At 43.2% G+C, this 144,179-nt stretch overlaps 1 protein-coding gene across 1 annotated transcript; it reads left to right on the top strand.

The window, feature by feature from the left end:
- The first annotated feature begins 68,671 nt into the window (after positions 1–68,671).
- On the top strand, positions 68,672–143,485 carry BARX2 (BARX homeobox 2). The gene is made up of 4 exons (XM_003910953.3): positions 68,672–69,144; positions 127,986–128,286; positions 134,089–134,173; positions 142,354–143,485. Exons 1-4 carry the CDS (start codon positions 68,958–68,960, stop codon positions 142,618–142,620), a joined length of 840 nt encoding a protein of 279 aa, XP_003911002.1. The 5' UTR covers positions 68,672–68,957; the 3' UTR covers positions 142,621–143,485.
- Positions 143,486–144,179: the final 694 nt, after the last annotated feature.

The following is a 144,179-nucleotide window of genomic DNA, read 5'->3' as shown; positions in this document are numbered from 1 at the left end:
CACTAGAACATATAATTCTCTCATGCATAAAATGGGGATAATAATAAGACTCTTACAAAGCTGTCAAGAAAATTAAAGGAAATCATATATTAGATACCCAAGTGGAGACATACCCAGATGTGAGGTGGTTGACTAGGCTCCCTAGCTGGTGAGGTGACTCACTATGAACTTTCTACCGCTCTCACAGTGTTTGTGTTCAATCCTGCCTCAGCAAAATGATAAATCATTACATCAGGGACTTTCAAAGTCAAACAAATAGTCAAAACCACATGCTGTAGGTTAAATCCTCAAATGCAAGGGTATACAGTCCTGCTCCCTGTTGACTTCAGCCCTACAGAGAAAATAATACCTCTGTTGATTTCAGCTTAGAGAAGCTTATTACCACCAATATTCTTCCCTACAGTCAGTGTTAGCCCAACTCAATGCCTCTTTCTGAACAGTACTCACGAGAGAAGACAGTCCAGCCAACTCAGTGATTACCAAGCAGCATGCGCTGGGTGGTGAAGGCTAAAGTAGCCAACTGACACCGTAGGGAGGAGAGAACTGGCCAAAGCATAATGACCTCAACTGGCATTTGGTCAGATCATGGGGATTTTCTGGCCCTTTGGTCAAACGCCTGGCACTGTATGCTCAGGTCTTTGGGAAACAATGTCATGCAATAGTATAATCTGAAAGAGTAATTTAGAGCAGTTAATTGGAGGTAATGCATTGTTAGCAGCTAAATTTACAAAGAATAGAGGCCTGAGAAATATTACAGTGTCCACTCTTAGATACCTCTTGGTGGCTAAGGACACTATCTTATTAAAATTGAAATGAAATGTTACCAAAATATTCTTTGCTACCAAACTGGTGTATATGCAAGAGGAAAGCAGTTTACCTATCCATCTTATGAAGAAACTTTTTGGATATCTTGTCTGTTATACATTATTCATAAAATCTGTGAATCGCCTACTACTTAGCTTCAAAAAGGTGACACATCTTAAAGGATTTGATAAACTAAAAGAATTTTCGCCTAGTTACTATGGAGGATGTCTGGCTAAAATCCAGAATTCCACATATGATCCCACAAGATCTCTTCCAGACCTCAGCTAAAAGATGATTTAGGCTGTGAATAAGAAAAATAATTACAATTCCATAGTTCAGAATTTCCAGGGATCGTAGAGGTCTTCCAGTCTAACTTCTTTTTATCTTTGTAGGGATTATGGCTGAGAGGATAACTTGGCCAGTGTTGAGCAGCCAGCTCATTTCCAGTCAACATATGTTTACTGAATAACTGCAAGATTCCAGGCATCCTGTTCAATACTGGGAATACAGAATAGTGTGAATAGTAATGAAGTGAAGAATATGAGTTGGGCATGCACGCTAGGGCCAGTCTCCTTGTATTCAATTTTACATTCACTGCTTACTAGCTGTGTGTTCTTGGGCAAATTACTTAACCTTTCTATGCTTCGGTTTCATCATCTGCAAAATAGGGTGATGATAATAAGTACATGCTCATGGGATTGTCATAAGATTTAGAAGAGTAATATACTCTAAGCACATAGAATAGAAATATATATATGCTATATGCTTAGCACATAGTGAGAGCTCTATAAATATGTGCTAATTAAAGTACCAGGTTTCTGCCCTCTTGGAGCTATCTATTCTTTGTTTAGCCAGACGGCACAGCATATCGGGGCTACTAGCCCTTGCCCCAATGTGCTGGGCTGTCTGACTAAACAAATCTAATCTAATTAGTGTTATATGCAGCCTGAGGCCACAGTCTTATCTAGTTTGTCCTTGAGTCCCCCCACTCTACCCCACAATGCCTAGTAGATTGCCTGGTACATGGTAGACTCTATCATGAATGAATGCCTGAATGAATGAATGACACAAAACTAAAGGGTCAAAGAACAGGCGCCCTAAGAAATACTTGACTAGTTTCTTCAAGAATGAGAAGGAAGAGGCCGGGCGCGGTGGCTCACGCCTGTAATCCCAACGCTTTGAGGCTGGGGCAGGCGGATCACCAGGTCAGGAGATCGACACCATCCTGGCTAACACAGTAAAACCCCGTCTCCACTAAAAATACAAAAAATTAGCTGGGTGTGGTGGCGGGCGCCTGTAATCCCAGATACTCGGGAGGCTGAGGCAGGAGAATGGCATGAACTCGGGAGAAAGATGTTGCAGTGAGCCAAGATTGTGCCACTGCACTCTAGCCTGGGTAACAGAGGGAGACTCTGTCTCAAAAAAAAAAAGAGAGTGAGAAGGAAGAGCAGCACTTCTTCACATAGAGAAGAGACGAGGGATTCTAGGGAGCTGAAGCCACGAGAGCAAAAGCTGGGAAGTGTGAAGGTGACTAGCTTTCTCCCCCTATATACATGACCTGCTCTTCTCACTTCCTTTATTTGAGGGACTTGGGAATTAGACCTAGGTGTGCCTGGAATCTGCTGTGCTCAGTTTCTGATGTATTACACAGCACCATTCTGAGGAAATTCAGTGCTAATTAAGATGCTCAAGAGGTTATCAGTTGTTCTTCTCTTTAGCACATGTTCATTCGAAGGAGCTGGCTGATTTCAGAAATCCAACAGGAATTAAAGTACTGAATGTGTATTTTTTTAGTCCATCTGTTCATTGTGAGAGCTTGATTACATTTTATTGTTGATGTAATAGATATTTTCCTTTTGTTGGATCCTCCTCCATCAGGGGCTGGATTGAATTATTTACTTGTGGGCATTATAAATCACCTAGTGGTTCTTATGTCAGCAATATCTGGTTGTCCCCCAACACCCATTCTTCCCTTCTTCTATTGCAATAGCATCCCCAATTTCTTTTTTTCTTTTTTTTTTTTTTTTTGAGATGGAGTCTCACTCTGTCACCCAGGCTGGAGTGCAATAATGCGATCTTGGCTCACTGCAACCTCTACCTCCTGGGTTCAAGCAATTCTCCTGCCTCAGCCTCCCAAGTAGCTGTGATTACAGGTGTGCACCACCATGCCCAGCTAATTTTGTATTTTTAGTAGAGAAGGGCTTTCACCATCTTGGTCAGTCTGGTCTCAAACTCCTGTCCTCAAGTGATCCATCCACCTCGGTCTCCCAAAGTACTGGCATTACAGGTGTGAGCCACCATGCCTGGCCCAGCATCCCCAATTTTTATCTGGGCACAGAGACACTCAGAATAAAGACAACATTTCCCAGCCTCCCTTGGACCCACATATGGCCAAGTGTCTAACCAAACTTGATATGTTCAACCTCCAAAAAAATGCATTTTAGAAGAGACATTCTCTTCATCTTTCTTTACATCCTCTCCTCTGGGTGGAATATAGATGTGATGGTTTAAGTTAAAGCAACCATTTCAGATCTTGCTCAGTGACCTTGGGAATGGAAAAAATCCACAGGGAATAAGTAGAAGAAACCTGAGTCTCTGATACTCCAGGGAGCGCGATATGGGGATGTCTACCTCCAGAATTTTATCTGAGAGTGAAATACGCTTCTGTCTTTGTTTAAGCTACTATAAGTTTGAGTTCATTGTTGTTTTTGTTTCTTGCAACCACATGGAATGCTAATTAAAGCAGCTTTCTATTGTTACCTACCCTACCATCTCCTTTGCAACCACCAAGTCAGTTATTACTACTCAGAATAAAACCCAAAATTTGTCAAGCAAATATGAATAATAATCATCATTATGAGGATGAATGCACTGCAAAAACTTTGCTTCTTCCTTCCCCATCCAAATGATCACATTGTGAATTTCATGACCATTTTTATTATTTTTGGATTACCTCATTTGCATTCTATGAATGTCGATGATTAAGAGTTGGTCTGTGAGTAGGAGAGGAAGTAAGTGATAAAATATGTAGAAAAGAAGTAGAAACGTTACTGCAGCAATTTCAGTTGAAGAAGATAGTAGATAACAGTATATAAATCATGGTGCTATCATAACGCAGTGCTATGCAATGATTAACAATTATGTTCTAGGCTGAGTGTGGTAGCTCACGCCTGTAATCCCAGCATGTTGGGAGGCTGAGGCAGGCAGATCACAAGGTCAGGAGTTTGAGACCAGCCTGGTCAACATGGTGAAACTCTGTCTCTACTAAAAATACAAAAACTAGCCTGGCATGGTGGCATGAGCCTATAATCCCAGCTACTCAGGAGCCTGAGGCAGGAGAATTGCTTGAACCCGGGAGGTGGACGTTACAGTGAAATTGCACCACTGCACTCTAGCCTGGCTGACAGAGTGAGATTTCATCTCAGAAAAAAAAAAAAAAAAAAAAATCGTGTTCTAGAATAGTATTTATCGCTTTGGGAAAATTAACAGAAATAAAAAAGTAGGTTGTGTCCAGGCACAGTGGCTCACACCAGTAATCCCAGCGCTCTGGGAGGCCAAGGCAGGTGGATGGCTTGAGCCCAGAAGTTTGAGACCAGCCTCAGTAACATAGCAAGACCCTATCTCTACAAAAAGTTAAAAAATTAGCCGGGTGTGGTGGTGCATGCCTGAAGTCTCAGCTATCTCAGCTACTCAAGAGGCTGAGGTGGGAGGATTGCTTGAGCCCAGACAGTCAAAGCTTCAGTGAGCCGTGCTCACACTATTGCACTCCAGCCTGGGTGACAGAGGGCTCTCTTCCTCTCTCAAAAAAGGTAGGTTCTAAAATAATATGTAAACATAAATATAAGTTTATGTGCATATATACATAAATTTATATTTCTATATACATAGAAAAAACATGATGTCTGGACACCAAAATGTTAGCAGTAGATGACTCTGACCAAGAGGATTATAGATGATTTTTACTTTCTTTTTTGTTTATTTGTATTTCATAATTTTCCATAATAAGTACATATAATTTATATACATTTTAAGTTTTTAGGAAAGTAATTCTTCTTGGGTGCCGGCAGATGAAGAAATGAACCCCCACACGTGTTTAAGCTTTGTATATGGCATTAGTCAGAGCAGTGTTAAGCTATGCTGTAATAACAAACCCAAAAAGCTCAGTGACTTAGCACAACAAAGTTACACTTACATTTATTATTTATGTAAAATCCAGCATGGGTCTGCGAGACAGCCTTCCATCTGATAGCTCAAAGATCCATCTCCACTTGTAGCTATCAAGGTCACTGCAGGGGGAGAGAGGGAGGAAGAAGATACTTACAGTCATAGTTTACATCACCTAACTACAAGGGAGGCTGCTGGGACATCAGAGGAAGCATACAAGATTTGAGTGTGCACTGTCTCTGCCACATACACCTTCAGTGGTTATGTTTTCTCAACCAAAAATTAAATTTACAGGCAGATAAGCAAATAGTTGGATTTAAGGCTGATTTTTTAAAATGTGCACACAACTGAATATATGGTTGCATATTTGCTACAGGTTTTTATTTATGTATGTATGTATTTATTTTAAGATGGCATTTCACTCTTTTTGCCCAGGTTGGAGTGCAATGGCATGATCTCGGCTCACTGCAACCTCCGCCTCCTGGGTTCGAGTAATTCTCTTGTCTCAGCCTCCCGAGTAGCTGGGATTACAGGTGTGCACCACCATGCCTGGCTAATTTTGTATTTTTAATGAAGACAGGGTTTTGTCATATTGGCCAGGCTGGTGTCGAACTCCTGACCTCATGATCCACCTGCCTCAGTCTCCCAAAGTGCTGCAACTACAGGCGTGAGCCACTGCGCCTGGCCACTACAGGTTTTTAAACAGTCAAAAATAGACTAGTCTGTGAGGAAGGAGGAGGAAATTGGGCTGAGATGAGGCCAAAACTAAATGTTGTCCTGTTCTCCCTCCTGACTCTTTAAGTTAGGCGACATACCCATGCATCGTACTGTTGTTAATGCATAAAGGTAGGTTTCAACCATAGTGGGAGTGAGAAGATGGAAGTCTGAGGACTGAGACATGACAAGTGCTGACCAGAAGAAGAAATGAAGATTTCTGAGGGGTCAGGAAGCATGATACAGACCCCTCCCCTGAGACAGTGAGAATGCCAGGAAGAATGGTGAACCAGCCAGAAAGTGGGGAGGACAGCCAAGGTCCAAAGAGGATGGAAAAAGGAAGACTGCCAGATTTGGGCAGTGCCAAAGGCAGGAATTACAGTCAGGATAGATAGCCAAGAATGTAGAGTGCAGATGGAAGTGGGATTCGAGCAATTTTTTTCTCAAGAAACAGCAGGCTGTAATGTGTAGACAGTTTGATTTAAATAATCATGGGGTAACACAGCCAACAGAAAGCACCCCAGCAGTACCACGGCCCACAGAAAGAGCCCACGGTCTAGACTAGGGAGCAGGGTTGCATGGAAACTCCCAGGCTCAACTGGGCATAAATCCATACATAAACGGGGGACAGGCAGTGGAGACATGCTGAAGATGGCTGACATCAGGGAGGCAGCAGGTATTCCAGATGATGGGCATGGATGAATCAGACTCCCAGCAAGGGGCTAGGGGTGGTGAGAGCAAAGTCCAGCCCCTCAAAAGAAGGATCTAGCAAGAGATACTATGATCAGGGCCCCACTAAGGGGCAGGACTTCACAACAGGTGCCACTCCAGAAGTAGAACTGGTATGAAAACGAGGAAAATACTCATTTTAAGCAAGTATGAAGGAGGGAAGGAGACTGTAGCTTTGGGGATATGTGGTTGCCTAGGGCCTCACCTCTGAGAAAGGGAATGCAAAGACTAGGACAGAAAGACCTACAATTTTTATCCTGCCTAACTTGGTCTGCATTATCTTGAGAATGTAGTGTTGAGTCTATGGATTGAAGGCATCAGTGCCTGAAGCAAAGCAGGTTTGGTGAGGCTGGATGCAGATCTGCCAGCAGAATTTGCACATCATTTGAGAAAGGCTTTCCTAAGACAGCCTCATAAACAGGTACATGGCTCATCCACCTGCCCTTTTCTACTGCGAAAAGCAGTGTTCAGGTGCACAGGTAAAGTTAGTTAGTGACGCAGAGAAATAGGATGGGGGAAACACCTAGATTAGCCAAGTGTGTTAGTCTGTTTCCATTGCTATAAATATCAGCTATTCCACTAAATACCTGAGAGTGAGTAATTTATAAAGAAAAGAGACTTATTTGGTTCATGGTTCTCCTGGCTGTACACAAAGCATCATGTCACCATCTACTTCTGGTGAGGCCTCAGGAAGCTTCCAATTTGTTGGAAGGTGAAGGGGAGTCTGTGTGTCACATGGCAAAAGGGAGAGCAAGAGAGAGAGGTAGGAAGTTCCAGGCTCTTTTAAACAACCAGAGCTCACGTGTACTCATAGAGCAAGAATTAACTCATTACCAGGAGGATGTCACCAAGCCATTCATGAAGATCTGCCTTCGTGATCAAAACACCTCCCACCAGGCCCCACCTCCAATAGTGGGGATCACATTTCAACATGATATTTGGAGGGAACAAACATCCAGACTATATCACCAAGGTATTAGGCACCTTGGGTGAAAACCCAAAATTCCATTTTTTTCTCCTCGAAATGTATTTTAAAACACGGAGAACTTTTAGAGAAAAGTGTGAACTTTTTACCGTTGTAGCTAAATGCATCCTTTGTGTATGGATGCTGGGTTTCAGTGCTCCTGGGAGCGTTAGTATGGAGGGAAAACTCTAGAATAGGCGTCAACGATTCCAAATTCTAATATGGCTTCACTGTAGCTCAAATAAAGTGATTTGGAATGTGCCTTAAATATCCCGAAGCAATGAAAAATAAGATTGCATGTATATCTACCCGTCTAGCAACTTTGCAGAGCTGGGATTGGGGTGAGACAAATGAGGTGTCTAGGGTGTAAGATTTAGGGGTTGCTGACTCTCAGGATTATGCAAGTACCCAGCCAGCAAAATGAGAGCTGTGCCCAGCAAGACCAGTGTGTCTTTCACAAAAGGTGCCCTTGTCTGATACTCAGGGAGGAAGGGTGGCAGATGGGGGTTGTCTGGAAGGGTCAGAGTTCAAAAAGTTTTCCTTCCAGAGGCTGCTAAGAACTGAGGTCATTGGGAGGCTGTGAATAGCCCATCATCTGTGTCCCTGTCATTTGGCCCCCTGGCAGCAGATTAAGAGATGCCAGCCGAATGCAGTAGCTCGTGCCTGTAATCCCAGTGAGAGGTGAAGCCAGCTGGACTTCTGGGTCAGGTGGGAATTCAGATAACTTTTCTGTCTAGCTAAAGGATTGTAAATGCACCAATCAGCACTCTGTAAAAACGCACCAATCAGCACTCTGTGTCTAGCTAAAGGATTGTAAACACACCAGTCAGCACTCTGTAAAATGGACCAATCAGCACTCTGTAAAATGGACCAATCAGCAGGATGTGGGTGGGGCCAAATAAGGGAATAAAGGCTGGCCACCCAAGCCAGCAGCAGCAACCCACTGAGGTCCTCTTCCACACTGTGGAATATTTGTTCTTTTGCTCTTCACAGTAAATCTTGCTGCTGCTCACTCTTTGGGTCCGCACTACCTTTATGAGCTGTAACACTCACTGAGAAGGTCTGTGGCATCACTCCTGAAGTCAGTGAGACCACGAACCCACCAGAAGGAATAAACTCTGGACAGATCTGAATATCAGAAAGAACAAACTCGGGACACACCATCTTTAAGAACTGTAACACTCACTGCGAGGGTCCGTGGCTTCATTCTTGAAGTCAGTGAGATCAAGAACCCACCGGAAGAAATAAATTCTGGACACACCAGCATTTTGGGAAGCCATGGCAGGTAGATCACCAGGGGTCAGGAGTTTGAGACCAGCCTGGCCAACGTGGTGAAACCTTGTCTCTACTAAAAAGTACCAAAAATTAGCCGAGTGTAGTGGCAGGTGCCTGTAATCCCAGCTGCTCAGGAGGCTGAGACAGGAGAATTGCTTCAACCAGGGAGGTGGAGGTTGCAGTGAGCTGAGATCGCGCCATTGCACTCCAGCCTGGGCAACAAGAGTGAAACACTGTCTCAAAAAAAAAAAAAAAAAAAAAAAAATGCCATTGAGGATGGCAAAGGTGGGGGTTAGGAGTCGAGGTCTTGCCTACCTCTTCAGCCCAAGAAACCCCTCTCTGTGTTCAAGCCACGCCATCACTGGCCTTAGGAGGGAACAGCAGTGCCTGCCTCCCACTCCTTTCTGATCCCAAGGAAAACATTTCCTGTGGGCCTGCAAAGGGTTTCCATCTTCTGGAAGCTGCTTTTCTGATGTGATAGGAGGCCTGGCAAAACAAGTCAGGCTGGGCCCTTAGGGCCGTTATCGGCTGACACCCTATCAGAACTGCCTTATCCGTTAACACCTCTGTAGGAATTAATTAGTTGAATGCCAGCTGAAAGTAAGACCAGAAGAGTAAGAGGAAATAGGTGAAGAAAGTTTCTTTATAGTGACAGGTAATGGCATTGCAATGTGTCCCGTGCAATTTTGCCTGTGTTGGCCTTGAATATCCCACTGAAAGTAGCTCCCACTTCCCCTCCCAACCTATGAGATTATTTCATTGCCATTATAATTTTTGATACCTAAAATTACCCATTGCTAAGGATTCCTGATCCAAACAGGTATACTAAAAATCAAGGTATGTCAATTGGCACTGATTACATGTCCCTATTCTCAGAGGGACTGGGTGCTAGGGAAATGGAAAAGTATGTACATAAGGGAAGAAGAATGTGTAAAGAGTTTATATTCCAGGGCAGATTCAACCAATCTTTATGAAGCTCCTACTATGTGCCAGGTATATATTATCTTTTTTTTTTTTTTTTTTTTTTTTGAGACGGAGTCTCGCTCTGTCGCCCAGGCTGGAGTGCAGTGGCCGGATCTCAGCTCACTGCAAGCTCCGCCTCCCGGGTTCCCGCCATTCTCCTGCCTCAGCCTCCAGAGTAGCTGGGACTACAGGCGCCGCCACCTCGCCCGGCTAGTTTTTTGTATTTTTTATTAGAGACGGGGTTTCACCGTGTTAGCCAGGATGGTCTCGATCTCCTGACCTCGTGATCCGCCCGTCTCGGCCTCCCAAAGTGCTGGGATTACAGGCTTGAGCCACCGCGCCCGGCCATATTATCTTATTTTATCTCACAAAATCCCCGCAGTAGAAGTTTTACTATCCCAATTTTGATTCCCAGGACACTGCATTTGGATTCAAGCCCAGTGCTCTTTCTTCTAGGCTGTGGTCGGGGGCGGGGGGAAGAAATATAGGTGGTACATAGAATGAAATACATAAACATATTTGTGAGTCACTGACACAGTTTGAGTCAGCCATAATTAGCTGTCCCATATTTGGGAAGAGAGTGGCGAAGATAAAAGCTGAGAGAAAAGAATTGACTGGAGAGACGGGAGGACTTGAAGCAAGGTGGAGCTGGCCTGAGGTTTCCCGGATGAGGAGAGGGCGTGGCAGATGATCCAGAGAGAAAGGCTGTGGTGTGGTGGAGAGGTGGTGGGGAGAGGAACAGCCTGCTGTCTGAAATCACAGAGACAGTGAATCAGGCGATGACATCCTTTGCATATGTGGTGAAGGGTGGGTGGCCTAGGCTCCTGGACGCAGGTAACCAAGGAACACAACTGCGGGTATAGCTGCCTGCACCAGCCTCAGCCTCCAGCAGCAGGGACACCCAGTTACGCAGCACCGGTGTGCTAATTCCAGCCCAGACTGGCAGACAGCAGGGGCTCTGTCTGGGGGAGGAAAAGCTCTAGAGCTGGGGACGACACATTCAGAAGGAGGGAAATAAGCTCTGAGCTATATTTAGTGCTGCATCGCTGTGCATAGCGGACTTATGGCAAGCGCGTGCCTGCGAATTCATCAGATGGAAACACACGCATGTGTAGCCTGCGCTCTAACTTCTTTTCCACCCCAAAGATTCTCTCTTTCCACAGCCTAACCTGTGGGGGCATCATTTCCTGCCCGCTGTTGTGTGCTGATGCTCTGCTGGTCAGCTTCCTAGGGCCTCTGCTGACGATAAGTACAGCTGTGGGATGATGACCACCGCACATGGCAGACGTTGATTAATCAGCAGCTAGCTTTGGTTTGGTTTGGTTTGGTTTTTTTTTAATGGACACATCTTAGACAAGGAATCAGCAGCTTTTGACATCCGAGGAAAAGAAAGTTTCTTGATTCCCAATTTTTTAACAAGTGCCAAACACAAGTTCAGCTTGGTTGGAAATATAAGCACAATGGAATTCAGTCGAAACTTAAACGAAGCCACAGACAATTTCTTCCTGAGCTACATTGGAAACTCTACACCCTCACAATACCTAAGCGCTTTCCTACCAATACAATTTGTTTGCAAAGCATTACATCATCAGAAAAAACTCTGATTGGCTGAGACTGTCCTCAAGGAAAGACCCATTTCTGGCAGCAAAAACTTTTCCAAGAGCCTTTTTGGGCACCAGACACCATATTTAGTTTTCCCCTTTTAGTGCAATACTTTAGTACAATAATGAGCATGCGGGGCCTTTAGGAGGCTGCTTGTGTTGGAGCTTCTGTCAACAACTCTGAGGTTGCTTTTTCCTGAATACCAGAGGACCCACCCCTCTGCTGGAAGTACCCTGCCTTGGGAGGTGAGGAGGCACAACATGGCTTAATGAGGAAACTATTACTCCTTCTGTCACTGGCCTTCTGATTACACACAGCAATGGTGATTTTGAGCAGCAGCCAAGGAATGTCATAACAGAGGCTACTGTGGAACCAAATTACAGGAGCCCAGGGAGCAATGAAAAGTCTTCAAGTTGGAAATGTTTATTAATTGCTTGTGTGCAATGTGTAAGGCTAGGCAGGTGGGCCCTTGCCTTCAAGGAAGTCACAAACATGCATTCAGGCTTTCTTGCCTATGTGTTGTTGACATTGTATGAAGAAATACAAATAAAAACCTGAAACACTAGGACAGCAGAGCAAGTAATACACATTTCCTAATACGTGAACAAAAGGCAATCGCGGAGACTTGTACCAGTTGGCCTTTGCCTGGGAAATAAGTAAAAGGAAATATACCCCACTGCTTCAGCCATGATTCTCCCTTCCACTTCCTTTATTTAGTCCCTGTTCCTCATTCATCTATAACTGTCTGACTCTCAGGTGAAAGCTGCAACTTGAGAAAATGCAGACACGTTATAATCAGGGGGCGCTCCATGACCACTGTCTTGCCCCTCTTTATTCTTCCCTAATTTCCTTCCCTTCTTTTCCCTCCCCTTCCCCTCCCCTCCCCACCTCCCTTCCCTTCGCCTCCCCCTCTCCTTCCCCCTTCCTCTTTCCCTTCCTCCTCCCCCACCCCTTCCCCTTCCTCTCTCTTCCCCTTCTCCTTCCCCTCCCCTTCCCCCTCCTTTCCTTTGCTTTCTTTTTTCCAAAATGAAAATAGATGGCCTAGGTTCCACGAGAGATGATTGGAGGAGAGGAAGTAAGAGCTCCAATTTGGTGGCTGTCAGAGACTCTGACTGCTGCTGCCTTCTTCCCTATGGCTGTATTCTCACCTAACTGGCTATGGTCAAGAAAGAGCTTTGCTAGAGATCTGTGCTTATCATTCCTGAAGTAAAATACCTCACAGAGGTCCCGGGGTGGGGAGTGGAGCGGGGCCATTTTCCCAGGACACCCATCAGTAGGTCCTAGCCTGCTCTGGATGGCATGTTTCCTCCAGGGCTGTTTTTGGGTCACCACGGTACCTTCCTTAATGGGCCTTTCCTCCAGGTAACAGTTTCCTAATGCTCAGTGTCTAAAGGGAGAGGAGAGAATGAGGTTATAAGTCCCCCCACCCCCGAAGGACAAGGTGAATTACGTCACTTTGAGTAGAATGAGGGTAAAATTGTGCATTTTCATGTGGTTAAATCTTTGTTGGTTTCTGAGCAGTGAAGATAATAAGAGGAGGATGCAAGTTTCCTGGGATAAAGAAGAATAGCACTGGGAGGTGAGTGAAAATCAGAGGGTCACAAGGACAGACGGAGCAGGGGTGGATGCATGAGCGTGTGCATCCCAGGGGCTGAGAAGACAGTGGGAAGATAGTGGGTGTAACTGAAGCCAGCGCCGGAAGTCTGGAGAGAGGCTCTGCAGTTTCTGGTCAGGTCTTGTTCTTTTAAACTGGACCATCCAAGATGATACCAGGAAGTGAGCCTTTGGTAAGAACGAATGCCACCCAGCCTGGTTCCAGCCTTCCTCCTGGGTCTTCACTCCCTTGCCACTTACTTTCGATCTCCTCGCTCATTCCTGGTCCCACAAGCTCCTGACCTCTGTCTTCACATCCTGTGATGACCTCAGGTTCCTGAGGACTGATCTCAGCTTGCCTAGCTTAGCCCACGACTGGCCCTTCAAACACGGTCAGCTCAGCAGGCCCAGGCTGGCACAGAAAAGCCTGTGGCAGACAATAGTGTTTATTCTAGGCAATTGTCCCAGACGGGTCACTCCCTGCTTACTCCACACCTGCTGCTGCTTGCTGTTTTTCCCAGGATCTGAATTCCTCCTCCCCGAACACTGACTAAGGGGCTCCCTCTCGCCGCCCTGCCCAGAGTCACTCCAGGAGCTGTACCATCCTCAGTCCTTTAGCTAAGAGAGGAGAATGTCATCAGCAGGCCGGACATGATTTACAGCTGTCTTCTCATTCCCTTCTGCTGCCCCAGGTAACAGAGGCTCTGGATCAGGGCCGTGGCTGGGCTCCACCCCAGCACGAACCGGCTTGGCCAGGTTTACCTCATCCCCTTCAAAAAGTATGGTGTGAGGAATGCATGTCCTGCCCCAGGAAGACGGATCTGTTCAGGAAGAAGAGGACAAAGGGCAGGACTTCAAAGCAATATGGGCCACAACACTGGGCTTCTGGCTGCTGTGTAGAGGGGAAGAGAGTGGGGAGAGGTTGGACCAGCATTCATCTCAGAGGCTCTCCCCAGCTTTCATCCCCTTCGCCCTGGAGCTACAGAGTTTCCTGACCCTGGAGAAGGCACCTGCCAGTGCGAATCCTCAGCAGGCGCTCTGGAAGCCACACTGCTTGTTTGCCCTGCGCAGCCTGAGCCATGGCCCTCCTCTGCCTAGGGTGAGCTTCCTGGGGAATGAGGCCTCTGAGCTCCACCCTGGGGCCCCCACCTCCCCACTTCCTCAGCCACCCTTCACCTCCTCACTCTCTTGTTTCATTGAGACCCCTTCCTTCCCTTTCCAGGGCTGATTATTTTTCAATCACATAGGCTTGGAGATAAAGGAAGAGTAAGGGCAGAGAAAGGCTGGGGCATGAGGAACTGAGGGCAGGGGTTAAGAAGGTGGCAGTAACACAATAAAACCTGAGTCTGTCTTTAAATCTTCAGGCCTGAGGCCGCCTTTGGAGGGTGGGGGTCTCACTTCAGTTTTTCTGTAAATTTTTCTGTAAGTCTGATTATTCCGTTCCACCCACAGCAAGATGGGGAGCTTCAATCCCAGATGCTTGTGGCGATGGGAGTGGGGAGGAAGGATAGGACTTAGGAACTTCTTGCTGCACACTTGCATCTGTCTATAAGGCGTGCTTATCCCACGTCTCATCTCAGCTTCCTGAGGATAGTGACTGTGACTTGGAGATCCAGGAGCTGGTGTCATGCAGTGGAGTTCCACCGCTTAGTGCCTGCATGGCTGTCAACAAGTCACCTAAGCCCAACGAGTTTCAGTTTCTTCCTCTGTAAAATACAAGCAATACATGATTTTATAGGGCCCAAGACTACTACAAAAACATTGAGGCTGGAGCTGCCCACGCCTGTAATCCCAGCACTTTGGGGAGGCTGGAGGCATGGATCACGAGGCCTGAGATCATGACCATCCTGGCTAACATGGTGAAACACCGCTTCTACTAAAATACAAAAAATTAGCCAAGCGCAGTGGGCTCTGTAGTCTCAGAAGTACTCGGGAGGCTGAGGCAGGAGACAGGAACCCAAGGCGTGAGCTTGGTAATGAGCCTAGATACCACCACTGCACTGAAAGCCTGGCAGCAGAAGAATGTGAGACTCCATCTCAAAAAAAAAAGAAGAAAAGAAAAAGAACATTGAAGCCCCCAAACACATTTTGAATATACTAACAAAGTAAAGCTATTAAGGATCATACTTCAGTTTTCTAGTTGGTAAATTAGGGATAATAAAATACCCATCTTATTGAGTTGTTTTGACTATTAACCTAGTTAATATATTTATAAGGTCCTTACAGGTGCCCAGTACTACAGTAAGCCTGTACAAGTAAGCTGCCAAAGGAAATGAGCCATCCTGGCTCTTTCCCATAATACTCTAGATACTGTCTTGCCTGTAAGTGCTTTTAGGCCATTGCTGAGATTTCAGTCCAATGTATAAGCACTAGGGGCCAGGGAAATGGCATGGGTGAGGCCCAGCAAGAGGAGGCTGGTGGTTAAGCTGAGTAGCATACTTCTGTTTCTCCCTTCTCCTTGTTCATTTTCCTGTCACTCTGGCTCTCTCAGTTTGACCCCTGCTGCCATGAAAGCTGTGCCCTCCCAAAAATCTCATGAAATCACACAACTCTAGTGCAACAGTAAGCAGAGAGGTGGGGCCCTGCAGAGGTGGATCTGGCTAAGGATAGCCTGACTCCTACTCTATCGGGATTCATTCCTTATTAAAGGACTGGAGGGAACTCGCCCTTTTTGTCCTTCTGCCTTTCCACTGTCTGAGGACCAGCAGAGACCAAGACACTGGGCCTGCTGGCACCTTGATCTTTCACCACCCAGCCTTCCATACTGTGAGAAATAAGTTTCTGTTGTTTATAAACTACCCAGTCTCAGGTATTTTGTTACAGTAGCATAAATGAACTAAGACAGATCCATCTCCATTGGCTCTCTATTCTCTCTGCTCCATAATTCCTCTTCCAAAAAAGGAACAGAAACTGATTCCCAAAGGCCCCACATTTACTAAGACAGAGCCTGAGCAGACACCATAGCTCTACCTGCACCTTTTGTGTCTCTCTCCTAGTGTCCAGCTTCTGTCTGAACTTTCTTCTGTGATCTGTGATTGAAAGACCCAGAGAGCTGGGCATGGTGGTGCACACCTGTAATCCCAGCTACTCAGGAGGCTGAGGCAGCAGGATCCCTTGAGCCCAGTGTGCCATGATCACGCCTGTGATTAGCCACTGTGCTCCAGCCTAGGCAGCAGAGTGAGACCCCGTCTCAAAAAACAAACAAGCAAACAAAACACAAAGACCCAGTGGTTTCCAATGAGTGCAGTGTCTAATCCTAATTAAGTACCTATTCATTAAATGTGTGTGAAGAATTGAAATGTATATTCCAGGGAATAAAGTCCTGCAGGGAAACAAATCCACCAGAAACCATGTTGGAGCAGTCCAGGTAGTTACTCCCATTGCCTTTCTTTCCTCTCAATTCATTCAGTGCCCTAGTCGTTTTAAGATCACAGGTGTTGTGTATTCACTAAGTACTAGGTCTTTGCTAAGCTCTTGCATGCCTCCCCGTAACCCCTGTTTCATCCTCAAATTACCTTGATAAGGTAGCTGTGATTATGTCTGTCTTACAGATGAGGAAACTGAAGGCGAGGCCAGTTAAATAGCTTATCCTTGGTCACACAATTACTGAGTGGTAGACCCAGGTTTCAGATCAGGCTTGAAATCCTTTGCTCATTCTGCTGTATTCACAGGTAACAGCAAGTTAAACTTGACCCTTCTCTTGGCCTTCTGAAATCGGCTCTTTAATATGCAAGGTGTCTTTTCTGGTATTTTTGGTTGGAAAAGAAAATGTGTGCATAACTTCCTTCAAAGGGTGTTTTGCATCATCCTTCCTTTTCTATCTAAAAGCATCTTTTCTGCTGTATTCTCTCAACAATGCCAGCCCTTCCTACTCTCAGCTCTACAACCTGTCACTGACTCTAAGAGAGTTTCAACAAAAGAACTGGAACAGGAAGTGTTTTTAAACAAGCTGTCCCATTCTTTAAATAATTAAAGAAGATGCTATCAGGGAGATCAGGTTTTTATTAGCTCTTCTCAAGTTCACTGTCACTTGCTCTCCTCCAAGGCAGGATTGAAGGTTGAGTCGAGGGGGGACATAGAAAAGTGCTCCAATTGGGACAGCGTGTTGGGAGCACTTTGTAGAGGCTGGCCATTCACTGCCTATCTGGACTCGTTGCCAGTGGAATAGTGAGCTTGAATGGCAGGTTACGGTTCTTTAGAAACAAATGTAGAGGAAATGAATGAACGAAGCAATGAATGAAATAATTGTTGGACCTTGATAATAGTGGGTGTATCGTGGGCAGAGAGGCTTTGAGAACACTAGCTCCAGGCCCTCAGAGGGTGCAAAGCAACTAGATCAATGGAAAATAAGCATCAGGAAAAAATGTCTAAACCGCGAGCTTGGGAACACAACTCCCATTCAAACATGTCTTCTAAATATCGGTCCCAGCAACATGTTCTTTGCAATTTCACTCTATCGGTGGAATAAACAGGCCAAGAGCCCACCCCCACCCAGCAGGGTGTCTCACAGCAGCCTGCAGGACAATAAGGAGGAAATTGGTTTTCCGGGAAGCAATTTCTGTATCAGCAGAGTAGTTCTGCACTGGCATACAGGAGAGGTTAGGCTGGCAGTTGGAAGGATTCCATCTGCTCCTTGGAGTCCTAATTTGGATAGCTGCAGTGTTAAAAGGACACCACGAAGAGAACTTTTTAATATTGGGAAGGAGTATTGATGTAGAGATTGGGGGCCTCAAGGCCAAAGAAACTGGCTGGAAATGGACTTGCCCTGAGCCCTTGAGCTGATTCTTTACGCCGCCTTCTTTTCTCTTACTAAATAGAAAATGAGGTCAAACAGTGCATGAAGTAGGGCTCAGGAGCAAATTGAAGGCTTAATAATAAATATTTATGGTGCTGAGTTCATTACAGGGCTTATGCGGATCCTTTTAAAATACCTGCCTGTTTGACATTTTGCCTTGATTTACACTAGAATTTAGAAAGCCAGGGGGGTTATTAGCTTATATCTTGTCATTTTAGCATCCTATTTCTGGGGGTAAAAAGAAAACCTTAGAAAACTACAGCTACTTTCCACAGAGTGCTATGCTTCTGAAGAAAACGTACTTTAGGTCTCCAAATTCCTTTTCCTTAGCTGCCCAGGCCTGCAAGAGCTGAAGACCCTGAGCTTTATCTGGTTTCATATGTTATTTCTCTGGTGTTTAGGGGACAGCCGCACCCATGCTGGATTAAAGCAGGCACTGTGGGGTTAGGTCAGTCCATGTGAGGGAAAGCGCCCTGGATCAATGGCCCCTTTTTGTCCTCTCCCACCCACGCCCTGTTGACTCAACCTTCAGAGTTGAGAAAACAGAAAACATTTCTGCCTACGACCTCCGGCAAGTCACTTAGGCTCCTTGGGCTTCAGTTGCCTCAACTATGAAATGCGGGGATTGGACTGGATGATCTCTAACAGCCACAGCCCTAAATCCCCTTTTCTGGGACAGTACCAATTCAGATAATCTGTTCACTGTCCCTGTAAATGTACTTGGGTTTTTCAGGCTAAATGTCCTAGTTTTGGGTTCTGAAAATATGGTCACTGTATTTCTCAGATCACTTTCAGCCTCTAGGATTCTAAGTAGGTAATAGCCTGAAGTGACTGTTCTAATTACTAGCTCTCTGACCTTGGGCAAGTCGGTTAAGCTCTCTGGGATTCAGGCCTTTCTATGCAAAATTTGGGATAACAAAATCTTATCTCAAGGCAGGGAGCGGGACTAGATAGAGATTGCTCTGGCTAAAGTTTTGTGATTCAGTAACTTGGGGCTCGTCTGCTCTGGGTAAAGGCAGTAGCTGGCCCCCGGATATTTAAATGGGTGAGGAGAGGCAACGAAAGGGTCCCTGAGGACGATGTCTCTTTGCAACCTGGAGAAAAACCAGGAATCTCTATGCTGGCTGCCTGCGGTGAAGAGAGAAATTCCTCCAGTGAAATGTCAGTGGCCTCCTCAGCAAAGCTTCCTGTGCAATTCTTCTTGGTAACAGAGGAAAGCCTCTTAGGAGGTCGCAGGACTGTCACTCCAAAGCCTTAGGGATGCCAAAGTATTGCCTCACCTTCCCTCCCATGTTTCAGTTATCAGAAAAGATTCAAAAGAGGGAATATCAGGGGGAATTTGGGGTCCCTAGACTGGGGACCAGTAGCAACCTGGGTAATGCTGGACAAATCGCTTAGCCTCTCACAGCCCAGTTTCTCGAAAGAAATACTAGAATGTTTGAACATGTCAGCTCCAAGATCTCCTGTTTGGAGGTTCTGTGGAATCTCAAATGCTGGATTGCAAATATCCACAGGGTGATATCTGGAGGCAGCGAGGACTCCTTTCCCTTTCCAACCATAAGTAGGCAGCGATGTCTTTCACCGATCTTCCAGGCTATCAGTGGAATACATTTTTTTGAGCAATATATTTTGATGTACCTTTATCTATTATGTCTAATTCCTAGCTCTGTGCCTGACATATAACATATGCCTCCTGGTTATTAGGTTTCTGTTTAAAAAATAATAATAATGAGATGTTTGTAAATATTCCTAGTTGACTCTTCATTTGCTTTAAGCAAGTACTTTCTCCTTAAACTGCTCCCATGACAGTTTCTGCCCTTTTGGTAAAGATAAAGGTGTTAGCAGTCTGCAGAATGCAATTGAGGTTGAAGTACTGAGAGCCAGGTGGCCCATCTAACAGGCTGCCGTGCTAATCCCACATAAAGCAATGGAAGCCTGGAGTAGCACCCAGTTTTCCAAACTGAACACTGGACTGATTTTGGGGTTGTCTTTCTTCCTTACTCCTCACAACTTATTCAGCACCAATCCCTATGGGGTCTCCTTCTGGACCCTTCTCAAATCTGTCCACTTGTCTGAGTCTTCCCGGCCTCTGCCCACATTCAGGACACCATGAGGGCTCCCCTTCAAAAGCCACCTCACAGCTTCGCTGCATCTAATCTATCCCCTGCCAGTCCATTTTGAAACAATTACGGAATATTCTGAGCACAGATAAAAGTTTAGAGAATAGCGAAAAAACACTCAGGAGAAGCAGTAATGCTCACTTTGGAAATATTAAGAGAGGATCACCTTAGAAGCAGATGGCTTCAGCTCAAATTGCTTTCTAGCCAGGTTGACTTTGGATGAGCTCTTAACTTCTCTGCTCCTTAGTTTCCTCATTTGGAAAATGGGGGTGACCAGAGCAGTGTATAGACCTTATAGGTTTTTTTCTTTTTTTGTAGAGATGGGGTCTCGCCATGTTGCCCAGGCTGGTCTCAAACTCAAACCCCTGACCTCAAGTAATCCTCCCACCTCGGCCTCCCAAAGCACTGGGATTACAGGCATGAGCACCATGCCTGGCCTCTCATAGGTTTATCCTGTCACACATCTTTCTAAATCTACTAAAGGCTCCCAGTTGTCCTCAGGACAGAGTCCAAACTCAATAGGACTAGCTAAGCCTTCCAGCCTTGCCCAGGTTAACCCTGCATTTGCAGTAGAATGAGGCACCAGAGAGATGGCATTCCAGGCTGAGGATGCTTCATGAGCAAGGCCTGGGAAGTAGAGATGAGGCAGGTGGATTGCAAGGGTTGATCTGCAGAGGCACGCAGGTGGGAGCTACAAGTGAGTCTTAGTTCTGCAGCCAGAACGCCCAGGTTCATACCATGACTCTGCTGCTGATTAGCTGTGTGACCTTGGGCAAGTTACTGAACGTCCATCTCTATAGCTCTGTTTTCGTATTTGTATAATTTTAAAGGGATGCACTTACCCCATGAGGCTGCGGGAAACATGGAATGAGGTAATAAAAGTAAAGTGCTTAAAATAGCTCAAGGAGTGGTCTTTTTTATTTTGGGGCAAGAGCAGAGGTATATGGGTGCAGAGTTTGTGTTATCTCAAGGCAGAGAGAGGAGAGCGACTGGGTAATATGTCAGCAGCATACAGAATAGAATTCAGGTTGAAGATCCTGAGCTGGCCAGCCTAGGCAGGAGGCAGCTGCTGGGACTAGGGTAGCGAGGGCGACATTAGAAGGAAAAGACAAATGTGAGAATGATCTTAAGGCCGAATGACAGGTTCCATAAAAGATAGATTTGCTGGAACACTAGGTCCAGAAAACAGTCCATGAGAGAAGTATCCTTTCATCTAAATTTGGGAAATGTCTAAGCCAGTTGTGGTTGTGAGGGCCTGTGGTCCCAGCCTATGCAGGAGGATTGCTTGAGCCCAGGAGTTCGAGGCCAGCCTGGACAACATAGTGAGATCTCGTCTCTATTAAAAAATAATAATAAAACAAATAAATGAATTTGGGAAATACCACACGTTTCCCCTTTTGGAAAGTCACACCGTACAGGAGAAGGCTAAAGGAACCTAGAGGTGCTACAGTAGAAAAACATTTAAATATTTGATAAATGCAGTATTTCAGAACTAGTTTGATCACAGGACATCCCTGCCCCTCCTCCATTTTTGATAACACAGATTAACATCTCGAAGAAGCAGCGATCGGTAGGACCCCCTCTGGAATAAACTGCCTTGAAGTAACACGTGCGAATTGTATAAATAGAGCTGGAGAGAGAACAACACACACATACACAGTGCACAATGTGACTATTTTCCTTCTCTCTGTTCTCTGGTGGGCTCGAGCAGTGGGGAGCCCATGAGGATGGTTTAAAATTAAATGCTCATTTCCCTTTCCTTGCCTGGTGTGAATGTGGCCTCTCTCCCTCTCCCTCCTACCCACTTCCTTCTCCAATAGGTCCGCCTGCCCCAGAGAGAGCCATCTGGAGAGTCATGTTGCAATATTGACTATTGCAAGGGACCTCCTTCTGGCATTCGGTCTAGTTCATGGTGTTTTACTTTCATCTCTCTGGGTTAGAAAATCATCTGACTTCTCTAAGTGGTTTCTTTGGGGTAATAACATTATTACAATTTTTCCTTTTCTCCGGAATCAAGGCCGTTTTCCCCCCCGCAAGGACTTCTTGGCATTTCCGTGAGGTTTGTTATTCTGTTGTGCTTGAAGTATGTGGCATCCTGTTTGTGCTGCAAACAGTAAAATAAAATCCCCCTCAGGATCACTAGCTGAGCCTGGGGGTCACTTCTGCTGAAGGAATCCCATCTGTCCTGGATCAGATCCTGGCCCTGGGGACAGGGCTGGGACTGGCAGCGAAATTCACTCGCACTGTCGACGTTGACCTTTTTGGAGTCGTGACTCTGAGTAAACACCAGCAAGAACGTTGCAGACAGGGTCAGAGGTACACACTGTTCACCAGAGAGTGTCATGAACTTGGAAAGGATAGCACAGGCTGGACCCACTGCTCTGGGGCTCATGCATAAAGAAAAGCCTCCAGAGGTTTCCTCTGAAAATCAATTATCTTGCCCCCTGTGACTGAACCCAAGCAACCTCAAATGGCAGCAGCCTTTCAGATGAGGTCTCTGGCCAGTTCTTCTGCTGTCAGCATTTGGCCCTCACCAGTCTTGCACCTTCCAATGAGGCCTGTTCTCTTCACCTCCTCCCATAACCTTCCTTAGCAGGATGGAGTCATTGGTGCATTTCTGCTCATTTAGCTGCTAACAAGTAGACAAAAGAGGGAGGGGCTGGGTGCAGTGGCTCACGCCTGTAATCCTAGCACTTTGGGAGGCTGAGGCGGGCAGGTCACCTGAGGTCGGGAGTTCGAGACCAGCCTGGCTAACGTGGTGAAATCTTTACTAAAAATACAAAATTATCTGGGTATGATGGCACGTGCCTGTAGTCCCAGCTACCCAGGAGGCTGAGGCAGGAGAATCGCTTGAACGCGGGAGGCAGAGGTTGCAGTGAGCCAGGATTATGCCATTGCACTCTAGCCTGGGCAACAGAGAAAGACTCTGTCTAAAAGAAATTAAAAAAAAAAAAAAAAGGAAGAGGGAGAGACTTGGGGTTATGGAGAGAGAGAGCTCAATCACTCTGCAACTTGAAAACAGTCTAATACGTAGCTTAACACACACAGGTGCCTTTCTCACTTCCACACTTCTCCTGCACAATGCCAACATTCTTGGCCCACTTCTCTAGGGGAAATCAAGTCCTTTAGGGTTAATATTCAGGTACCATGACCATTTCCAGGTCAAAACGATGCATTCAGCCACTAAATTCTGAATGTGTTTTGCCACCCTCAGACTCTCCTGATCGACTTCACCCATGAAGTAACCTCCCTCCAACCCTGCACCAAATTCCAAAACAGGCTTCCCCCCAGCCTTGATTATAATCCTATAGCTTGCTCTGTCATGATTGCCATTGCTTTCTGTCCTTATGCTCCTTCTTTCCCCTGATGGCCAGATAAGAAGGCTTTACCCCAGGAGACAGATGAATAATTGCAGATCCTTTATAGGAGGCTAATTTCTAGAATGTAGGTGGGGGTTGAGGGGGCAGAGCAGGTAGGGGTTGGTGCTAAAATAATTTTAGTATATAAAAAGTAAGTTTAGTCTTATTTTGTTGTTATAGGCTGGTGAGGCCAGTGACATATGAGTTACGTGTACTGTTGTAAACTGCTGATATCTTTTTCCTATCTTAGACTGCAATCTGTTCAGCTTTATGTCTCCAGCACCTAGTCCTGTGTTTGACCATAGAAAGTGCTCAATGGTGATTGGATTATTTTCCTCTTCAAAAATAATTCCTCCTGGTAACTAGTTAGCCTTTACTTGATCATCTTTAGCAAAGGGCAGGCTTTTTAAAATTTTTTTTTTACAGTGTCTTGCTCTGTTGCCCAGGCTGGAATGCAGTAGTGTGATCTTGGCTCACTGCAAGCTCCGCCACCCGGGTTCATGCCATTCTCCTGCCTCAGCCTCCTGAGTAGCTGGGACTACAGGCACCCACCACCACACCTGGCTAATTTTTTGTATTTTTAGTAGAGACAGGGTTTCACTATGTTAGCCAGGATGGTCTCGATCTCTTGACCTTGTGATCTGCCTGCCTCAGCCTCCCAAAGTGCTGGGATTACAGATGTGAGCCACTGTACCTGGCCAAGGGCAGGCTTTTGATCTACCCATTCCATTGACTAGCCTATTCCATTAATAGACACTTTTAACATTTTGGGAGATTTTTCTTATAGAGCAATGGTTCTAACCTTTTTGACAAACTGGTCACTAGGGACCAGTTTCATGGAAGACAATTTTTCCACAGACCAGGGGGCGGGAGGGATGGTTTCAGGATGATTCAAGCCCATTGCATTTACTGTGCACTTCATTTCTACTACTATTACATACCCAGCATGGTGTAGAATCAGGGGGGACACTGAAGTTGTTTTCCAGCAACTAGATGGTCCCATCTGGGGATGATGGGAGACAGTGACAGATCATCAGGCATTAGATTCTCATAAGGAACACGATTGGCTCATAAGGAATTCCGATTCTCATAAGGAATCGGAAGGCAAAGGGGAAGCAAGGACCTTCTTCATATGGTGGCAGGAGGGAGAAGTGCAAGCAGGGGAAATGCCAGGCACCTATAAAACCATCAGCTCTCGTGAGAACTCACTATCACGAGAACAGCATGGGGGAGACAGCCCCCATGATCCAATTACCTCCCTCCCTCAACACCTGGGGATTACAGACCCCTTCCTCCACATGTGGGGATTACAATTTGAGATGAGATTTAGGTGGGGACACAGAGCCACACCATATCGTAAGCCTTTTAAGGTGAGCTCTAGGAGTTGCCCTGCATGCTTCAGGATGGCGTGCCCCAGGACATATGCCCTCTTTGCTGTGTGCTTTCTGCCTCTCCTGGTGTACTGTAAGGGCACTTAGGTTTCCAGGAGGCCACCACAGGTGACCACCGATTCTTAGGAACGTAGCCCTCCAGAAATGGAGGACAGGGCAACTTACTTTTGATGAAAGCAGGATGAAGAAATCGCTGGGTGCTGGATGTTTTGGGGAAAGCAGAGCTAAGCTGGGAATGACAACAGGTGAAGAAATGGGGAAAAGGAGTAGAACCTTCATAGATGAAGGGCAAAATGAGGCATGGATGCTTGGAGGGGGGCTTAGAGCGAGGTTACTGAGAGAAACGGCATGGGTGCCAGGAAGAAGGAAGGGTGCAAAGATCACCTTTCTAACTCACAATTTTACCTCGACTGACCAATGCTTAAAAATTATTTGAAATGGCAACTTCTGAACTAAATCTAATACTTAAGTTTCTGAATTTAGCTGTCAAAGAAAAATGATTCCATTTTAATTTTATTTTAATATGCTTCCGTTCTAAGAATCTCATCTCAAAATGTTTTACATTTGCACTTATGCAAAATGTATGATTAAATTCAGAATAAAAGTGATATATTCTAGAGATATCTGTCAATCTTTTATTCTCTCAGGTCAGCCTATTAAGCAAATTCACTGGTTAAACAAATTCAGTTTTCAATTTAATTGAAACAGACAAGAATTTTCACTAGCAAAAAGCTGAAATATAATAAATATGTGTTTTCACATCTATGTTTCTTTTCCAAGTCAGTTGGTAGGAAAATTCGCTGTGAATCTGGTCCCTTTTCATCAAGAGAAAGCTGTTGGGCTGTCATTCCCTAACGCTCTTTCCCTCTCCTTTCTCTTGAACATTTCTCTTCAGAAGAACCTGCCTGGGCTGGATTAGTGGAATCAGGCTGCCACGGCTGGAGGAGATGTCTTGCAGATCATGGAGTTCAACCCTTATTTGACGCAGATGAAAGAGCCCGAGAAGCTGCTGATTTGCTTCACCTGCAGTCACACAGTTAGTTGCTAGCCAAGTGTTAGTCCCTTAGAGAATGTTCTACTCCCAATTCTTGGACTTCTGGTGTTTAAGTTCAGGTAATTTGTCTTCTGTGCTGGAAGACACTCCTCCATCTCTCCTCCAGAGCTCCAGCGTGGCCTTTTCGAATTTTCTTTTCTTTTTCTTTTTCTTTTTTTTTGAGTCAGAGTCTCGCTCTGTCCCCAGGCTGGAGTGCAGTGGCGCAATCTTGGCTCACTGCAAGCTCTGCCTCCCAGGTTCAAGTGATTCTCCTGCCTCAGCCTCCCGAGTAGCTGAGACTACAGGTGCCCACCACCACACCCGGCTAATTTTTTGTATTTTTAGTAGAGATGGGGTTTCACCATGTTGGCCAGGATGGCCTCGAATTCTTGGCCTGGTGATCCACCCGCCTCGGCCTCTCGCAGTGCTGGGATTACAGGCGTGAGCCACCGTGCCCGGCCGGCCTTCTCTAATTTTCACAGATGTACACACCTTGGCTGAATCATGGCTCTGCCTCTTCTATGAGAAATGTGAAGGCCACAAGGAGCCCAGAGGTAGGACCTATTTCTTTTTCTTTTCTTTCTTTTTTTTTTTTTTTTGAAACGGGGTCTCACTCTGTAGCCCAGGCTGGAGTGCAGTGGTGCGATCTTGGCTCCCTGCAACCTCCGCCTCCCAGGTTCTCCTGCCTCAGCCCCTCAAGTAGCTGGGACTACAGGGGTGAGCCACCATGCCCAGCTAATTTTTGTATTTTTAGTAGAGGTGGGGTTTCACCATATTAGCCAGGCTGGTCTTGAACTCCTCACCTCAAGTCATCCGCTCGCCTTGGCCTCCCAAAGTGCTGGGATTACAGGTGTGAGCCACTCCTAGGGCCTGTTTCCAACTGGAAGGGAGCACTGGTGAGGAGGACGCTAAAGAGAAAAAGCCAAGATGAGTATTGAGTAGCCTGGTTTGCGTCTGGGTGTGCTTTATGTCTCTGGCTATTCTCTTGGTACCTCTATCTGCTGTACACAGCGTGACAGGAGAGAGCAGGAAGAGGGTGGAATAAGACCCCTGTGTTTTTCATTTTGTTCCTTGGATGACTGGTAGTGAATGTAGTGCTGGTCCCATTACTCGTCAGTGCTCTCGGGAGAAGGGGCCTTTGGCAATATTGTCCTACCTTTAAAGTAATCTCCTTGGCATGTTCAGAAATAATACGCTGCTAGCCTCTGACAAAAAAGCAGACAGCTCTGAGTGATCACCAATGGCTCTTCCTTACTGAGGCCAGGTGTGGGTTGGATACATCATGTTAGCCTAAACAGTGAAACTTAGTATGGTGGCTGCGGGAGTACTGCTAAGTGAATAAATTGGACTTAGGAAGAATAATTACATAGGCCTGGCTGGGTAGCATTGCCGTCTGGTTCTATTTATCATTACAGAAAAGCATACCATATGCTATGGAGGTAGTGAAAAGAGCAGACAGTTCTTTCTGGGATATTGGGAAGGTTTTATGGAGGTGGTGACATTTGCGTTGAGCCTTGGTATAGCTGCCTGTTCTGCAGAAATAGGGCAGGGGTGAGTGCAGAAGTGGGTAATCCATGCAGAGAATAGCCACATAGACAAGGACTCAAAAAAGAGAATGGAGTAGACTCTGCTTGCAGCTTTCTTTCAAAGATGGAATAAAAGAAAAATTACCAACTTACTTGGAGAACATACATTTTTATTATGCTTTGTTTTGATATTATCCTTAAGCACTAAGTGCATGAGTATACGTGGAAAGTGGTCTTCATAAGTTGATGAAAGCTGTTTTTACAGATAAAAGAGTATATACAAACACATGTGCATATACATGCTGATACCCAGGCAAGGAGACAGTTGTCCTTTGTGACTGGTTTGGAAATCATCCTGCTCTTGGTCTTGCAAAATTCAGACTTGTATTGATTGTAGTGATCATAGATTTTTAGAGCACTGAGATGACATAATCCAATAACCTTGTTTTTATAACCAATAAGCCTGAGGCCCAGTGAGTGACTTGCCTAACGTTAGTATATCACCCACCTAGCAAGTGGGGGAACAAAGACAAGAATTTGGGTGCTCCTATGGACTGAGTTATGTCCCTTCAAAATTTAGTGTTGAAGTCCTGAGCCTTAGTACCTCAGAATGTGACTGTATTTGGAAACAGGGTTTTATAAAAATAATTAAGTTAAAATAAAGTCATTAGGGTGGGCCCCCATCTAACCTGACTGATGTGCTTCTAGGGAGAGGAGATTGGTTACAGAGAAGCACAGAAGGAAGACAACATGAAGACACAGAATGGAGGCTCTCTCTATGCCACACAGAGGAGTCTCAGAAGAAGCCAATCTTGCTGGCACCTTGATCTCAGGCTTCCAGCCTCCAGAATTGTGAGAAAATAAAGTTCTGTTGTTTGTCACCCCACCTGTGGTAGGTTGTTATGGCAGCCTGAGGAAATTAATACAGGTGTCCTAAAGGAAAGGTCCATGCTCTCGTAGCTACTTGGCAACCCCCTGGGTGAGTAAGATGCAGCTGTGATGCAGGAACGCATTGTCTGCAAGTCCTCAGCTGCTGAGGGAAGGCTGGGCCCTGTGCTTGGCTGCAGCGTGTGACCTCTGACACGGAAGCACTTTTCCAGCCCTTGGCTGACCCAGGAACGCATTGTCTGCAAGTCCTCAGCTGCTGAGGGAAGGCTGGGCCCTGTGCTTGGCTGTGCGTATGACCCTGACACGGAAGCACTTTTCCAGCCCTTGGCTGACCCAGGAACGCATCTGCAAGTCCTCAGCTGCTGAGGGAAGGCTGGGCCCTATGCTTGGCTGCAGCGTGTGGCCTCTGACATGGAAGCACTTTTCCAGCCCTGGATGACTCTTGGAGTGAGTATTATCATAGACCATGTCCGTACAATTTACGTTCCCCAATGAATTAACTTTCATTTATAAGACTCAGAAGAAATTCACTGAGGTCGGCTGAATGAAAACTCAACATCAGTAGCATTTTGTAATTGATGACGATGATGACGATGAATGAATTTGTGTATGATGACTATCAATATCTGTTACTTTTTGTTTGTTTTTTGGATTTTTTTTTTTTTTTTTGCATGTCTTAACTCCCTACCTTGGTTTTAGCCTCATTGTGGACAAGGAGTACAATAACATACTCAATTTTGTATCCTTTGCTGTTAATTAAAAAAAAATCCTCGTTCGATGAGAAGAAAAATTATCAGCAATTATGCTAACAAGCAGCTCCCCTGGTCTTGTTATGAGCACAAGGTCATTTAATTGGGGCCCCTTGGAGACGCTCCGTCAGACTCCCCGTTGACATACTGCCATCTGGTGGAGCTGGGCCGGCGGATCAGCTTTCACAGTCCGATGTTGCCTGTGTCTCGACATATGTTTGTTCCCGGTTCCTGCTGATTTTCCTGACAGCTGTCCAAATCCAGGGGCGAGCACCACACAGGCCCAGGCCTTGGCAAAATACTGAAGGAGGCAAACATTTGCTTCGGTATTCTGCTGCTTTCCCTATCAGTGATACTCACAGCCTGGTGTGCTTCCTCCTCTGGATGAAATCTTGAATTCTATTGCACAAATTAACATCTCTTTCCCTGCCCCAAATTTCTTTGATTTGCATAGACCTCACAGTTTATACATTGCTTCTGAAACTCCTCTCCCATTTGATTCTCAAACAACTTTTTGAGTGTGCTGGACTAGAATATTAACTTCCTTCAACACAAATTTATTGAATATTGATTGTACTCAGACTGAGAACTAGGGTTACAAAGACAGACCAGGGCCAACTTAATTCATAGTTACAGAAGGCCCAGTACCTGGAGGCCACAATATTTTTAGAACCCATGAAAATGTTTTAATTTCTTTTAAAATAGAAGAAAACATGAAAGTTTATGTGAAAGAAAATGAATATGCTAATGCAAATTTTTAACACAATTTTAGTATTTTAAAATTATAACATTTAGTATTTTTATGGATGAAGAAGTCCATGAAGGCAAAATTGTCCAGGACCCACAAAAATCATAATGCAGTCTTGAAAAAGGCAGGAATAAAATTAGATAATCACACATATAAAAGCTGCTGGCTGGGCATGGTGGCTCAAGCCTGTAATCCCAGCACTTTGGGAGGCTGAGGCAGGCAGATTGCTTGGGTTCAGGAGCTCAAGACCAGCCTGGGCAACTTGGTGAAACCCCGTCTCTCTCTCTCTATATATATATATAATATATAGATAGATATATAAAAATATATCTATATATAAATTTTTACATATAAATATATGTTATATATATTTAAATATATGTATATGTCTGAATATTTAGCTGGGTGTTGTGACGTGGGCCTGTAGTCCCAGCTACTTGGGAGGCTGAGGCAGGCAGATCGCTTGAGTCCAGAAGTTCAAGGCCAGCTTGGGCAATTTAGCAAAAATCCCATCTCTACAAATATATATATTATACATATTTTATAGATCTAGAACAAAGCAGAAAGTAATTGTGTTGGAGCTTAGGAAACTCCTGGAAGGGAACAGGAGCTATGGCCAGTCCTGGGGTTCAGAGGTGCTGGGAATATCTGGTAAATGGCTGTAAGACCTGTCAGAGATTCATTCCTCCAGGGATAGTATGAAGGGCGTTATAAGGAGTTTCCTGGGAGAGAAATTACCCTAAGGAAGAAGAAAACAGGCCAGGTGTGGTGGCTTATACCTGTAATCCCAGTACTTTGGGAGGCCAAGGTGGGTGAATCACTTGAGGCCAGGAGTTTGAGATCAGCCTGGCCAATATTGTGAAACCCCATCTATACTAAAAATACAAAAATTAGCCAGGCATGGTGGTGCACTCATGTAGTCCCAGCTACTCGGGAGGCTGAGGCACCAGAATCACTTGAATCCAGGAAGTGGAGGTTGCAGTGAGCCGAGATTGTGCCCTAGGATTCCAGCCTGGGTGACAGAGCGAGATCCCATCTCAAAAATATATTAAAAAAAAGGCCGGGCGCCCGTGGCTCAAGCCTGTAATCCCAGCACTTTGGGAGGCCGAGATCGGTGGATCACGGTCAGAAGATCGAGACCATCCTGGCTAACACGGTGAAACCCCCGCCTTCTACTAAAAAAAATACAAAAACTAGCCGGGCGAAAGATGGTGGGTTTCTGTAGTCCCAGTTACTCGGGAGGCTGAGGCAGGAGACAATGGTGTAAACCCGGGAGGCGGAGCTTGCAGTGCAGCTGAGATCCGCCACTGCACTCCAGCCCGGCGACAGAGCGAGACTCCGCCTCTCAAAAAAAAAAAAAAGCGCAAGAAAAGAAAACAGCCACAAGCTTCACCCTATAAGAAAGCCCTACTCACCCTCCTAATGGGACAAGTAATGTACAGGATGCCTGTCACTTGAATTTATTGCCTGCCCAGTTCTATGAAGAGCGTTAAAGTAACCACTTAAAGTGGACGTATTTGTAAGTACTTGAGAGACCCTGTTTGAACTCTCAGAGGCACTTCCCATAGTGGGGGCCTTGTCGGCAGGACTGTCATCCTGGTGGTGCAAAGTGGCATCTCACTGTGGTTTTAATTCCCAAATGACTAATGATGTTGAGCATCTTTTCATGTGGTTACCTCTCATTTCTGTAACTTCTTTGAAGAAATGTCTACTTAGAACCTTTGCCTACTTTTTAATCTAATTATCTTTTTATTATTGAGTGGTAAGAGTTCTTTGTATATTCTGGATACAAGTTCTTTTACATTATTTGTAAATATTTTCTTTCATTCTTTGGGTGAAATCTTTTAATTTTGATGAAGTTCATTTTGTTTTTTCTTTTATTGCCCATGCTCATAGTCTCATAGCTAAGAATCTTTTGCCAAAGCCAAGGTGTTATGGCTTGAATGTGTCCCCCAAAGTTCATGTGTGGAAACTTAATCCCCAATGCCACAGTGTAGACAGGTGGGCTTTTTTGTTTGTTTGTTTTTGAGACGGGTCTAGTACAGGCACTTCAGCTTTCTTACGGTTGTTGTTTGCATGATACATCTTTTTTTCTTTTCTTTTACTTTTAATCTCTTCATTTCTTTGGAATTAAGGCGTGGATCCTGTAGACAGCATATAGTTGAATCATATTCATCTATCCAGTCTGAAAATCTGTCTTTTTATTGATTTGTATTTATTTATTTATTTATTTTTATTTTATTTTAAATTCTGGGATACATGTGCAGAACATGCAGGTTTTTACATAGGTATACATATGCCGTGGTGGTTTGCTGCACCCATCAACCTGTCATCTAAGTTTTAAGCCCTGCATGCATTAGGTACTTGTCCTAATGCTCTCCCTCCCCTGTCTACCACCCCTGGACAGGCCCCAGTGTGTGATGTTGCCCTCCCTATGTCCATGTGTTCTCATTGTTCAGCTCCCATATATGAGTGAGAACATGCAGTATTTGGTTCTCTGTTCCTGTGTTAGTTTGCTGGAGATGATGGTTTCTAGCTTCATCCATGTCCCTGCAAAGGATATGAACTCATTCTTTTTTATGGCTGCATACTATTCCATGTTGTATAAAGGCATTGCTGGATCAAATGGTATTTCTGGTTCTAGATCCTGGAGGAATCACCACACTGTCTTCCACAATGGTTAAACTAATTTATACTCCCACCAACAGTGTAAAAGCATTCCTATTTCTCCACATCCTCTCCAGCACCTGCTGTTTCCTGGCATTTTAATGATCACCATTCTAACTGGTGTGATTGGTATCTGATTGCGGTTTTGATTTGCATTTTTCTAAAGACCTTTGATGATGAGCTTTTTTTCATATGTTTATTGGTAAAAATCTCTATCTTTTGATTGAATTATTTAATCTATTGATATTTAATGTTATGATTAATATAATTGGATTTATATTTGCCATTTACTTGTTTTCTGTATATCTCATGCCTTCTTTGTCCTTCATTCTTATTTTCTTTGTTCTTTTTCTTTTTACATTAAGTGAATATTTTCTAATGTATTCCCTAATAATTTATTTAGTAATTTTTCACTTCATTTTAGGGTATAGTAGTTCTCCTTTATCTGCAATTTCACTTTCCATGGTTTCAGTTACCTGCAATCAACAATGGTCTGAAAATATTAAATGGAATATTCTAGAAATCATAAGTTTTAAATTGTGTTTGGTTCTGAGTAGCATGGTGAAAACTCATACCACCCTGCTCTGTCCTGCCTGGAATGTGGAATCATCCCTTTTTCCAGTGTATCCACCTAGTATATGCTATCAGCCCATTAGTGTATAGTAAAAAAAACTCAGTGTATATAGGGTTCAGTAGTATTATAGTATCAGGCATTCACTGGGGGTCTTGGAACATATGCCCAATATATGGTGGCTGGGCGCGGTGCCTCATGCTTGTAATCCCAGCACTTTGGGAGGCTGAGGTGGGTGGATCACAGGTCAGGAGATCAACACCAGCCTGGCCAATATGGTGAAACCCCGTCTCTACTAAAAATAAAAAAGTTAACTGGGTATGGTGGTGGGCGCCTGTAGTCCCAGCTACTTGGGAGACTGAGGCAGAAGAATCGCTTGAACCTGGGAGGCGGAGGGTGCAGTGAGCAGAGATTGCACCACTGCACTCCCGCCTGGGTGACAGAGCAAGTCTCAAAAAAAAAAAAAAAAAAAAAAAAAAGAACATATGCCCTGTGGATAAAGGGGAACTACTCTACTTTTTAGTGGTTGCTCTAGGGTTTAGCATATGCATCTTAACTTATGCAGTGATATATAGAATTCCAGTGATATATAGAAATGTGACTCCTATATATCTGTCCATTCCCTCTTTAATTATTATTATTATTATTATTACTATACTTTAAGTTCTAGCGTACATGTGCATAACGTGCAGGTTTGTTACATATGTATACTTGTGCCATGTTGCTGTGCTGCACCCATCAACTCGTCAGCACCCATCAACTCGTCATTTACATCAGGTATAACTCCCAATGCAATCCCTCCCCTCTACCCCCTCCCCATGAGAGGCCCCGGTGTGTGATGTTCCCCTTCCCGAGTCCAAGTGATTCATTGTTCAGTTCCCACCTTAAGTGAGTGAGAACATGCGGTGTTTGGTTTTCATTCTTGTGATAGTTTATAAGAATGATGGATTCCAGCTGCATCCATCCCTACAAAGGACACAAACTCATCCTTTTATGGCTGCATATATTCCATGGTGTATATGCCACATTTTCTAATCCAGTCTGTCACTGATGGACATTTGGGTTGATTCCGCCTTGTTATTAGAATAGTGCCGAATAAACATGTACGTGCATGTGTCTTATAGCAGCATGATTTATAATCCTTTAAGGAGCACCAGTAATGGGATGGCGGTCATGGTACATCTAGTTCTAGATCCTGAGGAATCCCATACTGTTTTCCATAATGGTTGAACTAGTTTACAGTCTCACCAACAGTGTGCTAAGTTCCTATTTCTCCACATCCTCTCCAGCACCTGTTGTTTCCTGACTTTTAATGATCGCCATTCTAACTGGTGTGAGATGGTATCTCATTGTGGTTTTGATTCGTACTTCGATGGCCAGTGATGATGAGCATTTTTCATGTGTCTGTTGGCTGCATAAATGTCTTCTTTTGAGAAATGTCTGTCTACATCCTTTGCCCACTTTTTGATGGGTTGTTTGTTTTTACTCAGAATTTGTTTTGAGTTCTTTGTAGGTTCTGATATTAGCCCTTTGTCAGATGAGTAGATTGCCAAAATTTTCTCCCATTCTGTAGAGCCTGTTCACTCTGATGGTGGTTTCTTTTGCTGTGCAGAAGCTCTTTAGCTTCACCGAGATCCCATTTGTCAATTTTGGCTTTGCTGCTGTTGTTTTTGGTGTTTTTAGACATGAAGCCTTGCCTACGCCTATGTCCTGAATGGTACTTACCTGTTTTCCTCTATGGTTTTATGGTATTATTCAACATTTAAGTCTCAATCCATCTTGAATTAATTTTCGATAAGCAGGCGGAAAGGATCCATATTTCAGCTTTCTACTTATGGCTAGCCAATTTTCCCAGCAGCACCATTTATTAAATAGGAATTCTTTTCCCCATTTTGTTTCTTCTAGGTTTGTCAAAGATCAGATGGCTGTAGATGTATGGCTATTTCTGAGGACTCTGTTCTTGTTCCATTGGTCTATATTTCTCCTGTTTGGCACCAGTACCATGTTGTTTTTGGTTACTGTAGCCTTGTAGTATAGTTTGAAATGCCTCCAGCTTTTTCCTCCTTTTGACTTAGGATTGTTTTGGAGATGCGGGTTTTTTGTTCCATATGAACTTTAAAGCAGTTTTTCCAATTCTGTGAAGAAACTCATATTGGTAGCTTTGATGGGGATGGCATTGAATCGATAAATAACTCCTGGGTGTATAGCCATTTTTACTTATATTGATTCTTCCTATCCATGAGCATGGTATGTTCTTCCATTTGTTTGTGTCCTCTTTGATTTCACTGAGCAGTGGTTTGTAGTTCTCCTTGAAGAGGTCCTTTACATCCCTTGTAAGTTGGATTCTAGGTATTTGATTCTCTTTGAAGCAATTGTGAATGGAAGTTCATTCATGATTTGGCTCTCTGTTTGTCTGTTACTGGTGTGGTATGATGAATGCTTGTGGTTTTTGCACATTAATTTTGTATCCTGAGACTTTGCTGAAGTTGCTTATCAGCTTGGCGGAGATTTTGGGCTGAGACACACAATGGGATTTTCTAAAATATACAATCATGTCATCTGCAAAGATGGACAATTTGATTCTTCTTTTCCTAACTGAATACCCTCTTGATTTCTTTTCTTGCCTGATTGCCCCAGCTGTGAACTTCCAACACCATGTTGAATAGGAGTGGTAGAGAGGGGGCATCCCTGTCTTGTGCCAGTTTTCAAAGGGAATTTTTCCAGTTTTTGTCCATTCAGTATGATATTGGCTGAGGGTTTTGTCATAAATAGCTCTTATTATTTTGAGGTACGTTCCATCAATCACCGAATTTATTGAGCTTTTAGCATGAAGGGCTGTTGAATTTGTCAAAGCCTTTTCTGCATCTATTGAGATAATCATGTGGTTCTTTGTCTTTGTCTCTGTTTATATGCTGGATTATGTTTATTGATTTGCGAATGTTGAACCAGCCTTGCATCCCAGGGATGAAGAAGCCCACTTGATCATGGTGGATAAGCTTTTGATGTGCTGCTGAATCTGGTTTGCCAGTATTTATTGAGGATTTTTGCATCGATAAATCATCAGGATATTGGTTCGTACCTTTTTTGTTGTGTCTCTGCCAGGCTTTGGTATCAGGATGATGTTGGCCTCATAAAATGAGTTAGGAGGATTCTCTTTTCTATTGATTGGAATAGTTTCAGAAGGAATGGTACCAGCTCCTCCTTGTACCTCTGGTAGAATTCAGCTGTGAATCCATCTGGTCCTGACTTTTTTGGTTGGTATGGGCTATTAATTATTGCCCCCAATTTCAGAGCCTGCTATTGGTCTATTCAGGATTCAACTTCTTCCTGGTTTAGTCTTTGAAGAGGGTGTCCAGGAAATTATCCATTTCTTCTAGATTTTCTAGTTTGGCTCTGCATAGAGGTGTTTATGGTATTCTCTGATGATAGTTTGTATTTCTGTGGGGTCGGTGGTGATATCCCTTATCATTTTTTTATTGCATCTGTTTGACTTTTTCTCTTTTCTCTTCTTTTATTAGTCTTGCTAGTGGTCTGTCAATTTTGTTGGATCTTTTTTCAAAACCAACTCCTGGATTCATTGGATTTTTGAGGCTTTTTGTGTCTCTGTCTCCTTCCAGTTCCCCTGCTCTGATCTTAGTTATTTCTTTGCGCTCTGCCAGCTTTTGAATGTGTTTGCTCTTGCTTCTAGTTCTTTTTAATTGTGATAAAGAGGTCAATTTTAGATCTTTCCCTGCTTTCTCTGGTGGGCATTTAGTGCTATAAATTTCCCTACACACTGCTTAAATGTGTCCCAGAGATTCTGGTATGTTGTATCTTTGTTCTCATTGGTTTCAAAGAACATCTTTTTTTTTTCTGCCTCATTTCATTATGTACCCAGTAGTCATTCAGGAGCAGGTTGTTCAGTTTCCATGTAGTTGAGTGGTTTTGATTGAGTTTCTTAGTCCTGAGTTCTAGCTTGATTGCACTGTGGTCTGAGAGACAGCTCTGTTATAATTTCTGTTCTTAAAAATACTTGCCGAGGAGTGCTTTACTTCCACTATGTGGTCAATTTTGGAATAAGTGCAATGTGGTGCTGAGAAGAATGCTATTCTACTGATTGTGTGAGAGTTCATAGATGCACTATTAGGAATCGTAAGCCACAAGGAGAAGAGTCTTCAATTCCTGATATCCTTGTTAACTTTCTGTCTCAAGTTGTTCTGTCAATGTTGACAGTGGAGTGTTGAAGTTCCCATTATTATTGTATGGGAGTCTAGCCCTTTGTAATGTCTCTAAGGACTTGCTTTATGAATCGCGCCCTGTATTGATGCATATATTTAGATAAGCAGTTCTCCTGCTGAATTGATCTTACCATTATGTAATGGCCTTCTTTTAATTTCTTTTTTGATCTTTACGGTTTAAAAGTCTGTTTTATCAGAGACTAGTATTGCAAACTTTTTTTTGTTCTCCATTTGCTTGGTAGATCTTCCTCACCATTCCTTTATTTTGAGTATCATGTATGTCTCTGTGAGATGGTCTCCTTGGAATACAGCAGACTGATGGGTCTTGACTCTTTTATCCAGTTTGCCAGTCTGTGTCTTTTTAATTGAGCATTTAGTCCATTTACATTTAAGGTTAATATTGTTATGTGCAAACTTGATCTCTGCCATTATGATATTAACTGGTTATTTTGCTCAAGTTAGTTGATGCAGTTTCTTTCCTAGCCTGATGGTCTTGCCATTTGGTATGTTTTTAAATTGGCTGGTACCGTTGTTCCTTTCCATGTTTAGTGCTTCCTTCAGGGTCTCTTGTAAGACAGGCCTAGTGGTGACAAAATCTCTAAGCATTTGCTTATCTGTAAAGGATTTTATTTCTCCTTCACTTATGAAACTTAGTTTGGCTGGATATGAAATTCTGGGTTTAGGCCGGGCGCGGTGGCTCAAGTCTGTAATCCCAGCACTTTGGGAAGCCAAGACGGGTGGATCACGAGGTCAGGAGATCAAGACCATCCTGGCTAAAACGGTGAAACCCCGTCTCTACTAAAAAAATACAAAAAAACTAGCCGGGCGAGGTGGCGGGCGCCTGTAGTCCCAGCTACTCGGGAGGCTGAGGCAGGAGAATGGCCTGAACCTGGGAGGCGGAGCTTGCAGTGAGCTGAGATCCGGCCACTGCACTCTAGCCTGGGTGACAGAGCGAGACTGTCCCAAATAAATAAATAAATAAATAACTTATAATACCTGATACAGTGAAATGCTGCATAAATAGCTGCTATACTGTATTTTTATTTATGTTTTAAAAATTGTTGTATTGTTATTTTTATTGTTTCTGTTTTCTTTTTTTTCTTTTTTCTTTTTTTCTTTTTGCAAACTTAAGGGCTAAGACTGATTTTTTTAAACCTTGAATGGTTAACCTTGGTTGATTGTTTCCAGGATGCAAAACCAGAGGATACAAAGGACTGACTGTATTTCTGATCAACCTGCTATAAATCAGGAGTTTACACAATCCGCTCCTCAGGTATGTTAATTTGCTAGAATGGCTCATAGACCTCAGGAAAACATTTACTTACTATAACTGGCTTATTATAAAGGATATTTTAAAGGATACAAATGAACAGCCAGATAAAGAGGTACATAGAGCGAGGTCCAGAAAGGTCCTGAGCACAGGGGCTCCTGTCCCCACGGAGATGGAGTGTGCCACCCTCCCGGCAGCACATGGATGCATTCACTAATCCAGAAGGTCTCTGAATATTATCGTTCAGAGATTTGTTTTGTCTTGAGATGGAGTTTTGCTCTTGTTGCCCAGGCTAGAGTGCAATGGCGCAGTCTCGGCTCACTGCAACCTCCACCTCCTGGGTTCAAGTGATTCTCCTGCCTCAGCCTCCTGAGTAGCTGGGTTTACAGGCATGTGCCAGCACGCCAGGTAATTTTTGTATTTTTAGTAGAGATGAGGTTTCACCATATTGGACAGGCTGGTCTCGAACTCCTGACCTCAGGTGATCTGCCTGCCTCAGCCTCTCAAAGTGCTGAGATTACAGGCGTCAGCCACCACACCAGGCCAATTCAGGGTTTTTACGGAGGCTTCAGTAAGTAGACATGATTGATTACATCATTGGCCATTGGTAGTTAACTCAATCCTCAGCCCCTCACTTCTCTCCAGAGGTCAGGGAGTGGAACTAAAAGTTTCAACACTGGAATCACATGGTTGTTTCCTCTGGCAACTAGCTCCACCCTGAAGCTATCAGGTGCTTTAGCCACCGGTCATCATTCTCATCACACAAAAGATTACAAGAGTCTTGAAGCTTAATATCCAATCCCTTACTATTTTCTAGATATCTGTGTTGTATGCATTGAAAAAATCATGTGGTTCTATTGAGTATAGCACACCTCCTCATGTGTTACACTTTCTACATCTGTCAGGGTCTGCTGGAAGTTGAATCTAGTTATAGGTCTAGAGGCAAAGATGGGTGGTGAGGGCAGGAGAATCAGCAGTGTCCTTTGGTGGCCATTACAGGTTCTTCAGACAAAGTAGGGTTAACTTCTTTATAGAGAGGTGGGAGGACTGCTTCTATTGGCTAAAAAACAAAAACAAAAGCAAAAACAAAACTCAACAGAATTTAGGAGTTTGATGGCCCCAGCTTCACCAGGATCTGCCCATATGTCCACATTCCAATTTTCGGGATCTCAATTTTTTTTTTTTTTTCCTAATCAATGCCTTTGCTTTAACACAGATATCCTGTGAAGCTGAGAATTCAATTCATGTCATAATTCAGCCACTCACAGGATGAGGCTGATTTTGCTTTTCAGCAATTTCAGCTCTGCAGCTATGGGAGATGATGGTTTCTCCAGGGCAGATATAGAATCTTTCATATCAGTTTTGTGAAGCATGAGGTAGAAATTAGAATCCCTGAGCTCATCATTTTCTTTCCTCACATTCTCCAGTGCAGTTTTGCACAACTAGTTAGGCAATTATATTATATTCATTAGTTTGACAAAAATATTCTAAGGTGTCAAATACATGGTCTCCCAGAACTTTGCCTCTTACAAGTACTTTATCAGGAGCATCCAATAGTAATATTTTTTGTATCTCTATTGCCACATCATGCCATGAGCTCAGTGGGAATGAAATCACTAGTGCCTTTAAATCAAATTGTATTAGGAAACCAATTCAGGGAGAGTTTTTAAGACTCTGTTTTTCTAGAATCATACTGAGTTCCCAAAATCTGTATTTATCAGAGTTCTCCAAAGAAATGGGACTAATAAGAGAGAGATCTACAGATCTCTTTATCATTTTTAAAAAAGGAATTGGTTCACACAATTGTGAGTGGTGAGGGACAACTGGCAAATTCAAAATTTATAGAGAAGGCCAGTAGGCTGGAAGATTGGAGCAGGAATTGATGCTGTAGTCTTGAGGCAGAATTTTGTCTTCTCCTGGAAACCTCCGTTTTTGCTTTTAATGCCTGCAACTGTCCATTTCCCCAGGCCAATAATGTTTAATTATTGCATAGCTTTTGGTTACCTGAATGTAACGTAATTTACACATTTCACTGCCAGATTGTATCACTAATGGTGATGATATGGCTCCGATGACTGCAGGAATACCAGGGTTCTTAGTCTTACACCAATTTTGATAAAACAACACCAACACATGTGGAGTGGTTTTAAGAAGCTGAGAGTTTAATAGACAAGAAAGAGGGAAGAAGGGCCCCCATACAGAGACAGAGGGAGGGGGGTTCCAAAGCCAAGAGACGAAACCCTGAGTGAGTGGAAATCAGCCAGTTATATGAGGAGGCTGGAGGAGGTGGTGTCTGATTTGCACCGGGCTCAGTGGATTGGTATTTTTTTTTTTTTTTTTCTGAGACAGAGTCTCGCTCTGTTGCCCAGGCTGGAGTTCAGTGGCGCAATCTCGGCTCACTGCAAGCTCTGCCTCCTGGGTTCATGCCATTCTCCTGCCTCAGCCTCCTGAGTAGCTAGGACTACAGGCGCCCGCCACCACACCCGGCTATTTTTTTTTGTATTTTTAGTAGAGACGGGGTTTCACCGTGTTAGCCAGGATGGTCTTGATCTCCTGACCTCGTGATCCGCCCGCCTCGGCCTCCCAAAGTGCTGGGATTACAGGCGTGAGCCACCGCGCCCGGCCAATATGGTCTCTGAACTGATGCTAATACCAAGGTTTGAAATGCTACTATGGTCCACTGGTCTGAAGGGGAACTTACTCAGGACAGATAAATGACGGTGTCTTGCCCTAGTCTGTCTCACTGTGAGTCCAATGGGATTGCAGTCCTATTCTGTGCTTATTTTCTCAGTCCAAGTGCAGTCATTTCTGCATAATGATGTTGATCAACAGTAGACCATATATACGACTATAGTCCAATAAGATTATAGTGAAGCTGCCCTATACAGATGTACCATTAACAATATTTTATACCCCCCCTTTTTTTATTTACCATACCTTTTCTATGTTTAGGTAAGTTTAGATACACAAATAGTTACCACTGTGGTACAATTGCCTGCAGTGTTCAGTACAGTAACATGCAGTATAGGTTTGTAGCCTGTATGCTCTATCACATAGCACAGATGTGTAGTAGGCTACTTCATCTGACTGGTGTAAGTACACACAGTGATGATCACACAACAGTGGAATTACGTGATGACACATTTCTCAGAACATATCCCCATAGTTAAGCTGTGAATGACTGTATGTATAGCATAGGGAACAGGCATACTTGGTAACTGGCAGAATTCCCACATGGGTTCCCTGACCCATAGATTCCTATAGAGTTTCTCTCAATCCAAATTTTGTTGGCTGAATACTCAGGCATAGTTCAAAATATTCCCTTGTTTTCCTAAACATTTACAGCTGGGTACAGAGCTTGATCTCATCCAGGTTTGATCCCTTTGGCAAGAGTACAGGAAGTGTTGTGGTCTTCATGATGAAGTCCATAGGGTCTGGTAGTGTCCCGTTTTATAATGTTAGCAGTTGTTGATGTTCAAAGGTCAGATCTATTAATTCATTGAGTGTGGCTAAATGCTGATATTCTTTTTTTAAGTCTTATTTTATTTTTTGAGATGGAGTCGCACTCTATTTCTCGGGCCAGAGTGAAGTGGTGGGATCTTGGCTCACTGCAGCTTCCAGCCTCACGGGCTCCAGCAATCCTCCCGCCTTAGCCTCCCCAGTAGCTGGGACTACAGATGCACACCACCTTGCCTGGCTACTTTTTGTATTTTTTGTAGAGATGGGGTTTCACCATGTTGCTCAGGCTGGTTTTGAGCTCCTCAGCTCAAGCAATCCTCCCACCTCGGCCTCCCAAAGTGCTGGGATTACAGGTGTGAGGCACTGTGCCCACCCAATGGTGATATTCTATCATTTATTTTTTTGCTTATTAGACTTCTTTTATAAAGAGGTAGTTCCCCTTGTCTACTATCTGTTATCCAGTGACACAGTTGATATATGAAAGGCAGACCACATTTTTGATTCTTTTCTTTTATTGACCAGTTTTCAGGAGAATGGATTTGTTCTTTAACGTGCTCCAGAGGTAACCCTTTAGTTTTCTAAAATATCACTTTGAACTTATAGGGTTGAACATAGTTGAGGAATTCCAGACACTTGCAAGTATGTATTTTCCTTTTTGAAGCTCTGAATGTACCTTCTTTGGCCAATAAAAGCTTCTTCAGTTTGATTCCTGATTCTTTCTTGGCAGGATCCTAGCAGTACTTGACAGCTTCCTTGCTTTGTAGAAAGACAAGCTGTTTTAGGCCCATCTTGTACATTTCCTTCCCTAGATCTGAAATTCAGCAATTTCTCCAGGAAGCCCTAGTTTCTTTTAGTGGGAAATGATGTTTTAAATTGAGGTCTAATGCTCATTGCTACTGGTTTGGTGACTGTTTCTAGGCTTCTTTAATAGGGCTAAGTAAGTTTTATTCCACATTACCTACTTTACAGTCATGGAATAACAACACTAAAGTGATCACCACATATATAATTACTGAAAACAAGTTGAAAATGTCTTCATATAGCTGTACTATATTTTCATCCATATGTGATGGTTAGTGTTAGGTGCCAACTTGACCGGATTATGGAGTATCCAGAGAGCTGGTAAAACATCATTTCTGGGTGCGTCTGTGAGGATGCTCCAGAAGAGATTCTCATTTGAATCAGCACACTTCGTGAAGAAGATCTGCCCTCAACAATGTGGGTGACCATCGTCCAATCCGCATGAGATCTGGGATGGAAAAAAAGGCAGAGGAAGGACAAATTTGCTTTCTTTTCTGGAGCTGAGCCATTCACCGTCTATCTTCCTCTGCTCTTGGACATTACAGCTCTAGGTCCTCAGGCCTTTGGCCTCAGACTGAGAGTCAGACCACTGGCTCCTCTGGTTCTCCCGTCTTTAAACTTAGTTTAAATTGCACCACTGGCTTTCCTGGTTCTCTAGCTTGTGGAAAATATATCATGGGAGTTTTCACCTTCCATCATCAAGTGGGTCAATTCTCATGATAAAAACCCCTCTTGTCTAGATCTAGATGTAGATTTAGATCTATCTGTTTCTCTCTCTGTATATATCTTACAGGTTCTTTTTCTCTGGAAAACTCTGACTAATATAGCATATAACCATTACATACTATCCTCTTCCATTGAATCTTCATTTAGCCTTCACTCTGCAAGTAAGCATATGTTTAATGTTCACCACCAGGGCTTCTATCAATGTCTCTAGTCATCATGGTTGCCTGAAATTGGTTTTCTTGCAGGGCCTTCAAGCAGGGCTCATGAGAGCGATCCTCCCTGTGTTCTTGGAAGTAAGTGTTAGGAACATCACCGCAGTGATGCTGCGCTCTTCTCTCTACGTTCCATCAGGTAGCACATGGTATTGACTTGCTCCACCTCTGGTGATGTTACTTTGACCCCTTGATTGAAGTGATATCTATCAAGTTTCTCCTCTGCAAAGTTATACTTTTCCCCTGTGTACTTAGTCATTATTTTGTGATGAGATATTTCAAACCTATGTAAATGTCCCCTTCCTCGTTCAATGTTAATCCACTAGCTTAGGATGTATTGGTGCTTCTTATCTGAATTAATTATTACCATGATGATTCCCAAATAGTGATTTTCTTATTCCATCATTCCTTCTACATTTACTACTTAGTACTTACCACAGGAAGGGCTTTCTCTTCTCCTTATTTATTTATTAATGTATATATTTATGTCAGTGTTGGCTCAGGTATCTCTGTAATATGCAGTGGGATATATTATTTGTTACTATCATTATTTATTTTGATTCTCAATTTGCCTCAAATTTGGCCAGTGGAAGCCCCTTTGTGCTGGTTTCTGTGCCCTTTTGATATGTCCCATCATTCTTTTAATTCTCTTACTTTTTATCACAGTAGGATGCTCCAGGCTCATCCTGTACTTTCTCTGCCACTGTCCTAGACTTAGCCTCTTCTCCTTTTAGTGGAGAATGGCATTTGTAACCCAATGTCTGAGTATGATATGTGCGCTCATTGCAAATTTGTGTGTTGCTGCTCTCATGCAGTCCTAGTGGACAGAGATAGGAATTATATTCACACACACACACACAGACACACACACACACCCCTGTGTTTGCCTATTCTCTATATATGGAGAACCAAAAGTTCACACCAATACCTCCAATTCCAGTTCAACAACAGAGTATTCCTTCTAGCTTTCCCTCATTGCACATTTATAACTCCTTTCTCTAATCATCTGAAACCTGGTTCTCACTGAAGTTACCTGCTCAATTGCCCTGTGTTACCAATCTTTGGACCTCACTGGTATGACTTGGCCACCTTCCTCACTCTTCCCAATCCCTGCCAAGTAACCTCTCTGCTCCATCTCCTTTGCTTGGGCCTGAGGAATGGTTCTCAGACTCAATTATTTAAGAAGGAGGGAAGTTTGTATTATCTTAAAAATGTCTTTTAACGTCTTCTGAAATAGAAGTTTGCAAGTTTGGACCTCTTTTATGGATAAGATGTAGGCATGTTTTATTGTCTGTGGGAGGTTTTCTGCTGCTCCTTATTCTTTTTGTTTCTTCGTAAGAATTTCCAAGGATTCAGCTCAATGCTTTCTCTATTGCTAATGTTTACGTGAAATTAGTTTTCCTGAAATTTTGGAAGGAGGCATAGTTCAGAGTGGCCCTTCTAACTTCACAATAGTGTGAAATATATATATATATGGTGGCTTGCTTTGGAAAATTTCCTTTCTCTCTTTCCCTCCACTGTGTCTGGGATTTTTCTCCCTTTGTCTGTATTATCCCTTCCTGTGGAATGTTGATTTTACTCTTAGGACTTTCTCCTCAGTGTGGGCCTGGTTCTGGGAGGGGGTCTTGGAGAGCCAGTTTTGACAGTGACAGATGTTAGGCTGCTGCAGAGCTTTTGACCTTTACCTTGCGCTTCTTGCTCACCTACCACTGGGTTAGGCAGAACCGCTCAGTTTCAGCTGCTGTGCTCAAGTTCGCTCACCACGCTTTCTGGGGGAATACCAGTTGCTATTTTGGGGTTCACCTGTTCTCGGCTTGTCAAATACCATATTGCTTCCATCTGCATTATCTCACACATGTGCCCATACCATGCGCCCTTGTGCTGTTGGGTTGCCCTCGTCAATTGCATTTTGTAGTTCATGGGGATACCTTGTCACTTAGTTTCCCTGCAAGTGCTGCCCATGGGTTTTTGGCTTTTCTATTAGTTCTCTTTATGTGTTTTCGTTTGTTTTTGTTTTTGTTTTTTGAGACAGAGTGTCACTCTGTTGCCCAGGCTGGAGTGCAGAGGTGCAATCATGGCTCACTGCAACCTTCGCCCCCCAGGTTCAAGTGATTCTCCTGCCTCAGCCTCCTGAGTAGCTGGGATTACAGGCGTTAGCCACCACGCCTGGCTAATTTTTGTATTTTTAGTAGAGGCTGGGTTTCACCATGTTAGCCAGGATGGTCTCCATCTCTTGACTTCATCATCTGCCCACCTCGGCCTCCCAAAGTGCTGGGATTACAAACATGAGCCACCGCGCCTGGCCTCTTTCCATTTTTATGTAGAGACTCAGAAAGAATAAAAAACAATGCTGTCACTACTTGTAATCTTTTCCAGATTTCCCTATCCTTTTCAGGCTTTCCTGTTTGGTTCATGCAAGAGTCAGAGGAGTAGTTGAGAATGATTATGGGTTAGGGCAAACTTAATCAGGTAGTGATGTCAATCACAGCTGTGTTTCTGCATCAGGCATCTTTGCTGGAGCAAGTCAACATAGTCTTTGGCCCCTGGCAGGTAACTATTGACTGCACACATTTCCCCTTTCCACTCTTTTCAGAAAAGATAATTAAAAGCAATTTGCCTTCTCATGGAGGTAATAACAGCATTACTTTTACCATCTTAGAGCTATGTCAAGTCTTCTGCTCTGTGGCATAAAATAATCTGGAAAAACTTGATCTTCATATTATCCCACAGAACATCATGCTGGCCCTTGACATCGATGACAGTTTTTTGAGTTGCATCTGGAAAAAGGAATTAGCAAGCATGGTGAGTGCCTTAGTAAGACACATGCATGTCAGAGAGTGAGAGCTCAAAAGTGCTCACTGCCTCAATGAAATTACTAGGAGTCGAATGATCTGGGGCATATTGGGATATCTTTTTAGGTGAGACATAGGTTGCTGCACCTTGCACTACTCACCACAAGAAAAAAGCACACAGTCTGTGGGCCTCTTTGGATTCTGGAGTGTCCCATATGACATTGGGCTATGCTGCCCTGACTGGAACCCTGGATTATCCATACAGTTGCCAATCTTGAATGGCACTCAGCACAAGAAAATGTCTTGATGGAGGTCCAGGTACCGTTTCAAACTGCCCCACCAATTTCCTTATAAAATCCAGCAGATCTAAAATTATGTTAAGCATCTGTAGGAGACAGAGATGCTGTATGCATCGACTGGTGAGTTCTAATAGGAGTCCACAGGAAAAGACCGTGCCCTCTCCTTGGGGCAATATTTCCTCTATCTGAAAACAGTATTTGACTTGCTACTGGGCCCTGGCAGAGACTGAATGTCTGACTATGAGACGTGAAGTGATTATACAACCTGAATGACCCACCTTGAACTAACTCTTAACTGCTTGACTAAATTATAACACTGGACCTGCAGAATAGCATGCCACTGTAGGATGGAAATAGTATCCATGAGGCCAAACCTGAACAGGTCCAGAAGGCACGAGTGTTTTCGTTTTCCATTGCTGTGTGACAAACCACCCCAGAAACTAGTGGTTTAAAATAGTAATGGCTTCTTTTCCCTCAGGATTCTGTGGGTCTGGAATTCAGGCAGGCTCGGCTGGGAGGTTCATCTGCTCCTTGTTGTGCCTCTATGTCGTGAGGTTACTACCTTGGTTAGGCTGGATAGTCCAAAAGGGTTCCATTCACACGCCTGGTGCTCCACCACATGGCCCCTCTCTTGCCACATCGCTGGTCTGGGTCTCCTCCCAACATAGTGGTCTCTGAAGGCAGTTGGACTTCTACATGGTGGCTGGCTTCCAAGAGAAAAAAAGTGGACCTGCCAGTTATCTTAAGTGCTCAGCCCAGAGCTGTGACGGTGTCATTTCTACAGCATTCTACTGGTCAAAGTGAGTTAAGAGGTCAACTCAGACTCATGAGAAAAAGGAAATAAATTCCACTTCTTGACAGAAGAAACAGCAAAGAATTTGTGGCCACCACAGTTAAATTATATGAGCAGGTGGCGCGGATTTCCACAATTCTTTTAGCATCAGCTGTTTCCACACTTAGCTTCCCAAAACTTAGTAGCTTAAAACAAGAACCATGTATGCATACAGGCTGGCAGGTTGGCTGAGGGTTGACCAATTTTGGCTGAACTTGGTGGAGTGACTTGGTTCTTCTCTGTGTGCCCCTTCTCCTCCTTCTGGGAACAGTGGCTTAGCCATGTTTTTCTCATGGCAATATCAGAGGTGAAAGGTACCAGTAGAAACGGGACAGGTCTCTTGAGTCCAGACAGACATAGAATAGTCACGGCATATGACTTCTGCTTCATTTTATTGGCCAAACAAGTTACGTTGCTGAATGGAACAGTACTGAAAAATTACATGACAAATGGCAGGAATACAAGAAGTGGTGAATAATGGCGGCTAATAATGCAACCTACAACAGCACCTGAAAAATACAGTGGAAGAATGTGAGGTGGGAGATGAAAGCACAAACCAGAGCATGTAGCGCCTATGGAGTCTGGATATTATTCTACAGGAAGGATTGAAGCAGGGACGATCTGGACCCTGAAAACCTGACTATATTTATCTCCTACTTTCTGTTCCTTAGCAACACTTTTCATTCCATGCTCTATGCATATGGGACTTCTCCTTCTCTGAGTCTTAGTGCCAAAGCAGGCTGAGGTAACTGACAAACCTTCACTTGTTCATCCATCTCCACACCAACTCTGCTTTCTCAGGGGAGCTTTTCATGAATTCCTCAGAAGGACATAGGATTCCCTTCACTTAACGCATTTTGTAGAAACATTGTTATCTCCTTGTCTTGTAACTGTCAGTTTACATGGTGGGAATAGCTACCACTCCTTGAGCACCTTTATTATACTTGGTGTTTTACCTATATAATCTCTAAACCTGTGACCGTCTTGCTGTATTCATTTTGTTTTGATGTGTAGCAAATTGTCACAAACTAAACTGCCCCAAGCAGCATCCATTTATTCATTTACAGTTCTGTAGGTCAGAAGTCAGTACTCTTATGGAACTATAAACTAATATGCAGATACTGTTTTAGGCAGTTAAGTTTGTATCAATTTTCTACACATCAAAAGAAAACTAATACGGCAAGAGGGTCATAGGTTTAAAGATTATACATGTGAAACACCAAGTACAATAAAGGTGCTGAACAGGTGGTAGCTATTACCCACCCCGCAAGTAAATGGACAGATACAAGACAACGAGGTAACAATATTTCTACAAAATGCATTTTGTAGGTATCACAGGGCTGAAGTCAAGGTGGCAGCTAAGTTATTGTCTGGAGGGTCTAGTGAAGAATTTGCTTGCAAGCTCAATCCTTGTTGCCAGAACTCAGTTCCTTGCAGTTGTAGGACTGAGGTCTCAGTTTGCTTGCTGATTGTCAGACAGGGGCTACTCTCAGCCTATAGAGGCGACCTGCATTTCTTGCCACATGGCCTTCTCAATCTTGAAGCTAGCAAAATGCATCAATTTTTTTCTCACGCTTCAAATCCCTGTCTCTGACCCCAGGCCCCAATTTAAAGTCTCATGTGATTTGGCCAGGACTACCCAGGCTATCTCCTTATTTTAAGGTCAGCAGATTGGGAATTTAATTATACCTGCGAAATTGCGTTTGCCATATAATCACAGGAGTAATAGCCCATCGTAAGTGCGGTGCCAGTATACTACAGAGTGTGTATACCCGGGGTCAGGAACCTTGGGGGACATTTTAGAAGCCTGTCTACCACACCTGCCAAGGAATATTTTACTTTTTTCGTGTCATCTAGTAAGTATTCTTGAATTTATATAATATGAGTCAGTTGGTTCTTTTATTTTTGCCCATGCTGTTTTTAGACTTCTCTAAATTGAGAACCTAACACAGAGATCATCAGCAAGGTCAGCAACAGACAAAATTGAAATTGGCTCTCCTTTTTAGGATATTTTGCTCATTCTATAATTTGCTTCAATAAGCCAGTCATTAACTTGTAAGGACATTTAAAAACATTTTTTAAAAAAACTAAATTATAAGACACACAAAGTACACAAATCTCAGGCATATAGCTCCTTGAATTTTTATAAAAGTATAAATTCATTTAATTTCCATCCAAGTCAGGGTATTGAACATTTCCAGCATCTCAGAAGGCTCCTTTATGCACTGCCTGGCAATACCATCTGCCAAAGATAAACATCATTCTACCTTATTGCACGATAGATTAGTTTAGCCTCTTCTTTCTTTTTCTTCTCTTTTCTTTTTTCTTTTTTTTTTTTTTTTTGAGACAGAGTTTCACTCTTGTTGCCAGACTGGAATGCAAAGGCATGATCTCGGCTCAATGCAACCTCCACCTCCCAGGTTTAAGCGATTCTCCTGCCTCAGCCTCCTGAGTAGCTGGGATTACAGGCGTCCGCCACCACGCCCAGCTAATATTTTGTACTTTTAGTAGAGACGGGGTTTCACCATGTTGGCTAGGCTGGTCTCGAACTCCTGACCTTATGTAATCCACCTGCCTCAGCCTTCCAAAGTGCTAGGATTACAGGCATGAGCCGCTGCCCCCAGCAGCCTCTTCTTAAACATAATAGAAATGGAATTATACTTTGTAAATCAGTTGCGTTCAGCTTCTATCACTCAGAATTCTGTCTGTGGAATTCATACATGTTGTTTTACCTGACCATTGTTAATTATTTCTCCTTGTTGTGTAGTGCTCCATTGTATGAATGTAATGCAGTTTACATATCCATTCTCTGGTTGACAAACATTTGGGGTATTTCAATTTTTTTCTATTAAGAATGATGCTGGCCAGACCCGGTGGCTCACGCCTGTAATCTCAGCACTTTGGGAGGCCGAGGCAGGAGGATCACGAGGTCAAGAGATTGAGACCATCCTTGCCAACATGGCGAAACTCAGTCTCTACTAAAAATACAAAAATTAGCTAGGTGCTGTGGCACGCGCCCAGCTACTCGGGAGGCTGAGGCAGGAGGATCACTTGAACCTGGGAGGCGGAGGTTGCAGTGAGCCAAGATCGCACCACTGCACTCCCAGCCTGGGCAACAGAGCGAGACTCTGTCTCAAAATTAAAAAAATAAAAAATAATAAAAAGAATGATGCTGCTATAAATAAGACTTGTATCCCCATGGATTTTTAATTTTGCGGTGGTATATACATAACAGTGGAACTGCTGGATCATATGGTAACTCTGGTAACTCTTAGGTTTAACTTTTTGAGGAATTGCTATGCTGTTCTCCACAGTGGCTATGCCATGTTACATTCCCACTAGCAATGTATGGAGTTCCAATTTCTTCACATCCTCTTGACACTTGTTATTTTCTGTGATTTGTTTTCTTTTAATATTATAGCCATCATAGCGGGTATGAAGTGGTACCTCATTGCTGTTTCAACTGACATTTCCCTAATGACTAACAATGTTGATCATGTTTCTATGTGCTTATTAGCCATTTGCATATTTTCTTGGAAAAAAGGTTTACTCAAATCTGTCCATTTAGAAAATAGGGTTATTCATCTTTCTATTATTGAGTTTTATAATTAGATTTAAATATTTTGATTCACTTCTCTTAGTGGTAGAATCAGAAGATAAATCTTGACCTAATTTATCATATAGAATAGGGATTGACTAAATTTTTCTCTAAAAGACCACATAGTAATTATTTTATGCCTGACAGGGCACAGATAGTTTCTGTCACATATTTTTCTCAATCATTACTAGAATCTTATGATTTTTAATTCCATTTTCCCCTTTCTTCCTTATGTGCTCTTATTGTCCTATGTTTTTACTTCTGCATGTATTTTTAACCAACGGCAACATATTATTATTGCTATAAGCAGTCTATATTTATTTATATTTATCCTTTCTTTTGCTGTTCCATCCTTCTTGAACTTTCGTGTCTCTTCTTTGATCATTTACTTTCCCCTGAGGAACTCACTTTAATATTTATTTTAATATAAGTGGGTAGGGTGCGGTGGCTCATGCCTGTAATCCCAGCACCGTGGGAGGCTGAGGTGGGCAGATCACGAGGTCAGGAGATTGAGACCATCCTGCCTAACATGGTGAAACCCTGTCTCTACTAAAAATACAAAAAAATTAGCCAGGCATGGTGGTGGGTGCCTGTAGTCCCAGCTACTCAGTAGGCTGAGGCAGGAGAATGGCGTGAACCCAGGAGATAGAGTTTGCAGTGAGCCGAGATCCCGCCACTGTACTCCAGCCTGGGTGACAGAGTGAGACTCCATCTCAAAAAAAAAAAAAGTATATATATATACACACACACACACACACACACACACACACACACAGACAATGAAGCCTGTTGGCTTTGTTTTATAGATAATGTCTTTCATATTGCTTTCATTTCAAATGTTCTTTTAAAAAGAACATTTAAAAATTATTATTTTTTGAGATGGAGTCTCACTCTGTCACCCAGGCTGGAGTGCAGTGGCACAATCTCGGCTCACTGCAACCTCTGCCTCCTGGGTTCAAGTGAGTCTCCTGCCTCAGCCTCCAGAGTAGCTGGGACTACAGGTGTGCACCACCACTCCCAGCTAATTTTTTGTATTTTTTAGTAGAGACAGGGTTTCACCATGTTGGCCAGGATGGTCTCGATCTCCTGACCTCGTGATTCACCCCCCTTGGCCTCCCAAAGTGCTGAGATAACAGGCATGAGCCACCGCTCCCAGCCCAAAATTAATTTTTAAGTTTTTATTTTATTTTTAGGTGACAATAATAATTGTGTGTATTTATGGGGGTACAATGTGGCATTTTGATGTATGTGTACATTATGGAATGACTAAACCAACTAATTCACATATCCATCACCTCACATATTTTTTGTGTGTGGCACAAACTTTTAAGATCTACTCTTTTAGCAATTTAGAAATATACATTACATTATTATAGTCACTATGGTGTGCAATAGGTCTAAAAAATTTATTCCTCCTGTCTAACGAAAATTTTTACCCTTTAACCAACATCTCTACCACGCACTCCCCACCCGCCCCAGGTAACCATCATTCTACTTTCTACTTTCATGAGTTCAACTTTTTTTCAATTCCACATATAAGTGAGATCATTTGTCTTTCTGTGCCTGGTTTATTTCCCTTAGCATAATGTCCTCCAGGGTCGTCCATATTGCTGGAAATGGCCCAAAGCAGATCCTGAAATGTCTCAAGAATATTTTTGTAGGATAGATCTTTGGTTGATATTTATCTTTTCCCAGCATTTTAAAGATGTCATTCCATTGTCTTTTGCCTTTCAGGGTTTCTATTGAAAAGTTAGGCTTGTCTCTTATTATTTGCCAGTTAGCCTTCTCTTTTATAACGGTTCCTTTGAAAGTAATGTGTCTTTTTTATTTGACTTTTTAAAACATTTCTCTTTATCTTTAGTATTTAGGATGTTATAATGACATGCTTAGTTGTGGTTCTTCGTATTTATCTTCCTTTGAGTTAGTTCACTGAACTTCTCGAATCTGTGGTGTCATGTCTTTCATCCATTCTTGGTCAGCATTTCTTCATGTAATATGTCTCCTGATTTGAGTATTTGATTGTAAGACCTTGTTTCTAACTTTAAAATATTTTACCCTCTGTTCTAGGAGTTTCAAACATTAAGGAGCAGAAAAGGAAGAGATTTTTAGATTAAAGGACATTTTTTTTCTTCTTTTTCTTTAAGTTGAAACTAATAGTGAGATGCCTGCTTTTTTCTCCCACTGATTCTCTGTCTGTCTCTCTTTGAATAAGCAAACTGATTAGGTTTGTTTGGTACACATTGCAAAGTTTTTCTGAAGGTTTGTAATCCAAACTTTCTAATTTGAAACAACTTGGACTTTAGGTACAAGGACAAAAAGAGATAAGAAAGATTTTTCTTCTTATTTAAACCTTTTCTGCCGTTAGTTTTCTTTCATTAAATATAAAGGAAATTATTATTTACAGTAGTAAAAGATACAGAAAAAATGTCCCTTTTCCCCATAGTGTGTTTTTTCTTTAAATGACTTTTCTTCCTATATTACCCCTCAGACTTCTTTGTGGATGTCTCTGCCTGCCCACCCCTTAAATATTAATAAAGCTTGAGATTCTCTTCTTGGTTCTTGTATCATCTCATTTTCATATTCCCCAAATAATTCCATTTACTCTCAAGGCTTTGATTACTATATACATACTGATGGCCTCTGAATTGTACCTCTAATTTAGATTTCTCTTCCAAATTTCAGACACACATACTCAACTGTACACAGTGCATCCCCATTTGTATGTCTGATGGACATCTCAAATTTAACATACCCAAAATGACCTTACTGCTTCCTCCTCAAACTGCTTACTTTCTCCCCTTATATTAGTGAATAGTAGCCCCATCAACTTATTTGCCAAGTCAGAAATCTGACTTCTATTCCTTTTTGTTGTTGCTATTTGTTTGTCTTCTAATGACTTCATTAATCATTGATAATTTAATGACTATTGATAATTTACATACAATACCATTCACAGATTGAAGATGTACAATTCAATGTGAACTTTTTTTGGTCTATTACATTATTGATTCTTAAAAATTGTGGTAAAATATACACAGTATAAAATTTGCCATTTATGCAATTTTAAAGGGTATAATTTAATGCCATTAACTACATTCACAATGTTGTACAACCATCACTACTATCTACTTCCAAAACTTTTGATCACCTCAAACAAAAATTCTATAATCATTAAACAATAACTTGCCACTTTTCCCTCTCTCTGGCTCCTGGTAAGCACAACTCTGCTTTCTGTGTCTACGAATTTACCTATTCCAGGCACTATGTATAAGTTTAATCATATAACACTTGTCCTTCTGTGTCTTTCTTATTTCAGTCAGCATAGTGTTTACCAGACTCATTAATGTTGTAGCATGTATCAGAACTTTATTCCCTTTATGGCTAAGCATTATTCCATTGTATGTATATACTACCTCTTATTTATCCAATTTTCTCTTGGTAAACACTTGGATTGTTTCTACATTTAGCTGTTGTAAGTAATGGTGCAATAAGCATTTGCCTGAAAATATGTTTGTTTCTGTTTTTGAATTATTTGGGGCATATACCTAGGAGTCGAATTGCTGGGTAATATGCTAAGTCTATGCCTAGCTTTTTAAGGAAATGCCAAACTGTTTCCCACAGCACCTGTACTATTTTGCTTTTCTGCTAGCAATATAGAAGGGTTCCAATTTCTCCACATCCATGCCAACGCTTGCTATTTTCTGTCTCCTTTAATTGCAGCTATCCTAGTAGGGGTGAAGTGATGTCTCATCCTGGCTTTGATTTGTGTTCCCCTAATGACTAATGTTGAGCATCTCTTCATGTGCTTATAGCCATTTACATATATATATATTTTTTGGAGAAATTTCTATTCAAGTCCTTTGCCCATTTTTTAAATTGAGTTATTTTTTGTTTTTATTAAGTTGTAGGAGCTTTTATGTTCTGGATATTAAATAGGGTTATTCTTAACTTTGACTTCTTTATTTTCTTACATCAAAATAATTATTGGGTTTCATGGATTCTATCTCCTTGAAACCATTTCAGTCTCTCCTTTTTCTTCATCCTATGGCTTTGGAAGTCAATTACCCCTCGCTCTTGTTGCCCAGGCTGGAGTGCAGTGGCATGGTCTCAGCTCACTGCAACCTCTGCCTCCCGGGTTCAAGTGATTCTCCTGCCTCAGTCTCCCAAATAGCTGGGATTACAGGCACCTGCCACCAAGCCCAGCTAATTTTTGTATTTTTAGTAGACATGGAGTTTCACCATGTTGGCCAGTCTGGTCACGAACTCCTGGTCTCAGGTGATCCACCCACCTGGGCCTCCTAAAGTGCTGGGATTACAGGTGTGAACCACAGCGCCTGGCCTACAGTAACTTCTTAACTGGTTTCCTTCCTCTCTATGTAGCTCTTCTTGAATCCATACTCTATAACATTGTGGCCAGGACTTTCAGAAGCACATCTGATTATGTCACTCTCCTGCCATAAATCATTTAGTGCTTCTTGTTGTTTTCAGAATAAAATCTAAATCAGTAACATAGCATAAAAGATGCTTTATGATCTGGCCCTTCTTTCTCATTTTCTTGGGACACTTTGCTCTTCAAACTCGCACTTCTGTCGCACTCAAATATTGCAATTCCTAGGACACGAGACACTTTCACTTGCCTCTAGGCTTTGGATGTTTTTCTCGTCTGCCTTGAATTCCTTTACCCCTTCCTAACTCATATTCTTCCTTCAAATCTCACCTTATATGACAATTCTTTCTGAAATCCTTCCCTTATTTCTTTTCAGACTGGGCTAAGTGCCCCTTCTTTGTGCTATTAAACCTCCCAGTTCATAACCATGGGTGTAGGCACCTGTTGACTCATCTATCTCCACTACAGGTCTGTTACTGTGAGGAAAGGGAGTATGTACTGTTCACCACCACATTTCTTTGGACCAATACAGTTCCTGGGACAAAGTAGATGTTCAATAAATATATGTTAGATGAATTATCTCTATATCCAATATGTATACACTTATCTCCACTACAGATTTACAACACGCTGCTACAAGGAAAACAATTCAATGTAATACAAAGAACAAAATGTTGCTATTCAAGAAGGTGTTATTTAAACATCCAGAAATATAACAATATCCTGTTATAAGACTCAGCTATCTGATTGACTAAACAGTCATTAGGAAGCACCTCAGCCAACTTCACCATTCTCCATAGTTTTGTGGTATTTTTAGCCTGTCCCAAGAAGTGGAGTTTTGTTTTTATTTTTTAGGGGGAAGAATGGTTTGTAGTTATGTATAAACTTGTTTTCCATACCTGGCAAGACTGATTGGCTCTGTGTGTTCTATTGCAGGCAGGGGGGAAATAAGGAAATATATTTTTATAGGAAAATAGCAAAGTCACTACCAATGACTTTGTATTTGTAATTCATAGAGTCAGGGCAGAAAAATTAATGGCAGGAAAAATTGAATTCTTTCTATTTCTCTTATTTTATATTCATCCTCTTATTAAGATTTTACCTTTTACATTTTCCTTTTTTAGCCAGACCCTCCACTCCCTGTATTCAAGAGGGTTTACAACCTAAGTTAAAAGAGACCAGGTGTCATCTATAAATTCAGGGAACTGTAAGTGTACCTAATCCACAAAAGCCAGAAATATTTAAGCATGATCTAGAGCAGACAAATGTATACTGGAGTTAATGTAAATGTAATATATGAACGTATTGTTGATCATATTCAAGATTTACCACCGTAAACTAATTAGATCCCTGAGACTAACTTAGGGAAGCGGAGCTTTTGCTTACGGTTGAGGTCTACAAAGCTTGGTTGTACTGGAGCTGCCTTTGCCCTTAAATGGTGATACCAGGGCACAGTCCTAGATCTTAGAGTTGTATGCTACAGACTTTCTACTGGTATTATGTGCTGCTTTCAAATCCTCCTTGTTCAATACCCTTATTAATCAGAAATAGAGCTAAGTCATTTACAATGATTTTCGATGGAGAATTCAAGTCCTTGATGGTGAGAACGATCAGGACTAACCCTAGAGTGTAGGGCCGGCAAAGAGCCTTCCCTGTCCAGTCTAGAGAGTCCCTTGATCTGTTTTAGGGAAGAATAGCAACAGGTGACACTTCTGACAGTGCTGAGGTCAAGGAGCCCCCCAAGTGGCCTTCCCAAGACAATGTTCTGGGACAGTCATCAGCGCCGACGCAGCACCTCTGGAGAGCCTGTCTCTGGTAATGTACCTGCTTGGCGCCGATAGAGGGAGACCGGATTCCACAGCACACACGCCATGCGTCCCTGCTGTCCGGTAGAGGGCAGTAGCGGCCACACTGCAACCCTGAGAAGTGGCGGGTGCCTTGGGAGCCTTTCTGATTGCAGGCGTGGTCCAGAGCCAAACCGGCTTGGCTGGGAGGCTCCGCGAGACGCCGGGGCTGGATTGCTAGGAGGTGAACAACTTTCGAGAACTCCGAGCAATCCAATGGACAGTCCACGTTCTACATAATCATCGATCCATTTTCCCTGCTCATGAAATTTCTGTTAATTTTTAACAAGTGATTGGGACGTCTATATTTAGAGGATTACCTAGTAACTAAAGCTCCTGACACATGAGATGGTTAAGTTTTCCTACCAGACCTAACTGTGATATTTCCTGACTTTAATCTGTTTTTATATCAGCCCTCTTAATATTCAGTTTACCTCAGTTTTATCAAATGCTTAGCATTTTTTATGAGGGGGTGGATAAGTGAAAAATAGAAACTCATCAAACTGGAATTTCATTTCTTTTGACAAATATGACTGAGATCAGTGAAAAAACACTGTCCCACAGAGGGTATGGTGAACTTGGACTCAAAAGACTCGGGTTTGAGACTTGGCTCTGCAAGTGTAGATGTGGCTGTGTGGGGTAACCTCAAGTAAACCACTTTTCCTCAGTTTCCTTTTTCGTAAAATAGGAATAATAAGACTTGTCTTCTTTCATATATAGGGCTGTATGAAGTTCACATGAAGTACTGCATTTGAAGATTTTCTATAAATGGAAATGTTATGCAAATGTAAGATATTGAAGTTCACTTTTTATTTTTGAACGTAAAGTATTATAATAATTTTGAACTTAAATATAATTCTTAGGGAAAAAAGATAAATGTCAATTGTAAAACAATGTAAACAATATTCAAAACTACAAAGAATAAATTATCAGTACATAGAATAAATAAAACTACATCTACATAGAATAAATTATAAAACTACATAGAATAAATTATCACTACATAGAATAAATAAAACTACATAGAATAAATCATAAAACTACATAGAATATTATGGGCTGAGTGCAGTGGCTCACACCTGTAATCCCAGCACTTTGAGAGGCCAAGGCAGGAGAATTCCTTGAGGCCAAGAGTTCAAGACCAGCCTGGTCAACATAGCAAGACACCTATCTCTAATAATAATAATAATAAATTTTTAAAATAAATTTTTACATGTCAGTCATTGTCTAAGCCATTTATATGTATCTTTAGTGTTACAATAGCACTATTGGGTATGACTTTTTTCTCAAAGACACGGAAACTGAGGCTCAGAGAGGTAAAATGACAGATTTCCTACTTTCCTTAAATTATAAGAATAGTTGTAAGAATTCTTACAGCTAACATTCTTACAACTAACATTTTTACAACTAACATTTTTTTCTTCTTACAGCCTGTCCCACTTTTATCATTTTTATCTCTTTGGCAACCTGTTTGTCAAACAGCAGCTAAATCAATAGGACTGCCTGTTTTAAAATGTCAGTTCTCACACCTACACATTTCTGGGGGGAGGAAATCTAGGAATGGGCAGTTTTTAAACAAGCACTCCTAGGAAATTATGTGTACAATCATATTTGAGAACCACAGCTTTGGTTTCAATTCCTAGGTTGGGACTGCTGGATCGATTTTGTGTTTGAGATATAATGCCAAACTGCCCTCCAGAAATATCATACCAGTGTACATTCCCACAAACAGCTTGTGACTAATTCAGTCTCTTTTATGTGGGTCTTTGCACTCCAAAATATTACCTTGTAAATGACTTCTTAGTTTGTCATCAGGACAGTAAACTACTTGTTAGCCTACAAGTATGTGGGGTGTGTATATTCCAAAGCTGAATTCAAGACTGGGCACTTTTTTTCATTTGTGTTAATAATTTTGAGGTTCTTTGGAACTACCGAATCTGCATATTTTGTGTGATGTCATACCCTCTCTTCTCTTCATACCCTGCTCCATTTCTATTCTCCAAGTCATCATCTTCAGGGCGGTCAAACTTACTTTTCCAAAACTATACTGGATAAATAAAAGCATAAACTCTGCATCATTAGTTCTTACAGAGGGAAAACAAATTCTAGTTCTGTCCACAAGAAGTTAACAAAGATCTACCCTCCCTAACCCCGGCTTGACCACCTTGGTTTTATCCTATTCTTAGTGCAGGGTCCTTCTGCTAATTCTCCAAAAAGTCTTGATCCTACTAACTTCCAATCTATCTGCATCAAAACTAAAATCCTCTTTCGGCTACCTGAATGTTATTCTTTATTGGATCCGAGATCTTACTCTTCAGTTCAGTTGAGCTATAGTAAAATTTCTGTTTTCTTTTTTTTCATAAACAAGAGTCTACTCCTACTGAGATTCTAAATAAACCTTTTTCTCTTTTAAAAAAATTACCTTCCTCCTACCTAGAAAACTGAGTTTTAAAAATTTCTTTGTTCTTGAAACAAAGAACTATTTTCTCTCTTAAAGGAAACAGAAAGACTTTCTTGCTAATTCATTAACAAGCAACTCTTAACAATTAAGCTATAGACATTTAACAAGTTACACACAGACATCAGCCTAACAGATCATGTACTCTGGAATATTGAGTAGGAGGGTGAGTCACCTCAGACCTTAATACAAAGTTTATATTATTCAGTTATGACAATAATTGTTCCTAATTATCTCAGGTTTCAAAAAACTTCAAATCTATGTACAGAGAACAAAGTCATATAAAATTAGACATGGGTAGGTTATTTGTACTTAATGTTGCCCCAAATGAATAATGAAACTGTTTTCTTCTTCCAATATGTTTAGTCAAGTGAGAGCTTGTACTCTAATACAGATTTCTGAACTAAATAGTTTTTCAGAATGTTTCATCAAAAATCCTCTGGTCTGAAACATTGAATGAGTATGTAAATGTGAAAGGAAAAACAGGGTAATAGGAACAGGAGCCTGGGCCGGGCTCCTGAATCTCTTCCTCCCTGTCTCTGAGCATTTATTTCTCTTTGGGGTTGTCTGTCACTATGTAGTCAGTAAAGATAATCATTTGAAATTTCAAATATCCATTGAAGATACCATCTAAAAGACTGAAGAAATAATAGGACTGCATTAGTTTGATTTTATAGAGCAGCATTTTATGCAACAGAGGTGCCAGTGAAACGCTGTATATTTATCTGTATTTTGTAATTCAAATCATGTGTCAGATTTTGTTAAAGTGAGGACATACATCCACAGGAACGCCGGTGGGTTTTAGGGGAAAAGGCACTATTCTGTGATTTCTAGTACTGCTACTTTCATTTTTCAAAATTTAGCAAAAACCCATTGGCTTAATTCTGACTTGGTCCCAACCTTGAGAACACAGGATTCAAATGAGTACAGAATTGTCTCGGAGACGTGGTTAAGTCCTTTTCATATCCATTACATTTTGGACTATAGATCTGTCAGAGCACCTCCCAAACACTGATAAAAATCACAGCCTCCTTCAGGAACTATAAACTGTATTCTGGTTTCAGAAGAGAAAACCAAAACCTTTTAAGCTATATCCATGTACTGTCTACCCGGAGAAAACAACCCATTGTTCTGCCTATACAAATGAGTAATTTGACTAATTTTCCCCCCTGACTTGGCAGAATCTTTTATTGAACTGATTGAAATGACCAGATGTTTTGGCAGCTTCTGTAGACATAATCTAAGCAACTCGATAATTGACTTAAGTAAACGTATCAGGATGTGGACTGGCAATAGAATTGGGGATTCTCTTCTGTGATGACTTCAAATTCCATTTAAAAAGGCAAGCTGCTTGCGTAATTGAAACGCAGAGAAATTGGCACCATATCATTCATTTACTTTAGTAATTTATAGCCCCTTTAGATCCGAGCATCCTTGCAACTTTGGAAAGTAATGAAGGAAATGCCACGGCATTAGAGATCTATAAAAACTGTCCTCGTGGCTGTGTGCTCAAAGTGAGGTAAAATATTTCTCTGCATAAAAATCCCCAAATGGAAAAACTTAAGCAAATATTCACTTGACTCAGATTATCATTTTCTTGATGACATTTTGCATTTTCTTAAGTTTTTGAGTGTTTTACCTGAGAATATTCAATACCAGAATTTTCCGTATCATTTTTTGTTTCTCTATTTTGCTTCTAGCATATTTGCTGTGTTATTACAATTTCTGCTGATATAAAAACATTCTTTATAAATAGCTCACAGAGGTAAATTTTCTCTTAAAAGCCTACAATTGTAAGAAATATTTCAAATTGTGGAATATTTCTTAGAAAGGGAAACAGTCTACATTTCTTTGCACACATGAAAGCCTGTTAGCCATGGCTGAGCACAGGACAGAAAGACGCTACAAATGTGAAACCTCGGGCTGGACGGCTCCCTCAGCTCTCTTTTCTCTTTTTCCACCTATGAGACTGAGGATTCCTCTTTAATTTGTTTAATAAACACGATTTTCAAGTGTTTTCTTTTCCCTTTTTATCACTTCCTTTTGCCTTCTCTTCATTCTTCAAAAAAAAAGAAAAGTTACAAAGTGTGCACAGGGAGTATATGTGCAGGCACACAGAGAGACACACACACACACACTCATATACACATGCACGTCTACACTTCGACCTAAGTAGATGATTAGCACCTGTGTCCAGGAGTTTGTACAAACTTCCTCTTTCTTAAGGACTTGGAGTGCAGAGACCATTACAATTCTCTGGCATATTGCACCCAGTGTTCTTGGTAAATATTGTTTTGTATCAGCATAGTAACAATTATGCCAGCAGATTGCATTAATCATCCAAAGCTCTCTTTGAGCATTGTTTTTCCTTCATGTGTTCAGAAGGCAGACTGGCTCTGCAAGTCTTTCCCTGTGCTGCCCAACACGGGAGCCTTCTTGTCCTTGATAACAGGCAATGCTAATGACTGACTGACCGCCTGTTCACTTTGAAATCCTGCCTCGCTGGATGAGGGAAGACTACAGAGAAACAAAACCTAACCAAGGACTGCTTGAGGCCAAGGACAGAATGAAAATGTTTTATGAGATGATTTAATGTGCTGTCACCCAGTGGGTGCAGGATCATGGCATTTTTTGGCAGACAGAAACCATCAGAACTACAAATGACCCAGTCCCCTGTGAAGTGCTGGTTAGACTAACTGACACCTGCAGATGTGCTGAGTCTGTGGCTGTGGGGCCAGATGTTAAATAGCACTTAGGGACTCTCATGGCCAGGGCCATTTCCTTCAGTTAATGATAGTCCTACCCTCCTACCCTACTCCTGCCCCTCACTATTTCTTGGTTGATCCTGGGTTTTGAATGTGGAACAAAACCCAACCTCACACACTTATGTATCAGCAGAAGCTGGCTTTGGTGCTTTTAAAAATGCAGTTTTATTTTGTCATGGTTTCTGATAGCAAATTGCTTATTTTATTGAAAAAGTAAAGGTGGTGGGGAGATTGGCATTTCATAAGTTAGTGTCCTGTACACAATCTCCTGTGAAATCCTCCTGCAAACCCTGAGCTGGCTGTCATTATCCACATGACATGGTTGAGGACTACAGGTCAAGGAAGTTACCAAGTAAATGTGCTAGGAATAGAACCCAGGTTTGCCTGACTCAAAAGTTCTTTCCTCTTACCCCAGGCAGCCAGGACGCTGTTCCATTGCATTTTTATAAAAGTGCTGTTTCTCTCTTGTGGCAGCTTTCTCATTAGTGAAAGGATATCAGGTAGAAAAAAAAAAAAAGTCAAAACCAATGATGCCCCAAACAGTCATATTTATTTTCACAATATTATGAGAAACTTAGGAAAGATTAAATTTTATTTTCCTGGCTATATCTGTTGGAATAGTATAAGGGCATGGAGTATTGGCAGAAATATGGCTGTTTGATGTCAGGATAGCACAAATTTAAAAGGGAGATACTCAGCAAATTTTAATCTGTATACCAAGCTTCGAATAATTGGGAAACATCTGAATGATTTATTGCATTTTTGTTCTTTGTGTAGATGTTTAGTGCTCTGTAGAAATAGCCATTGCCTTTTTGCCCCCCTCAACTTAGACTTTTCAGCCAGAAAGATGTTTTGAGAAAGGATAGAAAGATGTATTTATTCCTTTCTTCGCTGGGCGCGGTGGCTCACGCCTGTAATCTTAGCACTTTGGGAGGCTGAGGCGGGCTGATCATGAGGTCAGGAGTTTGAGACCAGCCTGTCCAACATGGTGAAACCCCATCTCTACTGAAAATACAAAAATGAGCTAGGTGTGGTGGCACGCACCTGTAATCCCAGCTACTCAGGAGACTGAGGGAGGAGAATCGCTTGAACCCAGGAGCCGGAGGTTGCAGTGAGCCGAGATTGTGCCACTGCACTCCAGCTGGGCAACAGAGTGAGACTGGGTCAGAGAAAGAAAGAAAGAAAAGAAAAGAAAAGAGAAAGAAAGGAAGAAAGAAAGAAAGATCTATTCAGTTCTTTTCAAGTCCATTTGTCAAGTGAATCTCATTTGTGCTTTCTCTTAAAAAGATGGTTTATAGTGTATGAGAGCAGATTTTGTAAATTAATATGATCATTAAAAACAAGCTGGCCTCTGCGTACACCTCCTTTAAGTTGTTATTTGAGGCTGCCATGCTGAGCTCCACAGACAGCAGTTTTGGCATGGACCTGGGGCCCAGGGGAATATTAACTTACAAGGCTTTCCCTATTTTGCTTTTACTTGTCTGAAACTATTTCAAAACGTAGCGACTGAAATACAAGTTGTTAAGTACACTTTACTAGAATCTAAGAAGTGTTTTTACCTCCTCTCTACTCTTTGGAGAAAAGATGGTTGGGGAGCGAATTAGTGCACTCATAAGACATGTCCTGACTGCTTCGGAATATCTATATCGACACATAGCCCAAAATTACAACAGGAGAGTTAAATTAAAAGTCAAGCCAAGATCATCCACAGTTAGATCCTATAAGCAACTTAAGTGTCACCCTAGGATTTTTAAAAACCATTTGTTTTATTAAACTTCATGAGTTCTAACAGAGTGGAGATGCCTTGTGTGAGTTGACATGATAAAGAGGAATTCTTTGGTTTCCAGTTGACAGAAACCAAAGGAGCCAAATCTAGAGTTTCCAGTCCTAACTTTGCAAAGATATCCTTGTCCCTTTCTCTCTGGTTGGGCTGTGTCCCTAGGAATCAGCTGCTAGAGTGGGGTGGGAGTGTGAGGGGCTGGGGTTTGGGAACGGGGTGATCCCCTGAAGCTCCGTGGGGTGGGAGCGTGAGGGGCTGGCGTTTGGGAATGGGGTGATCCCCTGAAGCTCCGTGGAGGGTGCAAATTTTTATTCTTTCCATGTCTGCCTATGTGTGGCTCAGGGCACACCCACCTGTTCCTCCGTGTGTGGTGTGTCCCCACTCCTCCACCCCAGGGTGCAGGGTCAGACACTGCCTGGGTACAGTCACAGGAGGCTGGGAAGTGTCTGTGGGTCTCCAGCAGCTGGAAAAGGTTTGAGTCCCGTTGGCAGATGTTTGCTGTTCCAGCCACTTCATTAACGTTGGAAACAAAACCCCTTACTATTCTGACCAAAGCCCCACTTCATGATTGACAGCTGGGGTGTGCTTCCTCCCACAGAAGCCCTTTACAGTCTGAAAGCAGGAAAGAGGGAGTGGGAAAAAGAAAAGGGAGATGAGGGCGAAAAGGGAATTGGGCTAGATGCCATTGCTAAAAACCCAAAATGAGAGAGGCTCGTTTAAAGAGAAAGACAAACTGAAAACGACTAGTTAAGATTTGATGTCCCATCTAACGTATTATTTTCCCACTCATTCATTTATTCATGACATATTTACTGAGAACCGACTGTGTGCTATACGGGTATTGGTGATACAAATGAATGATATAACATTAGGGAGTAGGCCCACCTGATCATTGTCCAGTGGGTGAAATAAACATGCAAAGGACAATACAGTAAAGGATATGCCACCATAAAGGTAGGAATCGGGCAGCCTTGGGGAGTGGGGAGACACTTCACAAAGGAGGTGACATTTGAGATGAGTCTCTAGGTTTTGGGGCAGAGAAAGAGCGGATAGGATGTAGAGGGCATTCCAATGAAAGGAAACAAACTTGTGCAAAGGCATAGATTATGAAAGCCCATCCTTGTGAAGCAGGTTTTGTGGTCACCATTTACAAATGAAAAAACAGGCTCAGCTTAGGGAGTAAGTGACAGAGAGCGCAAGGCTCTAGACTGCAAGATAGGGTATCTCTCTCTCTCCACGGCACAGGGGACTTGTGCCCCCGGACCCCTTCTGAGATTTCTTGCTTCTGTAGCGCAAAATAGAAAAGATGGAAAATCCAAGGAGGTGAATTGGAATTTTTACCTCTTCACCTATTAAAACACTGCAGATTTCCAATCAAAGAACTCGTCTGAGGGAGTGTCTGGATTTTGTGAATTTTGTGCCTGTGGCCGAGTGGAAGCGGAGAGGAGTGAGAGCGCTGGGAGACGCGGTCAGCCAAGGCGAGGCCGGTCCCTCCTGGCCCCTGGTCTTGGGCTCTGTCCGTGCGAGTGAGCCGCCTGCAGCCATCCGCGGGGCAGCGCCGCGACCTCCTGGACACGCGAACGCGAGTCCAGACCCGGGTTTGGACAGAGGGAAGGAGGAGAGGCGGAGAAGGGAGGTTAAAAAGAGAGAGGGAGAGATAAAACAAGGATGAACGATGGGGAGAAGAAGGGAAGGCGGAAGAGAGAAAACAGAAGCGGGAAATTCGACAGAGGAGGAGAGGCCCAAAGTGCAGGGAGCAATGCGCGGAAGGGAGAAGTGGGAGGGAAGAAGAGGAGAGGAGTTAGTGGCGGTGGAAGGAAGGGGAAGAACCAGAGAGAAAAGAGATTGAGGAAAGCAGAGCAGTGCAAAGTCGGGGCCCGGAGTGGTGCCCCGAGTGCGCGCATTCCGTCGGCACACGCCGGGCAGATAGAAAGTATAAACGCGACGCGGTCGGCCCCTCGCTGGGCGTGGGGTCCTGCTGTCGCTCAGGTGCTGGTCCCCAGCTCCAAGCCCGCCTCGTAGCCGGCGCTGCGGGTGAGATCGCCCGCAAGCACTCAGTTTACTGGCAGCTGCCTACCAGCGGCTCACTTTCCTGCGGGCGCCTAGAGCTCCTCGCCCGGCATTGCCCTGGGAGCGAACGCTGAGCCCCTGGACCGCAGCCCCGACTCAGCGCAGCGGTTTCCCTCTCGGCTTGCGCCGCGGAGAACACTCTCCGTCGTGGCGTCGGACGGCGACGCTCAGGCTGAGCGGTGAGCTGTCCCGGGTCCCGCGCCTTGACCGCGGACCAGCCTCAGGGTCCCGCAGCGGAAGCAGGGGGCGCGCCTGGGACCAGCCTGGCGACCCCAGAGTCCGGCGCAGGACCCCCGGCGCCACCCGGAAACCTGGCAGCAGTTCTTGCCTGCCCTTCAGCCGCCTCTGCATGGAGAAAGAGAACGAAGGAAAATAATTATAGATGGAGAGGAGGGGAGGGGAGGCCAGTTTGCAAATACTTCGGGAATGAAGTTCCTCAAAGACGCGTTGCGGGCCTTGTTTAATGCTAGGCTGTGACTTGGCCTGTTAACATCTATTTTCTCACGCTTGCAATCCCAGCACTTTGGGAGGCCGAGGCGGGTGAATCACGAGGTCAGGAGTTCAAGACCAGCCTGGCCAAGATGGTGAAACCTGGTCTCTACTAAAAAATACAAAAGTTAGTCGGGCACGGTGGCAGGCGCCTGTAATCTCAGCTACTCAGGAGACTGAGGCAGGAGAATCACTTGAACCTGGGGAGCAGAGGTTGCAATGAGGCTAGATCAAGCCACTGCACTCCAGCCTGGGCGACAGAGTGAGACTCAGTCTCAAAACAAAACAAAACAAAACAAAACCCCTATTTTCTCTAACAGCCTAATGATTAGTCCTCTGGGCGTGTCCCTCCCTCCGAGTTTAACCACCGTCCCAGGTGCCGGCACTGACTTGCTTCCGCGGCCACCAGGGCCCCCTGGGCAAGCAGCTCCGCGGAGAGCCCGCCGGCACTCGCTGACGCTTCTAGACTGGGAGCCGGGAGGAAATGTCACCGGCCCCAAACTCGGCCCTAGGGAAGGCCATCCGCGTCTATACTTCTCAGTGTCCCTGTCGTGCGTTTTCCTTCCAACCCCGCACCCACTCATTCCAACATAAAGTCGTGGAAACAGGTGTGCACTGGGCTGTTCCCGCCTAACACCGGGCGCGACTCAGGCTGCCGGAGGCTTCCCGGGCGCGGAGGCTCGGTGGGATCCCCTTTACGCAGTAATTCCAATGAACAACTAAAGTCCGTACAGACCTTGATTGGAGCAGACCCTAAGACTAGGAGACTGGAAAGAAAAAGGCAAATCACCCAATAAACACCTGTCTTCGCGACTCTCTAACCCGGTCGTATCGCGAGGGATCCGGAGATTGAAAGCCGCTTTGCCGGAAGGCTGGGGCGCTGGGAGAAGCCTGAATGGGACAGACTACCCCAGTGCCCGCCTGCTCCCTAGAATCGTGCAGCTCTGGCCCTTTCCAATGAGGAAAAAATGTTTTTATAAACAGTGTTTTTTTTTTTTTTTTTTTAAACGCACACTTTTAAAAAGTCAGAATCTCGCTCTTGTCGCCCAGGCTGGAGTGCAGTGACGCGATCCTGGTTCACTGCAGCCGCGAACTCCTGGGCTCAAGATTTTCTCCTGCCTAAACCTCTCCAGTAGCTGGGACTACAGGTTTCCTCTTGCTTCAACCTCTCCAGTAGCTGGGACTACAGGCGTGCACCCCCATGCCTGATTGTTTTTAATTTTTCTTTTGTAGAGACAGGGTCTCCCTATATTGACCAGGCTGGTCTCGAACCTCTGGCCTCAAGCTATCGTCTCACCTCAGCCTCCCAAATGTTGGGATTACAGGCGTGAGCCACCGCGCCCGGCGATAACTCACACTTTTATTAATTTTTCTTTTCTTATCTTTTTTTTTTTTCCTTCTCAGTTTCTTATTAGGGTAACGGACGGGACCAGGGTCATTGGTTTGGGATCTTGGGTCAGTCAAGTTTGCAACTTCAGCGCAAAAGTCCTACGCTTCGAGCGCGCAGGCTCAGCGCTAGCTGCGAGGCTGCGAGTGGAGGGCTTGGGAAGCCGCGGTCTTCGGGAAACCGTCCACACGGGGAAGGAGAAAAGCACGGTGGGTCTCCGGGGGCACTGGCGCTGTGGCCCGAAGTCCCGGGAACCTAGTGAGGACTAGACTTCTTTGTAGTAAGAGAAGTGAACGTGCCCTCCCGCTGGGTTGCGGGCATTGGGAGCCAGGCCGGCGGGTGGCAGGACAGGCACTAAGGTGAGCACGGGGGACACTGCCCCTCGGAGCTACCGGCTGGGGCCTTGGCCGCGGCGCGCGCTCCCCGCACCGCGCACACACTCCTGCACACACACCTGGAGCGCGTCCCGGCGGGGAGGGGGAGGAGAGCCAAAGCGAGTGTCTTAAAATAGAGAGGCAGGCAGAGGAGCGCGAGACACCAGAGCTGGAGGCAGCGAGTGAGAGCCGCCGGGCACTAGGCGAGCAGGTCGGCGCCGGAGTGGCACGGGCGGGCGGGGGCGGGGTGGGCGCGGACGCCCCTCTGCACACACTCCGCACCCGGCCCTGCAGGAAGCTCGCGCTGATTGACAGCTGCGTTGTCCCAAAAAGGCTTAGCGAAGATGCTGATCTGCGGGTGGGTCTAAACGCGCTGCAGACGCGCCCGCTACCCGCTCTCCTCCGCGCGCCACCCGAGCCCCGCCGCCTCCCCGGCTGCCGGGAGCGGGGCCGAGGCCCCGCCGTCGCGCCAGCCCAGCGGCCCCGGCCGGCCGGGCACTCGCAGCAGCGCTCGGGCCGGCGGACGTTCGTCCCGGCTCACCATGCACTGCCACGCCGAGCTGAGGCTGAGCTCGCCCGGCCAGCTCAAAGCAGCCAGGCGGCGCTACAAGACTTTCATGATCGACGAGATCCTCTCCAAGGAGACCTGCGACTACTTTGAGAAACTTTCCCTCTACTCCGTGTGCCCGTCGCTGGTCGTGCGACCCAAGCCCCTGCATTCCTGTACGGGTAAGACGCTCCGCTAGGGGGTAAGTGGGGTTCGGTAGCTTTCACGTCCGTGTGGGTCGCCTGTGCTTTGCAACCCGAGGTCGAGAACAAGGGTTAAGTTAAGGGATTCTTTTCCTGCACCTCAGTAAACAGTGGGCATTGCAAAGGCATCTGCAACGCGGCCGGGAAGGGCCACGCAACGTGTGGATCGCACGAGTGGAAATAAAATAAAGGCGCCGGGGCCTTAGGAGAGGGCTGCTCGCGCAACGCCTGATTGTCCTGCTCGGAGGAGAACGCTTCCTCGTTCCATGCTGAAAGTTAAAACACTAGACCAGGTTCAGCGCCTAAATCATTGTTTCAGGAAGTGGTGGTGTGAATTTCAAACTTGAGCTTGGCGGCCTTGCATCTCACCTTGAGTTAACTTGTCCAACCTCTTACAGTCTCCTCTGTGAATTTTACAAGTAAATCAATATCCTGAGGTTCTCAACAAAATCCCGAATTCACTGAGCTTTGCTTAAAATGATCGCCGTCTGGGAAAGTAGTTCTGGAGTACGTTGCCTTTGTGGCACAAGCCGAAAAGGTCACCCTCGTTTGTCTTAAGTGACCAAAACCAACAATGATAACAGTGAAAACATTACTCAGAACTGTTTTTCTCTCTTCACAGGAGCTAAGACCAATAGAAAGGATAAAGAGAACTTAATACATATATTGAAAACGTAGTAGAGTTTCTATCGAAAATAAAGCCAATGTATTTCTAAAACTTTGAATGCATTAAGAGAAGCTCCAAGTTTCAAAGTATCTTGGCATTGTTAGGATTTAGGTTATGGAACGTGGGTATAATAAAACGAAAAAGAAGTAGGAGCACTGTTTATCAGAAAAAAGTTATTAAGTGTGCTTTTCATTAAAGGTGAACGTAAAGTACTTCCAAACCAAAAGAACCTTTGAGGTTATGTTAGTTGCATGAGAGGCATGAGATAAATTAAATTACACTTACAATGAAAAAATGAAGGGCCAGCAGTTTGGGAAGATATTTTTTGGAACGTTCAGTTGTTAATGCTCAATGCGTGGAATCCTGTGTTTTCTCTTGGTTCCATTGATAGTCCCTATATGACAATCAGTAAACATATGATAAATACATTCAGTGTAGTTCTTTTAAAACCAAATTGTTCCTACATGTATTTGGTTGTAAAATGTATACTGTATTCAGTTATGCCTTTTTAAAGTTATTTTTCTGGAAGGTAGAATTAGGCCTGATATCCCATAACAAGCCTTGTAATACTGAATTTTTAAAACCAAGAAATATATGAAACAAGGAACAAATAAGAAATTTTAGAAACAAGATAGATCTCCTGAGAATTGATATTTTTACATTTGTGTGTAGGTGGTTGTGGACCCTTGGACACATGTATACTGAATAGGGGTGATAGGTTGAATATTGTTTTGAGCACAAATCATCCTTTGCTATAATAATTCAATTCCCTTTGAGGAAAAAAAGAGGATCTGTTTCAGTCATTAACATTGCTTATGGGACATTCCCAGGACAAAACAGAACAACTTCTAAGCACCTAGGTAGAGCCTAGTGCCGACAGAATTTTCAGTGACTTTGTGCTCTGCGTTGACTTGAAGGCAGCTTTTCCTGGCTTATAGGAGTCACAGAGTTGGATCATAGAAGAAAACATGGCAGAAGAGGAGTAATAAATAGCTGCAGAGAATAGTCATTCAGTCAGAGGTGGCTGAGTAAGTGCTGTGTTTTATTGAACCTTGTGTGGGAATTAAATCAGAGGAAAATAAAATGATTCATATGTAGTTTTGTGAGTGTTATAAGTGAAATGCACATATGTCACAGACTTAAGTATTGCTCAGTCTTGTGCTTTTCGAAGTTCACTGATGGTTCGTGGCAGAGGGTGGTTGTTGGCAGTGGTTTTCTGGCCCCATTATTCCAGTGCTTGCTTCTTTCAGGTTGTTAGTTGAAAATGTGTCGTGATTTTGCTCTAGTTGAGAATTAAAATATAGAAACTGGGATTTGCTGGTGGAATTAAACCCATAAAAACTGGCTACAATAGTTCATACTTTCAAATCATAAGCCTTCATTGGGTTTACAGTTACAGTTAAAGCCTTGCATGTATTAGATCATGGGAATCCCATTAGTGACTTCTCAGGGCTTTTGCAAATACCATACTTTCAAAGCATTTTTTCTTTTTTCTTCAGTTAAGGTCAGGATAAAAATCTTTGATTAGATGAATGTAACCTTTTTTCTTATTAATTGAAAAAAACAACAATAAGTTGCTGGCATCCCGATGGAAACTGTAATTTTTTTCTTTTCTTTTCCTTTTTTTTTTTCTTTTTTCTTTTTTGCTAGATAGAACAAAATGTTTAGCACTTGTGGTGGAAGCAAAATGCATAAGAAGTTCAAGTGAAAGGCATACATTGGAATTAATGTTATTGAACTTTCTCAGCCTTTCATTTGGTGGTTTAAGATTTAAGTAAGTGTAACAGAAGTGAACTGTGTCAGGTAAAATAATGAAAACTAAGAGAAAAAAAGTCCTCAAAATTAAAAACTTACCAGCATGTACAATAAGTACATAAAATTGGGATGGAAAGAAAACTACAGCATTGGAAAAAAAAAAAAAACAGTGCATAAGGAAACAGTTCATGCTGTGTAGATTTAGCAACCTAAAGGTCAGTTTATGATACCAAATATCAGGCGGAATGGCGTGTATTCAGGCAAACTGACAGGATTTTGTTGTTAGACACTCTAGCCTTGATGGAATCTTCACCTTCCAAAAATTATTGTTTGACAGGCCCTTTCTTATTATAAACACAATAATTTTAGTCCTAGAAAGCTGTCTCTAAATTTCTTTCGGTTTCCTAGTATGTCTCGTCAATCACCCTAATAGATACTGCAAAAGGGAATCCTTGCCCTGTAAGCCCTGCCGCAGAAAGGTTTATCGTTACATTTAAACTAAAATGTAAACAGCTAAGCCCAAAAGAATGCCTCCATTTGACAACAGTTGTCATGCAGGCCATTGGTGAGGGGTGGAATATGTTTAGAATTAAGTTAGTATGTAACAAGTTGGTTTTATTTTTAAATCTGTATAAGCAGTAATCCCTGTTCAGAGGGAAGTGTATTGCCATTTAGAAATCAGCAATGAGCTCCCAAACTTCAGAGCACTGACTGTCATTACAAAGGCCAAAAAAGAGGTGCGTTTCAGGATGTCATAAATATGCTTAACTTTAGGATGCTTTATTTTCTTTTTCTGGTTGTGATTAATGTTTCTTGGTGGAAAAGCCCACTTGAAGAAAGCTGGTTTCTTAGGGCCGAATGCTTTGCGGAAGCATCGGCGTGGTCATGTTCGAAGGCTCTGCTTTCTGTCTGATCTTTAGAATCAGGCAGTGTCTAAATGTGAGGCGTGTTGAGAAAAAATGGATAACTTGCTTCATAAAAATAAGGATTGTTACAATTTAGCCTAAGGGTTTTCACATGAAGATACTGATAAATGAACCTATGGTACTAATTACTTTTATTACAATTTATGTACTTAGAACCTAGAATTACCTTACATTTGCACATGCACATTTGTGGGGAGGTGAGTGTAGATACTTGGACATTTTACAACCTGAGAACAGGATGAGACTTTTAATTATTCCACTAACTATAATCGAATTCCTTTCTCCTTCTCTCTGATCTTTGGTGGTTAGACCTACAGAGCTGGAGGGGCTCATAAAATCACAGATCAACATCCCCAAGCAGAAGGTAGTTTTTGCAAAGTGCCAGGGTCACGTCAGTGCTTCGGTATCAATTCAGTCCACTGTATGCCACTCTCCTCCTTGTCATAGTACTCAGAAATCAGGAAGACTTTTCCAACTTGGTTACACACCCAGGACTAACCTGTGCAGTCACACCCAGGGGACAGTCAATCAGCCAATTAGAAGGGACATTTGGGGAAGGGTGTTTATCTTTTAGGAGGTGGCATTGAGAACATTTTATCCTTTGGTGGATCCAAGAGAAGCAAGTTCTTTGGGGTAGTGTCCTTGGGTGCATTTTTATCACAAACATTGGGTATCATCCCAGCAAAAAATTAAATGCAGTGCAGGCATGTGTAATGTCTCGTTTGGGAGTTCGGGAGCTGGCTAGTGCTTTGGCTCTGGTGACTCTCCCAATCTCAGCTTGGTCTTTTTTAGTCAGAGACCCAAACCCGTAGGATCTTGGGAACCTGAGAGTTGGACACTGGAATGTTAATGGAGAAACATAAACCAGGGTCTGGGAAAAATGATCATTATCAACAAGCATTTGTATTTCTGCCAGAGGCACATAGGCTTTTATTAGCAATTACTCATAACTGATTATCCTGTTCCCATTGGAGGGGTGAATAAATAGAGGGATACACTGGGTCCGGGACTCATCCATGGTCACAATATATTTGGAGCTGAGCTCTTTTGGGATCCTTAGCTGTTATCTCACCACTCTTTAAGTTTTATAACTCTTTTGTTAGAGATGCCAAGGGATTCCTTAGGAGTCAGTTGTTGCTTTTTTTTTTCTTTCTTTCAATAGTGCGATCTCGGCTCACTGCAACCTCTGCCTCCTGGATTCAAATGATTCTCCTGCCTAAGCCTCCCGAGTAGCTGGGATTATAGGCTGTGTTTTTAGTAAAGACAAGGTTTCACCATGTTGACCAGGATGGTCTCGTACTCCTAACCTGGTGATCCACCCGCCTCAGCCTCCCAAAGTGCTGGGATTATAGGCGTGAGCCATCGTGCCTGGCTGTGAAGTCAGTTTTAACTCATGAATAGTTCATTAGTAGTGTCTTCTCTGGCTCTGATTTTTCTCGTAGCAAAGGAGAAAATGATTAGAAATTTTGTTCATGGGTTGAAATGCCCCTCCAAATGTCCACTCTTCACTATCATTTAATTCAATAATTTCATTCAACAAATAGTTGTATTTGCTTGGTGATGGCATTGTCATTGAGTACATTGTTTTGAAACTTAATCTAACTGTTGACTAGCAGTTAGGGTGTTTAAAAAAATTCCTCTCAACTACTTGTAGAACCATTGCTTAACCCTTCTTTGTTTTTTATTTGTTTTGTTTTTGTTTGTTGTTTGTTTTTTTTCATAGTGTATGTGAGAGGCAGTTGGGATATGGGAACATTTGAAATATGGAATTGGGATATGGGAACATTTAATACTTTTGCTTACTATGTGGAATTTTCTCTTTGAACCTACAGGGTGTTATCACCAGTAAAATTGTCAAATCAACTTTGCTAAATACAACTCAAATGGAACTCTATTATTAGGCTGATTTCCTACAGATATGTTTGTTTTTTGCTGGTTGTATTTCTGTATCCAAGACTGAATTTGTGATAGAAACGTGGATAGTATAAAGTTGTTAGTTTTAGCATACTCTAGAAATCAGAGTGAAAAGATTAAATGTAACATATCCCAAAAATTTATATGAAAAGGAGTAAGGATTGCAAAGGATTATTTCAATTATAAAGAGAGATTAAAAGGAAAAAAAGAAGGGAAGAAGGAAAGCAAGAGTGGGTTTCTTTGAAATTCTTGAGGCTGCGCAGATTCAGGGTCATAGCACAGTGTTCCTCCGAAGGGCTCTACAGGCAACACAAAGGTGGCCTGTGAAATTCTGTCACTCCATGGATACTAAATGGCTAAAGTCGATTCTACTTAGACATGTGCTGGGGCCTCTTCAGGGTTGAGATCCAGAGCCTAAGCTCTGCGCAGCATTTAGCCTTCACTCTGGAAGGCTGAGTAAATATTAAACCAGAAGCAGTTTTCGGTGTTATTTGCACTTTGTTTTGAGGTCAGGTAGGAGGAGCAACAGAGATGCAAAGGTAGGTACGTCACATGGGCTGAGGCCTCTTCATTTGTTTTTGTTTTTGTTTTTTTTTTTGAGACAGGATCTTGGTCTGTTGCCCAGGCTGGAGTGCAGTGGGGCGATGCTGGCTCACTGCAACCTCTGCCTCCCAGGTTCAAGCGATCCTCCCACCTCAGCCTCCCTAGTAGCTGGGACTACAGGTGCGTGCCACCATGCCTGGCTAATTTTTATATTTTTAGTAGAGATGGGGTTTCACCGTGTTGGACAGACTGGTCTCGAACTCCTGACCTCAGGTGATCTGCCTGCCTTGACCTGAAGTGCTGGAATTACAGGCGTGAGCCACTGCTCCCGGCCGAGGCCTCTTCATTTGTTCTGAGCTTGTGAATGTGCATGCCGTGGAGCCTGAGGGTCCTCCTTGCCACATGTCCTGCCCACGACTGTTGTTAGTGGACTAGAGTTGGTGGGTCTATGGCTAAGCCCATTGACAAGCTCTTAGGTGGAATGTGGTTAGAGGACTGCAAGGACTCAGATGGGATGCATAGACTGAAGCCTCATTTTGCATCTTCTGTTGGGGATGCAGTTCAGTTTTACACTCTAGTCTTGTGGAACTGGTGTTTCTAGTGTGGCTCTAGGGATGCACTCACAACTGGGTTAGCCACCTTTTACCTGAGAACTTGCTAAAGCCCACAGGTGCTCAAAGGACGGGCAAAAGACCACTGTGCTGCAGGTGGCACGTTCTCTTGGAAGCAGCATGACAAGAAGAAGAAGAGAAGGATTGAGGGCATTCGCGTAAAAACTGCACACGTGGAGAAGCACACGGGGCCTGCCTGTCGGTGCCTGCCTCCATTTTACCTGCCTGAGAGGACTGAATGGTAGTTTTCTGTCCACAGCACAGACGACAAAATCAGAATTCGCATTAGGATTTATTAGTAACGGGATTCAGACTTTGTACAAACTTGGTGGCATTAACAAATACTCTCCAGGAAAAGAGGTGTTTGGTTTGTTTGTTTTTTAACCAGAAAACCTTTGCAAACCCTCAGGATTTAATTTATTTTTATTACAGCTTAATAACAGTTAGAAGAAGAAAAGTCTTGTTAAAATAAATGCTCTAAATAAAAACACAGTTAATTTTCCATTACCGTGTCTAATTACTCATCATCACCAGGGCATTTTTATATGGCAATTTAACTTCTTGAAAGTGGAAACTTGGCACACATTTAAGGAAGAAAGCCATGCACCTAGATAGATATCAGAAGATGGTCTAATTATATTTGGGCTCGAGTTGAATCTTACATATGACTGCTCTGAAGAAGAGAGAAGAGAGGGCCTCTGTTCCTAGTCACTAAGGAGAGCGCCAGTTGAAATTGAATACAGAGGGAGAGAATTCTGAATATTAGGTGATGTTCAGGTACATCTGAACAGGGCCCCTGCCAGTCACCAGTTGAAGCTGATTTCAGGACTACTTGAGAGGTCTGGAGGGCAGCTCTGTAGGCCTCCTCCTGGCAGAGTGCACACAGATGACACAGCCTTCCTCCATGCACAGGTCAAAAGACGACTGAAGAGAAGCCAGGCTGGGAGGATCTCAGCACCAAATTAACTACGTTCCGTGTACAAGCAGACACGCTTGCAGGATTCCTTTTTATCGCATCTTTCCAGCTTACCAACATATCCTTAGGAACATATTCTTCTGGATATTGAGGAAAGATGAGTATTTTCTGTTTTTTTTTTTTTTTTTTTCTTTTTACTTTGAGACAGAGTCTTGCTCTGTCACCCAGGCTGGAATGCAGTGGCACAATCTTGGCTCACTGCAAGCTCCGCCTCCTGGGTTCAAGTGATTCTCCTGCCTCAGCCTACCGAGTAGCTGGGATTACAGACGTCTGCCACCACACCCGGCTAATTTTGGTGTTTTTAGTAGAGATGGAGTTTCACCATGTTGGCCAGGTTGGTCTCAAATTCCCAACCTTGTGATCCACCCGCCTTGGCCTCCCAAAGTGCTGGGATTACAGGTGTGAGCCACCACGGCCCGCCAGATGAGTATTTTCACAATGTGCATTGAATAGGATTGGCTACTGCCTAGGTGATGTCAGTGCACTTCTGATCATTTTTTTAAAAAGACCCAACGTATGCATTTGGTAAGTGATATGATGATTAGCCTTGGTTTTTCTTATTCGAGGATTACTTACCATGTGGAGAAATGGAGTAGTCTTGGGCCTGATGAAATTTCATGAAATGGTGGCTATATTTCTGTCCTGGGAAATACCTGGTACTGGCAAGTCCCTGATATTGATAACCTGCCAGCCTCCACTGCCCACCTCTTTCTTTCCCAGAGTCCTTTTCATCTGGTGAATTAACCATCCCTGAAAGTCAGGATGAGGGGCTTTTCTCAAGAGAGGTCCCAGTCTCGTGTGGATTGAAGGAAGTGTAACTTCCATGCTTAGTTTAACCAATATCTAGGGGAGCTGACTTTGCACATTTCCTTAATGGTAAGTTATAGACAATGGAATGCTGGTATTGTATCTTCTTATCTTGAGGAAATATCATGGGCAAGAAGAGTTGCTGAGACTCCTTTTTCTGAGTCTTACAGTACTTATCCAAAGGGAGCCATAAACTTGAGAGAAATGCTAGAAATACTTTATACCCTAAACCATATTCATAGGCATGGCAATAATAGTAATAGTGACTTTTTAGAAATTACTTAACATGTAATAGGCACTAGACTCAGTGCTTTTTGATCAGCTTCGAAATATCCCTATGAAATAGGTTTATCATCTCCTTTGGTAATGGTAGAACCCTAGAAGCTAAAGTCACAAGATATAAAGAGAGCTCTTATGAAGCAACAAGAAAAATGGGCAAAGGCTACGATCAGGCAATTCATAGAAAGGACGATCTCAATGCCCAGTAAATGTAGAAGGATGCTCAACCTTGCTGATGAATGGGAACACCCGAATTAATATGAGATACCATTTCACCCTCACCGGGTAGGCCAAAATGAAAGGACAATATCGGTTGATGACAAGGAGATGGAGCAACAGACATCCTTCCCACTTCGGCGGAGTGTTGTGTGGTACAGTTACTTTGGAGGGCAGTTTGGCAACACCTGGCAAAGCTGCAGACGCACATACCCTAGAGCTCAGCAGTTCCACTTCTGGGTATGTGCCTGGAGAAACCAGTGTATGAGTGCAAAAGGATACCTGTAAAAATGTTCATCTGTGTGTTATGTTAGTAAAAAATAGAAAACAATTTAGCTGTCCTTTCAGAAGGAAAAAGTCAAAATAATATATGCTATATCCATGCAATGAAATTCTATGCAGCAATTAAAATAAATGAACCAGATACACTTGTATTAATATGGATACATTTTAGGAATACAACATTGAGAAAAAAAAAGTTGTAGATTGATACACACTGTCTGATCCCATTTATATAAATGGTTGAAAAGGCACAAACTAATGCTACATATTGTTTAGAGAGGCAGGGGCATGGGAGTGGGGAGTGCTAACCACAGGTTTTTATTTTCCTATGTAATTTATTTATTTATTAAGACAAAAAGGCCTAGTGCAAATATGGCTAAGTATTACGATGTGATGAAACTTGGGTTATGGCTACATAGAAGTTACTGACATTATTCTTTGTACTTTTCTATACATCTGAAATTTTTCATAACATAAACATTGAAAAGTGGTAGCACAAGAGACCACACATGTCCACAGAACTCTTAATCTTGTGGAACTTTTGATCTTTTTCTTAACAGCTTTTCTATCCTGAAACAGTAGCTTTTAAATACAGAGCTTGTTGTACATAGTCTCACAGTGGGAAACTGAGAACACTTTATAACTAAGCATATGTACAACTCACACTGAAGCAACCACTGTGGCTTCTGAAAGTGGCTTTTGAATCTTACTAACCTTGCCTGGCTGGTTGAGGGTATTTTTTATCACCAAGATAACTGCTGTTTCCCTGGTAATGCTCTGGCATATAATAAATAGTCTCTGAGTTGGGTACATGCTCTTGAAGGATGACTAATAGAGTATTTGGTCCCCCAATTGTGCAAGAGAGAGTTGTCAGGGTTTTTCTGCTTCTTCTTAATGATGTTTAAAATCATTATAAACTGCCTCTGACTGCACCTTGCTTTTATGAGTATTTGTTGATATGGCAATATCAACAAATTTCACCTTAGCATTTCACCAGTGGTCCTCTGTTATTGACAGTTTCATTTACAGAAATTATCTAAGGACAGCTGTGATTGAACCAAATCATCTAAAAATGTTAACACGTAGCTTCTTAGCAGGTAAGAATAAAGTTGATGTTGGCATATTATCTGTCCAAGTTCTCTTTATAGTCCATAATCATGATTTGATTTTAAAACTTTGTTCAATATGTGGTATTGGGGACTGTTAGAAGGGATGAATGTTACCATGGTGATCTCACAGAGATGTCTGTTACCAGTAATCAGTGGTCGTCCTGTTGTTTGGAGGAGTTAACCTGGACCACATTTCACTCTCTAATGACAACCGTAGTGGCAGAAGCTTTATTCATCCCAACACCAAAGACATTTTTCTGTTCTCTGCAAAATAGTCCCAATTTAGAAATGTTGCTTTTAGACATTTTGGCAAAAATGTGGCCTTTTGGGAGCTCTATCTTTCTGTGTCCTTCCAAAGAGAAAGTACTAGTGTGGAGGAAACAGTTTGTACAATGAAGAATTTGCCAAAGCATTTCCCCTCCTGCAAGCGCTCCTGTCTGCCTAAATAAATACGTAGACAAAGAAACAAATTAAAGCTCCGGAGGGGGCTTATCCCACCCACACGATCTGTGGCCAGTGTTGCTGTACTTTCTTTGGTGCTAAGAACGAGGGCTGTGCCCAAGCTGGATGTGATGGAAAGGATGGTGGCTCTATCAGATTCGTTATCAGGGTTCAGACTTTCGTGGGTTACAGGACAAAGTCCTTCTGCATTTTATATTACCCAGGTAGTCGCACAGTCTGGCTGGGATCAATTAGACTGACACTTTGCTTGTGCCTCACTCTTTCGACCTCCTGGAACTCTCCAGTGAAACCTTATTCCTCGTAAAATGAACTAGCCAGGCTTGGGGCTGTGAATGTAGGAAACATTATCAAGGAAGATATTCCAAAGAGCTGCCGTGGGACTACATAAGTCAGAAAAAATGTGGAGGACTTCCTCCTGCAACCCAGGAGAGTCTGTTCACTGGCAACAAATCTGACAGATCCACTTTTGAATCCTCTGTCTGGGACTACTTGGGAAAAGACAAGCAAGGATTTAGGATATTTAGGGTAAATTTTAAACGTGTTTCACTGAAAGAGAGAGAGAGAGGAAGGTGTTTTAATATGGTTCCAATCTAAGACCTTTCTTTTCCATGACTAAAAATTTTACTGAAATAGTTGGTAAGTCACCCCAGAGGAGTTATTTCGGGAAGGTGTTGTTAATTTTGTTATCCCTGGATATCATGGTAACTTATTAATGCTCTCAGCACGTTAGACAGTTGTGGCTATTGGAAGCATGTTTTCAATCATCAGTTTAGAGCAAGGCATGAAGGAACATCCTATTGGAGTGCTTGCCTCTTTGCCTTTTTTTCTACTAGGAGATTGGGCCTTTGCTGGTTAGAACAATCAGCTGCTGAACAGCATGTTTCATTTCTTAGGGAGCTGCTAAATAGGAATAACAACATTAATAAATGGCGCCCAGCACTGCGCTAGGTGCTTGTGTACATAAATGTGTTCTAGCGAAATAGTTACTATTACCACTGCTTTTCAGGCAGGGAAAGTGAATCTCAGGGAGGTTAAGAAATGGGAACGGGGTCACATGAATAAGTGGCAGGGCTGAGACTGGAACTTGCAACTGTCTCTTTCAATATAGAGTCCAATACGGGATATGTTTGTATGAGAATGTGTAAATTAGAACATGTCTGTCTCTTTACATATAGGCAACATACTATATATGTATGTGTGTGTGCGTGTGTGTGTGTGTGTGTACAGATACTAAAAATATATATGGCAAGGCCTAATTAATGCGTCAGCTCTGTTGGAACTTATTTTGAACCTGTCAACTCTTTTACACATATTTATACTAATTTAATGTGTGCCAGTTCATCTTTATTTCCTGTGGTGATTGGGGTTTCTGAATGATTCCAGAGGGATTCCAAGAGGCAGTGGGGTTTTGGGAGGAAGCGAGGTGACTGGAAGATTGCAGACCTGTTGCCGTCTGGCTGTGTGACTCTCCGCTCACCTTACTGCCCTGGGGTCTGCGTCCGTATCTGTGTAGCATTTGCTACCACTCTGGGTCACGGTGCTTCCATCAGCTGTCATTCTTTGAATAAAGCTTTCCTAGGGGAATCAAGGGTGGAATTCCTTCTCATTCATTCATTATCAACTAGAGAGAAAGTGCTGAACAATTAAAGCCAACCAAATGCCTTCAGAGTTAACACTTGGGATATTTTTCATGGAATACTCATTAGGTTCAGTGAGAAAACATGTCTGGCTGTTGACTGGCATCACTTAAAAGAATGAGATTATTTTTTCACATTGTATCTGGCTGAGCTAGGGTGGATTCTGGGAATCTCTATTTTTAAAAAGCTTTCTGTATGATTACAATGAAAAGTCAACTTTGGTAATCACTATAATGTAGCTAACAGCTTAAAGATGGGATTGACGTAATTTGCACCCCATGACTCAAATGTATGAAACCATTTAGTGGACTGATCCTACTGTTGGGGTTTTGAGTCAGACGGTCCTGGGTTTTATTGCCTGTGTGACCTTAGGTAAATTACTTAACTTCTATGACACTCGGTTTCCTCATCTGTAAAATGAAGATAATAATAATCACCTAATGGTGTTAGTTGTGGAGGTTAATGAGATAATGTGTATAAAGCTCTTAGTATTTTATTGGCCGTGTGACCTTAGGTAAGTTACTTCTATGACGCTTAATTTCCTCATCTGTAAAATGAAGACAATAATAATCACATGATAGGGTTAGTTGTGAAGGTTAAATGAGATAATGTATATAAAACTCCTAGTAAATGAGATAATGTATATAAAACTCCTAGTTTGTGGCAACAAAGTGCTTAGTAATTGATAGCTTCTATTAAAAATAATTATCTTACAACAATAACCTCATCACTGAAGCACAACCCTTTAGGGAAAGATTACCATTATTGGTAAATTAAACTTAAGAAAAACTAAAATCTTAAAAAACTCCACTTCACTCCAGGGCATTTTTCGGAGTTACAGCGACTCCAGCTGCTTCTAAGGCCCCTTGCAACCTGGGTGGTCTGTGAGTTGTTTGAGTTCAAGTCTTCGTGAATTAGGTATGTTTCATTCCTCCCACCTTTCTGTTTTGTAATATGAATTCAGAATTTTATAAATTCATGAATGAATGGCACAAACAGGTAAACACCACAACATCACAAGATGTCCTTTGTTACTTTTTTTTTTTTTTACAAGAGTTGCCTAGGATTAATTGCCCCTAGGAAATGTTTCATCACGCAGCTGTAAGATTCTTGAGAACTGTCCTAGAATAGAGGCAGAATTTCTCAACAGGTTTGATTTCTTTTCTTCTTTCAAGAGTAGAGTTAGGGATAACTTTTCTTTTGGAAGAAAATGAAACTATTCTTTTTTTCTTATTTCCGAGCACTGAAAGAGGAAAATAACTCCATTGAGGTGTTCTTTTCCAATTAGGTAGCATGGAAAAAGGTGGCAGTTTGACAACGAATCACTTTCCTAGTATATTATTGGGTCTGTGATTCAGAGTGAGTTCCAAATGAAGTGCCTGTGTGACAGCTTTTAAATTCCTGGTAGGGCTAGCTTCTGAATGTTTTCTAAGTGGTGGTGATGGATGGCTGTCATGTGGAGGAACTGCCTGAGGAAGAGTTCCACATGGATTTTTTTAGAATTGTGTTTCTCAGCTGATCACTGGTGTTTTATGAAGTTTAGCATCTGCTGGTGAAATACGTTAATTGATGAATCCCCCCCACAGTATGAGAAGAATTCTCTTGATGAGGAGTTCTCACCTTCTATGGTGCAAAGGCATCGCCAATGAACAGGGTGGTGCCTCTGTCCAGCCATTTATAATGATGATTCCGACAGGCAATCTCTAGTGGCCTCATCCAGGTTCTGTGGTGGGTGGGGGCCAGGTGGGATAAGACAGGTGGATGTGTCATCACCACTGAGACCGAGTGACATGTATTTATGAAGAGTGAGAAGGCTGACTTTGTCCCCTAGGGTCCTCAGAACCGTAGAGTCTGAGTTTTCCGAATTGCTGAAATAGGACTCAGTCAGAGACATGGATCGTTGGCATCTTGTTGAGAATGTTCTGTTCAGCCTATGGATTCAGAAAAACAAAATGCATGTGTGTGTGTTCCAGTAGGAGGGGAGTAGGCAGGAATGGGGTGGGAGTGGAAAAGGAATGTTGGCCAATGGGGAAGGGAGAGTGAGGGGTAGGGAAACAAGTTAGTTCACTGAAACAGGGATCCAAATGCTTGCTCAGCATTTGTTGTCTCCAGGAGAAAAACAAATTGAAAAATGAGAATGGAAGATTTCATTTGGAAATGGCCCTGTGAGTACGTGCTTGTTTTGAGAGGCGTTCCTCGTAACTGACAGCAGTCAATGACTTCTGATTGGGCAATGGCCTGCCCAGCCACACAGGTAGCCCAACCATCATATGTATTAATGGTGCATTCAAAAATTTCATCATCCTGGGTCACAAAAGATCATGACGATTGTATTATCATACAATAATGGTATTCATGCAGTGGCACACAGGAAATTGTGTGTACTTGACGTACAGGCAGCGTGGAAGCAGGGTTTAAAGTAGAACTCCTGTCGAACACCTTTCTTCCAGAGCCCTCCACTGCCTCATTCTGTGATATTTCAATACCTCAGTTTCTGCTGTTGGTAAAACACATCCTACCTCCCCAGTATGTTGAGGAGCAGTGATTGATGAAGGAGTATTAATTTGCTGCTTTTGGAGAGGAATTCCCTGCATTCTCCAGGGAATTACATGTATTACGGTGTTCCCAGAGAAAGCTAGACCAGGGATTGGCCAAATCTGGCCCACTACAGATTGTTCCACTGCCACAAGCTAAGGATGGTTTTCACATTTGTAAACGGAGGAAAAGAAATCAAAAGCAAAACGTTTTGTGACCTGTGAAAATTAAGTGAAATTCAGAGATCGGTGTCCGTACATAAAAATGTTATTGGAACACAGCACATGCACCAGTCTGCGTGTTGTCTGTGACAGCTTTCATGCTGTCACAGCAGAGGGAGAGGTTGTGACAGACACAGCATGGCCCATAAAGCCTAAAATATTGACTCGTCAACCCTTTACAAGAAAGGTTTGCCAACCCTTCAACTAGACTGTTGGAAGCAAAGCTCCTCACTTATGAAATAAGGTTTTTACTGATCCACAAACTATGATGTCATTCCAGGGCACAAAAATACCTCCTTTGATCCAGGGTTCTGTTGTCATCCTGTGACATGAGAAAGACCCGACAGTGGGAGTTTAGTGGGGAATTTTGCAAGGACTCTCTTAAAGTGAGATCAGGCTCTGGGCTCTAAGGATAAATTTCCAGACCTTTCTGGAAGTAACACAGGATTTTCTGCACTGAGAAACGGGTCAAAAATATTTATAGTAAAGTGGTAGAATTCAATAAAGTGTTTTTGGGACTTTCTCTTTGCTGCTGCAGCCCCGACCGGTTTTCCCAGGGGGAATACGAGGATGGCCCCTGAGGAGAGGCTGGGCGTGTCAGCATCACTGGCATCTTTCAGTTTGAGATTTGGGTGACAGTTTATGCGCTTCTTAATTGACTTTAACTTGTCGCCCATCCCTAGAAGTAATAGTAATGGTAATAGAAGTTACACAATCACATCGCCACAGCTCTGTTCTGAAGGGCTTGCATAGCTAGATGGAGCACTTAATCAGCGTGGTCCACTCTGCTGGGGAAGTGCACGAGACTATGTGCCTTTGGAATTTTCAACTCTTCAGGGCCAGGAGCTGCCAGACCTCTCAGGAAGGACGAAGCCCGACTCTCTAGTTGCTCTTTTATTTACATGGAGGCTCTTGGGTCAGGGTGAGGCTTTGTGTCTCCAAGGTAGCCTTTGAGCTAATGAAACCCACTGGGGAGTGAGAGATGTGAAATTAACCTGATTTGCTGCAACTTCCTGTGCACTGTCAGGCTTACCAGCCAATAGGCTGAAGAACCCTTGAGATCTGGCCCTTACCATAAAATGGAGAGGAGTGTGCACAAGTGCAGGGTCGACTAATGTCAGAGGAGGTGACTGATGTTGGTAGGTAAAATTCCACCTCCAATAAGAGTATGTGTGGTACAGGTGACACCTGATTTTCTTACTCCAAATCACAAATGATGTTGAAAAAACAATAACAACAACAATACACACACATAACAGGAAACACTGGTATAATACTATATGCCAGGAACTGCTCTAAATGCCTTATATGAATTAACATTTTTTTTGTTGCTTCTTATTTTTTGAGACAGAGTCTCGCTGTATTGCCCAGTCTGGAATGCAGTGGCATGATCTTGGCCCACTGCAGCCTGTGCTTCCCGGGTTCAAGCAATTCTTGTGCCTCAGCCTCCTGAGTAGCTGGGATTACAGACACGTGCCACCATGTCCAGCTAATTTTTTGTATTTTAGTAGAGACAGGGTCTTGTCATGTTGCCCAGGCTGGTCTTGAACTCCTGGCCTCAAGCAATCCACTTGCCTCAGCCTCCCAAAGTGCTGAGATTACAGGTGTGAGTCACTGCACCCAGATAACTTATTTAATTATACCACAGTCATATGAGGAGATACTATTATTCTTCTCATTTGACAGGTAAAGAAACAGAAGGCTAGATATGGTGGTTCATGCATGTAATCCTAGGACTTTGAGAGGCCAAGACAGGAGGATCATTTGAACCCAGGAATTTGAGACCAGCCTGGGCAACATGGAGAGCTCTTGTCTCTACTGAAAATAAAAATTTAAAAAAACAAAATAGCTGAGACCAGAGGATTGCTTGAGCCCAGGAGTTGAAGGCTGCAGTGAGCTATGATTGCATCACTGCATTCCAGCCTGGGCAACAGAGGAAAACCCTGTATCTACAAACAACAACAACAACAAAAAGAGTGGAGGAACCGAAGACCAATCCAGTCCTGACCACACTTCGGGAACTCTGTTGTCTAATGTGGCTCAGGCTCAATAATTTCTTATTTTGAAAAGTATGGTGCTGGATACAGAGTAGATAGAGCCTCAGTAATGCTTTCTAAAAATATTAAATATTTAATTTAAATATTTTCTGATTTTCTTTCCATTATTATTGATTTGATTTTCCTTACCTAGTTCTTTCTTTGTAGGCCATTAAAATTATCCCTAGAATGATTAGAACATCCTTTTTTTTCTTTTTTTCCTGGAGCAGTAACGTTTTTACATAGCTGAAGTTCTAGGGAATGTATTAGTGTCCAAATTTGCAAAGTAAGTTAATGACAGGGACACAGTTCAATATTTTATCCACAACCTTAAACTATTCCAGAATGGCTATGATTTAAATTAATTTTATCTTACTGTTAATATTTTTAAAAATTAAATATTAAGTAAGGAAAATGTTTATAAAATATGTGTATAATAAAAAGAATAGTAATACAATGAACATTTGTGTCTACCCACCACCCAGTTGAAGAGTAAGATTTCAGCCAGGCAGGGTGGCTCGTGCCTATAATTTCAATACTTTGGGAGGCTGAGGTGGGAGGACTGCTTGCAGCCAGGATTGAGACCAGCCTGGGCAACATAGTTAGATCTCATCTCTATAAAAATTTAAGAAATAAATTTAAACAAAAGAAAAAGACCATTTCTTCTGGGTTGCCTGGGTTCCCCTCCCCGATGCTGTCCACATCTCTCCCCCATTAGAGGTCACCAGTATCTCAGTTCTCAGCTTTTCTCTGTAGTTTTGCCATGTATTATCCCTAAATCATATATTATTGAGCTTTGCTCATTCTTAAATTCTGTATAGATGGAATCACACTGTACTTTCTGTGATTTGCTTTTTCACACAGCATTGCATTTCCCAGATTCCGATCTGCTGGTGTGTGTAGCTATGGTTCACTCATTTTCGTTGATAGAGTGTCCAGTGTGTGCATAAACCACACTGTTTATCTGTTCTGTTGATGGGCGTTATGGTGGTTTTTGCTGCTTTGAACATGCCTGTTAAATTCCTTTTTAGAAAACTAATGATCAGGAGGACTCATTTAAGTGAAATAGTTTTTCTATGAGAAAAGTAGTTCTACAGTTTAATGAAAATTGTAATATCTGTGCCTTGAACAAACAGATGTAGTTTTTATTTTGGGACACATGCTACCTACCTATTAAGTGGGTTTATTTTTAGTGGCTTTTTTGTTGTTGTTAATTTTTTTCCCCAGAGTTGAACAACGATTTATTTTAATTTCTAAACCAAATCAAGGCATTTATTGTAAAACCGCTAGAAAATAAGTCTTCCCAATTTAACAGTATATGTTTTATAAATATTTTAATAAAATGAATTTTAAAATATTAAACAATTTTAGTTAGAATGTGAAGTACTTCTCTAAATTAAACATTAAAAAAGCTTTTTCATCCACAGCAACAAAAGAATTGCATTATATAGGTAAAATGGCCTCTGCCCTGCTCACATTTATTTGCAGACTGGAAAAGAAATGTTTATTTCTAACATTTTTTAGCTTCAAAAGACCTTAGAAACCTTTTGAAATAATCCACAGAGCTGTGCAAAGGCACTGAGGTTCAGGACAGGCAGGAAGCTATAGTCCACTCAGCATTTTTGTTTTTTGACTGGAAAGAAAACCAAAGCCCAGAGTAATTAAATTGCTCAACCAAGATCACTCCGAGGCTTGCAATGCCTTTGAAATATAATGACTCTAAAATAGCTGTATGAATCTGTAGTGCCATTTCTAAATTAGAAGCCACAAGTTGCTTTTTATAAGAGTGTATTTTTTGCTTCTATGCATCTTAATTCATTTTATATAATTTAAAAAGCAAAGTCACTAATCAAATCCATAACGACAGTTTGGGATTTGATTTTTAAAATGCTTTTCTCCACCCTGTTGACTGTGCCGAGCCTAGAGAGTCTATTTAGTTCCCATAGGCTGGTTTCTGGGATCGACAATATTTCCATTGTCTTACAACTGGGCTGTCGCCAGTGATGTTCGAGGACCAGCACTACCCTTGAAGGATCCTGCTGTTGTGTCAACAAATAATGGCACAGGCCTCTCTGACAGCTTGTCCACAGACTGTCCTGAGGCTTTCCGTCTGAAGGAAGCGGCAGCTTTGCAAGAGTGATTTTAACGAGGTCGTTTGGATTAGATTGGGTTAGTGGGCAGTGAGTTCCATGCATTTAGGGTTGGGTGTGAGGCTTTTCATGTTCTTGGAATCTCCTCCGGCCCTCCCGGTCACACCCCTCCAGTGCCACATTCAGCCCTCTCTCTACGCACCCATCCTGAAATAGCCATGGTTCAGCATGGAAGAAATTCACTCCTCTAATCCCTCAGTGCTAGTCAGCTCTGCATTTGCCTAGGGGTGGGTTTTGACTGATTCTCCTTGAAGAGAATCTCTGCACGCGTGAAATCTGTGTCAGGAAAGTACTAGGAAGGCAGCAGGACTTGGAGCCTGACGGTGTGGATTCAGCTTCCGGTTCTGCCTCTCACTGGGTGACCTGGGCAGGCTGCTGATGGTGAAATGGGTACAATAACACCCGTGCTCAGGGTTTGCTATAGAGATTGAATGAGCTCAGTCTCCTGAATCTCAGATGGACAAAAGATTTCACCTCTGAATAATATAGAATCCTAGATGTTTCTGTGTGTTTCCACAGCGGAAAGCCAGGAAACACAAGCTGCAAGAAGCTAGGGGTGTAATAAAAACCACCAGATTCATCCATCAGCCGCCCTCTGTCTGTGTGCTCCGGTAGCACTGGCTTATTTAAGGCATGAGATTGACTGTCTCTCTCATGGGGCTCTGAGCTTCCTTCCACCAAAGATTGTTCCTTCATCTTGGGGCCCCTCACACCAGCATATATTTTTGCATTTAGTAGGTGGTCAAAATAGTATGGTTTTGAACCTTACTAAACTGCCTCGTGTTTCTTTACAGCACTTTCTTCCTGTAGGTAATATGTTTTCTCTTACTTGACGTCTCCCTGCTTTCTCCTCACAGTTGAACTTTCTCCTATTTAGGGATCGCTCTGGCCCCACACCGGTGGTTTACACCGGTGGTTTTCAGATATTGCCACTCCTCCCCTACTCACCTTTTCGTTTTTGTCTAAGTATTTATAATATGCAGTTTGTCACACGTAGCTGGTAGACGATATTTTCTGCAGTGATCTCTTCCAGCTTGGGAATTCTTAAAGGATTTATTTGTAGGTACTAAACAGTCTACTTTTTAAAAAAAATTCTCTAAGTTCATATTGTCTGTACTTCATCATGAGGGATAATGGTTCATTTCAAGTTAATCTACACGACTAAAGTGTAACCCAGTGGTGGGTGGGGGGATGGGGTGAGGTGGCAGCTGTTAAACAGTGCATAGCAACTCTTCACAACAGTTTAAACATGAAAAAGGAATTGGAGTAATAGAATATGCTGGCATTTGATGAGGACACTGAGAGCTACAGGACGTGGGATTTGAACTTGCAGCTGTAGACAATGACTGTGTCTCCTAGAACCCCCGAACTCTTTGCCCCAAGATGCCCCAGAAGAAAGACTGGTGGAGACCAGCTCATGGATTTTACATCCTATCTATTCTCACACACAAGTGAACTCCCGTAAAGTACAGGCAGAGTAGTTCTTGTCACCTTCGTGTCCCATAAAGCTGATGATAATAATTAGAAAACCTTTAAAAACTTACAAGGCTGGGCACGGTGGCTCACACCTGTAATCCCAACACTTTGGGAGGCTGAAGCAGGAGGATTGCTTGAGCCTGGGAATTCGAGACCAGCCTGGGCAACATAATAAGACATCATCTCTACAAAAAATCAAAAGTTAGCCAGGTGTGGTGGTATGTGCCTGCAGTCCCAGCTCCTTGGGAGGCTAAGTGGGGAGGATCTCTTGAGCCTGGGAGTTCCAGGCTGCAGTAAGCTGTGTTCACGCCATTGTACTCAGCTTGGGTGACAGAGACCCTGTCTCAAAAAAAAAAAAAAAAAAAAAAAAAAAATTCAGGGATGAAAAGTGCTAAGAAACTGAAGTAATTAAGTTATCTAATGCATATAACTAGTATTAAGCATCTTTTCATGAAAGAACCTGGCTTGTGCTAGTAGATATTGGAAAATGCCCTAGGAATGTTTAGAGTATCATTTAACAGTGCTGACTCATTTGAAATAAAATTATTCATGAACTCACTTGCCTCTTTTTGTGCACAGGAAATTGTATAGGTGGCTATGATTATTTTTATAAAAAATTGGATTCTAAAGAAGTTTATCAAATACTTAGTATCTACCTTAAAAGCTTTCATGAATTAAATTTAACCCTTAAATGGTGCAGTGATCCACACTGAACTTTCTGATTAAAACAAAGGAAAGCTAACAGCACTTACCATTTCAACTAGAGTTCATTAAAAAAATTTTGTGGAGCATTTACCTACCAGGCGCTATGCGAGGACTGCACAGATAATGGTGATGTGAGCGTCAGAGCCCCTGCCCTTGTTCTTGTAGAAGACACAGATGAGTAAATACGCAATTACCAGAATCATATGACCAATTCCATGGTGGGGAAGTTGGGTGTGCTGAGGGACACCTGAGACTGAGACTTGGCCGAGCAGTTGGCGAGGGGAGGGCAGGCTCTAAGTTGAGACCTGCAGGATGAAAGGAAGGCCGAGAGGGTGATCTAGCAGAGACAGCACATTTCTAAAATGAGTTCATTTCCTGAACACTATGTTGAATACAGCTGAACATTTTCTGATGGTTGAGGATCTCATGACCTTCAGGGTAATTGTTTTTATCACCAATCTTTAGATATCTAGTGCTGTGAATGTCATTGTATAAGATGTAGTAGGCGGCTATTAACGATAACATGATCTCAACTACATCTTTAGAAGTTGTGTTTTTAAAATGAACCTGTGTAAACTCAACCTAATACTTGTATAATGGAAGCATGATGCAGACTGTGATGGTGACTTGGGTGTTTTTGTAGTTACGTGGTTTTGGACTTACTGTTGCTCCATACATTTATAGCTGTTTTGTTTTCTTCTCTTCATCATTGCTGCCTTGGAGGGTCAGAGTATGACCCATGTCTCTTGATGAAATTAGGTAGGGCTTTGCGTTTTACCAGGAAAAGAGGCTCACTCAATTAGGCTGGGTTTACTTCTAGTTTTGTAATGTGCCCCTGGAGTGGCATGGATGAGTTGTTTCGCTTCTTTTGAACTCTGTTTCTCTTTTTGGACAGAGATATTATGCTCACTGGTGAAGTGCCTGAAGATTCTTAAATATCAAATAAGACACTTAGGAAAACACCAGATATGATTATGTATAAACATTTGCCTATTCCAAGCACATGCTCAATAAATATTTGCTGAAGTAATTCTAACTGAGAGTTTAAACATTCACAGTTCATGGCAATGCATTGGAATAGTTGCAACAGGTGAACTAAAAATAATCTTATTGCTGTTCCCATTGGAAATTTAGAACCCCGTGTTTGGGTATTTTTGATTCGGGTTCATCCATCATTTTGTTAGCTAGGTTTATCAACATTCTGCATGGGAGGTCAGGAAATGTGTTAGCTCACTCTGTATAGAACACAGTTCAGCATTGTTAGTAAAAGCTGAGTTTGATTTAGTTCCAATAGTTGGCTTAATAGAACCTTAGGAGAACCAACTAGCTAAGCAGGGCAATGAGAGAAGGGATCTGTGTGGTTGTGAGTTTGCTTGACCTCAGAAGCCTGGGGATAACTGTGTTTTGTTCCTTTATAATACAGTTGCTCAGAGAAAGTCATGCTGTACTCTTTACCTCCGTGAGCACCATTCTGGAATTGCAGTTCAACCTAGGGATATTTTCAGCAAGGGAAAGAGCATAAACACTTTTCTCAATGTTCAAGGAACATCATGACAGACTACCTATATGATGGTCCCCTGGGTCAGCTCAGATCAGCCCAATGGATTAGCCTGTCAGTGGAATATTGAATTCATAATATATAGAGCTTCAGTATTGTAGGTTCTCTGGGAGTGTAGTTAATTAGACAGCTTCCTATTTGGATTGCTGTTCTTATGGGAAGACCTTCATATTGACCAGAGAGGCAAAGTGGGGTGACAAGTCGTCCAGAGTGTCAGCAGAGCAAGTTTCACTTTAGATTGGCTGCTGCTTTCTGCTTCTCTTGAATCTAGAGACCTTCTCTCTCTCCCTACCTCTCTGTCTCTCTCTCTCTTTTTTTAAACAAGATGAGGTCTCACTATGTTGTCCAGGCTGGTCTTGACCTCTGTGGCCCAAGCAGTCCTCCTGCCTCAGCCTCTCCAGCAGTCAGGATTGATGCAGGACAGGTGAGTCCCAGAACTGGGGCTTAGTCTGGGTGGGTTCTTGGCTTTGCCCAGAAAAGAATTCAAGGGTGAGCTGGTGGTGTTAGACAGCACCTTTTATTGAAGTGGCAGGGTACAGCAGCAGCAGAGGTACTGCTCCTTGCTACCCCATAAGCAGTGTGCCCAGAATAGCAGCTCAGAGGCAGTTCTACAGTCACTTATACCCCCTTTTAATTATATGCCAATTTAGGGTGATTTATGCAGAAATTTCTAGGAAAAGGGTGGTAACTTATAGGTGGTTGGGTCATTGCCATGGAAAGGGGTGGTAACTTCTGGGTGCTGCCACGGCAATGGTAAACTGACGAGCACACTAGTGGGCATGTCTTCTGGGAAGGTGCCTCCCACCCCAGACCTGTTTTAGCTAGTCCTCAATTTGGTCTGGTGTCCAACTTCCACCTGTGGTGTCTGAGCCCTGCCTCTGGCCTCAAGTCCCACCTCCTGCCTCAGGATTCCAGGTTTGCATCACCATGTCCAGCTGAGACTTGGTCTTTGATTAGAACCATAGACCTTTAGAGCCAAAGGGTACTTATGACTGCTCATCTAGTGAGCACCTTCATTTGGGAGAGGAGAAGTAGAAGTTTAAGTCAGCTCTGAAAACATTCATCGAGTGCCTACTTTTTGCCAGGTTGAGGGAGCAGCTATAATGATGCATTATCCTCTCAAAGAGTTACTGAGTAGTAAAGGGATACAAACATATTAGAGTCAATTTAGATACCCTGGGCAGTGCTGTGAAGAAGGTCGTAAGCAAGGAGGCACCATGGGAGCACGAAGAAAGTGGGATTTAGCCCAGTCTGTGGGGGAGGCTGGGAAAGATCTTCTGGATGAGAAGACCTAAGCTGAATCTTAAGGATGAGTGAGAGTTAACCAGGGGAAGAGACTTCCGGAGTGAGGCTTTGGACATTCTGAGAAGAGGGGAAAATGTGGCCAAAGATAAAGTGGTTGGAAACAGATAGTATGTGTCTGGGAACTAAGGGTAGGCCAATATTAATAGAATGAAACGTGTACATTCTATACTCAAGAAGGCTTGTGCCATGGAGATTTTATTCTGTAGGCTCTGGGGAATCACTGAATGGATTTAAGCAAGAGAATAACATAATTGGATTTGGGTTTGGGGAGAATCATTGTGGAGGATGACTTTGACCGGGATTAAGACTGAAGGCAGGAGAGCCTGTTGGGAGGCTCCTGCCATCATCCAGTCTAGAGATGACCCCGGGGGGTGGCAGGAGTGGGTCAAGGATGGAGCAGAGGGACTCCCAGCATGTAATGGGCAGGAGAGAATTAGGTGTCTAAGCAAAAGCCTACCCAGAGAGATAAAGACATATTAGGAAAGAGAGTCAAGAAGAGAATTTCCAGAGGAACAAGTGATCAGCTGTGTTAAAGGCAGCTGAAGGATCCGATGGGATAAAGACTGAAAAGTGGTCAGAGGGCTAATAATGGGCTAATAATGGTGCCCTTTCATTTATAGGATTTTATAAAGAGAAAAATGAGCTATTCATGAAAACACTGTTAATGAAATTTAATGTTTCAGAAATTAAAGCAATCAATTCACTATTTTGTAAATACTGGGGAGACTTCAGTGGTCAGAGGATTAACTGGTTGGTTAACTCCCTTTGTCTCAGGTTCCCAGCAGATCCTCTAAAGGAGGAATCAGTGAATTAATCACTCAGTCAACGACTGCTAATTGAATGCTTAAACTATGGAAGGTGCCATTGCAGACACAGAGGGAGATCCAAACCAAACAGACAACAACAAAAACCCCAAGAGTCCTTGTCCTCAAGGAGCTTAAAGTCTATCAGAACGTAAGACAGCCCAGGAAGGAAGTGATTCAGGCCAAGTGAGGAGCCAAACAGCACACAGTGAAGAAAGTATTCAGAGGAGGAGATTGGTATTTGCAAATCAACTCTATATGCAAATGCATATTTGGAGAAGTAGGCCTGTAATAAGACCAGGTGGAATGCTAATGGTGTCTTTGAAAGAAGGCGCAGCTGTCCTTGTGTTGCAATGGCCTCACCTGCAGCTTTGCTGCTTTACAGAGCTCCCAGCTCAAATGGGTTTTTCCAGCCTCTTTGTGTTTCCCAGTCAGGTGGTCACTGTCAGTCATTTACTTAGAATCTATTCCACTCCTTCTTGCTTACAAAATAGGTGGTGGGAGACACTGAAGTGGATATATTAGGGCGGTGTTGCAAACTTCATTTTTATCGTGGGAGTGAGATGGCCTTGCACTGGATCATATTTAAAGGCTTGTGTGAAATCCAGATGTCTCTGGATGTTATTCCTGGTTCCTCCAGGAGGCTGCTACTGGGTTCTCAGCCTTCAGGAGAGGCAGCCTTTACTCTTGCACCACCACTTCCCAACATGCTGTGGGCCACAGTCCCCACTCGGCATTCTGGGAATGTTTCCCCAGCTAGAGGTGGTGGTGCCCTGCTTCCCCACATGACTGTCCATTTCATGTTTGCCATACCGCTGGCTGGCATTTCCTACTATAGATTTTGTGTGGAATTGCTAGTGCCTGGATGGGAAAACAGTAACTTAGCCCTCACCCTGCTTCCAGCTGAGATAATTGTTGGTTGCTTTCATTACAGTTGGAGTTTGGATCACATGGCAAATTACATTTAAAAAATACTTTTTAGAGACAGGATCTCATTCTGTTGCCCAGGCTGGAGTACAGTGGTATGATCATAGCTTACTACAGTCTTGAACTCCTGGGCTCAAGTGATCCTCCTGCCTTAGCCTCCTGAATAGATAGGACTATAGATGTGTGCTGCCATGCCTAGCTATTTTTTAAAATTTATCTCAGTTACAGGGTCTTGCTATGTTGCCCAGACTAACTAGTACTTTTCTGAAAGGCACAGAAAGGTCCATAGGTATAAAGACACCACCAGAACAAGGGTTTGGAGTCCTGCACTGGAAACCCACTCTAATGAATGATTCTATCGAAGATTTCATGAAAAATAATCCAGTATCTATGTTGCCCTGAAATTTTCAACAAGGAGCACTGTGGAGACCCATACGTACACACGTTGCTGCGCAGCCATTTTGGTCACGGTTCTGAATGACGTTGCCACGTCCTGAAGTAAACCCCAGTCAGCTTGGAGAGGGCAGCCAGGGAGGCCGCAGGCTGATGGGGTGAACAGTGCACCATTCACAGGTTACAAGGACATGCCTGCCTCATGCGCCAACCAAAATGATGGTGGGAATCAGTGTCACTCCATGTGACACTTTTCACCTTGCTTCGGGTGATTAGAACCAATTAAGAGGGTGACACACAGCAGAGATGGAGAAAGAAAACACAGGGGCGTCAGTTTTTTCCCATTTGCCCAAGAGAGAAAGCAAGTGTCTGCCATCTGCCCACTTCCTAAGTCCGCTTTCAAATTGCTGGATAACCTTTAGTTTATCAGTTGACCTTTCCAGGCTTTTCCCTGCCTCCCACTTGGTTCATAAAACAGCAATGATGTTACCTGTTCGGTAAGAGTAATGTTGTTTCAATAAGCCTGGTGGGAAATGCTTTTCTCTTCTGAGGGCCTTGCTGTTATTTCATGTTTCATTCCCAGGAAGACACAAAGTCTGTCCATTTGGTGTGAGCAGTGAATGGAGGATTCCGACAGGTGCCCTCGCAAGCTTCCTGGTGGAGGAGCCATTCCGAGGGCATCAGTCTTGTTTTGATCTTTGCTCAGATGCAAGGCTTGAATGGAGCACTCTCTCAGCCTGGTTAGGGGGCTCTTTGATCTTGCTGTGCCTAATAGGCAGAACTCTCTTCTCTTTTTCCTCTGAGGACAAAAATAAACAGAGACGCTGAGTTTGTGAACAGCTGCATAAACAATGCAATTTGGAAGTATGCAAAAAATATGTGGGTTATATATACATCCATACGTATAGCCTCTTGATCCGACTTTTGTATCCTTGTGACCACCACTTGATCTGAGAGACATTTCCATCTGATGCAATGAAATCCAGTCCCTTTTAATGCTCCGAGGGATTTAAGGCCTCAGAGCATTTGGGCAGAAGCATTTCTTTCCTCTGGATGTGGCTCAATTCTGGGATATCCCAACTACAGTACAATAAAATAACTCTCCTTAATGTGCCAGGAGTAGACTGCTCACTCTTGAGGGCAGGCGACTTGGGTTAATTTTCTTGAGGGTAGGCGATGATAGAGTTAGCAAGTCTGAAACCAAACTCATCAACTTTCTGCTACCGCTGTCTCCTGGGGAACCCTTTCTTTTGACATCCATCCCTATTTATTTAATGCCATCCCCATTCGTCCCCTCACATAGGAGGCATGGGGCTCCAAGTACCCTTTATTTATCTCCTTCGCTCCTTACCTCTGATTAGTCTTTATAAACTGTATAGTTCTTTTTTGTCTATTTCTTCATTGACACTCTTAGTTCAGGCCATTTTTACCAGCACTAGTATTGTGGCAATTCCATAACTGATAATATAACTTTGCACTTTAAGATGATAGATAAAATGTGATTGTTTGGGGAATACAGATGACAAAACAGAGAATGCCAACATATCCTTTAGGCTCTCGGGAGAACATAGAAGAAATGACGGCTTTCAATAGGCAAAAATGGTTTAAAGTTTAGAAATTCTATTTTGCATTCTGACCCTAGTCTCCACGTCATACATGGTTTTGTATTTGTGCCTCTATTGTGGTGTCCCCTCTGCCTAGAATGCTTGCAATTCTTCCTTCTACCAATCAGAGTTCTCTCTGTTACTCAGAGTCCAGATCATGTACCATCTCCTTCCCTGACCACTCCAGGCAGAAGTATTTGCTCTCACTGCTAATTTCTAGGACCCTTGTATTCTTTAGTCCACATTTAAGTGATTGTCTCGCTTTATAGGTACCTATGTATGTTACTTATCTATCTCGTTACTAGATGATGAATTCCTGGACAAAGAGGTTATTTTCTTAAACGTATTTGTTACCTGCCCGAGCATAGCACAGTGCCTTGCCTATGGTAGCTCTAAATCAATATTTAAAAAATAATAAATGGATGGTACTACATCATGATAAACATACATTCATCTGAAATTCCTTGTGCCCATTATTTTAAACAAACGTTTAAGGAGCTCTTCATTCACAAAAGTCACACAAATCTCATTTAATTCTTACAGCAATCCTACGGCAAGGTTATTACTTTTGTGTTCATTTCACAGTTTAGAAAAACGGCTCAGAAAGACTGATTCCTTCGGGGCTACCCAACGTGGTAGTGGCAGAGTTAAACGCGAATTCAGGTCTGTCTGACACCAGAGTGCACACTCATTCCCAGGCTGTATTGGTCCTTGGGTGACCTATGTAGAGATACGAGGTGAATAAGGCACAGTTCCAGCTTCTAAGGAGCCTCCAGCTAGTGGGGAGACAGATGTGCAAGCAACAGTTGCATTGCAGTAACATAGCTAGCGTAGGAGAGGTGGCTGCTGTGACAGTGCTTGGGGAGGTGGGGAGGGAGGACACTGCAGGCACCTCCTAAGACTCTGCTATCTGAGAAGGGACCCTGAAAGAGGTGGAACCCCAGTCCTGGGCTAACCAGCCTCAACAGTGATTGAGTCCATAACTGCCTCTTTAGTTCAGTTGAGCCTGCATTCATGACAAACTAGGACATCGACCCTCAGTTTTTGGATTCACATAAAACAGTTGTTGATGATGATGATGATGATGATGATGATGATGATGATGATAGAATGGGAGCAAAGGGACCACGGGAGTAATTAAAGAACCGGTTTTATAGGAAGATTTTAAAAATCAGGTTAAAAAATGCAACTGTGACTTTCTTTTGTTTTCAAGTATCCAACCCACGGAGTTGGAAGCACTCAGTGGGCAGCTGATTAACAAAGCTGACACTGGTCTGCAGGAAGGATGTTCTAGGATTTGTTGGGCAAACACCTCTGCTCTTGCGTATATTCCAGTATAGACTCAAGTCCTACAGCTTGCTGGATGGGACCTCAGAAGTCACTTGTTTAACCTCCGGCATGCTGCAGAGTCTTCACCCACAGAGCCTACAGAGCCTCATGTTGGTCTCAGCCTCTGCTTGAATACGGCTGGTGGAGAGGACAGCTTCCTATAACCCTGCTCAGTCACATCAGACCAAACTGCTACATCTTCATGTAACACGTTTGAGAAACCTAAGTTGAGCACCTATTTTGTGTATGATACCATTTACTAGGGATACAAGTTGAACAAGACACAGCTTTCCCCCACTAGGGGCTCATTTAGTTCTATTAGCAGTTCCTTAGATGACATTGTTTCCAAACCCATCCCTGTTCTCAATACCCTCTTCTGCAGAGTTACATGTCATTCAAAACCTGACTTCAAAATTGGGCACAACACGTTATGCACAGTCTATGTTTTGCACTTCCACTGGGACTTGAGCTAGGATCAGCCCAAATCCCATGTTTTACTCATCCCCACTTCACAGACAGCTGTGAAATCAGATGTTTTTCATATTATACTTATTAGTGGATAATAAAGTTCAGTAAACTTTGAGTACCTACTAAATATTCAGCACTCTACTAAATGTTGTTTCGAAAATATGTTTCTGGACTAAGATGCAGTTTTTGGGCTTAAGTTCAGTCCAGTAGGAAAGACATGCATAAACAGAAATCATCCATACAGTGTGGTAGGGATGTGATAAAAATGCACGCAAGATGCTCGTCAAACATGGAGGAAAGGCTCTTACCCCTCACTTGCAGTGGAGGAGGGTGTGGCGGGGGTCAGAGAAGCGCCCTGGAGAATTTGGTACCTGTGTTAAAGGTTGGAGCACAGGCTGGGTGCGGTGGCTCACGCCTGTAATCCCAGCACTTTGGAAGACCAAGACGGGGCAATCACCAGGTCAGGAGATTGAGACCAACCTGGCTAACATGGTGAAACCCCGTCTCTACAAAAAATACAAAAAAATAGCTGGGCGTGGTGGCAGGCACCCGTAGTCCCAGCTACTCAGGAGGCTGAGGCAGGAGAATGGCTTGAACCCGGGAAGTAGAGCTTTCAGTGAGCTGAGATCGCACCACTGTACTCCAGCCTGGGTGACAGAGTGAGACTCTGTCTCAAAAAAAAGAAAAAAGGTTGGAGCACAAATGAAAGCTAACCAAGTGAAGAAGGAGAAGCGGGTAAACAGAACAACCTTTGCAGGAGTGTGGCATGAAAAGGTCTGGGGCATTTGGGGGACTGACAGAAGGACTAGAACAATACATTCAGGGATAAGAGAAGAAGCTAAAGAGATTGGATTTCCGAAAACCACTGGAAGATATATTTGGTTCTGTTGATGTTAGTCCATTTTAAGCTTCAAAAATCCTGGTTATGTCATGCAATACATTATTTGTTTTGTGACATGAGATTTGATAGAATACCTTTTGTTTCTAGACACATTTTAATAAAAATATTGAAAAAGGAATAATAAAACAAGGACCACAGCCCCTGGAAGATAGCCATTAATCAACCCGCACAGGGATGTTTAGCTCGTGGTGTGTCAGTGTTGTTCCTGCATGACCTGGGCCTGCCTGTCTCTTCGCTGTGCTTCATCCACATCCTCTTTGCTGTTCCTAGAACATACTAAGCTTTTCCGAGTTTCTGGTTCTTAACCTGTGTTGTTCCACTATCTGGAACAGTCTTTCTCTGGCTGGTGCTTTTCAGCCTTTTGATTTCTTCTGAAATGTCTCCTCTTTGGAGACTATCTTGGCTTCCCCACCCTCAACCTCACCCAGACATGCTCCATCACTGAACCCTGTTTATTTCTTTCATGGTAGGGTATTTACTCCAAGTTATGATTAAATATCTGTTTATATACTTCTTTATTGGATTATTTGTTTATTTTTCTCTCTCTAGACTGCAGGTTCCTTGAGCAGACCATGTTTATTTTGTCTACCACAGGTGCTCAATAAATATTTTTGACCATTTATTACATGAGAAAGTTTCCATGCAAACACCCGTTGAATATGATTGAACCTGAACCCTAAGAGATGGGCTGTGATCTTTGCTGCTCTCAAACTAATCAAAGGGGAGTGGGATTCACCATCCAGAATCCAGAATAACTTAGACCTCGTGGGCCAGGAGATACCCATATGATAATACGAGAGCTGTCAGAGAAATCATGGAAGTTTTGAGCAATCTGTCTCTCCCTTTGCTAATTTACTTTTCAAAACTGAAATATAATGGAATAACTTCCCCACCTCTCAAATGTCAGCATTCTCTGAAATTTCATGTTCTCTCAGGGGAGAGATTCATGTTTTCCATCCCACCCACCATTCTCTGCCTTGTGTTTAAGGATGTGAGAGATAGTCTATCTACTAGGATGCTACTAAAAAGTAAAGCAACTAAGTTCTTGCTTTTAGTGAATTTTTCAGTCTGTTTTTTTTAAGGGCTCAAGCACAGTTTTTAAATGGTCTGTTCTAGGATCTCTACCATCCCGCACCACATACACATTCCCCCCACGCTCCAGGAGTTTGGTAACCCAGCTGACTGAACCGTAGACTCGTTTCTCTTTTATGAAACAGGAACATCTTTTAGATGACGTGGTGAAAAGTGAATATATTTGATGGGATAATTGCTGTCCATTCACCATTTTTAGGATTGGTAACTTTGGAAGAGCTGGTAAAGGTTAAGTTCTGCCTTAGAGAAACTTTTACCAGTAACTGTTCTTTTATTGTGCTTTCATTATGATATCAAAAGTGCACGTGGTCTGGTTTGATTTTTTCCCCCTCTTTGGAAACTTTTAGGACTTGATTTCTATCCTGTTTTCTGAAACTTTAAAATGATCTGCATTTTGGTGAGTCTTTTTTCATTCATTGTTAAGATGGCCGATTCATCTTATTCACCTTCAGTTAAGAAATACTCTATTATAGTCTTTCATTTATAATTTCCTTCAATATTTTTTCTTGGAATTTCTACCAATTGGATATTGCAAGTCCTAGGTTGACCCACTAATTTTCTTATCTTTCTCTTCCCATTTCTCTACTTTGTATTCTGGCTCTGTGTCCTATCTTAGAACCTTGATTTAACTTACATGGGCCTTAATAGCCTCATCTGTAAAATGGAATTATTGACAGTACCTTTTTACAAAAATCAAACGTCAATGTACATTTACAAATGAATAGAAAATGTTTATGGAACAGTACCTAGCATTGTTGTTAATATTACTTTCTACAGATTTGTCTTTGCTCTACTATTGTTAATATTATATTCGATATCCATGTGTTTTAATCTATTTTTTATTTTTTCCTCAATTTGATCTTTCAGCTGTCTTCTACTTTGAAAATTCAGCTATCATATTTTTATCTTCCAAAAGTTCTTTCTTGTTCTTGAATTGTTTCCTTTTTGAAATCACATACTATTTCCTGAATACAGTATTTTTTTCTCACCTCTCTGAGGATGTTAATGATAGCTTTCTTTATCAGTTTTTCTTCTACTCCCTGAATTACCTCCGATTATGCCGGTTTCCTTTTTTCCACCTGTTTGTTTGATTTCTATCTTTCATGTTTGAAGCTTTCCTCAGATATTTAGTGACTTGGGCTGTCTCTTTATCTGCAGGAATGAAGCTCTGAGACACTGAGTGGGAGGGGTGTGTGGGGCTGTGTGTGTGCATGAATGAAGATGTGCACACCCTGTGGACCAGCAGACCTCCCTGTAGGGTCCAGGCAGGGAGCAAGCTGTTAGTTGGGGACCTATGAACACCAGGGCCAAGAGGTCATTTGTGGTGGCCATTTGGTTTCACTGAAGAATCCCCCAGTTTTCTGCCAGCAGGTGGGGTGAAGATACATGTCTGCTTCTGGGATTCAGAGGGCTGAGTCACAGCAGGGTTCACCCCAAAGTTCTGCACACAGCCATCCATTAAACTCTCCGCCCTCTGCTGTGCCTGACTCTGCCTGATCCAGAGCCTCTTCAGATCCTGAACTATTGAAATCATGTTCTCCTCACAATATACACTGTGCAGCCACAGTATAGCCAAGCCCGAATTATAACGAGATTCTTTCCAAGTACATTCTTAGACAGGCTTGAAATAGGTCTGTAATACACAGATGTCCCAGTCTCTCTGTTGGTGCTATGGTGACACTCTATGTGGAGCGGAGTGTCTAAAGAATAGCAGAGTGGGCCAGGCGTGGTGGGTAACACCTGTAATCCTAGCACTTTGGGAGGCCGAGGCGGGCAGATCACGAGGTCAGGAGATTGAGACCATCCTGGCTAACACGGTGAAACCCTGTCTCTACTAAAAATACAAAAAATGAGCAGGGCATGGTGGCGGGCACCTGTAGTCCCAGCTGCTCGGGAGGCTGAGGCAGAAGAATGGCGTGAACCCACGAGGCGGAGCTTGCAGTGATCCGAGATGGCGCCACCGGACTCCAGCCTGGATGACAGAGCGAGACTCCGTCTCAAAAAAAAAAAAAAAAAATTAACAGAATAGCAGAGTGGGTATTACTGAGAATAACATGGACATGAAGAAGTTTTGCTCAGCAAGTAGCACTTTCAGGGGAGCTTTGCTTACATGGCAATTCTGTAAGTGATTTGCGGGCTCATGGGCTGGATGATATCAGGAAGAAAATAGTAAGAATTGGGATGAAGCCCATGTAAACGAAAGCTTGGAGAAAAAGCGTTCACATACCCAAAGACAGAAGCACTGAGAGACTTCATTATAGTTTGCAACTTGCCAATTAGCAAGTCAACAAGAATTTGTTGACTTTTGGTATGTGCTGGGTGCTGAGTTACTTCTCAGCTCTGGCTACACAATAGAATCACCAGGCCCTGCCACAGGCAAATTAAATTAGAATCTCTGGGGGTGGAGCCTCAGCATTAATATTTTTTAAAAGCTCACAAGGTCTTTTGATTGCAGCTGGGATTGAGACTCATAGGAATGGCGCCTCTCCGGAAGAGCATCAGATATAAGATAGGACTCCTGTCCTTTTGAGGGACTCGGTTGGAGCTTGAAATTTAACATACAAAATTTAAGCAACATATAAAGTGTTTATAAGTGCCAAAGAAGTCGTTTATGGCCAGGCGGGGTGGCTCACACCTGTAATCCCAGCACTTTGGGAGGCCAAGGCAGGCGGATCACGAAGTCAGGAGATTGAGACCATCCTGACTGAAAAGCCGTCTCTACTAAAAACACAAAAAATTAGCTGGGCGTGGTGGCGGGTGCCTGTAGTCCCAGCTTCTCGGGAGGCTGAGGCGGGAGAACGGTGTAAACTGGGGAGGCAGAGCTTGCAGTGAGCCAAGATCATATCACTGCACCCCAGCCTGGGCTACAGGGCAAGACTCCATCTCAAAAAGAAAAAAAAAGGGAAAGAAAAAAAGAAGTAGTTTATAAAATATAGGTAGATGATTTTGGATAGGGAGTTACTTTGGTACTTGGAATGATTATGATTCAGGACAGGTAAGACCCCAAATTGGGACTTAGCCTGGAAGGGTTCTCAGCTTTGCTTAGGAAAGAATTCAAGGGCAAGCCAGTGGTATTAAACAGCAATGATTGTTGAAACATCAGTGTACAGCAGCAACAGAGGTCCTGCTCCTTGCAGAGCAGGCAGTGTGCCCAGAGCAGCAGCTCAAAGGCAGTCTGCACTCACATTGATACCCACTTTTAATTATATGCAAATTAAGGGGCAATTTATGCAGAAATTTCTAGGAAAAGGGTGGTAACTTCCGGGTCATCTGGTCATTGCTGTGGAAAGGGGTGGTAACTTCTAGGTGTTGCCATAGCAATGGAAAACTGACGTGCCACACACTGGTGGGTGTGTCTTATGGAAAACTGCTTCTGTCTCGACCCTCTTGCAGCCCTGTTGTCACTTTGGTCCGGTGTCCGAGTCCCACCTCTTACCTCAGTTAGGGACTATTAATTATGTGTCTGGCCCTAAAATAAGTTCTGAAGAGGTTCAGAGGAGAATAATACAGAGTATATGTTCTCAAGAAACTTCTATTTTAGGTGGAGGAAAACCAAACTATAAAGCTTAAAAAGAACCAGAGAGCTATTTGATGCTAAATTATGTTTGGAAACTTAAGTGCAGTAGGAGTTTGAAGATAAATTCTTAGATATGTTTGGAAAAAGTTTCTAGTTGTAGGTAGAATTTGAGTTTTGCCTTAAAAAGCTACAAAGAATTCATTTAATTTCATAATTTAAAAAGTGAATAATGAGTACATGCTACTTCCCAGGCACCGTGCTAAGCATTTACATGGATTATCTTATTCTCACAATATATTTTTGAGCTATGCATTATTATTTTCTCTGTTCTACAGGTAGAAAAACCAAGGCTTATCAAACTTAAAGAAATTTGTCAAAAGCCACGCAAGTTATTAAGTGGTGGAGCCAAACTCAAAAGCAGGGCCGTATGGCTCTTGAGCTGGGCTTGTAACCACTATCTGTAGGACCAGAGTCGGCAGCAGAGAGAGGCCAGAGTGTGGCAAACGTATTTCTTGAATATTGAGTAAGTGGCAGGTTATGCTGAGTAGATATTTGCTTGGAAAGGTGAATTGGGGCCCAGTTCAATTTGTCAGGGGTTTCGACTACCATTTCACGGAATTTAACTTTGTTTTCTGGACACTGGAGAGTCCAGGAGGTTTTTGAGGCAGGGAATACAATGTTGGAAAGCATTTTCTAGGAAACCGTAAAGACCGGAGACGGGGAACCAGGTAAAAAGATATCTCAGTGGTCAAGGCATGAAGCTTAGGGGCCTGAGAGAGGTGGGTGGCACGGAAAATGGTGGGAAAGGTGTCGTCAGCACCTTGAAGAATGTTTCTAAGACAGCAGGGATATGAGAAAGGACAGTAATAGCTCAGGGGTTATTTAGGTTTGATATCGGTTTGAACTTCCTTATGTTACAGTGAGGAAGGGAGGTTTGAGAATGTATTAATACATTCTTCAGAGACTTTTAAGGAAAAGGCAAATTGTGATTTTTTTCTGATTTGGTTTAAGTTCTATCTACATTAGTTCTAGGCTTGTAAGTATTGTATGAGCTTTGATTCAATTCAGTTCTGGATATAATTTAATTTAGGCCCTGTGACTAAGCTGTTTTATATGGCTTATCTAAGAGCTACTGAGATAAAGGAATTACATAAGTACAGTCTTTCATTCTAATGTTGGACTCTGGTAATACTTCTCAGAATGCCAATAAACCTTTTTCCCCCATTCCCCTGCCTTCTTTTCTTTAGTATTAATGATAGCCACTAGGTTGGGTGTAGATCTCAAGGCCTTTCTCTACTGGGTGAGATTCTCTCCAAGTCTTAGATGAGAAACTTCCATAAATCCTTTCCCTAGGCTTCCATAACACTATGGTTACACCTAACCCATGTCCTCAAATCCCATATTAGCATGACATGCAAATGACGACAGTGGGGAGAAGCAGGGAGTGAATCAGAGCCTGTTGATGGCTCTGTTGTGATTGTAGCCATGGGTTTCCTTAAGAAAGATACTGTGCCTTCATTGTGACTGGCATCAAAGGTATGTGAAGATACTACCTCAGCTAGGTATGAGAAGCCCAAATACATTATTACTAATGATTTTCATAAGGGCTAAAGAGTTTAGGCCAAAAATAATTAAAGGGAACAACAGTACTGCCAATAAAACTCTTAAATAATGAGATAGTAATTAATGGATGAATGATCTCATTGTTCTTTTTGGCTCTAGGCATTAAGCATCTCATTTTAAAAGTTGTGATAAGTAGTGCAATATTGCTCATTTATATTTTTTAGTACTGTTAATTTAATTTTAATTTCTTTCACTTTTTATTTGATCTTAAATCTTCTATTTTAGTATAAAAATTGGAATGATCCTCTCCTTCCCCCCGCATTATACACTTTACAAGCACGATTGCTTTTGGTGCTTCAGAACTTTCTCAGTTCACTCCCAATGATAGATCCTATAATCAGGCTCTTGTTTTGATGGTGTTATTGATGATAGTGATGAGTTTCAGGTGTGTTTTTGTTGCCTAATAATACAGATTCTTTGGTGTTTTCTATGACTCCATTGTACGGGGTCAGCCTGGCCAGTTCTCCTCTTGGTCCTTTCCCCCTTTAAGCCCCAGAAGCCATCAGAAAAGCCTTTCACCTTATTTTTTCAGCAAAGCCTACAGGATGCCATGGGGGATACTCTTACAGGACTATTCCAGGCAGCAAGCTTTCTTCATACAGTGGTTCAGAGATTTTGGATAAGCAATGAAGATTGTTCTGCTGGGCCCACTGGTCATAACTTGTCTATTAAATGCATCTCCCATTACTTTTGGTATGTCTCCCTTCTCCCCAGGAAACATCAGATGCTTGCAAACCATTTTTCAAATCACAGAGCACTGGGCCCTGGAAGCTTTCTTGGGCCCCTTCTTGAGACTAGATTGCTCAAAGAGTTGTAGGCCAAGGAATGAATGTATCCTGTGTTACACAAAATACATTTAAATATTTATCAAGACTTAATTTAATAAACTTTTCTTCCCTTGCTCCAACTTTCCTTTGTATCCCTCCTCCTGAAGAAAAGGTGCCAACATTCCATTTTAAGTCTAAGCTGAAGTCATAGATGATCCTAAGTGTTTTAGAAGCAAATTAGTGACTTCAATCCCACTAATTTTCCTGTCTTCCAAATGACACTGTTTCCTGAGGCTTCTGATAGGATCTGACGTGACTGGGGCTTTTAGCCCCCTTCTTAGGCTCCTCAGAGTCCATGCGGAGAATGACTCAGCCAATTTCAGAGATATGGATTCCTTTTGAAGACCCCTGTTTCATCTTTGACTCTTACAGGAAGGACTGGATTGGATGGGCTGGCTGTTCTCTGTGTGGGCACTTGAAAGGCAAGGCCTTCGAACTTGGCCTTCAGGTGTGTTCAGGGCCAGGGGCTGGTACACGGAGGAAGTATGGATGTGCTTTTTAAATCTTAGCACTGTGACTTGAGTTTTGCCATTTCATCTTGTAGTGTTTGGGAATTGTGTCATAGATTGTTTACCTAGCCTTGACACTCAGTGGTTGTTGAGGAGTGAGTAGGGTGTGGTTAGGGGGCGGAGGCGGGAATGTTGGTTGAGAAAGACTACCAGAATGTTAGTGTGTTGAGAAGTAAGAGGAACAGTGCTTGGGCATGGAAAAGTTTGGCATGACAACCTCTTCCTACAGACACTTTCCCAGAAATTTCTCAGGAGGAAGGAGTTGTTTCCAGTGGATTATCTTTGACTATGATGCCCAAAGAATCTTGACACTAAGGATTTTTAGCTTTTACTAGTTCAGAATATTAAGAAATAGTAGAGTCCGTTAAAAATGCTTGGAGTTTGTTGATCTGTTAGGGGCTGGTCATTTCCTCCTTGAACTCTGACCTGCTAGAAGTTCTAATGAGTAATGAATGGGCTAATGAGTTGTCACCTTTAGTTGATATTTAAATACTACCTTAGAGATGTGAACACTTGAACCTGACTCTGATAGCTTCATTATGGACCCACAAATGTAACCACCTGGATGGATGGTTTCCACTGAGATTTTGGCTTGGTGTCATTCGGCGGCTGCTTGAGGCTATTTTTGGAGGCTTTTGGAGTATCGTAGGAGTACATCTATCCAGTGTCTTTATTTTTATTTTAAAAGACATTACAGCGCTCCTGTCTTCTGCCAGTGCTTTGCTAAGTTGTGGGATAAGCAAATGGACACAGCTAGATGGGAAGGGTCACTGCTTTGCCCTGACTAAACTCCATTCCCCAGGACAGGGAGGCCACATCCCCTGAATATTTCTTATCTCCTGCTCTCAGCTGCGTGGTGAGGAGGGAAGGCAGATCTTTCCTGAAAGGATCAGGTGGCAGCTGGATGGAGAGTGGTGGGCTTGGGTCACTAGAAGAGAGCTGGGGCCCAATGAAAGGAACGCGTGCCTGCGGGGCAAACTGCACTTTAAACGCTTCTCTTTCAGGGCCTAAAAGTTGCTTTTGTCAAAAATCCTCTTTTCTGTGCCAAACCTGAATAGCAGAGATGAAAGCACGCTGCAGCTGTTGGAGGGGTGTAGGTCTGCTGCAGAATCAGAGTCTGTGTTGGTTACTTGGTGTGGGAACTGGGTTCTCCGATGTTGACTGCAAGAGAGGAGATGTTTGGCGAAGGATTGTGCTAGTCCAGAGTTCCTCTGTCAGATAATAACAGTAGCCTCCATTTGTATGGCCTTCGCAGTTTACAATAGTGCCTATAAAATAAAATATGTCAAATATTACATGTCATTTCGTAAGTTTCTATTTTCTGATACAATTTCAAAACTTTGTCCTCATATCCATCTTATTAAGTAGGCAGAAGAGATCCTACATTTTAAAATTAAGATACTTTAAAACTCTGTGCTTTGAAATAATCTTGGTAAAATTCGACACTGCAGTTTATTGACCTTATTTGTCTTTCTGTAGAGAGAATGATGATTTTTGACCCTGTAACCCTGAGCTTAGAATCTAGGGAGAAAAGGAAGCATTTATTTGTTTTTGCATTTTGTTTTGTACCACATTTGGTAGCTTGTTACCAGCTGAGGAAGTAAATTGACTAATTAGGGGAAACCCAAAGCACTATTGATGTCTATCTCTAGGCGTAGTGGTTGCAAGTTCTATAAAAAGGCCTATTTCTCATGTGGTCAATAAGGAAATGGCTCATGGAAAATGAGAAAATACCTGAACAGCTGGCTGCCAATCTGAGTTCTCTGCCCATGGGTGTGGCTTGGCTCAGTTCTTTGGACTTGGTAATGGGGTCATTATTTCTGCGTTCGATGGATTTCAGAATGTCATGTTATTTCAGCCCAAGCGGTTCCCCAGGAAACACGACGATTTGCCCTCTTCTTCCCGGCACTGAAACTAGACTGCCTTCTTTCTTCCAGGCAGGGAGATACCTCTCCAAATAGGGCCTCCTTTATCTTGTACAAGTCGCTTAGTTTTTCTGTATGTGGGAACATACGTAGCTTTCTTTGGTGTATACATTTCTACAGTTTGGAAATTTCTACATTGAAACATATTGTTTCCTATGGAGAAAAAGTTGATGTGATCTCTATCACAGAAATGAAAACATATCCTTTATACTGCCTTTTTCTTTTGGGAATTGGACACCCTGTCACGAGAATTATGGGGGCCTATTCTCATGTGGTGTAACCAACGCCTGGCATAGCTCATTAACACACCTTACAAGGTTTTCACTATGTTGGAAGGCACATCAGCTGCCTGGAAGACAGAATGTCAGAAAGGAAAGCCTCTAGTAAGTTGTATAGAAAGTCCTCAAACAACATCGTTTCATTCAATGTTGTTTCATTATAATGTTGATGAAAAAAATGAATCTTGGCCTGGCCACTGTCCGTGTGGAGTTTGCATGTTCTCTCCGTGTCTGCGTGGGTTTTCTCTGGGTCCTTCAGTTTCCTCCCACATCCCCAAGCTGCGCGCATGAGGTGAACAGGTGTGCCTACATGGTTCCAGTGTGAGTGAGCGTGGGTGTACATGTGAGTGTGCCCTGCGATGGGGGGTGTCCTGTCCAGGGCCGGCCCCCGCCTGGCACCCTGAGCTGCTGAGACAGCCTCTAGCCGCCTGCACCCCTGAACTGGAATAACTGGGTAAATACTTACCCTACTTGATTTCATTAATCATTCTTCAGTGTTTATACAGTTCATATTTATTTCAGTGTCATAGAAATGTCTTTGTCTCTGTTTAGAAGTTTGATATTTTTTGTCACTAGAAACGTACTGTAGGAACTTCACTCTTGTTTATGTCAATGAGCCTGTGGGAAAATTGGTTTCTTATATGTCGTTTCACTTAAAGCCGAAGTTTCCAAGAACCTTTCTATAATATTAAGTGAGGACTTACTTTATTTTAGAATTTTGGGAGGTAGCATGATATATACTTAAAGGAGGATGGCCATGAATCAAACAGACTTCTGTTCAAATCCCAGATATGTGACCTCATCATTGGATAATTTTTGTGTGGAGTGAAAGATGTATGTGCAAAGTCCAGCCCGTAGTGGTGCCCAGTGAACTTTCCTTCCTTTTGTCCCTCTGTCCTTGGCCTTGAGACTTGTGGGGGAATCTAAGAGACAACAGGCTGATTTAGCGGCTTGTCAAGCCTCTCAGCTTGCGGGCGGTTGGCCCTTCTGAGGCCCTCACCACAGGTGCAGCATTACTAGCAATATTATTATTGTTGCTGTTTTTGAGATGGAGTCTCACTCTGTCGTGCAGGCTGCAGTGCAGTGGCAGGATCTCGGCTCACTGCAGCCTCCACCTCCTGGGTTCAAGCGATTCTCATGCCTTGGCCTCCCAAGTAGCTGGGATTATATGCATGAGCCATCATGCCTGGCTAATTTTTGCATTTTTAGTAGAAATGAGGTCTCGCCATGTTGGCCAGGTTGGTCTCTATAACTTCTGACCTCAGGTGATCCACCCACCTCGGCCTCCCAAAGTGCTGGGATTACAGGCATAAGCCACTGTGCCCGGCCTATCAGTATTATTTTTTAGTGAACAAATCAGTGTCAGTGTTGTGGGCCTTTGGGTTGTAATGCAATCCAAGGTCTACTGTTCCTTTCCCCCTCTCCTCCTAAACACATATTAGCCAAATTTGGGGAAATTTTCCAAGCAGAAGCTTTTTGGATTGGGTGTTAATACATCAGACCATTAGCTGTGAAACTCGGATACACTCAAGCTCCCCCCAAAATAGACCACATGAAGGAGGAAAATGAGAAACCGAGGCCGTGCAAGCACTCAGTATTTGGTGGCTCTTGCCCAGAAAGGCAATACAGCGATGTGAACAGAACACTCGTTCTCTCCTCTGGAGGCCTGAGCTCTGTTTCTATTTCAGACCTCAGCTTTCTTCTGTGTGACTTTGTTTAATGCCCTCTGCCTCATCCATCAAAGACTGGATTAGAAAAAATAATCTGTGTTCTGTTATTTAGTGTGTTATTAGGTATAAATCACCTAATCTCAAAGTCTCAATTGTGTATGGTACACCCATGGGAATATCAGGTAAGTAAATAGTTTATAGTTTATTACCTCACTTCCTTGTGAACTGAGATAATTGAGCAGAGCTGGAGAAATTTACATGCATGCATTAATATTTTGTTCTTTGCACACGTATTCAGCTAATATTTGTTTAGTTGATATCCTGTACGAAGTACAGGAAGAACCCTGTGCGAGACAGAAGTAAAAGGCAAAGACTTTAAATGCAGTTGAGAAATATTAGAGAGACACATTGTTTTCTGGTGTGATATTATTCATAAAATCATTGTACCTTGGTATCAAAAAGGGACCTTCAAAATCATCTCATTCCCTCATTTACAGATGAGGAATGTTCAGAGCAAGAAAGGCCTCACTGTGGCCCAGAGGCTGAGCAAGTGTAATGGGGTTGTCAAGGCCAGAGTTCAACCTTCACAGACAGAATTTGGCTCCGTGCAGGGAAAGAGAAAGGCCTTCTTGCTGTGGGGAGCAACTGTCTTTGGTCCTGGTAGCCAGGTGGATACCATGGTCTGCAAACTGATGTGCATTGTGTTGCAAAATCTTATTGCTGTTATTCTTATGGTTACCCCTTATTATAGTAGTGTCTTCAAGAGGAAGACTCAAACATGAGTAAATATTGATGTCTCGTGTAAAAATTTTCCCTCAACTGTTTGGGGATACACTGGCTGCCATTTGTTCTTAACAGCGTAATAAAAAGAGAAAGGGAGAGGAGCTCTCATTCTATCCAACAAGATCCTTCCATCAAACACAGAGCTTCCCTTTCCTCCTTACTTCAACAGGTAGATGCCTTCAAAGTTGGAATCCTTTTTGCAACATAGGTTTATGGCCCCTGTGTGCATTAGCTGCATAACCACTAAGGATACACATCTATTAGAAATTAATAGAACACGAAAAAGAGAAAATCAACGGGATTCCATAGAATCATACAACTGACTGTGTGGCATGGGAATGTCCTGATGGAAATGCCTGTATGATGCCAGTCATCACAGCCATGGGAAATCTTCCGATCACTGACTATATTTTGGGGGCCTTGCCAGACACTGGTCTGTTTGCAGGTGCTCCAGTTTAACGACTTGCCTTCATGTTCCAGCAGAGAGCTCTTCCTGCTTGTCCTTACTCTGCGGAACCAATTCCAACATCAGAAGGTGAAATGAAGCACAAATGCCTTTTCCGCTGTTTTCTCTACTCCTGAGGTTTTTGGTTTTACTTTTTTTTTTTGGACAGTTATAATTCGGCAAATTTGTCTACTTTTATACTGGCATATCTTAAACTTTTACCTGTTGCTTTTTATCATTCAGTTTGTCTCAGATTGGAATCTCAGCTAACCTCATTCCTAGAATGTCAGTTAAATGCCACTCTTTCAGGAGAAGCCTGACAGCCTATACGTGGTTAGATCTTCCTGAATACTCTTTTTCTTCCCCATAGAGATGGGGTCTTGCTATGTTGGCCAGGCTGGTCTCAAATGCCTGGCCTCAAATGATCTCCAGCCTCATCTTTCCCGAGTGCTAACATTACAGGCATGAGCCACTGTGCCCAGCCCCTAAATACTCTTTATAGCACCTGCACTACTACTTTTTAAATCATCTGCCATCCTGGCTAGACCCTAAGGTGGGCAAGGACCTGGTCTGTCTTTTATGCATTTATTTAGTTAAATTTTCTTCCTTTTCTTTTTTTTAGAGATAGAGTCACTCTTGACACCCAGGCTGGAGTGCAATGGTGTAGTCATAGCTCATTGCCACCTCCAACTCCTGGGTTCAAGTGATCCTCCTGCCTCAGCCCCCCAAGGAGCTAGGACTACAGGCACACACTACCACACCTGGCTAATTTTTAAAATTTTCATTGAGATATGCTCTCACTATGTTGCCTAGGTTGGTCTCAAACTCCTGGCTTCAGACGATCCTCCTGTCTCAGCCTCCCAAAGTGCTGGGATTACCTGCGTGAGCCATCGTGCCCAGCCAGGACATGGTCTTCTCGTGTATTGTTTTATCTCCAGTTAGTGTACAGATCTCTTGTATCTACGCTAGGGATTCCACAATTTATTTAGTTGAATTAGATTTTATTCTTTTTTTTTTTTTTTTGAGATGGAGTTTCGCTCTTTTTGCCCAGACTGGAGTGCAATGGCATCATCTCTGCATGAGGTGAACAGGCATGCCTACATGGTTCCAGTGTGAGTGAGCGTGGGTGTACATGTGAGTGCGCCCTGCGATGGGGGGTGTCCTGTCCAGGGCCGGCCCCTGCCTGGCACCTGCAACCGCTACCTCCGACGTTCAAGTGATTCTCCTGCCTCAGCCTCGCAAGTCGCTGGGATTACAGGTGCCCACCACCACGCCTAGCTAATGTTGTATTTTTAATAGAGGTGGGGTTTCACCATGTTGGCCAGGCTGGTCTCGAACTCCTCACCTCAGGTGATCCACATGCCTTGGCCTCCCAAAGTGCTGGGATTACAGGCATGAGCCACCGCGCCCGGCCAGATTTTATTCTCTTTTATCTCCCTTTGTTTTTAATTCTTTGCAACTAAGGCAAGCCATAAAGAGATTTAAGTCAGGATTAGAATGTGTAGGGAAAAGAATGAAATCAGATTGGATTTTTTTTTTCCTTTTTCAAGACGAAATCTTGCTCTGTTGCCAGGCGTGATCTCGGCTCACTGCAACCTCCGCCTCCCAGATTCAAGCAGTTCTCCTTCCTCAGCCTCCCAAGTAGCTGGGATTACAGGCACCTGCCACCATGCCGGGCTAATTTTTGTATTTTTAGTAGAGACGGGATTTCACCATGTTGGCCAAGCTGGTCTTGAACTCTTGACCTTGTGAGCCACCCACCTCGGCCTCCCAAAGTGCTGGGATTACAGGTGTGAGCCACAGTACCCAGCCCAGACTGGATTTTTAAAATTACATTTTTTTTTTTTAAATAAAATATTCTGAGTTTGGCAGATGAATTTTCCTTCTGGGTAATCAGGAACTTGCCTGTGGACCCAGGGGGCCATGTGCAGAAAGGTAATCTCCAGTGGCTTTTTCTGGTAACTGGGTCCAGTGCCCTGCCATTAGCACATCTCCTCAGCATGCCTGGTGGAGATTCCTAAACCAGGACTGTAGTCCACTTCCAGGTCCATAGAGAAGGGGGGAAAGTTTCAAAACGTATGTGAAAAGGTTAATGAGTAACCCTGTTGAATGTTTATCATTCTTGAAATTCTCTTTGGCCATTTTCATTGGTCCTGTACTCTCTGGCTTCTGCTACTGCCTCTTAGGCTATATAATGTCTGTCTCTTCTATTGATGATTTCCTTTTCCAGCCCTGTTGATGAAGACGTACTCCAAGGTCTAGTCTTTCATCCTCTGTTTCTTCCTCTCTCTCTCTCTCTTTTTTTTTTTTTTTTTGGTTGCTGTTGAGATGGAGTTTCGCTCTGTTGCCCAGGCTAGAGTGCAGTTGGCTCACTGCAACCTCCACCCCCCGGGTTCACGCCATTCTCCTCCCTCAGCCTCCCGAGTAGCTGGGACTACAGGCACCCACCACCATGCCCGGCTAATTTTTGTATTTTTAGTAGAGATGGGGTTTCACCATATTGGCGAGGCTGGTCTCAAACTCCTGACCTTGTGATCCTCCCACCTTGGCCTCCCAAAGTGTTGGGATTACAGGCATGAGCCACCGTGCCTGGCCCATCCTCTGTTTCTTAAATCTTTCTTCTTGGGAGATGAATTCTGCTTTCAACCCTTCAACTTTGGCTTTCTGTGAATTTATGCATTCATCTCAGAGCCCTTCTGGGGAGCATCAGCTTGTGACTGTCTGACTGTCTTTGATACTTGGGTGTGTGATTGTCACTTCAAACTGTAAGCCTCATGTTTTCTCCCAAAACATTCCCACATTGCAGACATCAGATTTCTCTCAATGGCCCCAAATCCAGCAGTCACCGCGAGGGTCTTGAGTCTTCCTCTTCCTGTGTGTCTGCCTGTCTTCTCCCCACCCTCCAGGTGGTTTCCAGATACTGTTGGGTTTTCCTTGACAGTGCCTCTGGAATCCATCCCTTCCTTCCCCTCCTGTAACCCAGCTCCTGCTCTTTTCACAGCTCACTCCATCGCCAGGCACTGTACTCTAGAACCCAGCAGTCTGCCCTGAGTTCCTACAGTTCCTACACCACTCAGTCTTTGCCACATGTTTCTTAATTTCCCTCTTTACCTTTAAATAATTAGTTTTTTGAGGGCAGAGATCAGAAATTGCTTCTCTTCCTGTCTCTACCAGTCGGCACAGAGCAGAGTAGCTGTTCAACAGAGTTCCCTAATGATGATGACAGTGAACCAGAGGACTCCTCCCAGGAAATTTTATGTGTAGACTTTGCCTCCGTGAACGCCAGGATGTCAGCTAGAAATGATTGAGCACAAGGTGTGAGGCAGAGGGATGGATGAGGTTAGCACAACAAAGCAGTGTGGTGACTTCTTAGTGAATAGAGACATCTTTACAATATGGAACGTTCATTGGGTCTGCTAAGTTGGGTGTTTGAAAAAAAATCAGTGCCTTTTTTGGAATAGTTCTTCATTGTCTTTCATACCCATTTCCAATGTTATCCTCGAACAAGCTTGTAGAGAAGTGTTAGTATTGCCACTTTATAGAAGAGAAAACAGAAGCTTCGAAATATGACCAAGGTCGTAGAGCCCAAAGGTGTCAGAACCACATCTCCAGCCCTGATATCCTGATTCCACGTAAAATCAATGCAACAGAGCATGGAGTTAAGCACCAGGAAGATGGAGTTTCAAATTTGTTTTTTTCCTAAAGAAGCTTTCAATCTCGTGAGAAACAGATGGGTAAACAACTTAAATCCTAATTCAAGGTTTTAATTAAGTAAGAGTGAATAAGGACACAAACAAAATGTGTGGGTGCATGAAGGTAGGAGTGATTAATTCTGTCTTTGTACTAAACAGCAGCTGTTCTTGGCAGCTTTCCGTCAGGGAGTGCTTGTGAAGCATGGATGAAAGCAGGTGTGGGTGTATATGGAAAACAGCATGGCCGGGAGGAGAACGACCACGCCATGTCCATGTGCTCATTGACCAATGGAGGTGAAGGGTGGTGGAGGCTGCAGGCTGGGTGATGACCGAATTAGGTGATGTGACATTTTAGGCAGCATGGAAAAGTCTAGAAACCTACCTGTTGGGTTAGTTAATTGATCTCCCCTAGCTCCCAGCATTGCTGAGTGGTTTTGTGGGTGTCTACAGTGCTAGTGATAGTGCAGGGATAAGGTGATAAGGCTTGGCTTGTCTCTGCAAAATGAAGAATCTGAAAAGAAGGTGTGAAGCCATCACCTTCCAAGGTCCCTCTGATGTCCTTTGCTTATTTTCCAAACTTTCTTCATTTTTCTGAATCTCCCTAATCTTTTCTCCCCACTCCACCACTCTGCCCTTTATTTTTAAACCTTTGTAACCTTCTTAAGTTTTTATTTAACTAGAGGGTTAGTCCAGAGTCTCTATCATGGTAGTCTAATGTGGATTTTAGAATACATTTATTCCGTGTTTCTAATTCATTTACATTTAATTCACAAAATACCCTTCCCTCCTCTTTTTTCTTTCTTTCTTTTTTTTTTTTTTTTTTTTAAAGAGGTAGTTAATAGCTAAGACATTTTGTCAGCCTTTGTGTTGGCCTCTTAAAACATTTTCTGTTTTCTTCAGTCACACAAAGCTGGAATCTGTAGAGTGCATCTGTTTCATTCACTCTTGCTGGACTAGAAACTTGGTGAATCACAGTTAAAAGGCTACTCAGAATCTCTTTGTATTTCATCCCTCCCTCTGTCCTCCTTTCTCCTAGGCTTACAGATTATGTGTATGGGGACACGGTCATGGAACTTTCATGTCTGGTGACCACCAACACTCAGCTCTGCCTTAACGCAGCTCGCTCTCAGCATAAGACAGGGCAAAGTAACTTACTTTAACCACTCTGTATCTGTTTTCCCTGCAGGTTTTTTATGTTTGTTTGTTTGTTTGTTTGTTTGAGACAGAGTCTCACTCTGCTTCCTAGGCTGGAGTGCAGTAGCACGATCTCAGCTCACTGCAACCTCCGTCTCCCGGGTTGAAGCGATTCACCTGCCTCAGCCTCACAAGTAGCTGGGATTACAGGCATGCACCACCACGCTTGGCTAATTTTTGTATTTTTAGTAGAGATGGTGTTTCGCTATGTTGGTTGGCCAGGCTGGTCTTGAACTCCTGACCTAGGCGATCCACCTGCCTTGGCCTCCCAAAGTGCTGGGATTATAGGCATGAGCCACCACACCTGGCCCCTCCCTGCAGTTTTTAAAAATTGACTTTGGTTCTGTCTTGTGACCCCAACTCCATCCTTCCTTGCCTGTTACCAGCCTTGAGAAGGGCTGTGCCTTGGGACTTTCAAACTTTTCTGTGGATTTTTTTTTTTAACAGATCTACTAAACCAAAGTAACTATTTGGGAGTGTTGGTGGTTTTAGGAAGATGTCCGCCAGGTGAGCTTTTCTGCTGACTTCTCCGAGCTCCCTGGTTGCTGTCAGGCTTGGTACATGGCTGCAAGGGCATTGGAAGCCTTCCACTGAGCAGAGAGAAACTGGCTGACTCTGCTATTGCTGAATCTCGCTTTGCATGTGAATGCACAGAGGATAAGAAGATATGTATGCATGCTTCACAAGTAGGTGTGCTTTCTTGATAAGAAAATTAATCTAATTTGGCTCAATCACCAAGCATCATGAAACTAAGTGAAGGGAGGGAAAGAAAGGGAACCAAGTGCCCCCTGGGTACTTCAGATACATTAATACCTTTCATCCTCACAATAATCTAGGAGGGAGAACTGTTATTGGCCTGACTTTATGGGACATTGAAACTAAGAAAGTTTTGGTAACCTGCTCATCAGGGTCACTGCGTGAGTCAGGAATAGAGGCCCTATTTTTCCCACTACCCCAAATTACCAGCCAGTTGGTAGGAATGGGAGCTTAGGGGAATACTTCGGTGTGGGTGATTTTATGTTTTTTTTCCTAGAAAACTCAGCTATAGCTGCCCAGTTGTCCATGGCGCCCGTCTTCCAAGTTATCTGCATACTTCAGAACCTGTGTCTTTGTGTGTGTGTGTTTACGTCTCTCTGAAGCTTTCTGTGTGTATATAGGTCACACATTCCTGCAATGTAAATCAGTCAAGCAGGCAGCTTAGAAATTCTTATCCATTCAGACCTTTGGCCCTTGCTTGTGTAAATCGGAAATGTGGGTGTGGAGAGTCAATCTGGGGACTAGAATGTTGGAGGATGGAAGAGAAGCCCACTGGAGGTGTGTGAGGGCAGAAACTGTACTTGGGGGATTTTGCTCTGAGGTTCAAGTATGGCTGTAGCTGCGGGCATCTGGCTTCTGCCATGAAGGAGGACTTAGATGGAGGAGCTGTGCCAGGAACCAGCAACCCTGGAGTGGGTACATGCCTGGCCCAAGCATGTTTACATGCACGAGTTCACTGACAGCTTTCAGAACCAGCACGACTGAAAAGACTCTGTTTAGCCTACCAAATGTTCCACATCTCCCCAAGCTCCCTGGATGTCCCCGGCATTCGCCAGCCACTCGTGTACTCAGGTTTTCCAGAATCCAAAAACAGATTCTCAAAAAGGCCGAACATTTGGCAGGGAAGTATTTCTAGGTAAATGATACACACAGTTATGTGATCTCCATCCTAGAGGAAAACATTGGTTAAGGGGATTGGTTGAAGAAAAACAACTATTAGAAAATGTGTTCCATGGGGTCATGTTGACGCCCCTTTTGTCAACTAAAACTGCGTATGTTTAAACAATGTCTTTGGTTTATTACAGTCATCACACTCTCAGTAGCAGATAATGTGCTTGAATTTCACAAGTGTATGTAAACGATCTAGGGTAGCAGGGCAGCTGTCCCCAGTCAACGTTTTCACATTGTGATAATTCTCAGGAAAGAGAAAGACATACTTAGAGTTGTACGTTATCTGTCTTCTCAGTAACCAAAGTGTCTCCTAATGTATGCGTTAATTTATAATTTTGCACTGTTTTTAAAACCTGGGTTTGATTTTTAGTCAAAATACAGATTTATGGTGGAACTCATTTCACAGTACTTTTTTGCAAGAGTAGGAAATGTTGGAATGCAAGCACTTTGTGAAATTAAAGCTCTGGGTCAATGCTACTTTGTTGGAAATCAAGTCATATATTAAAATTAGAAAAGACAGCAAGCAGCTGGCTCAAGTATATTTTGTCTCACTTTTCTGCTCCCCATGGGTTTGCTTTTCAGGAGATCCAGTGGTTTGTAGCATACACATTACCCACCAACTCCCATTCCAGCCGTGCCTGTTCTTCTGAACTTTAGAGACACATATCAAATACCAAGAGCTCAAGACAGTGCCTCATTGCGATTCCATTTACTGACAATGGTGGTCCTTTTAAGATCCTGAAATGTTTCTCAGCATCACAGCAGCTTTGTGTGTGCACCTCCAACTTCAGCAGGGTGCTCTCAGCCAGTAGGGGAGAGTACACTGTTAGAGCAGAATTTGCATCAGAACATTGGGTCAAGATTGCTGAAACAATGGGTGATAAGGATGTTGCTTTAAGTAACTATTAGTTATCAGAAGTTGGTTTTTTTTTCCCCCATGAAGATTTTTCATTAGGTTTAAGCTTTATGGAACCAAATTGCCCAAATCTCTAGAAGTCATTTTTAAATAACCAGCAATTGCTTTTCAGCCTGCTAAAGGACAGGATCACCAGTAGAGTCATTTCTATAAATTAATCTGTAAGGTTAGTGTAACTCTAATCAAGTTTTTAATGGGACTTGTTTTCTTTAGAGTCTAACACATTGATTTCTAAAGTTCAACTGGAGGCCGGGCACGGTGGCTCACACTTGTAATCCCAGCACTTTGGGAGGCTGAGGTGGAAGGATCACTTGAGATCAAGAGTTTGAGACAAGCCTGAACCACACAGTGAGAGCCCGCCTCTAAAAAAAATGGAGTGTGGTAGCATGTGCCTGTAGTCCCAGCTACTTGGGAGGCTGAGGCAGGAGGATCGTTTGAACCTAGGAGTTCAAGGTTATAGTGACCTATGATTGCACCACTATACACCAGCCTGGGTGGCAGAGGGAGATCCTGTCTCTAAGGAAAAAAAACAAAAGTTCAACTGGAAAAATAAATTAATGACAATAGCCAAGAAAATTCTGTAAGAAGACTAAAGAGGGGGACTCATTCTACCAGATAAGAAAACTCCCTAAAAACCCACAATCATTAAAGTGGAGTGATCCTATAATAGGACCATATATTAGTTCAGTAGAACAGAACAGAATCTGGGAATAGACCCATGTATACATAATATAACCCAACTATTTCTAGGGCCCCATATGGCCTAGTGGATGTAAAACAGAAATCTGACTATGGAAGCCTTGAACATGAAGATCTTTCTTTTACTTGTTCTTAAAGGAGTATATTCATGGATTTCACAAAGTATACTCCCTAAAATATTTTCCAGAAATCTTCTCTAAATAGCCTTCACTCTCCCGCAAGGTGCAAACTCACGGCAGTCTCTATAAATGTGTCCCCATCTCTCTGGTCCTTGTGGTTTTCTAACTTTCTCTTCCCCCACCCATTCCCTGCCCCCCATACATTGTGTTCCCAGTTTGTGACCACCTCCACAGAGGGCAGCCCTTGGGAAGGGTAGTTTTTTCCCCAGTTTGGCTGCTTTTCTGGAGAGCAGGAGATTCTCAGAATTCTGTGGATGGAAATTCCCCAGCAGACTCTCAGAATTCTGATGAGCAAAAATTCCCAACTTCATTTCTTTGGGAATTTACTGTATCTTAACCCTGCCATTTTAAGTCACTGAACTAGTCAATATATGGTGTTAGGGTTTTTGGCTATCCATTCAGAAGAAATAATGTGACACATTTATATTTTGTAAAATAAGCATATATTTCAATAGATTAACATACATATGACTGGATTTAGGTCATATATATACGTACATAGGAACAATTCTGTAAGTTTATCTCTAAGATTTGGGGTTGAAAGCAGTGAGGGGAGTCTTCTACTTTATGTAGTTTTGAATTGTTTTAAATTTATTTTGTAGCAAATATGTGTAACATTTTAATTTCTTTTAAAATTTCCTTTTAATTTATATTTAGTAAAAATTCACTATTTTGGTAGAAGAACAAGTTTCGACAAATGCAAAAAATGATATAACCAACTCTGGTTAAGATCCAAAACAATCTTAGCACCTCCCCTCGCATCTCCTCCAGCCCCAGCCAGTCCTCCTGTGCTTCCCCTTTGTGGTTAAGCTCTTCCCCGACCCCTAACCTCTGGCAGTCTATTCTCTATTCCTAGTTATGCCTTTCCCTTAATGTCCTATAATAGAATCATATAGCCTTTTGAGTCTGGCCTCTTTCACTTAAGCATAGTCATTTGACATTCATCCACTATTCATCAATAGTTTTTTGTTTTGTTTTGTTTTTTGAGACAGAGTCTCACTCTGTCACCCAGGCTAGAGTGCAGTGGCATGATCTCGGCTCACTGCAACCTTCACCTCCTGGGTTCCAGCGATTCTCATGCTTCAGCCTCCTGAATAGCTGGTATTACATGCATGCACCACCACGCTCGGCTAACTTCTGTATTTTAATAGAGACAGGGTTTCCCCATGTTGGCCAGTCTGGTCTCAAACTCCTGGCCTCAAGAGATCTACCTGCCTCAGCCTCCCAGTGTGAGCCAATAGTTTTATCCCTTTATATTTCTGAGTAGTATTTCATTGTGTGTCTGTACCCATTTTTGTTTATCCATCCCCAAATGAGGGACATTTGGATTGTTTCCAGTTTTTGGTAATTAATAATAATTCTGCTATAAACATCTGTATACAGGGTTTTGTGTTTTCTTTTCACTTGGGTTAATAGCTAGTGGGGGTTTTGCTAGGTCACATGGTAACTGTTTGTTTAACTTTATAAGAAACCACTAATTCTCTTTCCAAAGAGGCTGTAACATTTTGCATTCTCACCAGCAATGAAGGAGAGTTCCGGTTGCTCCACATCCTCACCAGCACTTGATATTGTCAGTTCATTAAAAACGTCAACCATTCTAGCAGATGTGTAACAGTATCTCTCTGTGGTTTTTAATTTGCATTTCCCTCATGACTAATCATCTTAAGCATCTTTTCATGTGCTAATTTGCCATATATAGAACCTCTTTGGTGAAGTGTCTTTTCAAAACTTTTGCACATTGTTATGGGGTTATTTTTTAATTGTCAAACTGTGAGAGTTCTTTATGTATTCTGGGTAAAAACTCATTTGTCAGGTGTGAGATTTGTCAGGTTTCGCAGTGTGCAGCTTTTTTCATTTTCTTTACAGTATCTTTTACAGAGCAAAAATTGTTAATTTTGATGAAGACCAGTTTTTTGCCTTTTTATTTTATGCATCATGCTTTTGGTGTCATGGCTTAGAGTTCTCTGCCTAACCCAAGGTCACAGAGATTTTTCTCTAATGTTTCTTTCTAAAAATTTTATACGTTTGTGTTTCTACTGAAGGTCTATGATCCATTTTGAGTGAATTTTTAAAATAATTTATGAGGTCAAGGCTTTTATTATTATTATTATTATTGTTTTATCTGGATGTCCAATTGCTCTAGCACCATTTTTTAAAGCAATTTTTAAAATTTAATTAATTAATTTATTTATTTATTTTGGAAATGGAGTCTTATGAGTGCAGTGGCATGATCTTGGCTCACTGCAACCTCTGCCTCCCAGGTTCAAGGGATTCTTATGCCTCAGCCTCCCAAGTAGTTGGGATTACAGGCACGTGCCACCACACCCAGCTAATTTTTGTATTTCTAGTAGAGACAGGATTTCATCATATTGGTCAGGCTGGTCTTGAACTTCTGACCTCAAGTGATCTGCCCACCTCGGCCTCCCAAAGTGCTGGGATTACAGGTATGAGCCACCACACCCAGCTTCATTTGTTGAAAAGACTATTATTTCTCCACATTAAATGATGTTTCTTTTAAAAGAATGAATATGGTTCAAGAACCGAAACATCTTTTGACATAAAGGGAGAAAATTGACATAAAAGGAGAAAATTCTCTAGACCTTTGGATTCTGAATGGGCTAAAGAGCCCCCCTTTCCCAGGAGAACACCCGCAATGTTTGTTTTACTAGAAGTGTCATAAAACTAAACATATTTTATACTCAATTTCTGGGATTTCTAGACTGATTTTCTTTGCCTAGCTTTTAGAAGAAGTTTTAACCACTCCTTGGGATCAAGGGTCAACAAATGATTATTCTTTTTGACAAACTGAACATAAAACAAAACTTTAGAATGAGAATGAAACTTACAACTCATTTAATGTAACTTTCCTTTTAAAAAATTTTTTAAAAAGATACACACCTGTGCAAAATGTGAACAATGCAGAAGTATCATCTAGATTTGGGGATGCCGAGGGACATGGGTTTCGTACTGCTTCTCTGTCCCCTCCTCAGTGTCTTTGGCCGGCTCTTCTTCCTCTCTATAACCTCAGATGCTGATGTGCCCCAGAGTTCAGCCCTTGTATTTCTTCATTTTTTTATTCTACTCACTCCCTTGGTGATCTCGTGCAATTCCATGGCCCAAAATGCCACATACCTCCCAGGAGCTGTGTCTCTAACCCAGCCTGTATCTGACTGACTCCTCAACACATGCAAGATGTCTAATAGAAACTTGTCTAACACAGAAATCATGGTTTTCTCATTCAGTCCTGCTCTTTGCCCAGTCTTTCCCACCTTGGTAAAGGGCACCATCCTTCCTCCAGTTGCTAAGACCAAAACATCAGGCCTCTCCTGGCGTCTGTCTCTCTCATACCTGACATTCAGTCCTTCAACAAGTCCTCTCAACGTTAACTGTAAAATACACCTCCTCTCACTGCTGTAGCTGCTGCCTCTGGTTTAGAGGAACACAGCCTGGTCTCCTCACTGGTTTCTCTGCTCCCACCCTGGCCCCTGCAGTCCAGCCTCCTTAGGGATCATTAAAGACATCACTCAGATCCTCCTCCCTCAGCTCACATCTTGCCAATGGCTTTTTTAAAAATCACATTTTGAATAAAATCCAAGTGATTTGCCCTGACCTACAAGGCCCTGCGTAATCTGGCTCCGACAGATCTCTTCCCATTTTTCTCTCCTGTGACTTCTGCCCTTGCTTACTCTGCCTTTCTGCTGTTCTTTCAACCCATGCTCATTCTGCCTTTAGGGCTTTGTCTTTGCTGGTTCTGGGGCTGGGGTGCTTGTCCCATGCCTTCTCCAGGCTGTCCTCTGCGTGGGGGCGCTTACCTGCAGAAGGGTCATCTTCCCACCATGGCCTTCCCTGACTCCTCATCCCCAATACCTGCTCTCTGCCCCATCTGCCCCATCTTCATACTTTGCTGTATTTTTCATTATAGTTTATCACTACCTGGCATTATTTACATATTGACTTGTTGATTTGTTTGCTGTCTGCCTCCCCAAATGAATGTAAGCTCCATGAAGGTGGGACTTTATAGTATTCATTGCTATCTCCTCAGCTTCCAGAGCAGAGTGTTCCCCATAGCAGATGCTCAGCAAATATTCATGGCTGGATTGAATGCAGGATTAGATGCAGATGTGTAGATTCCTTTTCACCCTGTTTTATTCCAAGCCTTTCCTCAGAAGTTATCACTGTCAAGAGTTTGATAAGTAGCTTTCTAGACTTTTAAAAATGCATTTATAAATGCAGACAAAAAAAATCATAGTTTTAAAGAATAATACAATTTTTTTTTTTTTTTTTGAGATGGAGACTTGCTCTGTTGCCCAGGCTGGAGTGCAGTGGCGCGATCTCGGCTCACTGCAAGCTCTGCCTCCTGGGTTCATGCCATTTTCCTCCCGGGTTCTCCGCCTCCTGAGTAGCTGGGACTACAGGTGCCCGCCACCACACCCAGCTAATTTTTTGTATTTTTAGTAGAGACGGGGTTTCACCATGTTAGCCAGGATGGTCTCGATCTCCTGGCCTCGTGATCCGTCTGCCTCAGCCTCCCAAAGTGCTGGGATTACATCCAAATGATTTTACATCGTGTTTTTCTCAATAATACATTAGGTATTTCCTCGTATTAGTTTATATAGAGAGTATCCATCTATTCATCTCTCTTTCTCATCACTTTATATCTTGTTTTTTTCTTTTTAAGAGACAGAATCTCTGGCTTGGCATGGTGACTCACACCTACAATCCCAATATTTTGGGAGGCTGAAATGGGAGGGTTGCTTGAGGCCAAGAGTTCAGAACCAGCCTGGGCAACAGAGACCCTGTCTCTACTTTAAAAAAAAAAAAAAAGTAAGGAAAAAAAATAAATAAATAAAATAGAGACAGGGTCTCACTCTGTTGCCCAGGCTGATCTTGAACTGCTGGTTTCAAGCAGTCCTCCAGCCTCAGCCTGCCAAAGTGCTGGGATTATAGGCATGAGCCACCACACCTGACCTAGATAGTCCTTTTTAATGGTTACATTGTAGTTCATACTATGGATGCACCACAATTTATTTAATTATTTTTCTGTTGAGAGATACTAATATATAGGTTATTTCCCCCATTCATGATTATAAGCAAGACTGCAGTGAATATGCTTGTATATAAATCGCTGTACACATAGACCTCAAATTGCAAAATTCCTGTCAGTGACTTGGTAGATACTGCTTTATTTTTCCTCAAAGATTATACTATTTTACACTCCCACCAACAATATATGAATGCCTGTTTCCCCATATGGTTGCCAATGCTAGATATTACCACACTTTCAAAATATTATTCCGTGTTGGGCAAAAAAATGTTTAACTCTTACAAAAGAGGAAGGTGATACAAAGCCTTACTTACAGGTGGATTGTTAGTCATATCCTATAATGATAAGCTTCTTAGTTTCTAGATTACACATTAGCCTGCTAAAGAAAGATAGTCTCTTTTGAAAGAAGTGACAGACTTAAAGGAGTAAGGTGATTTGAGATGAGAAACATCTTATGCCTTTTTAAGAAGCTTCCAACTTCTTTTTCAAGCAGTATCATTTCAGGATGTGTGCTGTGAGATCCAAACCACAAGCCCACATATCCTCATTTTCTTGCTATAAAATATCATTCCCAAGTGATTTTTTTTTTTTTCTTAAAAAGAATCCACAGCACAAAACGTCAAGTGTTGGAGTTGGCTGGAGAGTTAATGGAAGCTGTAGCAAGTGGTGATTTATTGTTACTTAACCACTTTGTGGTTTCTGTTGGGCCTTGCTAGAAGTGTACTCAAAGAACAAGAGAAGTTATTTGTTTTAATAACTGTGACTGGGGTCCACACAAAGGCATGGGAAGGAATAAGAAGAGAAATGCTAACCCGGAGAAAAGAGCTGGAACACAGGTAGTACCTGGGTGCTTCTGCGATGTTCGTCGGTTTCAACTCAGAGCTAGTGTGAATGTTGGTTGGCTCAGATGCTGGCCGTGGCCTTGAAGTCACTTTTCAGGGCTGGACTGAGTCCCAAAGGGCAGCCCCTGGGTCTTCTCCATTTTCATCAGATATCAAATGGCAAGGATGAGAGGTCCTTTTGTAGCATCAGTATATTAGAGTTTGAAGGATTCTTTGGAATCAGCTACTTTTCTTACTCATCTTATAGATGATGAAACTGAGAGATAAAATGATTTATACAGGTAATGATCCAGACATTTTAAGCTCTATGTTGAATAATCAAAGGAAAAAGTTGTTCACTTGAACTTTACAGATTTAACAGATTGTTGGACAGAAAAGGACTTTTGCCTTGAAATTCCTAATGCAGGAGTGGCATGTAACTGCTATGTATGCCACCATACCCTGCCCCGGCCACATGCCCATAGCAGACATTGTTAATCGACCCCAGCATCTTTTCCTCAGCCGAGCTCTGGCCAGCCTGAGAATCCTCCTTAACATAGTGCTGGAGGCGCCAGTCATACCGATCTGACCTTTCATGTTATTTAAAATCTGTTTGTCTCCCTCTTCTAAATGATGTAGCCATGTGATTCATGATGTGCTGATAGCATGGGACTTCAAGCCAGAAGAACTTGGTTTGACTCCTCCATCTGCTGCTTCCTCGTTACATTATCTTAGGCAACTCACTTAACCTCTCTGGGGCAATTCACTCCCTCTGAGATGAGAAAGTTGAATTAAATAATCTTAAAGCATCCTGTCAAGCTCTGAAAAATGCTATGATTCAAGGTACACAGACTTCTCAGGAGGAATTCATAGCTACAAGCATGTCTTTTTATAAAGACCACAGGTGGTTCTCAGGAAGTTTGCATATTACAAATCTATTTCGGGTTTCTGAAATATGTGTTTCTAGCTTTTCCTGACTACTTCTTTTCATCTGCCTGGTCCCGTGGACCAAGAATTTAGGGATTCCGAAGGGGGAGAGAGGGGAAGGATCCGCTTAAAACCAGAGGACTTGCAGGAACCTCTTCTTGGCGGTGGGCTTCATCCTCCCCCACCAAGCTGAGCAGATCTCTGTGCCTGCCCTGCAGCTGTAGGTCTTGAGTTACTTCTCCTTCCCCTTCCTCCATCTGTGCCTCCTTAGGAACAGGGTCCTCCCTGTCAGACCTCAGCCAGTGGCCCTCCGCAGGTCCTGGCCTGCTTCCCCACACCGTTCCCCGTGGTGACCTGCCTCCCTGCTTGTTTTCCAGGCTCCCCTTCTCTGCGGGCATATCCGCTCCTCTCGGTGATCACCCGCCAGCCCACCGTCATCTCGCAGCTGGTCCCCGCCACCCCGGGAATCGCCCAGGCACTGTCCTGCCACCCAGTCACCGAGGCGGTCTCTGCTGAGGCCCCAGGGGGTGAGGCCCTAGCCAGCAGCGAGTCAGAGACGGAACAGCCCACGCCCCGACAGAAGAAGCCCCGCCGGAGTCGCACCATCTTCACCGAGCTGCAGCTCATGGGCCTGGAGAAGAAATTCCAGAAGCAGAAGTACTTGTCTACCCCGGACAGGTGAGGACGCAGGGAAGGGACTCTCCGCAGCTCTCCGCAGGGAAGGCCCTTGAGGACGGGAGACTTGCTCCCGTGGTGGGCCATGGAGCCAGAGCACTGTTGCAGTGAGGCAGGACACTGTGGCAGGAATCCACTCCTTGGCTCAAGGCATCTTAACCTTGGTTAACAGAACCCAGCCTATGTGAATCCACCACACAGTCCCTGGAGCCTGCCTGTGGCTGAACTTGCACTCGTCACTCTATCTCCATATTTGAACTTAACTATTTCAGTATCATAAACAAGGTCAAGTTTAGCAAATTGTTGCTCAGGTGGTCAGCTGGGACACAGGCTTGGTTTTTAAGCCACTCACTCTTAGGATTGGAGGCAGCAGGACTAGATCTGGAATTAGGATTCATGATCCTCTCAATCTTCTCCACAGCCTCCAGCTGATTCCCCACTGACTCAGCTTGCTGGCCTGGCTATTGCTTGGGAAGGGCTGGAGTGATCCAGTTGAGGAGGTCAGACATGTTGGTGAATTTGATGGATGTCAAGTCAGAACCATTTGACTGAGATCCAGGAGGACCTGGATGAGAGCCCCTTCTTTGAACTCCTCTCAGATCCATGTTGGGGAGGCTGTGACCCTTGCTTTCTTGGAGGCCTCAATGCCTCACCTCCTTTTCTTTAATTTACTATTTTAACTGGAACATATGCCAGAGTGTGTGTCTGGGCCGGGTATTGTGGCCCACACCTGTAATCTCAGCAGTTTGGGAGGCTGAGGCAATAGGATTGTTTGAGGCTAGGAGTTTGAGACCAGCCTGGGCAACGTTGTGAGACCCCGTCTCTACAAAAATTAAAATATGAGCCAGGTGTGATGGCATGCACCTGTAGTCCCAGCCACTCAAGAGGCTAAGATGGGAGGATCACTTGAACCCAGGAGTTTGAGACTGCAGTGAGATATGATTGCATCAGATTACATCACTGCACTCTAGGTGAGACCCTGTCTCCAAAAAACAGAAACAAAAACACAAAAAAACAAACAATAGCCGGGTGTGGTGGCTCATGCCTGTAATCCCAGCACTTTGGGAGGCTGAGGCAGGTGGATCATGAGGTCAGGAGTTCAGGACGAGCCTGGCCAAGATGGTGAAACCCCATCTCTGCTAAAAATACAAAAATTAGCCGGGCATGATGGCAGGCACCTGTAATCCCAGCTAGTTGGGAGGCTGAGACAGAGAATTGCTTGAACCAGGAGGCGGAGGTTGCAGTGAGCCAAAATCATGCCACTGCACTCCAGCCTGGGCAACAGAGCGAGACTCGGTCTCAAAAAACAAATTGTGTATCTCAGTGTCTCATCTTGTTCTTTCAAACTGACTCTGGAGATGGCCGAGCTAATAATGTGTGATCCTATTTATTGGGGAGATTTTTCAGGTCCTTTTTCCTCTTCTTTTGCCTACTGCCTTGGCCATATCAGGTTGGACACTAGTCCTATCAAAAAGTAAAGGAAGGAACCTCAAATGAATCTCTTAGGCTATGTAGTAGCTCTTTGATACAAATTTAAGTGACAGAGGAGTCTGCATATCACCGACTAAAAGGGGATTTAGCTTCTGATTCCGTTAATGAGGCACCATCAGCTGTTTGGTACGGGTCTTCTGGGTGCCACTGGGGCACTGTGGCAGGGATTATGGGTCCAGAAACAGTCGAGAGAGTCCTGTTGTGACAGAAAGGGATCATAGGGAAGGAACGACTACAGGAACAAAGACGCAGCAAGCCAGGCGCTGGTACCTGTGAGCTGCTGAGTGCAGTAGGAACACAGGGTATTGCTGAGCGTGGGAGACGGGGTTAGGGAAGGCTTCTCAGAGGAGGTAACATTTAAGAAGATCTTTGATTCCAGGAGGGACAGGGCGTCCCGCACTGAAGGGTTGGCACATACAAGGCAAAGAAGCGTGTCTCGTCGGGTATGCGGAGGAAACCGCAAGTAGCCAGGACATCTCCAGCTTAAGGTGTGAACAGGGAAATGGTAGAGGTGAATGAAGGGTGGGAAGGACCTCGTATGCCTGGCTGAAATGTGAACTTGGTTGTTTAAGCAGTTGGCACTGCCTTTATGAGCTGGAAGTGACATGACCTGACTTCTGTTCCAGAACTGTCTCTGTGGTGGCACCATAAATGATGGATGAGAGAGGCCAGAGGTGGAGCAGGGACCAGTTAGGAGAGAATCCAGTGATCATCACTGAAGACTTGAATTAAAGGGTGGCAGTGGGAATGGAGAGGCAAGAATAGAGAGGAGGACAATTTTTTACTATTATTATACTTCAAGTTCTGGGATACATGTGCAGAACGTGCAGGTTTGTTACATAGGTATACACATGCCATGGTGGTTTGCTGCACCCATCAACCCATCACCTACAGTAGGTATTTCTCCTAATGCTATCCCTCCCCTATCCCCCCACCCCCCGATAGGCCCTGTGTGTGAGGTTCCCCTCCCTCTGTCCATGTGTGAGAGGAGGACAATTTTGAAGAGAGAATTGGCAGAATCAACATTGTGGGAAGAAGCAAGAAGGGAGTTGAGAATTCTGTGGTTTCTGGACTGGGCTAGCAGGGGGATAGGGACACCATGACCTGAAGTTGGAAGACAGAGGACAGAGTAGACTTAGGTGGCGAAAGGTTGAGTTCTGTTCTAGACCTGTGCATTTGGGGTGTCTTTGGCAGATGATGGAGACGGGTCTGTGAACCAGAGGTTAACAGATGGCATCTCCAGGTATGACATGGCTGTTTTCACTTCCCTAGCATATCCCCTGGGTGCATGAACGTGTGCACCCAGGGGAGTGGGCACCACTGTCTATGGTAGCATGGTGGCGTGTCAAATCGGCTTCAGCACGCATGGCTAACATTTTGGGCTGATTTTTCAGAAGTCAGATAATTTTTTTTTCACAGAAATATTAGTTCTTCATAAATCTCCTGGGGCTCCCTGGTATTTGCCCAGGCATCTCAGGTCACCTACACAGGCTTGATTCACTTGTCTGGGAGGACACCGTCGGCTGGCATGGAAGCTGCCATCTTCACCCGCCCTCTCAGATGTTCCTCGCCTCCCTACGTGACCAGGGCCATGAGCACTCCCTCCTCCCGCAGCTCTCGCCCTCCTCCTCTGTGTGTGTTTCTCCAGTTTCCTAGGTGACCCCATTTAAGCAAATATGCAGGGAAGTGAGAATTTGTAACGGTGGCAGGTAATGAGAGAAAGCTGATGACAGTGAAGCATGTTTCTGTAGCCAGAGTGAGTCAGGGCTGCATTTTTCCCAAGTGAGCTAACACTGTTTGCTAATGCAGTGGCAGAGCTGTGAACTGAGCCTTCCATTGACTAATGCACCTGATGGCCTCAGGTGAACTGGGCTCGGGAAGGCGCCGCCAGAACCGTGGAGACCCTTCTCCAGGGAGGCCTGGGAGACCAGAAGTCTGTGGGGTGGCCCCCTGGGTTCTTGGTTCTCAATGAGTGGCTGCTTGGGCAGCAGTGCTGCGTTTGTGGGGACAGCCAAGTGCTGTTGGCACTGGGAATTTATTGGCTTTAGCTTGTTAATCACTTTCAATAAAACTGCCAGCTTCTAGCAGTCCTTCTACAGGGATAACCAGATGGATGTGAGTGCTGATTTAAGACCAGTTCCAGGGTGCCCTGAAGGAAGACTCTGTATTATTGGGGCTTTAAATTATGCAGCCTGGTCAGAGCAGGGCGACCGGGCAGCTGCACCTGAGACCGTCAGGGCCGGTCCCTGCGGGCCTCCCTGATGGTTAGAGCGCCCCAGGTGGAGAGCTGCAGCTGAGAACCCACACCTGAGGCTCCCCATGAAGCAGGCAAACGAGACTGCCTGTGGGCCCGAGATTCGCAGACGGTAACCTCAGAAACCCAGGGCCTTTCAAAAAGCGGGGGTCGCTGCCCAAGCCCTGTCAAGGGCAGTTGTCCCAAGTTGCTGCATTCGAAGTCCACGCTGCTTTGCTGAGCAGGGCTGGCGTGGCAGTGAGGCAGCTTATGTTGGCTTAAGGAGGCGGCTGTCCAGTTGGTGCTGAGGTAGACCTGGGGTTCTTATCCTGTCGGGTCAATGGTGGTTGTCTCAAGGACTGACGTTGGAAGCCTGGCTACAGACTTCCCTTTCTCATTCCACTTGTCCCACCTGGTTGTTCGCTGCTTCTTGGGATGAAGCATCCCTGTGATTCCCTTTGACAGGTTCAACTTGTGCAGATACAGTGTGGGTGGGGGTGAGCCCCAGCGCAGGAGCTGGTGTACGGGTCAGACATCGTGGGTTTGAATCCTGCCCCACTTCCTAACTCTGTGATCATCTGCCAGAGGTTGGTAAAGGTTTTCTGGGCAGAGCCAGACAGTAAATACTTTACACTTTGTGTGCCATATGGCCTGTGACCACTACCCAATTCTGATATTGCAGCACAGAAGTAGTTTATTTTTTATTTATTAATTTTATACAGAGTCTCACTCCATTGCCTAGGCTGCAGTGCAGTGGCACGCAATCTCCGCTCACTGCAACCTCCGCCTCCCAGGTTCAAGCATTTCTCCTGCCTCAGCCTCCTGAGTAGCTAGGATTACAGGTGCCTGCCACCACACCCAGTTAATTTTTGTATTTTTACTAGAGACGGGGTCTCACCATGTTGGCCAGGCTGGTCTCCAACTCCTGAACTCGGGTGATCCGCCCGCCTCGGCCTCCCAAAGTGCTGGGATTACAGGCATGAGCCACTGTGCCTGGCCTGTTACGATAAAACTATTTACACAACCAGGTAGCAGACAGGGTTTGGCCACAGTTGCTGAGAGAGTCTAATCTCTCCAGGCCTCAAATCTCTTATCTGTAAAATGGGAATAATTATACCTACTTCACTGTGTTGTGAATGGGATAGATAAGACAGCAAGTCAGGGGCTTAGCATGCAGCCTGGGATGCCGTGGTGCTCAGGAAATGGTGGCTGTGTTGTTAGATTTAGCCCCAGAAATGGATTTGGCTTTTAGGACTTTACAGAAGACTACAGAGAAGTACACAGTCACGATTAGCAGTAGAATGGAAAGCAGGAAGGGTTGTGGACTTAATGTTTGTTTTGGAATCTTTATAATATTTATAACATTTTAATTGTTATAACAATTTAGGGCAGCTACAGCGATTGAATCAATCCATCAGGAAGTATTTTTTGAGCACCGGTTCTGGATTTAGCAGTGTGATGGGCACTTTCATGGGTAGAAAAGAAGTGGAAGACATAAGCTGCTCTGACTGCTGAGTTAGGGAGGCAGAAATAACACGGTGGGAGTGATTAGAGAACAGTGGGAAACATGGCACCATCTGGGTGACTGCTGGCCTGTGGGAGGGTGCAGAGGAGATGAGCTGTGGGAGCCAGGAGACTCACCTGCCGGAGCTGGGACCACAGCTGGGTCTGGAGTGATGAGTGGATTCCCATCAGCAACATCGGCTTTGCCTTTTGTTTCCAGTTTGGATGTCGGGCCAGAGGGTCAGAATAAATAATCTTGTCAAGCCAGGAAAAGGACTGTGTGATGAAGGCCCAGGCATCCTTCTCAGGTCTCTTGCAGACCATGAATATTTCAGAATGGGGACTGGCCCAGGTGTCCTCAGCCATGGTCATCTATTTCTTAGTTTCTCAGCTTCCCAGTTTCCTCTGTTGGATTCTTGGAAGGAAAGAAAAGCGCTTTGGGGAAGACCTCGTTTAATGAGGGAGGTCAGAGCCTTGATAGCCAGTGCTGGAGCCTGTCTGGAGCCTGTCAGCAGGATCCCATCTCTCCCGCTCCTCCCCATCCTGCTCACCCTTCCTTTGTATCTTGTGCCTTCTAGGTTGGACTTGGCGCAGTCTCTGGGACTCACTCAGCTGCAGGTGAAGACCTGGTATCAGAATCGCAGGATGAAATGGAAGAAAATGGTAAGAAAGGAGTGACTAACCATGATCCCATCCTGATGGAAGAGGACTTTTCCTCCAGGGCTGTGGGGAGGGAGGCCGGACCATGTGGCAGTTTGGGCTGCGGAGATTGGAAGGCCTTCTATGCTGCTGGCTTACGGGGAAGCTGTTGGATCTGTAGGTCGAGCTATTCCTCTTGACCTGGATTTCCTAAACAGAGGGATATTCTTTTTCTGTTTCGTTAAAAATCAAAGGAAAAAAAAGCTTACAGGCTTTTAACTTGCTAGTTTTTGGTTTTTGTTTTTTTTTTATTGTACTTTAAGTTCTAGGGTACATATGCAGAACGTGCAGTTTTGTTACATAGGTATACATATGCCATGGTGGTTTGCTGCACCCATCAACCCATCATCTACGTTAGGTATTTCTCCTAACTTGCTAGTTTTAACCCTACCTGCTAGCCTTTTCAAACAACTTCCTTCTTCCTCCCACCAAGAGCTAAAAATAGAAGTCAGTATTCTTTGTTTATACTGACGTAGAGGATGCATCTGTTCTTTTGGCTGTGCACCCTCTAACGCAGTGATCCTCAAACTTTGGTGGGCATCAGAGTCCCCTGGGTAGCAAGTTAAATGCAGAACTCTAGGGCCCCTCCCAGGATTCTGGCCCCAGAGGTCTGGGCCAGGGCTGGGAATGTGCATGTTAACAAGCCCCCTCGTTATTCTGAAGTGCCTGGTATCATGACCACAGTTTCCATCATCCTGCTCTAGCGCCTAGCTAATGAACATTTCCATCTTTGATTTTTAAGTTAGAATATATACATCCCTACATTTTCAGGAACTCAATTTCATTATCATTTATTCTTTTCATTTAAGAAAAGCACTATTAAATCAAAATTTTCCAAAGTAGTCAAGTGTTGCCTTTCTCAGCTTTGTAAACCATTGAGACAAGGTCAAAGCCCAGAGCAAAAGAAAAAGAGGAGGGGTGGCAATAAGGGAAGAAGCGCTGCTCTTCTCTGGAGCCCAGGTGCTACCATGTCACCTGCCGTGGGCTTCTTCCCCCTCACCAAATCCTAGTGGCTCTTTCTCCTCTCGTCCATTCCATGCCTTCATGATGACATTCTAATTTGCTAACCCATCTGGTCACAAGCCCTATTTCTTGGTGTTTCAGGGCTGAAATATGATGTTTTCACAACAATCAAATAAGGTGTTCTCCCGACCCCAGTTTTTGGGGGGAGGAAAAAAAAAAAAAGGTCAGCGGACAGATGTTTTCTCAGTGCTGTGGTTTTGTCCCATATTGTTCTTTCTTAAAGTTTTAGTTCTTGCTATTCCTTGCTATATTCTGCTAACAATGAGGGGGAAAAAACCCCAAAACAAGTAAATTGCAAATGAATATCAATGGGAAAAATTAGGAAAAAAGTCAACAAGCAGCAATTATTATATTCCCAAAAAAGAATTTCCTGGGCAAATCTTGTAATTTCCTCTGGGGGACCTGACCCTGAAATGAAAGAGTTTTCCAATGGAGGCAACTTGGCTCATGAAGTACTCATGAATTAAGGCAGAGATGCCAGTTACGTGTTCAAACACACGGATATGGCATGAGTCAGCACATGTATTTTGTGTCTCTTGTGAGCCATTCCTTGTCCTAGGCACTATAAGAAATAATAAAATAAAATATCACCCTTGCCTTCATGGAATTTATGATCTAGTCAGAGAAACAAGGCCCAGGAGGTAGCTGCTGAGCATGTGATAATTAAGTGCTGGTTGTTGCGGATTTATAAGCCTGTCGGAGTTCAGAAGAGAGGTAGTGGAGAAGGTTGCCGGGAGAAGTTGAAATTGAAGGAAGCGGCCGGGCACGGTGGCTCACGCCTGTAATCCCATCACTTTGGGAGGCTGAGGTGGGTGGATCACATGAGGACAGGAGTTTGAAACCAGCCTGGCAAACATGGTGAAATCCCGCCTCTACTAAAAATACAAAATTAGCTGGGCGTGGTGGCGGGCGCCTGTAATCCCAGCTACTCGGAAGGCTGAGGCCAGAGAATCACTTGAATCCAGGAGGTACAGGTTGCAGTGAGTTGAGATCACACCATTGCACTCCAGTCTGGGTGACCGAGCAAGACTCCATCTCAAAAATAAATGAATAAATAAAAGTCATAAAAATAAAATAAAAACAAGAAATTGAAGGAAGAATGGATTTGGTTAAATAGATAGTCTTGCAAACACTCTACAGTGCTAAGTACACATGGACACCTTTTAGGGGACTGGTTTCTAAAGAACTAGACTTGGGAGTGAGAGGCACCAGGCCGTGTTCCCATGCTTGCCCTTCCCTGGTTGATTTTGGGCAAGTCCCTTCACTGCTTTCTGTGCAAGATCCACCACCCACCTTCTTCCTCGTCAATCATCAGCCTTGAAATCAATGTCTCCTGAGTAGCAGAGGCATTGTTTAAATTGGTTATCAGCAATCTTTTCATGAGTCAGATGATTAAGGAATTGACAGGCAGCCTCCTCTGCCAGCACCGCCCAGTGCCCATGGGACAATGTGTGTGCCTTCGCCTGTGACGTCACTTGTTTTTCACCAGCAACAGTGTTGCTGGCATGATTTTAGGCCAGTTATTGATGGGTATCAATGTCATGTAAACCAAAATGGAAGTAACTTAGCAGATTTAACCTCAGAGAACATTCTGCAAGCCAGTCACCTTCAGGTCCCTTTAGGAGCCAAGAGGCCCAAACTGTCAGTTCACTTTTGAGTTAATTCATTGAGCATTTAACATTCATCAGGCCCTGGAGATGCAAAGGTAAGACATGAGCCTGTCCACTAGAAAATAAAATTGTCAAAAGGTACTCAGCCAAGTGCGGGAGACAGACCTGCAAACTGGCATTATTATTACACGGAGCGGTCAGGGCAGCGGCAGGGAGATGTACAGGATCAGCGCAGAGAGTGGAATAGCAAGGCTGTGGTGTGATCCTGATTACTTCATCTAGTTTCCCAGTAAAACTCTTTCAAGGCTATCTCTTTAGGTACTGGGGAGGAAAAGAAAAAGATAATTGGGTAATAAAGATGTCTCAAGGCTAGTAACCTAATTGGAACTGGAAAAAGATTAGCAGTTGATTCTCAGACTTATTCACATGGCTGCCAAGGGTAACCTTGCCAGAACCAAGATAGCATCTCTGACGAGTTCTGACCAGTCAGCACTGGTAACCTATAGCGGGTTGGGTCAATTTAATCTTGCACATTAAGATGGGATGTGCACCCTCTATTCCATGTCTGTTGGCTTTAGTTCCAGCAGGACCCACAGTGTTTTGCAGTAGGCTGACAGAGCCTCATTATTCGGTGGTCTCTTTGAGCTCTAAAATGCAATTCTGTTCCGTGAGAGCATCCAAACAGATACCTCCTTTCTCTCCTAGTCACAGAATTGGGTGGGCCCCACACTATGCATGGTCACTACTTTTCTCGTGAATAGTCCCCAGGTAGTTAACAACTCCATGAATTGTTACCAGTAGCTCTCTGTGTGATCTTGGGCAGGTTACTTAACCTCTGTGTGCCTGCTGTTTCCTCTGCAGTAAAAGGCCTAACACGTACCTCGTAGGGTTGTATTATTAACTGAGCTAATCTCTGTGAAACACGTAAATAGGACCTGCCATATAGGATACAGCTAAGAGATGTTTTTGCCATTATTATTATCATTATTAGTATTTTTATTACCTCTTCACGAAATCCATGTCTTCAGAGAATCCAAATATTTGGAGGCCAGGAAACACAAGCCAAAAGTGAATTCTGTGAATCTCAGGGTCTCCACGCAGCCCTGAGTGTGTGTCCTTTCTCAGTCCCCACTTCCCAGTCATCTCCAAGTCAGCGCCTTGGCATTGGGGGCCCTGCTTGAGGTCCAGTGGAACATCACATCTTCAGGCTGAGAAAGTCAGCTAAGGTGAGCAGCAGTGTCTGGGAGGAGAGTCATGCTGGGGAATCCAAACTTGTTTCTCAGCTTCATGGAAACAGTCCTCAGTTATGTGGCCCTCGCTGCCCTATGAAGCTGCAGACAGAGACAGAGAATAAGGAGGAAAGTTCGCCCCCCACTAGTAAGTCTACTGCCTGGAGTCTGCTGGGAGGTTGGGTAATTGCAAATAAATACCAGACATAGAACAGTGGCCCATTTTACATATCCCTTGCACATTATGCTGAATGCAATACTGCTAAGGCTGTTAGATTCAAATGGTCAGGAGGTTTGTGTTCAAATCCCAGCTCTGCCCTTGGCTTGCTCTTTGATACTGACAAACTCTGTCAGCTCAGTTTCCTATCTGAAAAAGTAGAGGGAAGGAGAGAGTTCCTTCCTGCACTGACATTCCCTGCCCCCTACTCAGGCTGCTTGGAGGGAAGCAAAAGGCCCGGTCTTAACACCCTCAGCAACAGAACATCTGAATACCTCGTTTCAGAGTTTGGAGGGCTGTCACCAGGCGCGGCTAATAAAAGTGGATGGTGTGCTAGGTGTTCTTCTGAGAGGCAGAAGGAGGCCTGCGGCCTCTTGGACAAGGAACTCTCTGGCTTCTCTGGACCAATGGGACTAAACTGGCTCTAAGAATAAATGGGGAGAGGGCTCCTGGGAGGAGGGCCACAGGGTGCATGTGAACGGGTAGCTCCTGATGGAGGGTGGTTCTGAGATAATTGCATGTCTCAGGTGCGCTGGAAGGCAAGGGGCCAGAGGTTGAGTGCAGAGAGCAGCCAAGAGGGTAGTTATCTCCTAATTATTGCTTGTGCTGGAATGTTTTAGTCCATTTAGAAAATGGTCTAATTGTTTTGGGGATTTTTTTTTTTCCTGCAGTAGGAAAACAGCCAGGTGGGGTCCGTCCAAACCGTGTGGGTGGTGTTCTCTAATTGCTGGGCTGGACTTTCTTTTGCCAATTAGGTGGCTTCCATAGACCTGCCCTTTTCTAGTTTGATTACTACATGGGGCAACTTACTTTTGTATAACCTCTTTCATACTGAGTGGATCTGCTTTCAACATGTAAATTCCATCTTGGCACAATTGGGTGCTTTCAAAAGCCTACACTCAGACTGAAATCAAAATCAGATAATGAACTTACGTGAAAAGAAATACAAGGAACATCTTCTCCCCAGGGGTGGTTTCCGTCAGCATCTCTACCTTGTTAAAGATCCCCTTAATATCTGTGTGTTAGCTGTTCATGTGGAAAGGACAGTGGTTGAGCAGACTTTTAGCTAAAAGGAGGTGTTTACTGAGAACTTCTTGGTTTTCTCACTTTATACACAAAAATTAATGCAAAATGAATCATCATCTAAATGGTAGGAGTGAAAACTATGAAACTTAGAATATGAGTAAGTATTCATGACCTTGGATTAGACAAAGTATTCTTCGTTATGACAGCAAAAGCACAAGCAACAGAAGCAAACATAAACTGGGCTTCATTGAAATTTAAAAATTTTGTGCTGTGAAGGACATCATTAGAAAAATGAGAAGACAGCCCACAGAATGGGAGAAGCTTACATCTGATAAGAGACATGTATCCAGAATATTTAAAGAACTCTTACAACTCAATAATAAAAAGACAACCAAATTTAGAAATGGGCAAAATATCTGAATAGACATTTCTTCAATGAAGATATACAGCTAGCCAATAAGCACTATGAAAGATGCTAAACTTCAGTAGTCATCAGGGAAATGCAAAGCAGAACCACAGTGAGATACCACTTCCCACCCTCTGGGATGACCGTGGTCAAACAGACATCAACAAGTGTTGGTGAGGATGTGGAGAACTGGAACCCTCATATGCAGCTGGCTGGAATGTAAAATAGTGCAACTGCTTTGGAAAACAGTCCTTAAAATGTGAAGCATAGAGTTGCTGAAAGATCCCACAATTCAATTTCACTTCTTTCCCATGTTCATAGCAGCTTCATTCACAGTAGCAAGCAACCCACATGTCCATCAATTGATGAGTGAATGAACAAAATATAGTGTATCCATAAAATGGAATATTATTTAGTGACAAATGCTACAACATGGATGAACATTGAGAACATTATGCTAAATGAAAGAAGCCAGTCACAAAAGTGCACATATCATATGATTCTGTTTATATAAAATGTCCAAAAATAGGCACATCTGTAGAGACAGAAAGCAGACTAGCAGTTGCCTAGGGCTGTGGGCAGATCGGTTAGGGGTTGGGGGAAAATAGGGACTGACCGCTAATGCTATGGGGTTTCTTTTTGGGGTGAGAGAAGTGTTTGAAAATTGCATTGTGGTGATAGTTGTACAATTCTGTGACCATCCTAAAAATCACTGAATAGTGCTCTTTAAATGGATTTGGTCCGTGAATTATATCTCAAAGCTGTATAAAAAAAAGTTACGGTTTCATCCTTAAAATTCAGCACCTGGAGGTCCTCTGCTGCTCTTGAAGGAAAGAGGAGCAGTCAATAAATATTTAGGGACTGCATAGAAGTTAGCTGGAAGTTTGATTCTTGGAGTAATGGAGAGAAGCAGGGTTTGTCTTCCAGGAGCTTATATACAAATATAGAAGATAAGATTAAGCTAGGTTTATAAATAGCAAAAATATCTCCCACCCCTAATCATCTGTGCTAATCCAGGTCCTCTTGAAGCCCTTCTCACTAGCTGCCCAGAAAATCAAGGACTATGCCAAGCCAATGGAGGAAGGAGTGTCTATTACATTCCAAAGTAAAATATAAATATTTTTAAACTTATCCCTGTCTACCTCCTGGGACTCTTGTGTGGGTCACAAATTGGGGTAATAAGGGTGCCAGGCCTTTGAAGTCAGCCAAGGCCATTTAGGGTCCAGTTATTTGGCTTGCTTTATATCTTTCCTCGACTCCAGGGAAAGGTTTGTTGAGAAAGCCTAGTTCATTTGGTAACAGTTGTCAAACACCTGCTACATGCAGGGACTGAGTGAGAGGGGCAGCAGGTAAACATGCAGTGACCATAGTTTCTGAAAAGTGCTCTGGTCGGGACAGTAGAAGCTGCTCCGAGGGCACATGGCAGAGGGCCTTTAACCTAGACCTGGGGGATCAGGAAGGCTTCCAGGAGAAGTTAGCCAGGAGAAGGAGGGTGGATGGTGTATATATTCTGGGCAAAGGAAACCTACCATTCAGGTGCCGTTCTGGTCCTTTCATACACATTATCTGTTGGTCACTCTCACTGTCACCCTGTAATACAAGGTATTATTACTCCCATTTTACAGATTAGAAAACGGACACTTGGGGCCTTTAAAGGACTTTACAAAGACAAAGATGATAAGTGGCAGAGTTGGAATTTAACCCAGTTTTTCTACTATCAAAGCCAAAATGCTTTTTAAACTCTGCTGTACAACTTCTACAAGACTACATGCTTTATAATATATTTTTTCTGATTACAGAAATACTTATGTTTGATCATTGTTGAAAGTTTAGAAAATATAGAAAAAACATAAAGATTAAAAACGATCCGTGATCCTGCAAACAAGGTGGTGTACAGGCTGTCTAGCCTCCAAACTGGATTATGCTAAGAATCTGCTTGTTACAAAACTATGTTAATAATATTTTCCATGTTATTAAACATTCTCCTATATAGTAATTGTAATGGTTGTCAAGTATTCTGTCTTTGGGATTTACTATAATTCTACCCAATTTACATGGCCAAACCTTTAGGATATCACCCCGCTCCAACTTTTGCTGTTATCACCAATATTGTGATGAGTATTTTTGCAGATCAATCTTTGTCTCAGTCTTAGATAATTTTTTAGAATTTAGCCTAAGGAATTTCTGTGTCAAAAAGCTCTGCATATTTTAAGGCTTTTGATTTGAACTCTTAGGTTGTGTTGAAAAGGTTGTAACAATCACACTTTCACATAGTGTGTTTTTTTCCTGCTTGCTACAAATATTGTTGTCTTTAGCTTGTCAACCTGATAGTTATTGCATTAACATTTTAATTTTCATTTCTTGCCTTATTGTTGAAGTTGAATTCTGAAGCTGCTTATGATTATTGTATTAAATGCCAAAATATATAATATTGACCAAAATGCATTGAACATTTAAAGAATGGAGGTGTCTTTGTAGACCAGAGGTGATGGATTGAGAATATATTTTGCCAAATCCTGCAATTTTACTGCCAGAACAGATGGTTTAGATGCAATGTGAGGTTATACTGGGAGTGGAAAGGCGGAGGGCAGGAGTTATTTCTTAGATTTAATAACAATTTTTTACTCACGTAGGTTCTTAAAGGTGGACAGGAAGCACCCACAAAACCCAAAGGTCGCCCCAAGAAGAACTCCATCCCCACATCAGAAGAGATTGAAGCGGAAGAGAAGATGAACAGCCAGGCCCAGGGTCAGGAGCGACTGGAGCCCTCCCAGGGGCAGGAGGAGCTCTGTGAAGCACAGGAACCAAAAACACATGATGTCCCCTTAGAGATGGCAGAGCCACCAGACCCGCCCCAGGAGTTGCCAATACCCTCTTTGGAACCCCCACCATTAAGCTAAAGTAAAACCCTTTTGAGAGTAGAGGGAGACTGGGGAGAAGGGAAAAGAGGGAAGGCAGGGAGAGTAGGCAGAGAAAACTTTCCAGCAGCCCAGTAAACTGGGGGAGAAGAGATCTAGCCATCTCCCTCCCTCCCACAGTTCCCAGTGGCCTTGTCATTGCAAGCATTTGACAAAGACTTGCTTGTCTTGAGCCTTTCTCTTCCTGAAAGGCTGCTTTAGCCGTGGATGCCCTTGATTAAGGGAGAGAGCACCTAGGAGTTGCCTGCCCCAGCTGGGGTGACGGCCGTGGGGCTGGGGCTGGGTCTGTGTTGCAAGCCCTCTCCCAGCATGCAGTGGAGAGTGCTTAGCTCTCTCCCTCCCGACCTCTGGGCAGCCAGTCATCAAAGCAGAGAGACGTGGCGGCATGTGGGCAGCATGCCCAGGTTCCTTGCTGACTCAGCACTTACTTATGTAGTTTTTAAAAAGAATTTAATGTTTTCGGTTGTATTTTTTTGTGGGGGTGAGGGTGGGCAAAAACGTGGGGGGAGTTCTGAGTTGTTAGAAATGTTTCTGAATCAAGTTTGTTTGAAGACACGTGTGCCTTTGTACCCATTATAAGATGGTCATGAGACCCAAGAACTGAGAAGCTTTGTTTTTTTTTTTTGCTTTATTTACCCATTTATGCCTAGTGTTCCATTATTGGAACGCTAAGCTTGTGGGAGTTATTTCTATCCTACTGCTCAAGGTCATCGCCAAGGTCTGATTTTTCATAAAAAACATTTGTGACCTTCAGCATAAATGGGTTAAGGTGCCATCCCTGAAGCTGCAATGCAGATATGTTCAGATAACTTTTATTTTTTAATTAAAAATAAATCTTTCAAAAGGACTGAGTGTTTTGTGTCTTCTAAGGAGTGTATCTAACCCTTCCTGAATGTGTCCTATGGGAAGGGAGACCCAGAGAGTGAACCAGACTTGGGGGACCACCTTTTCCCCATCTATAAAGCAAAGGATTGGGCCAGGCCATTGGTGTCCAAGTGCTGAGAGCTGTGGGAGTGGAACAGAGCCTCCGGGATGAGGACAGGGCAGAGAACCTGGGCTGTCCCCTCCACCTCTCCCACCGCCTTCTACCAGAGCAGCTCCCTTCTCAGCCACTTCACATTTGGGGCGTCCAATGGTCTTACTTTTTTAAAGAGGTAAGAAATGTATATGCTTCAAAAGTCAAAACCAAAAAAGAAGACTTGGGCTGGGTGCAGTGGCTTACGCCTGTAATCCCAGCACTTTGGGAGGCCCAGGCAGGCGGATCACCTGAGGTCAGCAGCTCGAGACCAGCCTGACCAACATGGAGAAACCCTGTCTCTACTAAAAATACAAAATTAGCCGGGTATGGTGGTACATGCCTGTAATCCCAGCTACTCGGGAGGCTGAGGCAGGACAATCGCTTGAACCTGGGAGGCGGAGGTTGCAGTGAGCCAAGATCGTGCCACTGCACTCTAGCCTGGGCAACAAGAGCGGAACTCCATCTAAAAAAAAAAAAAAAAATCTTGTTTCCACCCTGCCCTCTTCTCCCCTGAATCCCTTGT

This window comes from Papio anubis, chromosome 12, assembly GCF_008728515.1.
Source record: "Papio anubis isolate 15944 chromosome 12, Panubis1.0, whole genome shotgun sequence".
Taxonomy (NCBI): Eukaryota; Metazoa; Chordata; class Mammalia; order Primates; family Cercopithecidae; genus Papio; species Papio anubis.
The sequence above is the reverse complement of the archived record's forward strand: the minus strand, read 5'-3'. Positions and strand labels throughout refer to the sequence as shown.

What these genes read in the sequence shown, in the direction of transcription:
- BARX2 (XM_003910953.3), top strand. Translation starts at nt 68,958, where the DNA reads ATGCACTGCCACGCCGAGCTGAGGCTGAGCTCGCCCGGCCAGCTCAAA. An exon ending in TACTTGTCTACCCCGGACAG is followed by an intron (nt 128,287 to 134,088) that starts GTGAGGACGCAG and finishes TGTGCCTTCTAG; the next exon opens with GTTGGACTTGGCGCAGTCTC. An exon ending in GGATGAAATGGAAGAAAATG is followed by an intron (nt 134,174 to 142,353) that starts GTAAGAAAGGAG and finishes TTACTCACGTAG; the next exon opens with GTTCTTAAAGGTGGACAGGA.